The sequence below is a fragment of the Pelodiscus sinensis genome, chromosome 19, assembly GCF_052426305.1.
Source record: "Pelodiscus sinensis isolate ZL-2025 chromosome 19, ASM5242630v1, whole genome shotgun sequence".
NCBI lineage: Eukaryota > Metazoa > Chordata > Testudines > Trionychidae > Pelodiscus > Pelodiscus sinensis.
In genome coordinates, this window is record NC_143070.1 from 11244350 (window position 1) to 11385188 (window position 140839).

Consider the following 140839-nt stretch of genomic DNA (forward strand, 5'->3'; position numbering starts at 1 on the left):
GGAATCCGTTACCTCGGGAGGGGGTGGAATCTCCATCCCTAGAGCTTTGTAAGCCCTGGTTTGACAAAGCCCTGGCTGGGATGATTGAGTTGGGGTTGCTCCTGTATTGGGCAGGGGGCTGGACTCAATAACCTCCTGAAGTCTCTTACAGCCCTAGGATTCGATGATTCTAGGTGGATGAGGCTGTTTTAAAAGAATTCACAAAAACATCCCAAAGCACAGGATTTGGTGGTGATGGGGGACTTCAACGATCCATACACATGTTGGGAGACTAACACAGCAAGGCACAGATTAGCCAATACATTCCTGGACTGCATTGGAGACAATTTTTTATTTCAGAAGGCTGAGAAAGCTGCTCTAGATTTGATTTCAACAAATAGAGAGGAACTGGTTGAAATTTGAAAGTGGAAGGCAGCTTGGGTGATAGAGATCATGAAATCATAGAGGTCCCGATTCTAAGGTAGAAGAGAGAAAAGCAAAATAGAGACAGTGGATTTCAGGAAGGCAGATTTTAGTTATCTCAGAGAGGTGGTACGTAAGTTTTGCATGGGAAGCAAGATGAAGAGGAAAAAGAGCGGAAGACAACTGGCAGTTTGTCCAAGGGACATTATTAGGGCCCAAAAGCAAACTATTCCACTGAGCAGGAAAGATGGAAAGTACAGGAAGAGACCACCTTGGCTTCACCAGGAGCTCTTACATGATCCAAAAATTAAAAAGGAGTTGTGTAAAAGGTAGAAACTAGGTCAAATAACAAAGGATGAATACAAGAAAACAACACAGCTAGGCAGGGCCACATGAGAAAGGCGAATGCACAAAACTAACTCAGTCTAGCTAGAGACATAAAGGGTAACAAAAAGAGATTTTACAAATATGTGAGAAGCAAGAGGAAGACAAAGGTCAGGGTAGGCCCATTGCTCAGTGAGGAGGGAGAAACAATAACAGGAAACCTGGGAATGGCAAAGGTGCTTACTGACACTTTGTTTCAGTTTTCACCAACAAGTTTGATGACCACGAGATGCCTAAGGTAGTGGATGCTAGTGGGAATGGGGGAGGTTTAGAAGTTAAACTAAAAAACATTAGAAATGAAAAATTAGTAAGAAAAATTAAATGTCTTCAGGTCACCAGGGATGGATGAAACACATTCTAGATGCTCAAGGAGTTGATAGAGGAGGTATCTGAGCCTTTAGCTATTGTCTTTGAAAGGTCATTAAGGTTGAGAGAGATACCAGAAGACTGGAAATGGGCAAATACAGTGTCTATCTATAAAAGGGCAAATAGGAACAACCCAAGAAAGTAGAGACCACTCGGCTTAACTTCTATGCCAGGAAATATGATGGAGCATATAACAGTCATTTGTAAATGGAGGCAAAGAGCATCCACCAACACAGCAGGAAATCCTAAGAAATGCTGCCCCATGCTCAAAGGAGAATGGCTGAATGAAAGAGATGAAGCAGAATCTCAATGATCTAAAGGCAAGATCTGTGTACAGAGGAGAGACATGTTCCTGTACAGTGCTGATGTGGACTTGACCTTCTAAACTTGTACTTAGGCTACAATATCCAGCTACTTCTCCCCAGGCCACAAATGGGAATGGAGAGGCCGTTGAACTACAAGAGGAGGATTTTGCAAGCCAAAGTCGTGAATCTGCTGTACATATTCTTAGGAGCAGAAATTCTCATCCCCTGGGATTTGACCTGTGAAGTATGCTCTTAGAAACCTCGAATGAGAAACAGAAGAGACTGGAACTGAAGGAAAGAAAACATTTAAAGCCAGAAGAAATAAAAATTCTCATGGATAATTTTCTGCTTCCAATACAAATGAACAGCTCCACATGGGAACGCACCAGCATGTACAAGCTGGCACAGAAAAAACTCTGCTTTGGAGGTTTGGGAGTCAATTGACATCATTGTCCATTCAGAATCGTGACAGCTATTCACCTGTCTTCCTACCATACGCTTATTACTGATGAAAGCGCAGCGATTCCTGTCACCAACTTGCTTATCATTTGCTTCAAGTTCAGAGGTGTAGCATGGGCAGGGCAGAAGACTGTGTTTGGTGGAATTAGTCAATGATCTGCTTGTAATGCACAAGCTGTTACAGCTGCTGTCAAAGCCTCTGACAGCCTGAATAAGCGGGATGTGATGAAAACGGTGATGTTCACTTCAGTCATACTAGGGAAAAACAATGGTGTTGCCACACAACTCAAGCAGGGCATCCCATATTTAACAGCACTACCCTGCGTGGCCCATCGAGAAGACCTGGGTTTAGCGGATGCGTGGAACCAAGTGCCAATGCTGAAGAAAGGAGAGACCCTTTTTAAGACCGTTTATAGGGTCTTTTGCAGCTCCTCAGTCCAAGGAGGACAATTTGAGGAAAGAGCAAATGTCACAGAAAATGAGACTGTATCGTTGAAAACTCTAACTGAAGTACGGTGGGTAGCTAGACATTTGGCTATGTAATTATGAGCCCCTTCTTAAATATTTGGAACAAGAAATCTGAGAAAATAATGACCCATTAGCAAAGTGCTGCCTGAATAAGATCTCTGACACTAATTGCCACGTCACTGCAGCTGTATTAAATGATGTCTCACGCAAATTAGCAGAACTGACCAGATGCTGGCAGAAGTGAAGCTTTAACAACAAGTGAAGTTGTAAAATTAGCAAGGGCTCAGATCCACAGGATGAGAGGGCAGGACCTCGGTGAAACAGTCTCTTGGATCAACAGTGTGAAAAATCAAACCAAATCAAGCACAACCCATGAACATTCAGCAGTGAACCTATATATGTTTCATCTCCCTGCTGTGTAAGCCTCTGCATAAGAGGTTTCCAGAGAATGGACTAAATGAATGGGCAGCTTTGCCTCACTTTCCACACATCAAATCAGGGATGAATTTGGCACTGAAATCATTAGCAAGCGAGCCAACAAATACAGAAAAATTTGGGGGCAGTAGTCAAGTGAAATCATCAGCCAAAAGACCACAGAGGAGAAGGAGTTAATTGCAAACCAGAACAAGGGCTACAAATAAATCATTGCAGAGAAATAATGAAGCAAAGCTCATGACAAATTTGCAGGAAATGGGGACTTTATGGAGACAGAATGTAGGACAATGCAATGCAGTGTCACAACTAGTGGGTACACGTGCAACATTTCAAGCTTCCAGTGCTGTCTGTGAGCCTGGCTTTAGTCTTCTCTAGAATATCCAAACTATCTCTGCATAAACTTTTGTCATTTTGGTCTTAAGTGTGCCTCGGTGATGACTTACACAGACACACACACCCCGCACAATGATCGATATCTGTCACACACACACAGTGATCACATACACACACACATACTGCAGGCCATGTTCAGCACACACAGATATACACCACAGTGATCACATACACACATACTCTACAGGCCACAGTGATCTCACAAACATACTGACATACACACACATTGCAGGCCACCATGATCTCTCTCTCACTCTCTCTCTCTCTCTCTCTCACACACACACACACACACACACACACACACACACGGGGCGGCCCGTGCCTATAGGCATACTAGGCAGCTGCCTAGGGTGCCAAGTTGCATGGGGCACCAAATTCTAAACTCTGCCCCTTCCATTTCCCATTCCCTTTGCTGTGCCTTACCTGGAGCATGGCTTCTCTGCAGCCAGGAGGGGGAAAGTCCTGGGAGTGGCAGCGCACGGGTGGGGTGGGGGTGTTCCCCCTGTGCCGTGGGGGGGGGTGAGCTCCGGAGGAGGAGGAACGTGTGTGTGGGAGGGGTTTCCCTGTGCCGCAGGAAGGGTCGTCCCCAGGGAAGGAGGAATGTGGGGGGGTCGGCCCCGGGGGAAGGAGGAACATGGGGGGTTTCTCTCTGGAGGAGTGGGATCTTGGGAGGAGGCGGGTGCAGGACACACTGTCCCCCTGGCTGGCACCCTGTTCCTTCTCCCCGGCCCCCGAACTCCATCCCCAGGCCTGTAGCCACCAGCCCCAGCCCCCTGACCCAAAGCCCCCAACCCCCTGGCCCCAAGCCCAGACCCCAGACCCAGAACTCCAACTCCATCCCCAAACCCCCAACCCCAACCTCCTAACCCCCAGCCACAGAACTCCATCCCCAGCCCCCCTCTCCCCAGCACAGAACCAAAACCCTCAGTCAATATCTGCCTTTGGGGTGGGGGGGCGCCTACTGCATTGATCTCCTAGGGCGCCAGTTGGTGGCAGTTAGTCTAGGGCAGCCCCCCCCCCACACACACACTCTGCAGGCCACAGTGGTATCACTTGCTCACGGTGATATCGATCTCTCACACTCACACTCACACTCACACTGACGGGCTGTAGTTTGCTGTGGGACGTGCACATGATGCTCCTCATCAGGAGAGCCAGGGGGCAGAGCACACATGCACATGCCTGCAGGAGCTGCTGCAGGAGCTGGTGGGGGCGGTCGGCACGTGCTCAGAAGGGTCCAATTGAAAATCACGTGACAGACAGACAAGAACTGTGATTAGTGCTCTTCTACATACAGCAAATAAATGAAGTGATTTTTTTGTGTTAAAACCAAATGATTTAGTTTTTGTTTCACAAGTCACAACAACAGAGACTCTCTAACACTTTTGCCTGTAGAAAGCTTTTTTCATGTGCATCAAGCCAAGAGATGTAATCTTTAATTTCAAGCATAAACTGTAACAATTTTTTTATTTAATATGTCAATACAAATGATAACAGATTCTTTGCTATGCCAAAAAATAGCAGTTTTGTGTTATGCCTCAGAGGAACAGGACACCTGTAAGATACCAAATGGCTACTGAAAACAACATATTTGATTTCATAAACAAACGTTTAAAGTCAGGCACCTTGCCAACGATCCCTTGTTGTAGTATTCTTTCTTCCATAACATTTTAAATATATCTAAGATATTTGTTAGTAACTGCTGGTGCAACACTGGGGCACAAATCCGACCAAGCGCACATGACCTTATTATTGGTGCACAAGACAAAACTCGTGGCTGGAGAATCTCAGAGGGATCACTGGTCCCATCTATTTTCTATGATTCTCAGCTGGGCTTTCTCTCAAACCCCACAGCTTTGTGCTCAGAATGTTGGGACTCTGGCTACAGATAGGGGCCAAGCTGAAAATGAGGAACCCTCTGTTCCCATCAAACCCAGTAAAAGGAATAAAAGATTGTTAAGTAGCGGGGTCGAAGCACTGCAAGGACAGAGTATCAGCTGCAAATGTGTTTAATTCCTGTCAAGTATTTCAAAATCTGGATTTTGTTAGCAGGGGGGAAAGAACCAGTGAGCATTCAATGAAGAGTTTTACACACTATTTAGAACATCGAATCAGAACTGAGGTCACCAAAAAATTACAAAGAAAACACACGGAGACTCATGACAAAATGAGGTAGCAGTTTATTTCAACCCGTTACCTGGAATGGAATGTCAGAGGGAATTTACACAGATATTTTATAGGCTGGAGGGGGTAGAGGAGAATGCCTATGGGGCTTTGAGTTTCTGAGAGAACTACCCACATGAGAGCTGGGACTGGCTATGGAGCTGTACCACTTTCAATGTAATTAAAATAGCACTTTGTTATTCTAATTATGTACATTCTGAGCTGGATGTTGTCTGAACACATCGATATTGACAATCATGACTTGACATCAAACATTTCTCTACCCACCCTGAAGGCAGGGGATGCCTTAGGGGCACCTCCAAGAGGAATAAGCTCCATGGAGACATAAACACAAATTCTACTCAAGTTTTGCTACGTTCCCTTTAAGTAAGAAACATGGAAATTCACCCCCACTGGTCGGCAGGGAGGGAAAATCATCCCCATCTGCCTCAGGAGCACGGGAAAGGCTGAAGCAGAAGGAGAGGGGAAGATGCCCCGAGTCAAATCAAAACGGAGCGTTGGGAAGTGACTGTTGCAGCCCCTGCCCCCACCCGTCCTAGGCCGAGGAGGCACCAATCTCCAAGGTGGGCTCTCGGGGGCAGGGAAAGACTCCGGGAATTACCTTCTGTACAGACTCATCCTCTCTCACGCCCGCGGGGACAGCGGCTTCCTGAGGTTCTTGACAGAGGCTCAGTTCTCGTCTCTCAGATCCTTGGGCACCAGCCGTTGCCAACCAGTTGGACTGGAGGCAGGATAAGAATGCTGCAGCCACATTCTTTGTTGTTGTCACACATGACATCACAATACACTCAGGCCTCCATACAGAGACACCCCCCGCCCAGGTAACTCATCCCATCGCACAGCCAGGCAGGGGGCAGCGCTAACACCCACAGCTGGTTCATACTGGAAAGCTACTGGGAAGGAAGGCAGGAGGCAGAACCTTCCCTTGACCTAGCTCTGTCCTTCTATTCCTTCTAAAATCAGGAATAAGGGACCTTTCAGAAAACGCTTTATTTTCCGAAATATCCCCGTCTAGACTTGTGCTTTTTTCCGGCAAAGCCCCGAGCCGGAAAAAAGCGGCAGCCGTGTTCATGCTAATGGAGCGGGGAAAATGTAAATCCCTGCTGCATTTGCATTTCCGACTTGTCTCATCTGTATCCCTTTTCCGGAAAAGGGGCCCAGTGTAGACACAGCCCCTCTGTTTATACCACATCTTCTGTTGCTGCTTCTTTTGCTGCTACTTTTCTTCTTCTGTTGCTCCTTTTTCTTCAGGTGATTCTTCTGCTGCTGCTACTTCCTGTTTCTTCTGCTGCTGGGGCTCATTATTCTTATTATTCTTCCGCTGCTGCTTCTGCAGTGCTGCTCTTTCTGCTGCTGCTTCATCTGCCTCTGTGGCTCCTCCCTCTCCTGTCCCTACTTATTTTCATTCTTCTTCTTCTTCTGCAGCCACTGTTCCTGATGACTCCTTTTTTTCTGCTGCTGTTACTTCTCTAGCTTAAATCTGCTGCTGCTCCTGAAGCTCCTTCTGTTGCTGTTCCTTCTTCTGCTGCTACTGCCGCTCATTCTCCTGCTCCTATTTATTTTTCTGCCTCTCCTTTGTCTGCTGCTTTTTCATCTGCTACTGTTGCTGCTCCTTCTGTTGCCCATACTTGTTGTTATGCTTCTTCTTCCACTCCTTCTTTGGCTACTTTCCTTCTGCTGCTGCTTCTTCAGATGCTGTTTTTTCTTCTGCTACTTCTGCTTTTGCTGCTGCTATTTTATTTTCTTCGCCTTCTGCTGCTGTTGCTGCTGCTGCTTCATCTGCTTCTCTTGCAGCTGCTTCTACTCTCCGTACTTATTTTTCCGCTTCTAATTTTTAGTGTGTGCTGCTGCTTCTACTTCTGCTGCTTTTTGCTGTTTCAGCTTCTTCTCCTGTTGCCCCTCCTTTTATTTCTGCTACAGCGGCTTCTGCTGCAGTTTCTTCTCCTGCTGCTGCTGCTGTTTCTTCTGCTGTTGCTACTACTTGCTTTTTCTTCTTTGCTTTCTTCTTCTGTTGATGGCTTCTACTGCTGTTGATTTCTCTTTTCATCTGCTGCTGCTACTCCATCTGCTTCTAATGCTACTTCTTCTTCCGCCGCACCTGCTGTATCTGCTTCTTCTGCTACTGCTGCTCCTTCTCCTGCTTCTACGTGTTTTTCTGTTTCTCCTTAGTCTGTTTTTCCTGCTGTTAAAGTTTGTTGCTCCTCTTTTTTTTTCCTGTTTCTCCTTAGTGTGTTATTTCTGCTGCTAAAGTCTGCTGCTCCTTCTGCTACTGCCACTTCTTCTGCTGCTCCTTCTGCTGTTTCTTTTTCTGCTGCTGCTACTTCCTGTTTCCTCTGCTCTTTTCTGCTGTGGCTTATTATTGTTATACTGCTGCTGCTGCTTCTTTGGTTTCCGCTGCTTCTCCTCCTAGAATCATAGAATCATAGAGCCATAGAACTGGAAGAGACCTCAGAAGGTCATCAAGTCCAGCCCCCTGCTCTAGGCAGGACCAATTCCAACTAAATCAACCCGGCCAGGGCTTTGTCAAGCTGAGATTTAAAACACCTCTAGGGATGGAGACTCCACTACTTCCCTAGGTAACCCATTCCCTAGGTAACCCATTCCAGTGCTTCACCACCCTCCTAGTGAAATAGTGTTTCCTAATATCCAACCTGGACCTCTGCTGTTTCTTCTACTGCTGTTCCTGTCTCTTTGATTCTGCTTCTTCTTCTGATGTTTCTTCTGTTGTTGCTTGTTCTTGTGATCTGATGCTGTGGCTTCTTCTGCGTCTGCTGCTTCTGCTTCAGCTGAGGTTTCTTCTAGTTCTTCTGCTCCTGCCTCTTTTCTTCCACTTCTTCTTCTCCTCTGTTGTTTCTGCTGCTCTTGATGCTTCCTTTCTTCTTCTGTTACTCCTTCCTTTGCGATTACAGTTTTCTGCTGATGCTTCTACTTCTTCTGCGTCTTCCTTCTTGGTTTCTTCTTTTGATGATGCTTCTTCTGGTGCTACCACTGCTCTTTTCATCTGCTGCTGCTACTTCTTCTGCTGCTTCTTCTGATTCTCATTCTTATACTTGTTCTTCTGCTGTTTCTTTTCTTCTGTTGCTGCTCCTTCTCCTCCGCCTGCTTGTTTTTCTGCTTCTTCTGCAGCTTCAATCTGCTGCTGCTAGTGCTGTTTCTTCTGTTCTTTCTTCTGTTGCTGCTTTTGCTCCTGCTTCTTTTGTTACTGCTATTTATTGTGCTCCAACTTTTCTTCTGCTGCTGCTCCTGGTTATGCTGGTGTTTCTTCTTCTGCTGCTGCTGCTGCTGTTGCTGCTATGGCCTCTTTCTTCAATTCTTCTCAATCTGCAGCGTTTCACTTCCTATTTTTATTCGGCTGCTTCTTCAGCTGCAGCATCTATGGCTGCTGCTGCTTCTGTAGCTGCTACTTCTTCTGCATCTGCTTCTTGTGAGGTTGCTGCTACTCCTTCTTTTTCTGCTCTTGCTCCTTATATTCTGCTACTGCTACTTCTTTTTCTGGTTCTTCTTCTGATGCTCTTCTTCTGATGCTCATGCTACTTTAGCTGCTGCTTCATCTGCTTCTGTTGCAGCTGCTTCTTCTGCTCCTACTTGTTTTCTGCTTTTTCTTCTTTTCTTTGTGCTGCTGCTGCTTCTTCCGCTGCTTTTTCTACTGCTGATACTGTTCCTTTTTCTGCTGCTGCTACTTTTCTATTTCTGCCACTGCTTCTGCTGGTTCTGCTTTTTCTGTGGCCGCTGCTTTTTCTTCGTTTTGGCTACTGCTGCTGCTTTCGCTGTTTCTTCTGTTATTCTTTTGCTGATTCTTCTACCGCTGCTTTTGCTCCTGCTTTCTCTGTTGATCCTACTTACTCGGCTGTTGCTTCTACTTCTGCTGCTGTTTTTCCTGCTGCTGCTGGTGCTGCTGCTGCTTTTCTTCTTCTTCTTTTGCTCCTGCTACCACTGTTGGGGCTACTTATTCTGCTGCTGCCTCTTCCGCTGCTGCTTCGCCTGTGTCTTCTTCTGATGCTTCAATCTGCTTCATCTGCTTCTGTGGCTGCTTCTTCTTCTGTCCCTTTCTTTTCATGCTTCTTCTTCCTCTTTTGTTTCTGCCGCTGCTCCTTCTTCTCCTGTTGCTTCCTCTGTGGCTGTGGTTGTTCCTTCTTTTTCTGCTGATGCTTCTTTAGCTGCTGCTCTTTCTTCTCTTGCAGCTACTTCTTCTGCTCCTTGAGGTCTATGTCTCGACTGCATTGCTGTATCAGGGTCCTGGAAGGATCCTGAAATAGCAACGCCACATCCAAGGAACGCATCTGCTATTTCGGAAAAAGTTTGAAAATAGCGGACGCGCTCTTTCACCAGCCCTGTAAACCTCGTTGTACGAGGAATAAGGGATGGCTCGAAAGAGCACGTTATTACAAAATTTGGTGCTGTGCAGATGCACCAAATTTCAAAATAGCCGCTTTCAAAAGTAAAATATGCAGTGCTGTTTAATGCAGGGCAGTGCTGTTCCTGCTTCTGCTGCTATTTCTTCTCTTCCTGCCTTTTAGCTTCTGCTCCTTCTCCCAGTAGTTCTGGCTGCTGTTTCGCCAGCTTCTGTTGCTGCACCTTTCCCTGCCCATACTTGTTTTCGGGCTTCTTCTTCTGTTTGTGCTGCTGTTTCTTCTTCCACTGCTACTTCTCCTCCTGCTGCTCTTTCTTCTGCTGTTGCTACTACTTGCTTTTTCTTCTTTGCTTTCTTCTTCTGTTGATGGCTTCTGCTGCTGTTGATTTCTCTTTTCATCTGCTGATGCTGCTACTTCATCTGCTTCTGATGCTACTTCTTCTTCCGCCGCTGCTGCTGTTTCTGCTTCTCCTGCTCCTGCTGCTCCTTCTCCTGCTTCTACTTGTTTTTCTGTTTCTCCTTCTTCTGTTCTTTCTGCTGCTTAAGTCTAGACTGGCACTTTTCTTTGGAAAAACCCCAAGCCAGAAAAAAGCGGCAGCCATGTTCATGCAAATGCCCCGGGGGATATTTAAATCCCCCGCGGCATTTGCAATTCCGACTTGTCTCATTAGCATCCCTTTTCTGGAAAAAGATGCCAATGTAGACACAGCCCTGCTGTTTCTTTTGTTGATTCCTCTGCTGCTACTTTTGCGCCTGCTTCCTTTGTTGCTACTACTTATTCTGCTGCTAGTTTGCTTCTTCTGCCACAGCTGCTTCTGCTGAGTTTCTTCTACTGCCGTAACTGCTACTGCCTCTTTCTTCTGCTCTTCTCCTGTGCTTCTGTTTCTGCTTCTGCTACTATTTTTTCTTCTCCTCCTGCCTCTTTTCTTCTGCTACTTCTCCTACTGTTTCTGCTGCTGCTGCTGCTGCTTCATCAGCTTCTGTTCCTGCAACTTTCCCTGCCCCACTTCTTTTCAGGCTGCTTCTTCTGTTTGTTCTGCTGTTTCTTCTTCTGCTGCATCTACTACTGCTGCTGCTTTTCTGCTGCTGCTACTTTTCTAATTCTGCCACTTCTTCTTCTTCTGATATTTCTCCTGCTGCTTCATCTGCTTCTGCTCCTCCATCTTTTTCTGTTGCTTCTTCTACTATTGCTGCTGCTGCTGCCACTTCTGCTTCAATCTGCTGCTGTCTCTTCTTCTGCTGCTGCTGATTCTGTGGCTGTTTCTTTCCTGTTTCTGCTTCCTTTTAATCTGCTACTGATTCTTCTGCTACTGGTGCTTTTTCTGTTCCTCCTTCTTCTGCTTTTTCTCCTGATGCTGCTACTTTTCTTCTTGTGCCACTGCTGCTTCTTTTAATTTTTCTTCTTCAGCTGCTATTACCTCCTGTTTCTTCTACTATTCTTTTTCTGCTACTTTTTCTGCTCCTACTTTTTTCATGCTTCTTCTTCTTTTGTTTGTGCTACTGCAACTTCTTTTTCTGTTGTTCCTCTTTCTGCTGTATCTTCTGTTGCTGTTACTTCTTCTGCTTCTTCCTCTTTTGATTCTTCTGCTGCTGCTGTTTCTGCTGCTGCTTTTACTTCTCTCGGGCTTCTCTACACTGAGAGGTTTTTGCAGCAGAGAGTATGCTAATGAGGGACTGATGTTTTTTGCGCAAGGGGGTTTTTGCACAAAAAGAAGCAGTGTAGTCATTTCTGTTTTGCTCAAAACCTCCTTTTTGCACAAGATCTTTATGCCTCTCCGGATCTTGTGCAAAACAGCTTTTTGGCAAAAAACAGAAGTGGCTACGCTGTACTTTTTTGCACAAAAACCCCTTATGCAAAAAGCATCAGTACAAAATATGCTAATGACATCACAAAGCATACTCTCTGCTGCAAAAACTTGCAGCCTAGACACAGCCTCACTAGATAAGGAGCAGCGAGAGTTCATGACTCAGAGATGCTCCCCATTGCCTGGTCCTACCCCTGTAGTGCAGCTGGCAGGAAGGGAGGGGGATGACTCAAAGAAATCAGGAGCCTGCTGGAAGTCTCCAGAGAACTGTCATGTCTGCAGGTATGCAGAGAAGTGGGAGGGGCCGGGCCCTTGCCGTGCTCTGCCCTGGCAGGAGAAGGGGAGGGGAAATCGGAGGCTGAGGTTATAAGAGAGCATCTCCCTCCCTCCCATTTAGCACATCATTGACAGCAACAGCAGACTGGGAAGCGCTTCCAAAGGATGTCACAGAACTAGTTTCAGAGGGGCAGCCTTGTTAGTCAGTAACTTTGTCCCGCAGCACCTTAGGGAGTATTTACACAGCTCCCTGCACTCAAATAAGTGATGTTCCAAAGATACAAAGATGCTAATTCCCTTGCCCATTACAATGATAGCTTCCCCACTTATCACCCCCTGATTAGCCATTCATTAACTCATAAACAGCTATTCCCTCCCTACCTCTCCCTCACCCCACCTTCTGTACTTAATCTGATTTGTCAGGATAATAATGTGTTCACTTTTTTTCATTGTATTCCTTTGGCGTATATGGTATGAGGAAAAGCCCCAAGACAGCAAACGCAGGGAAGCTCCAACCGTAGCGAAACACCTCGGTGGGTCTGACTTACTGGCTCAGTCTTGCACATGGACAAGGACCTGAGACTCCTCCCCGTAAATGCCCCTGTCCTGCCAATCAGGGGAGAGACTGAGGGAGGGCGGTGGAACGTTCTCACCAAAGAGCCCAAAGCATGGCCATATCACGGGGGCGATCCCCGTCAGAGCACTATTTCTGCCCCACCATTTTGGTTGGACCTCCCAGGAGACCAGCTCCCGATGTGGGGTGGGGAGCAGATGAGGACAAATGAGGCAAGAAAAGAAGAGAAATGCGGGCGGGACGGAGGGAAAGAGAAACCAAACAGGAGAAACCCCCACGGCCCCAGTGGTTCTAAGGGACAAAGCCCCAGGTGGGGAATAAAATTCCGATCCTTTCACCCAGTGTTCCGTGCCTAGAATCCAGCCGGGACCAGGTGGATCAGACTGAGCAGTTCCCACCCCCTCGGAGGCTCTTACCTTCTCCGCAGGGATGTCTGGGCTGTAGGCAAATCAGGAGAAGGAGGAGGAAGCTCGACAGAGGTTCCTCCAGGCGCTCACGTGCAGGAACCAGGAAGCTCTGAGTCCTCAGAGAGACATCGCGAGACAGAGACTTGCCTTAGCAAGTGCCACAGGGGTCTGCGAGGTCATCCCGGCCTTGCCCCTCTTGTGCCTGGCTGATGTCACCATCTCTCTGTGAGGTCACCACCTCCCAACCACCTTTGCCTAATATGCTGAGGGCCTGCCAAAGGCCTGTGTGATGTCACGGCCGCCCCCTCCCCTCACGCTGCAGGGCGAGTGTCCTGCCTCTGGCCACCCCTCGGGATGTTTGAGCCATTCCCTGTGCTCCCCCCACTCAATGCCTGGTCCTCCTAGGAAGTCAGCCGGCTGCACGGTCGCACCTCAGAAGCTGCTCCCCACACAGCACTCAGCTCTGCCTCCCTCACTGGGCTTCCTGGCCAGAGAGCGTTAGAGCCTCTAATCTGACTCTGCGTCCCACAGGCCCCGTCCGGCCCAGTCACAGGTTGTGCCCAGACGCGTTCCAACAAGGCCTCTCGTCGGCATAGACCCATCGCCACGTGGAGACTCCCCCGCTGCCCTGGGGCCATTGGCTCTGTGGTGAATCGTCCTCACAGTGGCACATTGGCCCTTATTTCTCATGGAAAATTAGGCTCCTTTCACCTTCCAGGCCCTGGCTCTGCCGAGCCCTTTCTCTGACAGAAGAGCACCGAGGGGAAAATTGAGTGAGTCCTGCACCAAGCTCCTCTCCCACCCCCCGAGCCTCGCACCCCCATTGGTCCTGCCAGTTAACTCCCCCCCTCACTCCCAGAGCCCCCCACCCCCAGCACAATCAGCTTCTTCCTGGCGTGCAGGAGGCTCTGGGGCGAGGGCTGAAGCGGGAGGAGGCGGCAGAAAGAGGCAGGGGGGGGGGGGGGGGCGCTTGGGGAAAGGATCAGATGCGGCTGTGGCCTAGGGCACAGCTGGCACTTCCCACCAACCCCCAGAGCCAGAGGTACCTGTTGCTCTTTGTTACCCCTCCATCAGGGAACCTGGGCAAATGCTAATTATAGAAAGGAGATCCTGAGAAGGAAACGCAATCGCCTCTTTTTTAATTGTGTTTGGTTTTAGCCAACCTGCTTTAGTTAAATTGTCTGAACAAGTGCGATTTTCCAACCCTCCCTTCAGTGCAGTGATTGACAGGAGACTCGTTTCTGTTTTGCTCGTCTCAGCTCTTGGTACATAAGAACGGCCACACCAGGTCAGAGCAAAGGTCCATCTAGCCCAGTATCCTGTCTGCCCACAATGGCCGATCCCAGGTGCCCCAGAGGGGATGAACGGGACAGGGAATCATTGCGTTGCCATTCCCAGCTTCTGACAAACAGAGGCTGGGGACACCATTCCTACCCATCCTGGCTAACAGCCACGCATGGGTCTGTCCTCCATGTATGTATCTGGGTCTTTTCAGAACCCTGTTGAAACCCTGGTCTTCACAACGTCCTCTAGCAAGGAGTTCCACAAGCTGACCATGCACTGCATGAAGAAATACCTTCTAGTGTTTATTTGAAACCTGCTACGTAGTTATTGAATTGGGTGGCACCTAGTTCTTTTGGAAGGCAAAGGAGCAAATAGCACTTTGTTATTTACTTTCTGTACCCCAGGCAGGAGTGTTAAGGGCTCCATCCTACTTGTTTAAAAAGGAGGCAGACACCAGCGTAGGGGGCAGCTGAGGATTGGAGTGGGAACTGGTTAGGAGAGGATGGAGAGGAGCGGACGTGGAGGAGGCAAGGGTTTTGAGGAGCCCCAGGGAGCCCCAGCGTGGTTGGACAGACGCCTAGGGTACGTCTAGACTACAGGCTTCTGTCGACAGTTTTGTCGACAGATACTGTCGACAAAACTTCTGTAGACAAAGAGCGTCTAGACTACATTGAGTTCTGTTGACAAAGCAAGCTGCTTTGTCGACATGGTAGTGTGGACGCAAAGGACAGTTTACATGCAATAACACCTTCTGTTGACAGAACTCTGTCGACAGAAGGCGTTATGCCTCGTAAAATGAGGTTTACCAGCGTCAACAAAACTTTCCACTTTCGTCGACAAAACTCTGTAGTCTAGACACACCCCTAGGGGTGGGGGGGGTAGGAGGACACTGTGCGCAATTGTCAGAAACCCACAGGGGTAGAAAGTAGCCCAAGGCAGGGCTTGTGTACCATCAGCCAGCGGGCTGGTGCATTGCGGCTGGAGCCCTACCAACCGGACAGGGTGCTAGCCATACCTGTCCTTGGGCCCTGGGCTGGGACCCGTAAGAGAGGATGGGACTGGGTCCACCTACCCCCACCCACAGTTGGCAGGGAACCACTGGCATTAACTGCTGTGGAGGCAACACATAAACTGCCACCCGAACAGGAGAGACTGTACATACGCCCTAGAGGGGATGGCTGGCAGGACACTAGACCTGGACAAGTCGGGAGGAAGGAGGAGGAGCAGGGAGCCCCTCCTCCTCACCATCCCAAAAGAATCCATCACATTCTCAGCTCATTTTATAACTCAAAACCTAGACAAAAATCACCGTGTGCCACTCCTTTCAACCCTAAACTCCACAGCTTTATTTGAAGAAAGAAAGAAAGAAAGAAAGAAAGAAAGAAAGAAAGAAAGAAAGAAAGAAAGAAAGAAAGAAAGAAAGAAAGAAAGAAAGAAAGAAAGAAAGAAAGAAAGAAAGAAAAAGAGTTAAACTAGTTAAAGGACTCAAGTAAACACAATGTTTACAAAGTCTTGGTTTCTGGCTGGTAGGAGTGATAGAATAAACGGCTGCCTTAAGTCACGTCTCTGGAGCACATATGGAGGTTGGATGGGTCATTCAGTCCTTTGTTTGGAGCTTCAGTTTGTAGCAAAGATCCTCCAGAAGCAAGGAGTACAACTGAGGACAACATGGAGGAGTTTCCGGGGCCTTTTCTATTTTCTGCCTGCTGAGGGAAGGTACCAGGGAGGCTCTCAGGACACCAGGCAGTTGTATGTGGCTATGAGGGGAAAGAGTCGAGGCTCCCAACTCTGCCGGTCACCAGGAGAATTGAAAAGATGGTGTCTCAGGGTATGTTGCAGCACGGAGTAGGTAGTTCGAATTAGAGATCCACGAGGAGTAATGATAGTTCTAATTACCTACTCCGTGCCACATTTAGCCGCGGGCAAGGAGTTCGGACTAAGGGGGATTTAAAAATGGCGGCGCCTGGGAACATGCAAATGAAGCCCAGGATATTTAAATCCTGGGCTTCATTCGCAACTCCGGTTGCCCTCATTTGCCTACCTAGCTCGAACTAACAAGCTAGTGTAGACGTACCCTCAGTGTTTGAAATGTGTTACACTTTCAATTACATTTTACAATACAGCTTTGAAAGGAGGTGCGGGTGGAAGGTGATTGGCTGAGGCTGGGTGAACAATCACTATATAAAGGCCGTAGTGGTGGGATCAGGACCTGGGGGAGGAGCAGAAGCTGCAAGAGGCCCATGCAGAAGAAGGCACGTGGGGAGCAGCTGCAGCCTCCTCCCCCCCCCCCTCCCAGAATTCCAAGTTTGTCCCGTCAACGGCTGCTTCAGCTACCCAGCCAGCCCAGGGCGGCGAGAAGCAGCTACCCCAGCGGCCCAGAAGCTTCTGTCTCTGCCCCCAGGGGGCAGCATCTGCCTCAGTGGTTCCCCCTGGGGGCTGGGGCTGCACTGTCTAGTCAGCTGCTTCTACCAGGGAGTGAGCAGCACAGCCCTCCCCACTGCAACCCCCTGAGAGGAGCTGCCATTGGAGCAGCTCCACCTTCGCTGCTGTGGGCAGCCCCATTAAGTCCCTACAACCTCCCAGCTCCCTGCCCTGAGCCCCCCATTTCCTGCTCTGATGGCTGCATCCCCCCCCATCGCTTAGACCCAAAGATCTCCCAGAGCTCTTCCTTGAAACCTCCATCCCTCACCCCCTGCCCTGATCTCCCAGCACCTGCCCTGACTCCTCACTCCACTCCCTGCCCTGAATCTCGCACCCCTCCCAACCTGCCCTGAGCTCCAAACACACCCAGCTCTCTGCACTGAGCCCCCCCCCCCACACACACACACCTCCAACCCCCTGCCTGACTCCTGCGTCCCCCCACTGAAAGAATGAAGGACTCTGGGAACTCCGGGTACAGCTGCAGTGTTGCTATAGATGGGGCTGGGCCTACCATGTATCAACTAAATAAATAATTATATCTGTTTGCAAAGAATTCCTGCTTGTCGGGCTCGTCTTGTTCGGAGTCTCCCCGTCTGCCGCAAGGGAATGGAGGGTTGGAGTCTGGTGGGAGCTGCACGGTGCCCCACTCACTTTGGTACCGCGTTGCCGCTCACGCACGTCTCCAGCAAGTACCAGAGCCCCCGACGAACCGACAGAGCCGCTGGGTCTTGCTTAGTGGAGATTGGCCAGAAAGGGCTCAGGCACAAGGGGATTCACTGGCCAGGGCAGCGCCACCTGCTGGTTGCCTCAGGAATTGGTTTGCTCAGCTAAGACACTCTCTGCTGATGGTGCCACAGAGGCTTCTGTATGACTGGGCTGTGCTACCATCTGGGCACCCCCATTCGCGGGGAAGGGCAGGTATCTCACGGTATTGCACGACCCAGGACCCCCACCATTCTGTGTCCCAACACCATGATGCCTCTTCCCAACTCCCTCCAACATGATTAAGGGCAAAGCAGCAGACGCCAGACCCACAGCTGCCCTTCGATAGCTCAGCTGGCAGAGCGGAGGGGCTGTCGTAGGAACTCGGCACGTTATCCTTACGTGGCTGGTTCAGCTCGAAGGAAAGTGTCTTAAATTAAAGCTCCTAATTCAAACTACTGTTACTCCTCCTGCAATGAGGAGTAACGATAGTTTGAATTCGCAGCTTTAATTTGAACTACCTGGCCTATGCCACGTGTAGCCGCGGGCAGGGAGTTCGAACTACCGGATATTTAAAAATGACAGCACCTGGGAACATGCAAATAGAATCCAGGATATTTTAATCCCAGGCTTCATTTGCAAGTTCGAATGACTACATTAGACATCCTAGTTCGCACTAGGGTGGCTATTGTGACATACCCTTTGAGGCAGGGGTGTGACACCATCGTGGTTCCTCATTGACTCCCCACCCAGAAGAGCCTCTTGGAATCAGCTGAGGAACAAGGCCTGGGCTGGGGGAAGAGCTGGCGCCAGGCTAGATGGGTTTCTAGCGTGTGACAGGAAGACCTGGGGTTTTCCTGGGGGAGCTGAGAGAGCTGCTGAGCCTTGTTCAGAGGAGATGGCTAGACAGGGCTCAGGCCCTGCAATGGGGTTCGCTCCCCAGGGCAGCGCCACCTGCAGGTTGCTTCAGGCTTGCTCAGCTGGGGCACCCTCTACTGATGGTCTGTAGCCTGTCAGGAGACGGGCCCCAGCCCACCAAATGCAGCAGAGTTTTCTTCATGACTTGGCCGTGCCACGATCTGGGCAGCCCCCTTTTGAGGAGGGGCAGGTATCTCAATCACCAGAACCCAGCACTCTGTGTCCCAACACAGGGCTCTCAGATACTGCTACGAACTACACCGTCTGCGTGGGCGCTCGAAACCCTCACACGGTCGCCTCTGCTCGGTCTCACCAGTAAAGACGCAGAGACACCTCTAGCTAACTCGTGTCCTTGGGTCTGGCTAGCTGAGTAGAGAGACCTGAATTTGAGCAATTCGCCCTGAGTGGATGCCCTCAGCTGTGCCCAGACACGGCCTGGTCTGTCACACCCCCGTGTTTCTACATTTCCATGTTTAAGTCCACGTGAGACAGAACATGGTTGTTGCCAAAACCTCAATTTCCACCAAAATCACAAATTTCTATTCAACGCGCCAAGAACGACCCAGGGCCGACAGCAGAGATCGATTTATTGATTTATTTGTACAGGCGAGCAGATGACTCATTTACAGGGACAGTTTTTACATTCAGTCTGAGTACAAAATGGCTTTGTTAACGAACACACTCGAGGGAGAAGCTCTGTGAGCCACACGCTGTGTATGCACTAGGGATGGGAACATGCACGTACTTAAGTTACACGGTTACATGCAGGGGGCAGGCAGCTCATGGTTTCCCCTCCCCTCTGCTGCCTCTGGACTGGAGGCAGCAGCGCAGGGTGGGGGGCAGGCGGCTGCACTACAGCTGGTACATGCGGGGCCTTGCTTTAAAAACCAGCACCCCGGGTCTACTAGCTTCTACCTGCCCCCTGCTCTGAGCTGCTGCCTGTGAAAGAGGCACCCTTGCGTGGGGGAAAATGGTCCGGCAGGAGCTGGTGCGTACGGGGAGCTGGCTTGAAAGCTGGCTCTCTGCACGCACCGGCCCCCACCTGCCCCCCAAGTGCCTCTAATGCAGAGGCAGTGCTGGGGGAGGCTGCCTGTTACCGTGCACGTTAACCGATGGGCCGAGGCTCATGAGGTAACCGCCTCTACGTTGGCACTTTCACGTCCCTAGTGCACGCACACTCTGCCCACTGTAACAGACTGGACTGGAAACGTCTCCTGTCAAGCCCCATGTGCTGCCTGTGAATCCCCGCGCAGGACTCAGGGCTGCAGAGCAGAGATTTCCCTTCCCAGCCCCAAGGCTGCCGACATGGGGCAGAGGCTCTCGGGAGGTGAGAAGTGAACCGGGATGTGCGGGGGCTGCTCACTGGTTCTGGGTAACCAGTGGAGCCTGGAGGAGCCCCCCGCCGCCGTGGGCAGGGGTCTGCTCAGCCCCGCAGGGCCCGACACAGGCAGGTGCTGCTCCGGCGGGGCTGGAGTAACCCTGCCTGTGTGGGAGGGGGAAGATGCTCCAGCCCGGCCTCAGGGGCTGGGGGAGCCGGTCCAGCCCGGCCGGACTGCAGCATCCTCTGGCTGCCCCTTTCATCGGTTAACCCAGCGGTTCTCAAACTTACACAGGGGTTGTGAGCAACTTAGAGGGGGGCTGCGCTATCACAACATTTGAGAACAGCTGGATTAACTGGTGAAATGGGATATTCATCCCTAAAAAGCACCTCTCCCCGGCAGCCCCAAAGTGGAGCTGCCTGCCTGGGGCAATAGCGCCTCTCCCTGCTGCCCCAGTGCAGAGCTGGCACAGCCAGGGAGAGACACCTCTGCTGCCCCCCTCCCGCAGCCTAGATCTGCCCCCGCTGGGGGAAATAGGCCCCCACCAGCAACTCTCAGGGCAGATGCTGCCGCCATGGAGAGGTGACTCTCACCTGCCCTGAGCTTCTGCAATGATCCAGGGCTGGGGGAATCCTCTCTGCTCGTCAGCCTGCACCCCATACGCTCCATCCCCAGCCGTGCCCCTGAGCCTGCCCCCAGCCAGAACATGTACCGCAGCCCACTGCCCATGCCCTATGCCCCCCGCCGCACCTGGACGTAAAAACTGAGAAGGAACATGTCCCCGTAGAGCCGCCCCGAGACTGGGTTTCACCAATGGACCGATGGGACAGCAACATGAACTCACGAGCGTGCCGTGACTGTGGGTCTGTCCCCAGCGACTAGACAAACTCTCAGCTGTTACCCAGTTAGGCTGGCGAGTTGTCAGTCCGATGGGGGGCAGATGTCCCCAGCAGAGTGTCCTTCTGGAAATGGATCATAGGACCTCTCTGAGGCTCCTCTGCCCACCCTCCACCAGTCATGGTGGCCCCTGCCCTTAGGACCATCGAGGGAGGGGACTGCACCAAATGGGGGAAGTGCCGTGTTGCGGGGTCCAGCCCACAAGAGCATCCTGTGACCCCTCCCAGGAATCTCCCCACCAGCCCCTCCAAACCAGTGAGGGTCACCCCCCTCAGGCCAGCTCAGAAGGGAAACGTGCACCAGTCAGAGCAGGTGCAGCCCGACAGGCCAGGCGCTGAGTTCTGGGAACGAGACGGGCTCCTTCCCGCAGTGGTGCGCTGGGACGTCCAGGGCGATGGTGCCGGTTGGCTGCTCAGCTCCGGAGATGGGGGCTTCTGGCCTAGGCCTTCGGGCACTAGCTGCTCTGACTGGTGCATGTTTCCCCTCTGAGCTGGCCTTGGCGGGGGGTGACCATCTCTGGTTAGGAGAGGACAGAGGGGAGACTCCTTGGAGGGGTCCCAGGACCCTCTTGAGGAAAGATCCTCACACCACGGCACTTCCCCTATTTGGTGCGGCCCCCCGCCCTCGTTGGTCCTGAGGGCAGGAGCCACCGTGACTGGTGGGGGGCGGGCAGAGGAGTCCTCAGAGGGGTCCCGTTACCCAATTCCACATGCGTCCTGGCCAGCAACTGTCTCCAATGGGTGAAATCCATTCCCGAGGCAGATCCACGGGGAGAAAACCCGCAAGAGGGTCCCAGGACCCCTCCAAGAAGTCCCCACACGGCCTCTGCCAATTGCCTCGGGTTTCACCCCCTCGCTCATCGCAGAAGGAACTCGGGCACCAATCCGAGGCGGCGCAGCCCGAAGGCCTTGGCCAGAGTTCCTGAAAAACACCTTCTTGGGGCGAGACCACCTCTTCCTCGCTGCGTCGCCGTGGGATCGCCGGGACGATGCTGCCGGCCAGCCAGTTGTTCGGCTCCAGACATTGAGGGCTTCTGGTCTAGGTCTCCGGGCCTGGCCTGCTCTGATTGGTGCCTGTGTCTATTCTGAGATGGCCCGAAGGGGGAGTGAAACCCGCCCCTGTGGGCAGAGGGCTCTGTGGGGGTTTCTTGCAGGGGTCACAGGAGTCAGAGCACCTGACCACAGAACTTCTGGTGCTTGGGCAAGTCCCCTCTCTCCAGGGCCACTACCCCGACTGGTAGAGCAGTGGGAGCCGTGGGCAGTGAGCGAACGGCTCACATGGGACGGCAAAGCTCAGCCCCGCCCCTTCTTCCCGAGGCTCCACCCCCCCATGCCCACCAGGCTGCTGGCCCTGCCCTGCCCTCTCCTCCCCAAACTGGTGGCTGCCCAGCCCCAGATTTCTACCCTCCCACCCCAGCCCCCAGGCTGCCTGGCTCCCTGGCATCCCCACAAGCCCCAGAGCAGCCAGACAGCCTCAGCTCCCCACCCCAGTCCCAGAGTGCTGGGCAGCCCCAGCCCCTCCCCCCACCGCGGACCCCAAAGTGCGCGCAGCCCCTGTCCCTCCCCCCACCGCGGACCCCACAGTGGATGCAACCCTTACCCTTCCCCCGACCGCGGACCCCAAAGTGCGCGCAGCCCCTGTCCCTCCCCCCACCGCGGACCCCAGAGCGCGCGCAGCCCCTGTCCCTCCCCCCACCGCGGACCCCAGAGCGCGTGCAGTCCCAGTCCCCCCAGGAGTGTGGTCCCACACTGGTGTTTGTGGGAAGGCCGATGGGCGACGAGAAGAACCCACCCAGATGGGCAGAGGCCGGGGGGAAGGGCCCGGAGATGGGTGGGTCTGATGGTGACTCGTGAGCTGTGTCCTGGGGTGACGGGCCAGACAAACGTTGGAGACCAGACCGCAGGGCTGGGGAGGGGCTCGGCTTCCTCTGGCCTGGGGGCGGAACGGCTCCTGGCCCCTGCGCGGCTGGTTCCCCGTCACGTGCAACTCTGCCTCTTCCGCATCCTCCTGGTGTCCCAGCTGCTTGGTCTTCTGGCCAGGCCGGACTCGTGGGGGGCTCAGCCGGTGTCTGCCAGAGGAGAAAGAGCAGGAGCACAGATGAGAAGAGCACAATTGTCAAGGGGGAGACTCTGGGGCAGGGCAGGTTCCCCCCCACCCCCTCGCTCCCCTCGTGGCTAATGCTGTGGAGTGCGCTTGGCCCCGTGCAGGGAAGGCCCCAGGCTCTATTAGGGCCTTGTCAAGCCGCCACAGCAGGGCCTGGTTTCCTCAGAGGGAGGGTGAATCTGTCGCCCAGCTCTGAGGGGCCGACTCCTCCCTGAACTGAAGCCTGAGGAAGCCCCACGCTGGGCTGAGTTGCCCTGAGTCAGGTTCCAGCCAATGCAGGAGGCAGGAGCTGGGCTGGTGAGTCTCAGAAGAGGCATCGGCACCTCCGAGGAGAACCAGCAACTCAGTCTGCTCAGTGTCGCTTCATGGCTTGGCCCTCTCCTCTGCCTGAGAGTGGTGCCAGGCCGCCCAGGCCTCAGCCTGCTCCAGCCCTGCTCCTATTCCAGCCTCGTCCCAGTCCTAGCGCAGCCCGGCTCGCAGTCCAGCTAAGCTCCCAGCCCTGCTCCTAGACGTTTCCAGGCCCGCACTTGACTCCTGGCTCTGGCTCCTGCTCTGAGGTCCTCTAGGCTCGACCGCCACCACTCCAACTACTAGGCCCCACTGCCACTGCTCCAACAACTAAGCCTCCCCCCCGCCCACCCCCATCTCAGACAGACAGGAATAATTCACGTTTCTGCTTTCCATGTGTCTGACCCTGCATTGGTCAGCACCGGCTTCCCTCTCCCATTGTGCTGCCCAGGGCCCTGGCTTTGCGAGAGCCTCGGAACGTCTTCCCAGGTGTCTCTGGGCTGGACTCTGCTACGGGAGCTGATGTCCCTTGTGAATACCCAGCCCACGGCCCAGCCCCTGCTCCAAAGAGCTGCTCCCATCTGTTGTACGTACCGTGGCAGGATGAAGAGTCCTTCTGTGTCGGTGCCGCTCCCTAATCAAAACGCACCCCACACGAGGTTTACCAGCTTCTGCAGCCATTTAAAATGTTCATTCAGGACGATCACTGTGGTCCTGTCTGATCTTAAAGGCACTTCCTGGAAAGCTGAAAGAAAGAGGAAATGGGTTGGAAACCTCACAGAGCTGCTGTCACAGGTGGCTGGGAAACCTTTGCTTCCCAATGGCCTTTGCCACGGGAACACGACAGCAACCGTAACTGTGGCATTTAGGTGCAGAGCCGCAAAGGGGCTTCAGCTCCTAACTTCTACTGAATCCTTTGTGCATTTGTGCCGCCTTCAGTGCTCCAGAGGTGGCAGGGAAAGGTGTTTCCTGGGGGCCGCATGGGATGGCCTAGGAGCCGAGAACCCAACTCTGGGTGAAAGTCTCTGGCCTACAACCTCTCTAGTGGAGGGGAGCAGGTGGTGGAACTTTTTGTGACAGAGGGTAAGAATCCTTCTTCTCCTCCTACTACTGACTAGTCATTTTCAGTTCTGGCCGGCCTCCCTTGAGAGCCTTTGTGTTCTTATCCCCATTTTACAGGTGGGGAAGGTGAGGCACAGAGTTGCTCCTGGTGGCTCAAATCTCCTGACTCCCATTCTTACATTGACCAGCAAGGCCATTCTTCCCTCTTAAGTACTGTCCTCAGACAGAGACAGACACTGGGACAGCTGTGTTCAGGCCTCATACTGCCCACAGATGCACAACCGCCCAGAGCTGTTTCCTTACCTTCACACAGGCGGAAGATGCCATCTGCACTCACTGTCTCCGCCAACAGGTAGACGAAATGGTGGATGGTCTCTCCTAAACAGACAAGGAATACCCCGGAGCTCAGGACTTTTCAACATCATCCCTGAAAATTGCTAAAGATTCAGCCATTCCCACAAGTCAGCCCTTGGGAAATTCAATACCCAGCCCTTCGATGTGGCACGAAGCACATGGGAGAAAGCATCCGGCCCCAGAAGTCACTGAAAGGCCGATTGCAAAGGAGACTGAAATCGCATCTTGCTGGTTTCCTGGAGATGTGGCCAAAAAGTTGTGGGCAGGAGAAGTTGGAAGGGACCAAATGGCAAAGTGGCTCCCTCCAGCTTGCAGTAAATGTGAATTCTGGCCCACGCAGATCCCCGCTGTCGGATTCTGGTGCTTGTCAGGCTGGGTGCATTGATTTAAATCAAGTTTCCCACTGGTATTACTTTTCAAATTTCTTCAAACACTAGTGCAAATCTCCTCAGTGACACATCGTAATTTATAGCTGGGAGTAGCATTTTACACCAGCTAAGAGAGCACCTTGTGTGTCATTCTGGTAGATAACCTGACTTCTGTTAATTTAGGAATCAGCACATGATCACCAGTGTTAAGCTGCAGACCTTGAAGCAGCATGTTAGGGATGGGAAGGACTAAATCATACACAAAAACACAATAGGGCTGATAATTTATTCAACTAACTCTTCCATGTTATATCCATGTTTCACATTTGCAGTTGCAGGAGGCTCCTGAGTTGCTGGCTGATGCTTGTCCTGAAACCCCTTTCGGTTCATGTTCATTTTTTATTAATTCAAACAGACGTGACCTCAGAACGCTAAATGTGCAGTGTCCTTACGACTTCTGCAGGGAGCTCTCCTCTTCCCCCCTCCCACTGGCATTATGATGCAGCTCTTAAGCCAAGTGACCCAAAAAGCTAAGTTGTGCTTGGGAGACACTTAATTTTGCTGTAAGCCCACTGAAAGACGTATAGCAGGGGGGAACTTTGGGAAAGCTGAGTTCTGCCTGGCCCAGGCTCACCACCAGACAAGCAGAGAACAAAACATATCGGATCCAGGCTATGTCTGTCTGTGCCCATGTGTCTCAGCGGGATGACAGACAATGAAAGCCCAGAACTGACAAGCAGGAAGAGATGCTGGTTAGGCTGGAGAGACTAGAGCCATTAATGCGATTGGATGAGACTGTCGGGATGGGCAGCGCATGTGTGTGGTAACATTGTAACCTATTGAACTGATTGTTCAATGAAACTAGTGAAAATTCCCCCTGGTCCCAGAGAACGGAGTGGGAAGTGGAAAAGAGCTTTGAAGGAAGCACGGGAAAAGCTCACGTGGGTTTGCTCTGCTTACCGATGAACAGGGCTGCAGAATGTCGGATGGACGGCTGGGAGCTTTCCAGATACTTTAAAGCCTGGAACAGGAGCCTGGGGACGTTCCTCTCGTTATTCTCCATCTAGGAACAGAGAAGGGAGAAATGCTCAGTGCAGACAACGTGATCTGCCCACAGCGGGCAGGCCAGGGCTGCTGAAGCTCAGAGGGAGGGCAGGGCAAGAGCCAGTAGGAGCCCAGACGATGGAGCTGCCCCTCTCTGAAGGGCCGGATGGAGAGGGTGCCCTGCAGTCCCAGTGTCCTAACCCCACAGGGCCTGCAGGGCAGCAGGGGAGTGGAGGGCAGGAGCAGGGTGCACAGCCGCTGTGCCCACCCCACAAGCAAACGGGGCAGGACCCCACGGGAGCCCTTCTAGGAGGGGCTGCCTCTGATGTCCCTGTGTGATGAGCGGGGTGGAGAACCCCCTGGGTGCTCGGGGGGTGGGGCTAGAAAGGTCTCCCTGAGCTCCCCACTCACTGCTCTGCGGGCCCAAAGAACACACCTACCAGGCACTTCCCGACGCACGGCAAGAGCTGCGAGGAGCCGTCCCAGGCCAGGCTGCAGAAGAGACTCTTCCGATTGGCCCAGCCGAGGAACACGGCACAGCGGAAGAGGGTCACTTTGCAGCTCTGCAGCACAAGGGGAGAGCGAGGGGCCTCGCTGAGAGAGGGAGCGTCTGGGGCACGTCCCCTCCTCCCTGCTCCTTGGGCTCCTGCTCTCCCTGCCAGGGGAGGTTCCTGCCCCTTGTTCCCAATGGGAGGCTGTTCAGGGGAGGGGCTGAGAACTGGCTGGCGAGAGCCGGACGGGATCTCCACAGCTCAGCCCTTCTGCGCAGAGACGGCAACGGCAGCGCCAGGCCGCTCTGGGACCCCAAAGGTCTGAGCCCAGGGGCCCTCCCCTGTGGCCCCTGCACGTCCCCAGTGGCCCTGGCTGGGCAGGGGCTCTGGAGACGGGTGGGGCCCAGGGGACTCTGGTGCTTTTCTCTCTGGAAATACCGAGCGCGGCACTTACCAGGATCACGCTCTGCTCCTCGTCTGCCAGGTGGAGCAGCAGCGGGAGCAGGCAGCTGGTGAGTTCCTGCTGCACGGCCGGTTTGTCTGGGTCCTTCACCCCGCTCAGCACGGTGCCCAGCAGGGAAATGGCGGCTGAGCGGACACTGCCCCTCTCCTGGCAAGGACACGCGGGGCGGGGAAGCCGGTGAGAGCCGAGCCGTGTCCCTGGCCACAGAGGCTGCTCTGGGCTCCCCTCCCGGGGCCCTGGGGCATGGCGCTCACCCCTGCCCCCTTGGGGAGCAGCAGGAGGCGGGGGAGGATCTGGGGACAGGAGGTTCGGGGGGGAGGCTGCAGCAGGGCTGGGAGCTTGGCGCTCAGGTTGGCCCAGAAGGGCTCTGCCAGGGAGGAGGCTGCGTCGGAGACGCCCCACCCTTGGCAGGGGCCCCCTTGGGTGCTGCATGGCCGGCCTGAGGGGGGAAGGGGCTGGGCAGGGACATACCAGGGTGGCAGGGAGAGGAGGGAGGGGGATTGTGCTTCTCCGGGGTTCCCAGCCTTACGTGGTCAATGAGCGGGCGCAGGCTGGCTGCCATGTCCTGGGAGATGGAGCCAAGCCCCTCCCCGGCGAGCAGGTTGGTGGCGTCTGCCGCTTCCGTCATGGCCTCCAGGACAGTCCTTGCGTCTGTGGCACAGAACATGGCAATGGTCCCGGGCAGCTGGGCCCGTAACAACTGCCCCTGTGGGAATGCAGAAGGCAGCTCCCCACTGTCCTGGGATGCAGCCTGGGGCAGGGGCTGGACCCTCCCTCCCCATCGGCCAGACCCCAGGAACGGCCCAGCCCCCCAGCAGGGGAGAAAGTCCTTCTCCTGCCGCTCCGCCAGGTGCTTTGCACCCCTGGCCCTTGAGCAGAGCCTGCCCTGTCGCCTGCCAAGAGCCGCTCCAGGCCCCGCCCACCGAGCTCTGACCCCGCCCCCCGACTCCTCTGCCCTTGCCAAGTTTGGGCTTTGTTGCCCGACTCCCAGCCCCCCACTTCCCTGAGCGACGACCTGAGTCTCCTTCCCCTCCCCACTGCCTCCACTGACCATGCTCTGCCAACGCGCGGGAGCAGAGACACCCCCTCGCGCCTGGTTTGCTCAGTAACGCACCCCCAGGAACTGGGCGCTGGGAGCACCACAGGCTTCCTCGGTCCCCTGGTGTCAGATCGGGGCTCCCTGGGGCACCACTGAGAGGCAAGTCAAAGGCAAACTCCTCAGAGACAGGGGGTATGTCTACACTAGAAAGTTAGTTCGAACTAACGGACGTTAGTTCGAACTAACTTTCCTATGCGCTACACTAGCGCTCCGTTAGTTCGAACTTAATTCGAACTAACGGAGCGCTTAGTTCGAACTAGGTAAACCTCATTTTACGAGGACTAACGCCTAGTTCGAACTAGTGGGAGGCTAAGGCTTCCCAGGTTTCCCTGGTGGCCACTCTGGCCAACACCAGGGAAACTCTATTGCCCCCCTCCCGGCCCCGGAGCCCTTAAAGGGCCACGGGCTGGCTACTCACTTTGTGCCAGTTGCAAGGCTGCCAGCACCCGTGCCTGCACAGCCTGCACCTGCCACAGGATGAGCCAGCCATCCGAGGGCTCCCAGCCCTCCACTGCTCCCCACGACCAGCCTGGCGGCTCCCGGGAGCCTGCCCGGGGGCGCAAAAGGCGGGCGCCCGCCTGGTCAAGTGCGGAGATCGTGGACCTCATCGAGGTTTGGGGGGAAGCCTCAAATGTCCACGATCTCCGCACTAGCCACCGGAACGCGGCCGTCTATGGACGCATGGCTGCCAGCCTGGCCGCCAGGGGCCACCAGCGCAGCCGGGAGCAGGTGCGCTGCAAGATTAAAGACTTGCGGCAGTCCTACTCCCGGGCCTGCCTGCCAGAGGCTGACCCGGAGGCCTGCCCCCACTTCCATGCCCTGGACCGCATCCTGGGGCCTCATGCCGTCCCTGCCCCCCGGGACGTGATTGACCCCGGGGCAGAGGGACCGCTCCTGGACACCGAGGAGGAGGAAGAGGGCTCTGAGAGCCAGGAGCCTGCCGCCAGCCTTCCCAGGACCCGGGACCCCCGAGGCACCCCACAGAGCCGCTCGCCTGCATCATCAGAGGCCGGGGAGGCGTCCACCTGTGAGTACCCTCGTGTTCCCCTTATGTGTACGGGGGGCTGGGGCGAGAGGGAGCCCCGGGACCGTGCGCCTGGGCCTTGCCCACTACGGAGCAGCAGCTGGGGATCCTGCAGGGGCCCTGGCCTTGCAGAGGGGAGCTGGGTTTCACACACCTGGGCCCCTGGGGTAATTGACCGCTGGTCTTCTTGCACCACAGCTGCAGCACCGGGGACTGCAGGGCGCACCACACCGCCTGCAGCAGCCGCCCGCGCCCGGGCAAGCAGGACAGCCAGGAACCAGGAGGACTACCAGAGGCGGCATCTCCGGTTCCTGGACCGACAGCTCCGTCTCCAGGACCACTGGGTCCAGGAGGACCTCAGGCTGCGCCAGAGGAGTCTGGAGGCCCTGGAGGAGCAGGGCCGTGCCCTGCGAGGCCACCTCCAGAGCCTGCTAGACCGCTTTCCATTTCCTCCTCCCCCTGCTCCCCCTCTTGCTCCCCCTCTTGCTCCCCCTGCTCCCCCTCTTGATCCCCCTCTTGCTCTCCCTGCTCCCCCTCTTGATCCCCCTCTTGCTCCCCCTGCTCCCCCTGCTCCTCCTGTTCCTCCTGCTTCCGCTCCTGCTTCCGCTCCTGCTTCATCCACACCCCCTGTCCTCTCTGCCCCCCCTCCACAACCATTCCCCACCGACGCCCCCGGACCCGCAGTGTGGCGAGACGGGAGAGGCACCCAGACTCCCACCCCTGAGCTTTCCTTTCCCTTCCTCCCTTCCCTCCCCTCCCCTTCCAGCTCCCTCGTCCCAGGTTTCCCCCTCCCTTCTCCCACCTTCATTCCTCCCTCCCCCACCCCAGTTCTCTGAAATAAACAGACGTTTTTGTTTGAAAAACAGGTGTCTTTATTGTACAGTAGATAGGGAGGGGAAAGGGGAAGGGGGGGGGTAGGGTGGAAGAAGGCCCCGGTGGGGCATGCAGGGAGAGGTCAGTCCTCCTCCTCCTCCACCTGGAAGCTCTCCCGCAGGGCTTCCCGGATCCGGATGGCCCCCCGCTGGGCTTCCCGGACGGCGGTGGTGCGGGGCTGACCGTAGTGTCCAGCCATGCGGTCAGCCTCAGCCATCCAGGCTGGCAAGAAAGCCTCCCCCTTCCGCTCACACAAATTGTGGAGCACACAACATGCCGCCACCACGGGAGGGATGTTGTGCTCGGCCAGGTCCAGACGGGTGAGGAGGCATCGAAAGCGGGCTTTCAGTCGCCCGAAGGCCCCCTCCACCACGATGCGGGCCCTGCTCAGCCTGTTATTGAAGGCCTGGCGGGAGGGATTGAGGTGCCCCGTGTAGGGCTTCATGAGCCAGGGCTGCAGTGGGTAGGCGGCATCCCCCACCAGGCAGACGGGCATGTCCACGTCCCCGACCCTGATGTGGCGGTCGGGGAAGAAGGTCCCGTCCTGCAGCCGCTGGCACACGGAGGAGTTCCGGTACACCCGGGCGTCGTGTGCTTTGCCGGACCAGCCCACATTTATGTCCGTGAACTGTCCCCGGTGGTCACACACGGCCTGCAGGATGACGGAGAAGTACCCCTTGCGGTTCACGTACCGGGACGCCTGGTGTTCCGGGGCACGGATGGGGATGTGCGTCCCGTCGATGGCCCCCCCGCAGTTGGGGAAGCCGAGGGCGCCGAATCCCCGGATGACGGCATCCGGGTCGGCGAGGCGGACCACCCTGCGGAGCAGCACCCGGTTGATGGCCTTGACCACCTGCGGAGAGAGACACAGCAAAGCGTCAATCAGTGGGGCGCCCGGGTGGCTGGGAGCATTCATGCCCTGGCAGTGCCCCGCGCCCCACTCCCGGAAGCAACCCCCCTGGCGGCGTGTAGTACGGCCGGGACAGCCCGACCCCTCCGGTGCGGGGCGCCTTCGCCTCCTCCCGCCCCCCCCTTTGTCCCTGGGGCGGCCCATCCCCTCCTCGCAGCCCCCCTCCCCCCCGGCTCGGTGGCCGACGAGCGCCGTACCTGCATGAGCACTGCTCCGACAGTGGATCTCCCCACGCCGAACTGGTTCCCGACGGATCGGTAGCTGTCCGGCGTGGAGAGCTTCCAGAGGGCGATGGCCACCCGCTTCTGGAGGGGGATGGCGGGCCTCATGCGAGTGTCCCTTCTTTGCAGGGCAGGGGCGAGCCACTCGCAGAGCTCCAGGAAGGTGTCCCTCCTCATCCTAAAGTTCTGGGTCCACTGTCGGTCGTCCCAGCGCTCCAGGACGATGCGGTCCCACCAGTCGCTGCTGGTGTCCAGACGCCAGATGCGGCGGGGCACGCCGGTGCCGGGGCGCCGCCGCGGCTCCTCCATGGCCCCCAGGGCGGCCAGGCGGAGAGGCAGGGGGCTGACGTTCCCCAGGTGGTGCCAGGCAGCCTCGAGCCATTGCTGGCAGGCTTGCAGTAGCAAGTCCAGAACGTGCACCAGAAGGTGCAGGGCGAGCCGTGGCTCCATGTTGCCACCTGCGGCAGTCCCCCCCGAAGGGAAGCACCGACACAGACGGGCACAGAGACCGACGCTTTGCTGTCCCTCGGCGAGGTTGGCAAGCAAGCAGGAAAAGCTGAGAACCGGCTGTCCAGGGGGGGTCCCTTTAAGCACGAGCCTCAGATAGCCTCAGACAGCAGCCACACAAAGCAACTGCTGACCTGATGCCCTGCCAGAACCGGTTTCAGCTGCCCTTAAATGCCCCCCTGCGTCCAATCAGTGTGGACGCGCTAGTTCGAACTAGCAAAACGCTAGTTCGAACTAGTTTTTAGTTCTAGATGCGCTAGTTCGAACTAGCTTAGTTCGAATTAACTAATTCGAACTAAGTTAGTTCGAACTAGCGCTGTAGTGTAGACGTACCCAGGGTGACTTACAGCCCACAACTGGGGCTCTCCCTCTGAGGCACCAAACCAGCCACACAGAGCACTGTTGTTCCCCACACTGGATACCCCAGCATGCCCTGAGACTCTCCCTCTGAAACTTTGCACCGACATCTTCCATGGCCCACTTGCTCCAAAATTTGGTGCAAACATAAATCAGGGCTTGCAACAGTGATGTGTCGGTTATCTCCCAGCCGGGCAAGCCAGGCCCCTCACCTTCCCTGGCCAGAAGAGACAACTGGCCAGGCCTCGCAGACAGAGCCTCCGTATCGTAGGGTTGTTGTCGTGGGTCCATTCCATCAGGTGTTCCTGGAGGTCTGATTTGGTGACAGTGCTGAGGATGGAAGGACTCTGGAGAAACTGGAAAGAGAAAATCAGCGTCAGGCTAAGGAGTAGAAATCTGCCTTTGGTCTGTGCCTGCTCCATCATCTTTGCCAACTGGCCACTTTCTGCTGCACAAAATCCCTGGCGTGAAGGAGCCAGTGGCTGGTGTTTGAAATGGTCCATTCCTAGAAGGGCAACTAATCCACAAGCCCCAATGAACTCCAGGGACAGAGGACTCTCTGGGGACCGCTAAGCGTCCTGGGCAGAGCGCTGTGGCAGAGGAAAAAGAAACCCCAGGGGAAGGCGAGGAGAGAGGCCCGGGCTTGGGGTGCTGGAGAAACATCTCCTCTTGTCACATGTCCCAGGGAGGTGCATCCAGCCAGGAGCAATCTCACCCTGCCCCCCTCCACTCTGCCCAGTCCCGCTAGTATCTGCGTGGGCAGAGGAGCTGGCTGGCTGTGAGATTGCTGAACCGCTGGCCATGGGCCCCAGCACCTATTTGCCCAGGAGGGGTCTGAGCTGCTCTGCACCAGCCCACGTGTGCCAGGCAGCTCCGGACTCTCACCTCGGTGCAGAAAGTCAGGGCGATTTCTCTCAGCGCCTCCTCCTCCTCCCGACTCTGCACGGTGGCGATGGCCTCTCTGAGAACCACAGGGACCTGTGGGTTCCGGTGCTCGACCATGGTTCTGGAAGAGCAAAGGGAAAGTCCCCGGGATTACCAAAGGGAGAGACAGTCCCTCCCCCATTGCGGGGCTGAGAGGGCCGGCTGGGGCAGAGGAGGATCTCCCGCCCAACTCCCATTGCCCAGACAGGCCGCAGGAAGAGGAAACTTGAGACTCCTACCTTGCGATCAAGCCCACCCCTCGGGAGAAGTGATGGCGGGAGGCGATCATTTCCCAGCCCTGCTGTAACTGGATAGTGGCAAATTCCTTCCAGTATCTGGGCATGGAAAAGAGGGTCTTCACAGCCTCCAGGGACGTGCTAAACACAAAAAAAAATTAAAAATCCTGGTGTCAGAAATCTACTGCAGCCCAACCCGCTCAAGGCCTGGGGCACAAGGCATGGTCAGCAGTAGCCGGTTTCCCCCGGGATGGACCCAGCACCCTGTCGGGGCTCACTGAGGTTTTGGCAGGTGGCGACACTGCAGCTTCTACAGATGCTCGGTGCCCTCGCTCCCAATGGTCCAACACCTGATTCTTCGCTGGGGCCGGCACCAGGTCACTGGGCACATGGGCCAGATCCTTAGTTGGTGCGAGGGAGCAAAACTCTGCCCGTTTGCAGCAGCTGAGGTGCCTTCGGGCTCCCCGGCTCCCCCCAGGGGAGTCCACACGGAATCAGCTTCATGGTCCCTCTTGCTCCTGCCTGCCTGTGACACGGCCCCCTGCCGGGCCGGGCCCCAGTGCTGCCGGCCTTGCTCTCTCTGTGTGTGCTCTGGCGACCCTGCCCTGGGCTGGGGCCTTGTGGGGCCGAGGCCCTAACACTTCGGCAGGTGGCACATGGGGAGGTACCGACGTGGTCCCTGCCTGTGCTGGGAAGGAGCCGGCCTGTGGGCGGGGTCAGAGGAGCAAGCGTGACTCACAAGTACACGGGTGCCCAGCACCGCTCCCCCCAGACAGACCTGCCCAGAACTGCGCCTGAACTCCGCAGGGGCCGTGTGTGACCTGCGGGTGCAGCAGATCAAATCTGTTCGTCCCCTTCCCCTGCCGTTACCTCAAGGGGCTGAGGCGGCTGGATCCCTCAGGGCTGGATTTCTGGCTGGCCGTCCAGGTCCCTGGCAGGCGCAGGTCCAGCACGTGCTGCACCTGCCTGACGCAGAGGAGGAGCAAGTGGGGAAACATTTGCAAGATGGCTTCTCGGTATCCCCACAGGAAAAAGATCTCATAGAGCGTGTCCATAGCCTGGAGTCAGAACGAGACAGAAAAGTCACTGAGCTGTCCCCACCTTCCATCCGCTCCCAGGGCATTTTGCTGTCATGCTGGTGCCGTTTCTCACATCCTTGTGGCTTATGAGGAAGGAGGGTTAGTTCCTCGGGGGGAGGGGAGATGTGATGGCCCCTGACCCATCTTCCATTGCTAGAATGGGCGCAGAAGGGAACCTCTTGAAAAGATCAGAAGAGTCCGGCTGACATTATTCCCCATTATCTCTCTCCATGGCCTAGACCTCGCCCTTCGCCTTCCCAGGCCTGACTGGAGGGGGTGACACCATCATGAGGGGACCCAAACTTCTAGGCGCATGTACAGGGCATCCCACGATCCCTCTGCTGCCTGAGTAACTCCAGTGCCACAAGCAGCAGGGAGCCGGGGGGATGCCGGGAGGTCGATGCAGTTTCAGTCCAGACCCCACGTTGCTCCCGGTGACTGGCTTTCCAGGAGGTCCCGGTTTGCAGGTCCTCGTTTTCACTCCCCCATCATGCAGGGCTGCTTGTGTGTTCTGGGCCCAAGGTAGCAACTTATCCTTGTGTCGAGGATCATCTTCCATGAACTTCCATGGCAGTTTTGTGTCTCGTTGAATCCCTCTTCTCACCCACCTGTCTGTGGGGGCAGACCGAGGCTCTAGGGGTGTGAATGTTCGAGAAGCAGCATAGCTCTGTCATGAGATTTCAGGTCACATTAGGCCCTTGGTCTATTAAACGTCTCTCACAGCAGCCCGACCCTCGCAAGCACCTTCAGGAGTTCGTTGGCAATAGCAGCTCATGGGGGGACTGTCTGGGGCACCGGGTAGTGTTGTTAGGATTGAGTTTTTTTCTTTTTTATTTCTTATTTTAGGTATAGTAACGTAGCAGTAATATAGCAATATAAGGCATATATATATTAATATACATTTAATAGTTTACAAATCAAGTCTTTTCAGTTGAAGGTCTGTTTTCTTTGTTCTGAAGTAGAAACCCAGTACTGGGTATTTTGGCTGTGTTAGTAAGATTAGAGGAATTCTGCGAATGTTGAAGGCCAAGCTGTAATTCTTTAATTTACAATGGTTTTGCTTTTCCATGCAGATCTGTAACCCCGGAGACTTGTGCATGTAAAAAGTGTGAATGTGTTGAGACAAGATGCAAAGTTATATGGCTTTAGAACCAGATGGTCAAAGGAGGGGGTTGAGCGAGTGTGAGCGAAGTCCTGAGGATGAGACAACCTGACTGCAGAGGAGTCATCTATAACCACCAATGCGTACCCCTACTCATGAGAAGATTGAATAATTGGCAGATTGATGAGCCTTAGAGCGAAGCAAGCCCCCTGAAAGGACGATTGACAACAGGATGAACCTTCAAGAGATGTTCTGGGAACACTCACATCAAAAGATAACATTCCGGTCACCAGCGGACAGAGCGAGATCCATGGATTTTAACAAGAAGAAGGAATATATAAAGCAGGGTGCTTTGCTATGGAACTTTGCGTTCGTCTGCCACACTATCTGGAGAGGAGTATCGGATCGATCGACCGACAAGGCCCTGCTCCCCCCTGTGTTCAATCTACCTGGCCACTAGATTGACACAGACTCTGGACTGGTAACTATATCATCTGGCAGAACTGTGTATGCATGATGTTTTGTGTCTGTTTGAAAAGCATAAGCAACTGTTGGATTCTCAATCGATGCGGCGTACTGCCTTTCCCCCTATAAAAGATCTCGTTGCTTCGATTAAGCATAACAGCGTAGCCCACTAGCACGGAGGTAGACTAATGGTGCATCCTGCTCTTCTAGAAGGGTTCCACCAGATCTAAGCCAATCTTCTCACAAGGTGTCCCTGCCAGGGATAAGGGCAGCAGTGGTCCTGCATTGATCACTATTGGGCTGCTTTTCTGACACTCAGGGTACGTGCTTCCTCCCCAGCCAGAAAACCTGCCGGGCTACTCTCTGTAGAGTTTTCTCTCTCCTGAAGGGTCTGGCCCAGGGCACTGCACATCCCAGGCACAACAACTCCTGGCAGAACCGTCATGGGAGCAGTAGTTGGCAGATGTTGGTCTTGGTCAGTGGGAGCTGGACCCGGCGATTAAGAAGGTCCTAGGTCCTTGCTGATCTCAAACCGGTACCCTGGAGCCAGCACTGAGGTTGACCATCTCCTTGGCTTGCGTCTGCCCCTTGCTGCCAGGCCTTGGAGGGTTGGGTCACTCCTTTGCTCTTGGAGAACATCCCCCCAAGATCCCAAACTACTTCACCAGGGTCAATGGGAACTTCTGCCGGGTCGGGTTCAAATCCTCCCGCCCCAGTTAGAGGGACCTTGACCGTGCTGCTCGTTTGACTCCCTCAGATGCCCCGGCTTGGGGCCTGGCTTCCCTGGCTCCTCTGAGGCCACTTAGTCCTCAAGCAGGGAGACAGTTTCAGCGAGGGGCACCGGGCGGTGTCGCTGCCCATTCCTGCCTGCCCCCGGCAGGATCCGTTTCACGGGCGCGATCACAGAAGACTCCTTGGGGGCGTTTCCCAGAGCGCTGGCAAAGCTGCTGACACTCGCTTCTTGGCACTCAAGAGCTTCTCGCTACACTGTCCTGCTGGGCCAGGTCTCCTGGTCTCCCCCTGCCGAGACACAGAGCAGAGACCCTCCCCCGCCCCCAGAGCTATACAGACATTGAGTCTATTCTGGTCTGAGGTCACAACTGTTTACACAACGCTTGATAGTGAACAAAAGTGATTTTATTAAGCACAAGCTGTGGGATTTATGTGGTTGCAAGTGAGAAAGGGCAGAGCAAAGTGAATTACAAATGTCAAATAAGAAGAAACGCATCCGTAGTTTTAACACTCACTCGAGCCTCTTACAAACTCACCCTCCAACTGTTCTAATTGGGTTAAAACTCCCAGCAAGGGCAGGTCTCTGTGTTTAAGGATAAGTCATTTGATGGTGGAAGCTCCCCCCAAAGTTAGTAAATTTGTGACTCTGGGGAGTGTTGTAAGCAGCGACTGTAAAGACCAGGCTTCATTTTTTTAAGTTTTCTTTCAGGTCCCCACGTTCTGTGCTCAGAGTGGAGATCAGCCCTGACACGTGGTGTCCCGACCCTGCACTGGGGCTGCGGAGGTGAAGCCTGGCTGCCTAGCAGAGAAGGTCACACCCCCACAGGCGTGCTGGGCGGGCTCCAGCTGGAGGTAGCTAGAAAGGCCAGTGGAGCATCTCAGAAAGGGCTGACGCCTACGGGGGCAGAGGTGCCGCTGGGGCTCCGGAGGAGAAGCGCAGCTGCACCCGGATGCCGTCACCAGTCAGCAGGGAACCGCAGCCGAAGCCCCGGTTTGGAGGAAAGAGACGGCGCTCAGGATGGGAGAGAAGCTGGCAGGAAGCAGCCCAGGGCGGGTAGTTGAACCCCGGGTGCTTGGCATCTTTCGGCTGGATTCCCCACCCAGCTAGTGGTGCCCCACTCCAATGCTGACAGGGTGCACTGGGACCCGGTGGAGAGGGTGGCCTGGGTCCCCCTGCCCCTCCTCACCAATCCCACCAGGAGTTCTAACACACCTCTGGCTGCTAGGCCTGTGTGCAGGGAGCTGCCCTGTTGATTTGGAGCACAGGGAGTTAAGCCCTGTGTGCAGGGAGCTGCAGGGTTGATTTGGAGCATTGGGACGCACACGGGGTTGAGCTCCAAGTGAGGGGCCTCCGTGTTCGGTGGCGAGTTCGCTACGTGACAGCTCCAGTCTCACTTACGGCCAGAGACACGCTGCGGCTCCTCTCCTCCCGGTGGCTCTTCCGGAGCTTGTCCAGCAGCTGGTGCAGCACGTGCCGGGAGAGCTGTGCTTCTTCCCCCAAGGCCTTCCACAGCTCCCTGGCACCTCTGCAAGGTCAGAAACCGAAATCATTTTCTGCTTGCCCCCCCTTGTCTCCCCAGGGAGAGGCTGGGAAGGCCAGCGGGAAAGGGGGCCCTTAGAGGAGACGCCCGGGGGCTGGGAGGCTGAGGCGGGTGAGTCCCTTCCGCGAGCTCTTCATTTATTCCCTTCCCCAGAGGCCTCATTGCTCCTGCAGCCTGTGCCGCTGCTTCCAGTAACTGCCCTGGGGCTGCGCACAGCGTGACACCACCCAGCCCAGCCTGCACCAAAGGCTGCTCGGTGACATTTACGCTGGAGTCACGGCCCAGGGATGCTCCCCATAGCCTTGTCCTGCCCCTCTGGTGGAGCTGGCGGGAAGGGGGGTGACCCACAGAAATCAGGAGCCTGCTGGAACTCTCCAGGGACCTGTCACGTCTGCACTCTGGGCAGGGAAGAGGGAGGGGCTGGTTTCCAAGGGGTGGGCCTGGGCATCTCCCCTCAGGAGGCAGGGACAGCCCCGTGCCCAGCAGGGAGCTAGCTCCATCGCTGTGGCCTGCCAGGCCTTTCCCGCGCTCTGCCCTGGAGGAGGAGGGAGGGGCAATCAGGGGCTGAGGTGATAACAGCCTCTCCCTACCTCTCCCATGGCAGCGCGTGGGCCACACAGGCTGGAACCACGTCCCGGGGGTGGGCGCGAGCCAGCAGGGCGATGGTTCCCAGCGCGGCTCTTCTGGCTCTGGGGTCCTCGACGTCGTCCAGCCAGGTGAAAATCTCTCCCACGACGTCTCCCACCTGGAGGCAGCCAGAAAGTTGAGGGGGGGATTGCTCAAGAGCGGCCTCCTTCCAGGTCACTCCTCCTGGCAGACGGCGCTCAGAGAAGGGCAGGAACGTCACCAAGTCAATGAGTTGCTCTTGGTCCCAGGTCCCCGTGTGTCACGCAGGTAAAATTCCTGCCTCCCCAGAGGGCGATGGATCTCAACTGATCAGGGCAGTGACTGATGCTCACACCTCCTAGGAAGGGGCTGTAGAAATGGACTCGGGCAGAGCCCTCCCTGGGCCAGTCTAATTCCCGGGGGGGGCACCGGAGCCGGTGGGGCCGGGCAGCAGGATCACACGTCAGAGGCACTGGGGCAAAGGGCAAAGCCAAATGGTTCCTGCTGCACCGGTGGGTCACACGAGGGCCCTGCAGGGCACGTGAGGAAACCCCGTCCACTCCGGGAGCCCAGCGTGGCGGCCCCTCGGCAGACTCTGTCAGTGCCGCGCTCCAGGGCTGGGCTGTGACCCACCTGCCGTGGGGCTGGGCTGGCCCCAGGGACGTGTCCGAGCTCCAGCGCGCAGAGCTCTGGAAACACCTGCCCACCCCAGCACCGAATGGAAAGGGGCTGAGCCGACCTGCCAGACCAGGACCCTGTGCCCCAGGGCCGGTTTCCTCAGAGCCAGTTCTCCCAGCCCCTCTCCCCACACGCCCCTGCCCCTCGCCGGGCGTCTCTTACTCGCTCCATGCGGGCGCTGTGCTGGGACACGGTGGCTCTCAGCGCCTCCTCCGCCGCCCGAAAGCTCTCCAGGGCGGGGGCCGTCAGAGCCTTCACGGCTGCCAGCAGCAGGGCTGTGGGCTGGGCTGAGGCAGGGGGCTCCCCGAGGGTCTGCAATGAACAGGGGCAGAGCCTGTAGGGACTGAGCATTTCCACTGGGCAGCTGCCCTGGGACACTCGCTCCCTGGGGACTGGCAGGGCCTAGAGAGCATGGAGGAGCCTGCTGAGACCTTTGATTGAGCAGCCTCACCCGGTGCCAAGGGTTCCCCCATCCCCTGGGCACCACAGGTCCCTGTAACTCACGGCCGCTGCACTTAGCGGACCTGCCTTTGGCTGAGAAACCCGCAGAGCCCTGCAGATCCCATGTGGAGGGCAGCAGAGGGGTGACTGGAGAACATGCCCCATGTTCCATCCTCCATCCTTGGCCTGAGCAGATGGGCCCAGTGGCTCTAGCCGCCCACAGTGTCCTTGTGGAAAGAACTGAGTGCGGGGCCCTCATGGAAACACCCTCTGCCTTCCCCACCTGGCAGCGTGTGGCGCTGCCTCCCAACTGGCAGGAATCATGGGCAGGACAGGAAGTAGCTGAGACTGAGGCTACATCTACAATATAGCCGTCTTGCGGAAAAGCTTATGCAAATGAAGCTTGGCGTGGAATATCGCCGCGCCCCATTTGCATAAATAACGAGCAGCCCTTGTTTTGCAAAACCCCCTCTTGTGCAAGAGCCGTTCTTCCTCAAAAAACAGACTTCTTATAACGTGTAAGGAGGGAAAAGTTTAGTTCGTCTCTCAGGATTTATTGTTTTCCTTCTTTAGGGATGTCAAACTAATGTCTGAGGGTATGTCTACACTACCCCGCTAGTTCGAACTAGCGGGGTAATGTATGCATACCGAACTTGCTAATGAAGCCCGGGATTTGAATTTCCCGGGCTTCATTAGCATAAAGCCGGCGCCGCCATTTTTAAAAGCCGGCTAGTGCGAACCCCGTGCCACGCGGCTATACGCGGCACGGGCTAGATAGTTCGAACTACGTAGCCATTCCGAACTATCTGGGCAAGGGGATAAAGGGGCCCTGAGGATTCCCCCATTTTTGTCATCACTCCTGTCCTCCCTCCTGATAATCATCTATGAAGGATCTCGGCTATGGACTGAAGCCTGAAGTGGCCCCAGAGCCCTCAGTCTGGGGTTCTCGTCGGCCAGGGAGACTCGCTCCTTCAGTCTCAGCTACTTCCTGTCCTGCCCCGATTCCTGCCCATTCGGTGGTAGCGCCACATGCTGCCGGGTGGGGAAGGCAGAGGGCGTTTCAGGAACGCATCCAGCCTAACAGAGGACGTATTCCTGAAACTTGCTCTAAGACCCCCCTTCATCTCATCTGTCACAAGCCGGCACCAAGGACTTTGCAGTTGGTGAATGGAATTTGATTCCTTTAACAATATTAGTCTCAACATTTTGTTCTTTCTTTTATTAATAAACCTTCATATATTAAATACTAAAGGGTTGGCACCTCAGGCTCTTTGGGGTAAGATCTGAGCTTTCAATTGACCTTGCATGTAGAATAGTAATAGCGATGTAGCCTTGTTAGTCTGGTCTTGCTGAAAGAAAACACAGGTCTGGGCCACGAAAGCTGATCGCCTAATAAACCATCTTGTTAGTCTTGAAAGTTCTGCATGGTCCTGTCTTAAATTGACCTGGGCATGTGGCTGGTTCGCTGGGGTGGGAGGAACCTGTTTGGAATTGGTGGGACTGGGTCTCAGAGCCTCTCACCTGTATGAGGGTGGTGCTGGTGGTGGCCCAGAGGACAGGAGTGTCTAAGGGGGTTGCTTGCAGGGCTTCTTACTAGCCAGTGCGGGGAACAGAAGTGCTGTTTGGGACGGGTTCCGATCCTAGCACTGGAGGACCCCCCGTTCTGGGCTCTGAGTAGCCCTGTCTCAAAGCAAGGTGCCCACAGGGGATGCTTCCCATTGGCTCAGTCACAAGCCTCATTACCATAGTCATGTGGGAGCTGCTCTGTGCTAATGGGATGGGCCGGCGGTCTGGTTCCTCCTGCTCTTCGCTCCCTTCCGCCCCGTTGGGCGTCTTCTGGGAGAGCTCGTTCTCCATACCTGGAGCAGAGGAGACGCGCTGGTTTGAATGTGTTACCCCTGGGCGATAGCAGGACACGGGGCCCAGAGCCCTGACGTGACTCGCCCAGGGTCACACAGCAAGGTGCTTGCAGGGCCGAGCAGAGAGCGCCGCTCCCATGACTCTCAGCTGGGGGCTCTCCCCACAGGGCTTCCTCTCCCCTAGGGGCAGAGTCTCTCCCACGGTGCGTTCTCCTCTCCCCGGCCCTCGCCCCCTTCCTGCAGTGATGGGAACAGGCCTCATTTCCCGTGTGACGCCCCAGGAAGTGATGGCCCAGCCCAGCCCAGTTCCCAGTTGAGAGCTGCTGCGACCTTTGGACGGGGTGACCCCTGGTCCCTTTTTAACGGTTCTGTTCCCTCCTCTCCAGCAGCTGCTGCTGGCGCAGGGGGTTGGAGCTGCCCCTCGGCTCCCATCCAAGGTTCCCTGGAAGCAGCGTGAGAATCCCTTTCCTGATTGGCTGGGGAAGGACATGGGGCACTCGCTCTCTTGTGGTGAAGGAGGGTGTCCTGCCTCCTGCCTCCACCCCGGTCCCCCCACCCCTCCCAGCCCCCTGCAGGGTGTGTACTGGCTGGGGGAGCAAATCAGGGAGCCAGGACGTACTTGGGGGATCATGTGACCCAGACCATGCTGAAGGGGAGGAGGGATCAATTGTGCTGCATTGGCTGCCACCGCCCACATGGGAAAAGCTGGGGAGGTTACAGGCGCCTTCAGATCAGGCCAACTTCTCTACTTTGCTCCAAGTCTTCCCTGCCCGGTGAACTGCTAACAGGGCAGCAGCCTCCCTCGCATCCTCCTCCTCCCCTGCCTCCCGCTGGGGAATTGGCCCAGCTGGGATCCTGTTTTCTCCCGTTACACTCCCCTGATGATCATTCAGTTCTGTTTATTCTCTGCCTGCTCCTTTGCCCCTGCTCTCCCCAATTCACACCCAATATATTTTCTTCCACAGCCACGGACTATTGAAAATACATATTTACACCGACGGGTTTGGGTCCACACACCACACACCACACACCACCGCGATATTGGTGTTGCACATGAGAAAATTCAGTCGGCCCAAGGTTGGAAAATCTTAGCGGGAACACTGCTCCTACCCCCTTGTCTGACAGCCGGTGAGAGGGGACCTGGCTCCGTGGCCACCAGAGCCCTCAGGGAACAGGGGCTGCAGGGGAGCCCTCCTGGCACAGCACGTAGTTACCCCCTGTTCACACACAGCCCTTCGCTGCTCCTCTTTCTACACCCTGAGCTACCCCCTCCCTGCCCGAGCTCCTGTTTCAAATTTTTGGAGCTGAGCAGCCCCCTCCCCTGCTTGAGTCAAAATTTGTATTGTGGCTCCCCAAGCCATTTCCAGGAGAGGCTGGGTGGCCTGCTGGGGAGATCGAAGGAGGGTGGGGACTTGCTTGAGCCTTCTGGGCCCAGCTCCCAAAACAGAGGATCCAGGCAGAGAAAGATGACTGGAGCTATAACACGGGGGCAGGGGAGGTGTATAACCGGTAAGAAAGGAAACATTATTAATCAAAATCAAAATAATTAAGCAAAGGGGCCGGGGGGGGGGGGGGGAGTTGGTGTTAGGATTCACCCCTCCGCTGTTCCAGCTGCATGGAGAGCGGAGGGAGACAAGAGAGGACCAGAGTTCAAGGATTCCTATGGGCCAGATTATCTCTTTTCCGTACTCGCGACAGTAGATTTGTATGACCTGCCCTAGCTTTTGGGGTGAGGCCAAAATGAGGGGTTCGGTGTGCGGGAGGTGGCTGCCAGGGCATGGGATAAGGATAGTGGCGCAGGAGGGAGTAAGGGTGGGAGTGTGGGTGGGGGGTAGGGTGCTGGAATGGCCTGGGACTTTGGGTGCTGGAGGCGGTGAGGTCTGAACAGGAGGGAAGGTGCAGGAGCCAGCTGGGGTAGGGTGTCTGGAAGGGAGGGAGGTGCCGGACTAGGCTGGGGATGCCAGACCCCCAGAGAGCTGTGCCCTGCCATTGTCTGTTCTTCCCACTTCAGGGAGGGACCTGCCCCCCTCTGCCAGAGCGTCTGGCACTCGATGGATTCCAGCCTCTGAGGAGCCCATCGCTGTCCCATGAGACGGCCCTAACGCTCAAGGCTTGTACAGTGACTGGGGTCAGTGTCCCTCACATGCTCCCCTCTCACCGGGTGGGTTGTATCCTCACCTGTGAGATCCAGCTGGTCTTTGTCTGGGCTCTCCGGTGGCTTCTCCTCCTCTGGCTCCTCCTGCTTCTCCACTGAGTTCTTCTTCCTCTTCTTCCTCTTCTTCAGGGAGAAGCGTGTCCACCGCCTGGGAGAGGAAGCTCTTCTCTCCTCCTCGGCCTCTACCAGGGAGCTGCCACACTGGCTGCAGGCACAGAGTCTTCTTATGCCTGACAGGATCTTCCAGGAGCCTCTGGTTCTCTTGGGCTCCTCTGGCAAGGCCTGCTCCTGCTGGCTGAGGCCGGCGCATGCCTCGGCTGCTGCAGGTTGGACCACCACCCGGAGCACTCGGCTGTGTCTGTGCTCCCTTGAGGTGAGTCTTTCAAAGAAGGAACACAGCCTGGAAGAAAAAGAAGGAGCCAATGGGTTTTTCTGCCCTGGAAAGGCAAGACATTAATCTGCCAGGATTCAGATACAAGAACGCTCTATTGAAACCATCCGCTTCTCTAAGAGCCAGAACTGGTCCATAGAACCCAGTCAAAGGTGAGGACACATGGGGCTGTGGGTGACAGGAATTCTTGTGGGGAATTTCTAGGGCCTGTGTGGTGCAGGAGCTCAGACTCGGGGAGCAGGGCTGTGCCTTCTGGCCTTACAGCCTGGGACTCTAGGGGCTGATGACCCTCAAGCTATAGAAGTGGCTGAAGTTCATCCTCCATTTGCTCTTAACGGGCTTTGGGCCTGCAGTCGCTGTCCTACTGGTGGAAGGGAAGCTGTTGCTAGTGGTGGGTTCAGTGGGGGTAGGAGACTGAGCCTGGCATCTCTCTGATGTCCCCAGGGCTGGTTGTGGGGCCCGGGTGGCTTGGTGGCTTCTGAGCTGCTCCCAGGGAGGGGCCATGTGGGTTATCTAAGTTAACATTACTGCTACTCTAAACTGTACAGGATTTGGATTTCTTATTTTGGGAAGTCGACAAAGAGGCAGAAGAAACTGACCTGTCTAACTGGAATTATTTTGGATTCTAGCTGTGATTCACTGGGTAGTGCCTTTCTGGGCTTCAGCAGATGGAATCCAGATAGTTACTATCTTTTAGAAGCTACCACAGCAAATAGTAATTGTTCAGTGAAATCAGATGTATTATTGATTGTTCTTAAGCAGTTCTGAATCTCACTGGGCCTCAGAAACTGATCCCTTTGGAGTCAGTTTTGCTTTGTACAAACTTGCAACATGCTTTTGTGAAATCCTCCTGAGTGTTTTGTACTTGATTTGCTTTTGGTGGCAAAACTCAATGAGCTATTTCCTTCTTTTCAGGTTGGTGTTTTGCATCATGTGCTACTAACCCTTCCACTATTGCTCCAGAGGACTGTTATGTTGTTTTGAATAAGGGAGAGAAGGAATCACCCCGAGGCACCCATCTGTTGCCCCGACATGTCATCTGGGGAGGTATGCCGCCTGCCAGGGGCCCATATCCCAGACATTACGGAGGCATTGCTGAGGAATATCCAACCTCCTGACTACTTCCCCCTGCTTCTCATCCATGTGGGCCCTAATGATACTGCAAGGTGTGACCTTGAGAGGAGCTAGGGTGGCTACGGGGCTGTGGGAGCACAGGGGAAGGAGTTTGGCGCACAGGTGGTGTTCTCATTAGTCCTTCCTGTCAATTTTCGGGGCCCAGGCAGAGACAGGTACATCCTGGAGGTGAGTGCCTGGCAGTAAAGATGGTGCCACCAAGAGGGCTTTGGCCTCCTTGACCACGGGACGCTGTCCCAAGAAGAAGGACTGCTAAGCAGAGATGGGGTTCACCTTTCGAGGAAGGGGAAGAGAGTATTTGGTCACAGAGTGGCTAACCTGGTGAGAAGGGCTTTAAACTAGTTTTGATTGGGGCAGGTGACCAAAGCCCATAGGCAAGTGAAAAACATGGAGACCTGGGAGATGGGTTGGAAATGGGAGGGAGCATGGGCTATAACAGCAGAGAGAAAGGAGGGACAAGGCAGAAGTGAGGGGGGCAAAATCCAATCGGTATCTTAGATGCCAGTGTACAAAGGCAAGGAGGACGGGGAATAGGCAGGAAGAACTTGAAGTGCTTATAAAGAAACACAAGGATGACACAGTTGGTATCACAGAGACTTGGTGGGATAATACACACAATTGGAATATTGATACCGAAGGGTACAGCTTGCCCAGGACTGACAGGCAGGGATAAAAGGGAGGAGGTGTTGCCTTATCTATTCAGAATGTACACTGGGCTGAGGTGAAGCTAGGCGTAGAAGACAGACTTGTTAAGAGTGTCTGGGTTAGGTTAAAAGAGGTAAAAAGAAGGGTGATGTCATGCTAGGGGTCCACTCCAGCCCACCAACCCAGGCAGAAGAGGGGACTGGACTTCAGAAAAGCAGACTTGGCTCCCTCAGGGAAGTGATGGGCAGGATTCCCTGAGGTGCTAACATGAAGGGGAAAGGAGTCCAGGAGAGCTGGCAGGATTTTAAAGAAGCCTTAATGAAGGCACAAGACCAAAGCATCGCGATGTACAGTAAGAAAAGCAAATATGGTGGCCAACCAGATGGGCTTAGCAGGGAAATCCTTCGTGATCTTCAACACAAACAGGAAGTTTATAAGAAGTGGAAACTTGGAGAGATGACTTGGGAGGAGTATAAATATACTTGAGAATGCAAGGGAGTCGTCCTGAAGGAAAAAGCACAATTGGATTTGTAGCTAGCAAGGGATGTGACGGGTAACAAGAAAGTTTTCTACAGGCATGTGTCACGTTCCTGGATTTTGAGGGGAGCAGCCAGATCACTGCTGCACCCATGGGGGTGTGTTTGCCCCAAAAGTGGTATAAAGGGGGCCATGTGAGGTGTTGAATAGAAGTTTACTGTCTGCTAATCCTATGTACGCTATTCATGTGATTGTACAATGTCTTTGTATGAAATTATAAGCATGTACAGTAAACTTCTGATAATCCGGTACCTTTAGGACCCAGGGGGTGCCGGATTATCAGATATGCTGGACTATTGGAAGGGGGGGCTATGAAGGGTCTGGGGTGGGATGGGGGGAGATGCCACTCCAGATCTGTCTTAGCCCCCCCTTCCAATGATCCGGCTCTGCTCCGGGCGTCCCCAATTCAGCCGCTGCTGGTCAGTTTCAGCAGCAGCTGAATTGGGACGCCTGCAGCAGAGCAGCTGGGGTGCTGCCGGGTTGGTCCGGTAGCGCCGCTCCTTGGCGCTGTGAGACCAACCGGGCAGCACCCCAGCTGCTCTGGGGGATGCCTGGGGCAGAGCAGCTGGGGTGCTGCCGGTTGGTCCCACAGCCCCAAGGGGCAGCGCTATGGGACCTACCGGGCAGCACTCCAACTGCTCTGCCCCCAGCTTCCCCAATTCAGCCGCTGGTCAGTTTCAGCAGCGTCTGAATCAGGAAGCCGGGGGCAGACCAGTTCCAATGGTCCGGCTGCCCGGAGCACTTCCAGGTTCCTGATGGTGCCGGACCATCAGGAGTGCTGGACCATCAGATGCCGGAAAAATGGAGTTTTACTGTACTTTGTATGGATACTGAATATTTCTCTGAATGTGCTTGAGCATTGGGCAGAGCCTGGCTTCCTAATCCGAACTAGCTGTACACCTGTCACGCACACACAGTGATCACATACACACATACACATTGCAGGCCACCATGATCTCTCTCTCTCTCTCTCTCTCTCTCTCTCTCTCTCTCTCACACACACACACACACACACACACACACACACACACACACACAGGGGTGGTCCGTGCCTATAGGCATACTAGGCAGCTGCCTAGGGTGCCAAGTTGCATGGGGCGCCACATTCTAAACTCTGCCCCTTCCATTTCCCATTCCCTTTGCTGTGCCTTACCTGGAGCATGGCTGCCCTGCGGCCAGGAGGGGGAAAGTCCTGGGAGTGGGAGCGCACGGGTGGGGAGGGGGTGTTTCCCCTGTGCCGCGGGGGGGGGGGAGGGGATGGTGAACTCCAGAGGAGGAGGAACGTGTGTGTGGGGGGGTTCCCCTGTGCCGCAGGAAGGGTCGTCCCCAGGGGAGGAGGAACGCGGGGGGGTTGGTCCCCGGGAGGAGGAACATGGGGGGTTTCTCTCTGGAGGAGTGGGATCTTGGGAGGGTCCCTCTGGCTGGCACCCTCTCCCCGGCCCCAGAACTCCATCCCCAGGCCCGCAGCCACCAGCCCCAGCCCCCTGATCCAAAGTCCCCAACCCCCTGGCCCCAAGCCAGAGATCTCCATCCCCAGACCCCAGACCCAGAACTCCATCCCCAAACCTCCAACCCCTAACCTCCTGATCCCCAGCCACAGAACTCCATCCCCAGCCCCCCTCCCCCCAGCACAGAACCAAACCCCTCAGTCAATATCTGCCTTTGGGGTGGGGGGGCGCCTACTGCATTGATCTCCTAGGGCGCCAGTTGGTTGCAGTTAGTCTAGGGCAGCCCCCCCCCACACACACACACTCTGCAGGCCACAGTGGTATCACTTGCTCACGGTGATATCGATCTCTCTCACACTCACACTCACACTCACACTCACGGGCTGTAGTTTGCTGTGGGACGTGCACATGATGCTCCTCATCAGGAGAGCCAGGGGGCAGAGCACACATGCACATGCCTGCAGGAGCTGCTGCAGGAGCTGGTGGGGGCGGTCAGCACGTGCTCAGAACGGTCCAATTGAAAATCACGTGACAGACAGACAAGAACTGTGATTAGTGCTCTTCTACATACAGCAAATAAATGAAGTGATTTTTTGTGTTAAAACCAAATGATTTAGTTTTTGTTTCACAAGTCACAACAGAGACTCTAACACTTTTGCCTGTAGAAAGTTTTTTTCATGTGCATCAAGCCAAGAGATGTAATCTTTAATTTCAAGCATAAACTGTAACAATTTTTTTATTTAATATGTCAATATGAATAACAGATTTTGTTTGCTATGCCAAGAAACAGCAGTTTTGTGTTATGCCTCAAAGGAACAGGACACTTGTAAGATACCAAATGGCTGCTGAAAACAACGTATTTGATTTCATAGTAAACAAACATTTAAAGTCAGGCACCTTGCCAACGATCCCTTGTTGTAGTATTCTTTCTTCCATAACATTTTAAATATATCTAAGGTATTTGTTAGTAACTGCAGGTGCCTTAGTGGCACAAATCCCAACAAGCGCACACGACCTTATTATTGGTGCACAAGACAAAACTCGTGGCTGGAGAATCTCAGAGGGATCACTGGTCCCATCTATTTTCTATGATTCTCAGCTGGGCCTTCTCTCAAACCCCACAGCTTTGTGCTCAGAATGTTGGGACTCTGGCTACAGATAGGGGCCAAACTGAAAATGAGGAACCCTCTGTTCCCATCAAACCCAGTAAAAGGAATAAAAGATTGTTAAGTAGCGGGGTTGAAGCACTGGAAGGACAGAGTATCAGCTGCAAATATGTTTAATTCCTGTCAAGTATTTCAAAATCTGTATTTTGTTAGCAGGGGGAAAAAAACCAGTGAGCATTCAATGAAGAGTTTTACACACTATTTAGAACATTGATTCAGAACTGAGGTCACAAAAAATTACAAAGAAAACACACGGAGACTCATGACAAAATGAGGTAGCAGTTTATTTCAACCCGTTACCTGGAATGGAATGTCAGAGGGAATTTACACAGATATTTTATAGGCTGGAGGGGGTACAGGAGAATTCCTATGGGGTTTTGAGTTTCAGGGGGTATGTCTACACTACAAAGTTAGTTCGAACTAACGGACGTTAGTTCGAACTAACTTTAATAGGCGCTACACTAGCGCTCCGCTAGTTCGAATTTGAATCGAACTAGCGGAGCGCTTAGTTCGAACTAGGTAAACCTCATTTTACGAGGACTAACGCCTAGTTCGAACTAGCTAGTTCGAACTAAGGGCTGTGTAGCCCTTTAGTTCGAACTAGTGGGAGGCTAGCCCTCCCCAGGTTTCCCTGGTGGCCACTCTGGCCAACACCAGGGAAACTCTATGCCCCCCTCCCGGCCCCGGACCCCTTAAAGGGGCACGGGCTGGCTACGGTGCCCGTGCCAGGTGCAAGCCTGCCAGCACCCAGCTAGCAGACCCTGCACCTGGCACGGCACAGAGCCACCCACCCGATGCCCCCCAGCCCACCCCCTCTTGCCGGGACCAGGCTGGCGGCTCCCGGGAGCTTCCCCTGGACTGCAAGAGGCGGGCACCTTCCTGGGCTAGTGCGGACATCGTGGACCTCGTCCACGATCTCCGCACTAGGCACAGGAAAGTGGCCGTCTAGGGCAGGAGAGCTGCCAGCCTGGCCACCCAGGACCAGGTGTGCATGAAAATCAAGGGGGTCCACTGAGACCCCCGACACTGAGCCCTGAGCTTACAATGGCCGTCCTGGGACAGACCAAAGGTCCATCTAGCCCAGTAGCCTGTCTGCCAACAGCGGCCAACCCTAGGGACCCTGGAGGGGATGGACCGAAGACAATGACCAAGCCATTTGTCTCGTGCCATCCCTCTCCAGCCTTCCACAAACTTTGGGCAGGGACTCCACTCCTACCCTCTGGCTAATAGGACTCCATGGACCCAACCTCCATCACTTTATCTCACTTCCCTTTAAACTCTGTTCTAGTTCTAGCCTTCACAGCCTCCTGCAGCAAGGAGTTCCACAGGTTAACTATTTGCTTTGGGAAGAAGAACAACTTTCTCTTACTAGTTTCAAGCCTGCTACCCATTCCTTTCCTTTGGTGTCCTCTAGTCCTTCTTTATGGGAACTCAGGAAGAACTTTTCTGAATGCACCCTCTCCACCCAACCCCTGCTTTTAGAGACCTCTATCCTGTCCCCCCTCCGTCTCCTCTTTTCTAAGCTGAACAGTCCCAGTCTCTGTAGCCTTTCTTCATCTGGGACCTGTTCCCAACCCCTGATCATGTTAGTTGCCCTCCCCTCTCCCAGCCTTTCTCTTCCCCTCTCCCACCTCCTTTTCCCAGTCTCCCCCAGTTTTGTTCAATAAAGACAGAGTCAATGTTGGAAGAAACGTTATCTTTATTTTGTACATCAATAAGAAGGGGGGCTAGGGAAGGGTAAGTGGAAGGAGGTGAGGGAGGAATGGGGTACGTGCCCCCGATGGGGAGGACTGGGCTGGCTCTGCGGGCTTCTGGGGGTGGAAGCTCTCCTGCAGCCCCCCAATTGCCCCCTCTCCCCAGATGGCAGCCTGCGGCAAGTGCAGCCGGGCTGATGGCCGAGTGGTGTGATGTGCCCAGTGTGGGCACTCAGGGCACTCCAAGCCAGAACTTCTTTGCAAGCGGGGCACCCCTTAGAACTGTGTGTCCGGGGTGGGGGTCGGGACCCTTTAAGCGCAGCCCTCGGCTAGCCTGAGACAGCATCTCCACGCTCTAAGTCCTCCTCTGATGCCCTGCCGGCACTGCTTCCGGCCATCCTTAAGCCCTGTTCAGAGTCCACTCAATGTGGACTTACTAGTTCGAACTAGCAAAACGCTAGTTCGAACTAGTTTTTAGTTCTAGATGCGTTAGTTCGAACTAGCTTAGTTCGAATTAACTAATTCGAACTAAGTTAGTTCGAACTAGCGCTGTAGTGTAGACGTACCCTGAGAGAACTACCCACATGAGAGCTTGGGACTGGCTATGGAGCTGTACCACTTTCAATATAATTAAAATAGCACTTTGTTATTCTAATTCTGTACATTCTGAGCTGGATGTTGTCTGAACACATCGATATTGGACAATCATTACTTGACACCAAACATTTCTCTACCCACCCTGAAGGCAGGGGATGCCTTAGGGGCACCTCCAAGAGGAATAAGCTCCATGGAGACATAAACCCAAATTCTACTCAAGTTTTGCTACGTTCCCTTTAAGTAAGAAACATGGAAATTCACCCCCACTGGTCGGCAGGGAGGGAAAATCATCCCCATCTGCCTCTGGAGCACGGGAAAGGCTGAAGCAGAAGGAGAAGGGAAGATGCCCCGAGTCAAATCAAAACGGAGTGTTGGGAAGTGACTGTTGCAGCCCCTGTCCCCATCTGTCCTAGGCCGATGAGGCTCCAATCTCCAAGGTGGGCTCTCGGGGGCAGGGAAAGACTCCGGGAATTACCTTCTGTACAGACTCATCCTCTCTCACGCCCGCGGGGACAGCGGCTTCCTGAGGTTCTTGACAGAGGCTCAGTTGACGTCTCTCAGATCCTTGGGCACCAGCCGTTGCCAACCAGTTGGACTGGAGGCAGGATAAGAATGCTGCAGCCACATTCTTTGTTGTTGTCACACATGACATCACAATACACTCAGGCCTCCATACAGAGACACCCCCCGCCCAGGTAACTCATCCCATCGCAGGGCCAGGCAGGGGGCAGTGCTAACACCCACAGCTGGTTCATACTGGAAAGCTACTGGGAAGGAAGGCAGGAGGCAGAACCTTCCCTTGACCTAGCTCTGTCCTTCTATTCCTTCTAAAATCAGGAATAAGGGACCTTTCGGAAAAGGCTTTATTTTCCGAAAGATCCCCGTCTAGACTGGCGCTTTTTTCCGGCAAAGCCCCGAGCCGGAAAAAAGCGGCAGCCATGTTCATGCAAATGGAGCGGGGAAAATGTAAATCCCTGCTGCATTTGCATTTCCGACTTGTCTCATCTGTATCCCTTTTCCGGAAAAGGGGCCCAGTGTAGACACAGCCCCTCTGTTTATACCACATCTTCTGTTGCTGCTTCTTTTGCTGCTACTTTTCTTCTTCTGTTGCAGCTTTTTCTTCGGGTGATTCTTCTTCTGCTGCTGCTGCTGCTGCTACTTCCTGTTTCTTCTGCTGCTGGGGCTCATTATTCTTATTATTCTTCCGCTGCTGCTTCTGCAGTGCTGCTCTTTCTGCTGCTGCTTCATCTGCCTCTCTGGCTCCTCCCTCTCCTGTCCCTACTTATTTTCATTCTTCTTCTTCTTCTGCAGCCACTGTTCCTGATGACTCCTTTTTTTCTGCTGCTGTTACTTCTCTAGCTTAAATCTGCTGCTGCTCCTGATGCTCCTTCTGTTGCTGTTCCTTCTTCTGCCGCTCATTCTCCTGCTCCTATTTATTTTTCTGCCTCTCCTTTGTCTGCTGCTTTTTCATCTGCTACTGTTGCTGCTCCTTCTGTTGCCCATACTTGTTGTTATGCTTCTTCTTCCACTCCTTCTTTGGCTACTTTCCGTCTGCTGATGCTTCTTCAGCTGCTGTTTTTTCTTCTGCCACTTCTGCTTTTGCTGCTGCTATTTTATTTTCTTCACCTTCTGCTGCTGCTGCTTCATCTGCTTCTCTTGCAGCTGCTTCTACTCTCCGTACTTATTTTTCCGTTTCTAATTTTTAGTGTGTGCTGCTGCTTCTACTTTTGCTGCTTTCTGCTGTTTCAGCTTCTTCTCCTGTTGCTCCTCCTTTTATTTCTGCTACAGCGGCTTCTGCTGCAGTTTCTTCTCCTGCTGCTGCTGTTTCTTCTGCTGTTGCTACTTGCTTTTTCTTCTTTGCTTTCTTCTTCTGTTGATGGCTTCTGCTGCTGTTGATTTCTCTTTTCATCTGCTGCTGCTACTCCATCTGCTTCTAATGCTACTTCTTCTTCCGCCGCACCTGCTGTATCTGCTTCTTCTGTTACTGCTGCTCCTTCTCCTGCTTCTACTTGTTTTTCTGTTTCTCCTTAGTCTTTTTTTCCTGCTGTTAAAGTTTGTTGCTCCCCCTTTTTTTTCTGTTTCTCCTTAGTCTGTTATTTCTGCTGCTAAAGTCTGCTGCTCCTTCTGCTACTGCCACTTCTTCTGCTGCTCCTTCTGCTGTTTCTTTTTCTGCTGCTGCTACTTCCTGTTTCCTCTGCTCTTTTCTGCTGTGGCTTATTATTGTTATACTGCTGCTGCTTCTTTGGTTTCCGCTGCTTCTCCTCCTAGAATCATAGAATCATAGAGCCATAGAACTGGAAGAAACCTCAGAAGGTCATCAAGTCCAGCCCCCTGCTCTAGGCAGGACCAATTCCAACTAAATCAACCCGGCCAGGGCTTTGTCAAGCTGAGACTTAAAACACCTCTAGGGATGGAGACTCCACTACTTCCCTAGGTAACCCATTCCAGTGCTTCACCACCCTCCTAGTGAAATAGTGTTTCCTAATATCCAACCTGGACCTCTGCTGTTTATTCTACTGCTGTTCCTGTCTCTTTGATTCTGCTTCTTCTTCTGATGTTTCTTCTGTTGTTGCTTGTTCTTGTGATCTGATGCTGTGGCTTCTTCTGCGTCTGCTGCTTCTGCTTCTGCTTCAGCTGAGGTTTCTTCTAGTTCTTCTGCTCCTGCCTCTTTTCTTCCACTTCTTCTTCTCCTCTGCTGTTTCTGCTGCTCTTGATGCTTCCTTTCTTCTTCTGTTGCTCCTTCCTTTGCGATTACAGTTTTCTGCTGATGCTTCTACTTCTTCTGCGTCTTCCTTCTTGGTTTCTTCTTTTGATGATGCTTCTTCTGGTGCTACCACTGCTCTTTTCATCTGCTGCTGCTACTTCTTCTGCTGCTTCTTCTGCTTCTCATTCTTCTGCTTGTTCTTCTGCTGTTTCTTTTCTTCTGTTGCTGCTCCTTCTCCTCCGCCTGCTTGTTTTTCTGCTTCTTCTGCAGCTTCAATCTGCTGCTGCTAGTGCTGTTTCTTCTGTTCTTTCTTCTGCTGCTGCTTTTGCTCCTGCTTCTTTTGTTACTGCTATTTATTGTGCTCCAACTTTTCTTCTGCTGCTGCTCCTGGTTATGCTGGTGTTTCTTCTTCTGCTGCTGCTGCTGCTGTTGCTGCTATGGCCTCTTTCTTCAATTCTTCTCAATCTGCAGCGTTTCACTTCCTATTTTTATTCGGCTGCTTCTTCAGCTGCAGCATCTATGGCTGCTGCTGCTTCTGTAGCTGCTACTTCTTCTGCATCTGCTTCTTGTGAGGTTGCTGCTACTCCTTTTTCTGCTCTTGCTCCTTATATTCTGCTGCTGCTACTTCTTTTTCTGGTTCTTCTGCTGCTGCTCTTCTTCTGATGCTCATGCTACTTTAGCTGCTGCTTCATCTGCTTCTGTTGCAGCTGCTTCTTCTGCTTCTACTTGTTTTCTGCTTTTTCTTCTTTTCTTTGTGCTGCTGCTGCTTCTTCCGCTGCGTTTTCTACTGCTGATACTGTTCCTTTTTCTGCTGCTGCTACTTTTCTATTTCTGCCACTGCTTCTTCTGCTGGTTCTTCTGGTTCTGCTTTTTCTGTGGCCGCTGCTTTTTCTTCGTTTGTGCTACTGCTTTCGCTGTTTCTTCTGTTATTTCTTTTGCTGATTCTTCTACTGCTGCTTTTGCTCCTGCTTTCTCTGTTGATCCTACTTACTCGGCTGTTGCTTCTACTTCTGCTGCTGTTTTTCCTGCTGCTGCTGGTGCTGCTGCTGCTTTTCTTCTTCTTCTTCTTTTGCTCCTGCTACCACTGTTGGGGCTACTTATTCTGCTGCTGCCTCTTCCGCTGCTGCTTCGCCTGTGTCTTCTTCTGATGCTTCAATCTGCTTCATCTGCTTCTGTGGCTGCTTCTTCTTCTGTCCCTTTCTTTTCATGCTTCTTCTTCCTCTTTTGTTTCTGCCACTGCTCCTTCTTCTCCTGTTGCTTCCTCTGTGGCTGTGGTTGTTTCTTCTTTTTCTGCTGATGCTTCTTTAGCTGCTGCTCTTTCTTCTCTTGCAGCTACTTCTTCTGCTCCTTGAGGGCTATGTCTCGACTGCATTGCTGTATCGGGATCCTGGAAGGATCCTGAAATAGCAACGCCACATCCAAGGAACGCATCTGCTATTTCGGAAAAAGTTTGAAAATAGTGGACGCGCTCTTTCACCATCCCTGTAAACCTCGTTGTACGAGGAATAAGGGACGGCTCGAAAGAGCACGTTATTACAAAATTTGGTGCTGTGCAGATGCACCAAATTTCAAAATAGCCTCTTTCGAATGTAAAATATGCAGTGCTGTTTAATGCAGGGCAGTGCTGTCCCTGCTTCTGCTGCTATTTCTTCTCTTCCTGCCTTTTAGCTTCTGCTCCTTCTCCCAGTGGTTCTGGCTGCTGTTTCGCCAGCTTCTGTTGCTGCACCTTTCCCTGCCCATACTTGTTTTCGGGCTTCTTCTTCTGTTTGTGCTGCTGTTTCTTCTTCCGCTGCTACTTCTCCTGCTGCTGCTCTTTCTTCTGCTGTTGCTACTACTTGCTTTTTCTTCTTTGCTTTCTTCTTCTGTTGATGGCTTCTTCTGCTTTTGATTTCTCTTTTCATCTGCTGCTGCTGCTACTTCATCTGCTTCTGATGCTACTTCTTCTTCCGCCGCTGCTGCTGTTTCTGCTTCTCCTGCTTCTACTTGTTTTTCTGTTTCTCCTTCTTCTGTTCTTTCTGCTGCTTAAGTCTAGACTGGCACTTTTCTTCGGAAAAACCCCAAGCCAGAAAAAAGCGGCAGCCATGTTCATGCAAATGCCCCGGGGGATATTTAAATCCCCTGCGGCATTTGCAATTCCGACTTGTCTCATTAGCATCCCTTTTCCGGAAAAGGGTGCCAATGTAGATACAGCCCTGCTGTTTCCTTTGTTGATTCTTCTGCTGCTACTTTTGCGCCTGCTTCCTTTGTTGGTCCTACTTATTCTGCTGCTAGTTTTCTTCTTCTGCCACGGCTGCTTCTGCTGAGTTTCTTCTACTGCTGTAGCTGCCACCGCCTCTTTCTTCTGCTCTTCTCCTACTATTTTTTCTTCTCCTCCTGCCTCTTTTCTTCTGCTACTTCTCCTACTGTTTCTGCTGCTGCTGCTGCTGCTTCATCAGCTTCTGTTCCTGCAACTTTCCCTGCCCCACTTCTTTTCAGGCTGCTTCTTCTGTTTGTTCTGCTGTTTCTTCTTCCGCTGCATCTAACTATTGCTGCTGCTTTTCTGCTGCTGCTACTTTTCTATTTCTGCCACTTCTTCTTCTGATATTTCTCCTGCTGCTTCATCTGCTTCTGCTGCTCCATCCTTTTCTGTTGCTTCTTCTACTATTGCTGCTGCTGCTGCTGCTGCTGCTGCTGCCGCCACTTCTGCTTTAATCTGCTGCTGTCTCTTCTGCTGCTGCTGCTGCTGCTTCTGTGGCTGTTTCTTTCCTGTTTCTGCTTCCTTTTAATCTGCTACTGATTCTTCTGCTACTGATGCTTTTTCTGTTCCTCCTTCTTTTGCTTTTTCTCCTGCTGCTGCTACTTTTCTTCTTGTGCCACTGCTGCTTCTTTTAATTTTTCTTCTTCAGCTGCTATTACCTCCTGTTTCTTCTACTATTCTTTTTCTGCTACTTCTTCTGCCCCTACTTTTTTCATGCTTCTTCTTCTTTTGTTTGTGCTACTGCAGCTTCTTTTTCTGTTGTTCCTCTTTCTGCTGTACCTTCTGTTGCTGTTACTTCTTCTGCTTCTTCCTCTTTTGATTCTTCTGCTGCTGCTTCTGTTCTTCTTCTGCTGCTGCTTTAACTTCTCTTGGGCTTCTCTACACTGAGAGGTTTTTGCAGCAGAGAGTATGCTAATGAGGGACTAATGTTTTTTGCCCAAGGGGGTTTTTGCACAAAAAGAAGCAGTGTAGTTGTTTCTGTTTTGCTCAAAACCTCCTTTTTGCACAAGATCTTTATGCCTCTCCGGATCTTGTGCAAAACAACTTTTTGGCAAAAAACAGAAGTGGCGACGCTGTTCTTTTTTGCACAAAAACCCCTTATGCAAAAAGCATCAGTACAAAATATGCTAATGACATCACAAAGCATACTCTCTGCTGCAAAAACTTGCAGCCTAGACACAGCCTCACTCGATAAGGAGCAGCTAGAGCTCATGACTCAGGGATGCTCCCCATTGCCTGGTCCTACCCCTGTAGTGCAGCTGGCAGGAAGGGTGGGGGGTGACACACAGAAATCAGGAGCCTGCTGGAAGTCTCCAGAGAACTGTCATGTCTGCACCTGTGCAGAGAAGTGGGAGGGGCCGGGCCCTTGCTGAGCTCTGCCCTGGCAGGAGAAGGGGAGGGGCAATCAGAGGCTGAGGTTATAAGAGAGCATCTCCCTCCCTCCCATTTAGCACATTATTGACAGCAACAGCAGACTGGGAAGCACTTCCAAAGGATGTCACAGAACTAGTTTCAGAGGGGCAGCCTTGTTAGTCAGTAACTTTGTCCCGCAGCACCTTAGGGAGTATTTACACAGCTCCCTGCACTCAAATAAGCGATGTTCCAAAGATACAAAGATGCTAATTACCTTGCCCATTACAATGATAGCTTCCCCACTTATCACCCCCTGATTACCCATTCATTAACTCATAAACAGCTATTCCCTCCCTACCTCTCCCTCACCCCACCTTCTGTACTTAATCTAATTTGTCAGGTTAATAATGTGTTCACTTTTTTCATTCTGTTCCTTTAGTGTATATGGTAATGCCAATTCTCTTCCAGAATATGATCTGAGGAAGTGGGTCTGGCCCCAAGACAGTGAACACAGAGAACCACCAACCTTAGCGAAACATCTCCTTGGGTCTGACGTACTGGCTTAGACTTGCACAAGGACAAGGACCTGAGACTCCTCCCCATCAATGCCCCTGTCCTGCCAATCGGAGAGACTGAGGGAGGGCGGTGGAACATTCTCACCAAAGAGCCCAATGCATGGCCACATCATGGGGGTGATCCCTGTCAGAGCACTATTTCTGCCCCTCCATTTTGGTTTGACTCCCGGAAGACCAGCTCTTGATGTGGGGTGGGGAGCAGAAGAGGACAAAAGAGGCAAGAAAAGAAGAGAAATGCGGGCGGGACGGAGGGAAAGAGAAACCAAACAGGAGAAACCCCCACGGCCCCAGTGGTTCTAAGGGACAAAGCCCCAGGTGGGGAATAAAATTCCGACCCTTTCACCCAGTGTTCCGTGCCTAGAATCCAGCCGGGACCAGGTGGATCAGACTGAGCAGTTCCCACCCCCTCGGAGGCTCTTACCTTCTCCGCAGGGATGTCTGGGCTGTAGGGAAATCAGGAGAAGGAGGAGGAAGCTTGACAGAGGTTCCTCCAGGCGCTCACGTGCAGGAACCCTCAGAGAGACATTGCGAGACAGAGACTTGCCTTAGCAAATGCCACAGGGGTCTGCGAGGTCATCCCGGCCTTGCCCCTCTTGTGCCTGGCTGATGTCAGCATCTCTCAGTGAGGTCACCACCTCCCCACCATCTTTGCCTAATATGGGGAGGGCCTGCCAAAGGCCTGTGTGATGTCACGGCCGCCCCCTCCCCCCATGCTGCAGGACAAGTGTCCTGACTCTGGCCACCCCTTGGGATGTTTGAGCCATTACCTGTGCTCCCCCCACTCAATGCCTGTTCCTCCTAGGAAGTCAGCCGGCTGCACAGTCGCACCTCAGAAGTGTCACATTATTGGATTGTGAGGGGAGCAGCCGGGTCACTGCTGCACCCATGGGGGGGTGTTCGCCCCAAAAGTGGTACAAAGGGGGCCATATGAGGGGGCAAACAAAAGCTTGCTTTCTTCTGATTCTGTATCTGCTCTTCACCTATCTGTATAATGTCTGTGTGTGTAGTTAGGAATCTGTAATCTGTATGGAGACTGGAAGTCTCTCTGAATGTGGTTGAGCAGTGGGCAGAGCTCGGCCTATGGACATGCTGATTAGTGAGGCCCTGTGGGACAATAGCACTTAATGGGCCAACGACACGCCTTGGGAATGGTGACCAACACCTAAGGGCTACCAGCAGGGAACACAGTGATAGGCCACTGGCCAGGTGACCTGCTGCAGCCAAGAAGAGACCAGGAAGGATGTATAAAGATGCCATGTAGCTGACTCCATCATGGTAATCAGCTCAGCACTTCATCCCAGAGGCAGCAGTGCAGGGATCGAAGAGCTGGAAAGAACTGAGGACCCGTTTTAACCTAGGATGTACAAGGACTTCCAAGCCAGCAGCTATAACTTCTCTGCTAGAGCCTGCATTGAGAGCTGGGAGATGCAATGCATGTAGCGTATGATACTTTAGCACCCTTACTCTCATGCTTTTCTTTCTGTTAGCAATAAATCTTTAGATGTCAGATGCTAAAGGATTGGCTCAGTGTGATTTGTGGTAAGGTCCAGACGGTAAATTGACCAGGGATCTGTGGCTGGTTTCTTGGAACCGGACAGAACTTGTTCGGGGTAGGTGAAATTGGGTTCTAAGACCCCTCACCTGAATATGAGGCCCGGGGCCATCTGGGGCACGGATATTGCTGGGGATTGGAGGGGTTTTGCTCGTGAGGCTTCAGGCAAGCAGCTGAAGCGCTCTGTGGGACTGGTTTGTAGCCTGTTTGGGAAGGTCTCCAGTCTGGGGTCTGTAAGAAGCCCCAAAGTTGAGCAATTCGCCCTGAATGGACACCTTCAACTGTGCCCAGGCCGGTCCAGTATGTCACACCCCCCTTCCTGAGACATCTGTCCGTTTTCAAGCTCCTGCTGCATCTGAATTCCCTCCCAGAGTTTACATCTCTCATCCCTTCTCACACCCAAATCCCCCATTCCCACCTCAGAGCCCGCACCTCCTGTCTCAACCCAGGGAGAGTGCATAAGGGCTGGGAACAGCAAGTGATGGAGAGGAGGGGAATGGACAGGATTGGGCCTCAGGGAAGGGATGGGTGTTTGGGGAAGGTGGTGGGTGCTTGGAGTAGATCTTGGCTTGCCCTGACATTGAAGAAGGGATCTTTGGTGTAAAAAGGTTGGAGAGAACTGATAACGAAACTGAGAGGCTCATTGAATCCCTTGACTCTGGGAGCTGGGGCTGAAAAGCAAATGACAAAGTTCACAGGATGCATGAGAAAAAGATGACAAATGGCCACACAGTGTGCAGGGGGCCAATGCGAGAAGTAAATGCTCCTGTTCCAGTCACAGGGTTCAGGAGGCAGAAGGTGATTCCAAACACACCTAAATAGCTGAAATTCAAAGCTGGTTCCGGGAAGAATTTCATGTTGAAAAAAGGCCGTTTTTTTCCCAGCCGGGTCTCTTCCTGCCCGCCCCAGGAAAGCCAAGTTCAGACACTGGGGCGATGTGTTTAGTAGCTGAGAAGCTGCTTAACGGGCTGTGATGCTTCAGGTGCAGGAGCAGTGATCTACTGTCCCCTCCAACTCCTCAGCCAGTTTTCATCTCTGTCAGTGTCAGGTGGTGGGTGCCAGGTAAATGCTGCGGCTGCTTTGTCCAGTGCCAATTGGATTATTTCACTCGGACATCATCAGTGGTGCCAGGGGAGGAGAATCACTTACACAGGGCTAGAGCTGTGTCCACACTGGGGGGTTTCCACTGCCCCAGCAACACTTCCTGGTGCGGACCAGGCTGAGGGTGCTGCCTTGGCCCCCACTACCATAGTGATCACCTCCTGGGCATCGCTGTACTGACCCTCTCACCTGCCTGTGAGGCAGGGCAGTGCGATTAGCCCCGTGCTACAGGTGGGGGGAACCGAAGCACGAAGCGACTATGGGATTCACAGAGCTGTGTAGGTGCCTGACACTGACTGACCTTAAGGGGAGTTGGGTTGGGAATCCCAGCCCAGTGACTTACCCCGAGTGTCCCAGGAACCAGGCCAGAGCAGGGAGCTGAACCCAGCTCAGTTCTCTAACCACTGAACCAGCCTTCCTCTGTCACCTGTGTCATGAATCATGGGTAGTGTGAATGGTTAGCACGAGTGCATGAGAGAATCAACAGTAAGTGAGCTGAAGAGAGGCCATGCTGACGTCCAGGCAAGCGCCCCAGAGAATTATGGACTTGTTTGTTCTGGACAAAACCCCTGGAGGATTATGGACGTGTTTACAACTTTAAGAAGAAGGACCGTGGGAAATAAAAGAACTCTGTGTATGTGGCTGAGGCAGCGTTTCCAGCATTGCCAGATAAGAAAAGTAACAAGAGAAGAGTCTAAGCAAGGACAGGCCGTTGTTTCTCACTAGTGGTGAGGCAAGTGGTGCAAAAACCGGATATTTCTGGATCGGTCGTGGACACACCAATAAGAAGAAGGGGGTGTCACTAACGGACATAACCCCACCTGGACTGTGTGCAGCCAGTGGATGCATCCCACTGGCCTGGCCCCTGCCGAGGGGATATATACCACACCATTTCCCCCCAGGAGTTGGAGTCCATCGATTCGGCATATTGGGTGATGTGCACATTGGACTTCCACCTCAACCAAATTAACCAACATTCCCTGGGGTCTGGCCAGCCCCAGAGGGTGAGTGTGTGTGAGTGTGTTAAATTGAATTAAGAATTAAGCTGCTAAATTGGGTTAAGGAGTAGATGTAGATTGTTATTCCATTTAAATATTGTTTTTAATGCCTTTTAATGCTTGTGATGCCTTGTATTGTTGTTTTAATTGCTTAGTACTAAATATACATGTAGCGCCCCTCTCCACCTGGTTACCTTCTTTAAGGCCAATCTGCTTACAGGTTTTGATGGAGAGGTCTGGGTTCTTCTGGATTCCGCCACCCATTCAACTTTATTTTTTCCGATGGATTTATTTGGCGGTGCCTCCACCCCCCTCACTCCTTCCTGGCAGGGTCACCAGGGCAGCTTGGGAGAAAAATTCTAATCCAGGGGAATCCCCACGTATTTGCCAGGTAGTTGGAGACTCCCAGAAAATAGCACAAACACATACACTATAATAAACACAGTTATATTAAACAGGAGACAAATAGAACAGAACAGGGTAAAACACTATTTTTAAGTTCACCGGTGCCCAGCAACTGTAAGGTCAGTGTCCCTTTGGTACGTGCACTTTGTTGGGGTCCTTGATGACTTTTGACCACAAAATTCTTCTCTGCAGTGGTTTAGCAGTGGGGCTGACTGGGTCCAGTACAGCCCAAAGGACTCACAAGCGGGAGAAGGTGGTAAATCCCTCCACAGGTTTAATATGCAGCAGGTAATAAAATCCCCAAACAAATTCCCTGACTTACTAACTAAAAGATGCTGCACTCACACACTCCATGGATGAGGCTCAGGTTCAGAGATGACTCCGTCACTGCAGAGGGGTTGCTCTCTTCTGGCAGGGATCCTCCTCAGGCAGGAATCAGGCTGCTTCAATCCCGGAATTTCCCCTCACCACAAAGGGGTGCCAGGCTCAAGGTGCAGGCCACACAACTGCACCAAAATTCAAACTATAACCTCCTACCCCAGCATTCAGACACACACACAGCAGGCAGCAGCCCCGAACCAGCAGACAGGGCAGAGCTGACCATGGTGGCTGGTCTCACCCAGGGAGCGGGAGAGCCAGCTCTGCCTCGCTGGGGAAGCCTCCCAGCAAACTCCACAAACTAGGAATCAACAGTGGAGACATAACACCCAGCTGAGGGATCCTGCCTTCCGGTCCCTAGAGGCTAGTTCTCAGGGGGAACCCTGCATGCAGGCCTGGGGTTCACTAGCTCCCTCACAGCCAGCTTCCCCCTCCCTAGGGGCTGGCTCCAGACTCTCCAGCCAATGGCTCCTCCTTCCCCTCCTGAACTCCCTGGGAGGGGCATCTCACTCCCTATGGGTTGCTGGGCAGACTCTGTCCCTGGCAGGGAGGGGGAGCCAAGGCAAACTCCCTGCGCCTGTCCCTGAGCTGCCAGCAGACAGAGCCCCAGGAATCCAGGTCATCTCCTTGGGGTTCCATCCACATACATAGAGAGCTTTTCAAACTGCTCCTGAACTGAGCGCAGTAAAACTCGTTACAGGGATGTCTGAGATACTGAGGAAGACTCTTTTGCTCTGGGAATGCTGAACCAAATGCCTTGTGTGACATGGCTTGATCAACCGGAGCACAGCGCCCTCTAGTGACACCTGTTGGCTGCTCTGCACTGGCAGCTGGAGGCTGCGCCATGACACCGCTGCACCAAACATGGCCACAACCCCTGCTGTGCCAGGGGGACGTGGTGGCCGGCGTCCCAGTCTCTCCCCCTGGTGCCTGTTGGGGAGACACCTACCCAGCCCTCACCTCTGCCTGTCCCCAGCCCCGCTGTTAGTTCTGTCCCTGCCCAGCCCCCACCTCTGCCCTTGAGGGCCTGTCTGCTCCCTGGGGCTGAAGTAGATTCCTTCCACCTCCCTTGTCCGGATCTGTGAGGGGAGGGAGGAGGTTTCAGGATAATAGAGAGGAGGAGCCAAGGGCTGGGTACAGGGGAGTCCTCCAGGGTCACAGACACTGGGCGGGGGGGTATGTCTACACTACAAAGTTAGTTTGAACTAACGTCCGTTAGTTCGAACTAACTTTCATAGGCGCTACACTAGCGCTCCGTTAGTTTGAATTTAATTCAAACTAACAGAGCGCTTATTTCGAACTAGGTAATCCTCATTCCACGAGGATTAAGCCTAGTTCGAACTTACTAGTTCGAATTAAGGGCTGTGTAGCCCCTTAATTCGAACTAGTGGGAGGCTAGCCCTCCCCAGGTTTCCCTGGTGGCCACTCTGGCCAACACCAGGGAAGCTCTACTGCCTCCCTCCCGGCCCCGGATCCCTTAAAGGGGCACAGGCTGGCTACAGTGCCCGTGCCAGGTGCAAGCCTGCCAGCACCCAGCCAGCAGACCCTGCACCTGGCATGGCTCGAGCCACCCACCCGATGCCCCCCAGCCCTCCCCCTCTTCCCGGGACCAGGCTGGCGGCTCCCGGGAGCTTGCCTGGGACCGCAAGAGGTGGGCACCTGCCTGGGCTAGTGCGGACATCGTGGACCTCGTCCACGATCTCCGCTCTACGCACAGGAAAGTGGCCAGCTAGGGCAGGAGAGCTGCCAGCCTGGCCACCCAGGAGCAGGTGTGCATGAAAATCAAGGGGGTCCACTGAGACCCCCGCCCCTGAGCCCTGAGCTTACAATGGCCGTCCTGGGTCAGACCAAAGGTCCATCTAGCCCAGTAGCCTGTCTGCCGACAGCGGCCAACCCTAGGGACCCTGGAGGGGATGGACCGAAGACAGTGACCAAGCCATTTGTCTCGTGCCATCCCTCTCCAGCCTTCCACAAACCTTGTGCAGGGACACCACTCCTACCCCCTGGCTAATAGCACTCCATGGACCCAACCTCCATGACTTGATCTCACTTCCCTTTCAACTCTGTTCTAGTTCTTGCCTTCACAGCCTCCTGCAGCAAGGAGTTCGAGAGGTTGACTCTGTTTTGTGAAGAACAACTTTCTGTTACTAGTTTGAAGCCTGCTACCCATTCCTTTCCTTTGGTGTCCTCTAGTCCTTCTTTATGGGAACTAATGAAGAACTTTTCTGTATGCACCCTCTCCACCCAACTCCTGCTTTTAGAGACCTCTATGCTGTCCCCACTCCGTCTCCTCTTTTCTAAGCTGAAAAGTCCCAATCTCTTTAGCCTCTCTTCATATGGGACCTGTTCCCAACCCCTGATCATTTTAGTTGCCCTCCCCTCTCCCAGCCTCTCTCTTCCCCTCTCCCACCTCCTTTTCCCAGTCTCCCCCAGTTTTGTTCAATAAAGACAGATTCCATTTTTGAACACAATTCTCCTTTATTTTGTACATCAAGAAAAGGGGCTAGGGAAGGGTAAGTGGGAGGAGGTGAGGGAGGAATGGGGTACGAGCCCCCGATGGGGAGGACTGGGCTGGCTCTGCGGGCTTCTGGGGGTGGAAGCTCTCCTGCAGCCCCCCAATTGCCCCCTCTCTCCAGATGGCAGCCTGCGGCAAGTGCAGCCGGGCTGATGGCCGAGTACTGTGATGTGCCCAGTGTGGGCACTCCGGGCACTCCAAGCCAGGACTGCTTTGCAAGCGGGGCACCCCTGAGAACTGTCTGTCCGGGGTGGGGGTCGGGTCCCTTTAAGCGCAGCCCTCGGCTAACCTGAGACAGCAGCTCCACGCTCTAAGTCCTCATCTGATGCCCTGCCGGCACTGCTTCCGGCCATCCTTAAGCCCTGTTCAGGGTCCACTTAATGAGGACATGCTAGTTCGAATTAGCAAAACGCTAATTCGAACTAGTTTTTAGTTCTAGACGCGTTAGTTCAAATTAGCTTAGTTCGAATTAACTAATTTGAACTAAGTTAGTTCGAATTAGCGCTGTAGTGTAGACATACCCGGGGTGTGAGGCCAGAGGCTGGTGTCAGGGGGAAAGTCGGAGCTCGGTTCCCCCCAACACCCAGATCAATGGTCAGATTCTCTCCCCAGGGAGGGAGCCCTGCGGGAAAGTGAAGATCAGGACCTCGGTAGCAGCATCGATAAATGTCACCTGCCCCCGGTCACAGTCCAGACAAACCCGGATCCTGGGGGGGGGGGGGGTGGTTCAGGGGCAGGGGGGTGTGAGGGTCAGTGAGAGCCTGGAATTGATCCTGCCACCACTGCACAGCCCAGACCTCCCTCTGGGGGCTCAGGCTGATCCATCCCTTCCTGCTCGCAGACTCTCTGGACACCCCCACAGCCCATTGGCCATCCCCCACCTCCACCTCCCAGTAATGTCTCCCCAAGGTGAAGCCCTCTCGGCCCAGCACACAGGACCAAGTGTCAAATCTCACCGGGGTGTCAGCCACTGGCTGCCATGTGTCTGCCCATCTCACACGTTTCCCATCCTCAGACGGGACGAGCCGGGGATGCGCCATGTCTGGATCCAGAGTCACGTTGGCTGTGGGGGGGGAGAATCAGAGCGTGAGGGGCAGAGCTCAGCCCTGGGGGGTCGATGGCATCAGGGACAGAATCTGCCCCAGCTGGGCAGTGACTCAGGGACTCTCCTGCCTCCAGGGGCTCCCGGCTCTGAGTGGGGAGCAGCCCTGAGGTCTCGGCTTTCGCTCCTGAGGTTCATCCCACAGGCCAGTGACAGAGCGAAGAGATTTACTGCCCCTGACCTGAGACTGTCTTCCCCTCAGGCACCATCTGTCCCTGGGTGGGGATTAGTGGCCAGGGGCAGACTGGCAATCAAAATAGGCCCAGGAAATAGGCCCGGGGGAGGAGAAGAGAGGTTGGAGGTTGGGGGCGGGGGCACACAGGTGGGGGGGCAGCCAGGCAAGGGGGGGTTCACAGGCAGGGGCGTTGCAGGGGAGAGAACACAGGCGGGGGTGGCTGACCGCGGGAGGGGGGGCCACGGGCGGGGGATCACACGGGAGGGGTTGTGGCCGGCTGGAGGGTGCACACGGGCCAGGGTGTAGTAAAAACTAAGTGTGCTTCTTCCCCTCCATTGCTTAAGCTTGAAACAGCACGTATCATTTAGCTGATTGCGCATGTCTTAGATGCTGCTAAACTTTCTGCCAGGGAACTGAGTAAACTTGCAGTGACCAATCACGTTGCGACACGCTGACCAGAAGGAATGTGAAATCTATAAAAGTTTCAGCTCAGGCGATGCTCAAGGTCGACCTTGCTTTGAGCACTGAGCTCCTCGGCCGAACTTGTTTGCAAACAATAAAATAGCGTTGGACCCAGCCTGAAAGTGTGACTCTCTTCTTGAAGCAAATTGAACTAGCCCCCAGGGGACAAAACTAGCAATTTATGCAACAGGTGTCCCCTTTGGGCCCTGCTCCCAGGTAGAGTCGGCAGCCACAAGGGCTGGGTCAGTGTCTGGGGGTTCCCCTGCTGCTGGGCCCCAGGACAGGCCTCCCTCCCCAGCCACAGCAGGGCCGGTCCCAGGCTAGGTTGGGCCAGGGGAAGGGACACACCACAGGTGTGAGAAGACCGACCATGGCTGGGTTCAAGCCAGGTAGAGGGGTCTGCCCGGGTAGGTCTGGGCCTGGGGGCTCGGGCTGGGAAGTGGTGACTGGGCCATGGAATATCCCAGCTACAGCAGGATTGGGTCCAGGGGGTGAGGGAAGTGGCATGTCCAGGCACCCACAGGTCCAGGTGTATTGGCTGCAGCTGGGTTCGGGCTGGGAGCACCTGAGCCCTTCCTCTCTCCTCTCGCTCTGCCCAGCCAGGGGAGGGAGGAGACGCTCCCCTTGGAGCCAGAGTCCAGCCAGCCCCCGAGGGTCACTAGCTGAACGCCCGCTACAGCCCTCGCTCTGCCGGCCGGGCTATGGAAGGGCCTGCGGGGGTTGCCACTGAGCAGACAGCTCAGGTTTAAGCCTCAAGCCCCAGCACAAACCCTGCAGCCGGGCACCTTCACTTACCTCCGCAGAAGCTCAAAGGGGAGGGGGGGAGCCCTGTTAACTCTGGCTGGGGAAAGGAGACAGGAGGCCCCATCTCTCCCATCCTGGCTCTTTGCTTCTGTCACGGGCTGTGGGGGAGTCACCGGCCTGCACCCCCATCCGCAGCCAGACACGACTCTCACCGGCAAGTCGAACTGAAGGTTTATCGGTTCACAGGACACAGCGCAGCGCGGGATCTTTGTTAACACAGGGACCAGGAGCAGGCAGGACCATTCCTCTCTGGGAAAAGGGCTCTGGGCCCGGCTCCCCCCTTCCTGCTCAATCCCCCTCCCTCATCCTAACCCAACTAAGACTGACCCTTCCCCCCAGACCCTTGTCACCATCCTGGAGTCAGCCCCGCCCACCCCTTTGTTCCCCTTCCTGGTCGAAGGTCTTGTCTGCGGCCCCCTGGTCCTCAGGACACGAGACTCAGGACAGGAGAGACACATTCACCTCCACAGTGAGTCATGTCCAATCTTCCCCTTCCTCAGCCAAGCCGTGTTGCAGTGCCCAGGGAAACTGAGGCATGCACACACACAGAGTTATTACAGAACAGCACAGGACAGTAGACTCACATACAGCACCACCAGGCAAACAGAGTGAACACAGACCCCGCGACGTCACAACTTTCCTGCAGGCATCACCGGTAGACATGGTAAGAATCCGCACTTAGAGCCCAAGGCTGGGAACCACGTTCCCTGGAGGGAGGGGGGATCTAGAAAGTTCTCAGGGTGCAGGGGGGTAAACAGGCCGACACTGTGACATCTTAGGATGGGCTAAATCATCCTGCATCCGGAGGGGCAGGGACAGGGGTATCCAGAGGCCCCCAGACTGTGGATGGAGGCAGGAAAACCCACAAAAGTCTCTGCCTCACAGTATATTTTGCAAAGACAAGAAGAGGCAGAGATCAGTCTGGCAGAGGAGGGGAGGCAGGAACTCAGGCTGGGGGGGAGAAGGGACTGAACACTGAGAGGGGAGGCAGAGATGATTTCTGGGTTCCCGCTGTGTGTGTGTCTGCGGGGGCAGGGCTGAGGTTTCCATGCCCGTGATCAGGACAGCAGAGATTTCTCCCTGCCCGCTCCTCTTGGGAATGTCGGGGGAGATTTCGCTGGGGGTCGAGGTTCCGGGAATTCCCCAGCCCCCCTAAGTGCGGCAGCTCCCCACGACCACGGCCCCCGACTCCACTTACCGTCCATGTTCTCCTGGGTGCTTCAGGGAGCGTCTGACCCCCCGGCTCAGCTCCGGCTCAGGGCGGGAGGACTCCAGCCGGGTGTGGCTCCCCCTCGGCCTGCGGCTGGACAGGACACAGCAGGGAGCGGTGACCCCGTCGCCCGTCACAGCCTGGCTCTGGGAGCTGGGCCCGATGTGGGAGGGTGCAGGGGGAGCCCCTCACCAACCATGAAGAGAAGCCAGGGGGGAGGGCAAATTAGCCATGAGCCTTGTACACCCTGTACCACCGGGTCTGGCAGGGGGGGCTCTGTCTGTGGGGCACAAACTTACAGATAGTTAGGGACATAGGGCAGAAGCTGGCAGAGAGGGGCTGTTTGTGGGGACAGACTGGCAGTTAGTTAAGGACATGGGGGAAGGGCTAGCAGAGGGGGGCTCTGTCTGTGGGGCTCAGACTGGCAGGTAGTCAGGGATGTGGGGCAGTGGCTGGCAGAGGGGGCTGTGTGTGTGGGGCACAGACTGGCAGTTTTTCAGGTACATGGGGGGTTGGTGACTGATAATGGGAGACTAGCTGGTCTCATGGGGGTGTCTGGGTGGGGAAGTTTCTAGGCTGCGGGAGATGGGGGGTGGGGTTTGGACGGGGGGGGGCACAGGCAGTGCTGGGCTGTGTGTGCACTGGTGATACAGGATGCAGAGTTAACAGGTAGAAAATCTTCACCCCTGGCCTGTGTTTCAGGGGCAGCTGGACCAGCTGACGTGGTTTCTGGTGCTTCCTTTGAGCATCCCCCCGGGAGCAGGTCGGGGCTGTTGTGTTCACTAGTCTGATGATGATGATGGAGGAAATGTTGCCGTTCAGCTGAGTGTGAGCAAAAGCAACACACACGCCCAGGAGAAACCACGTCCTAGTTCCAGTGCCCAGTGCACCCCTCACATCCCTCTTCTAGCCTCTAGGCCTGGTGCGACTGGGAACCTCTCCTGGGACCCCCCTCTCTGCCCTGGTGCAGAGTCCTAGAATCACTGGGCTGGAAGGGCCCTGAGGAGTCAGCTCGTCCTGTTCCAGCTCAGAACAGGGCCCAGCCCAACTCACTCACCCCAGCCAGGGCTTTGTCAGGTCTGGCCTTAAAATCCTCTCAGGACAGAGATTCCCCCCCTTCCCCAGGCCTCCCGCTCCAGCGTTTCCCCAGCCTCAGTGAAATCGTTTCCCCTAATACCCACCCCAGAGCTCCCCAGCTGCAACTCGAGACAGTCGCTCCTTGGGATCCCCTCTCTGGCCATGGACAGACCCTCTTAGGCCTCTGCCTGGCCTGCATCCTCTGCCTTACCCACCCCCAGCACAACCAGCTGTGAGCCCCAGGCCGGACCTTCCTCCTCAGCCCTCGCTCTGGTCACACAACAAATGGCCTGGGAGCACTTTACAGACCAATAAAACATGTCGCTGGGATCATGAGCTTTGGCGGGCTCAGCCCCCTGCTTCAGATGACCGGGGGCTGGGGGGCATCAACCCTGCCCTGAGAATCAGCCCCCCCGTCCTGCTGGGCCTGCCCCCCGAGGGAGCGGAGTAGAAAAGCCTCTGGAGCCGCTCAGGCCGGGCCGACTGCAGGAGGAGGAGGATGTGCAGGGAGCTCCGGGCCCAGGGGAAATGAGGGGGCAGGAGCCTCCAGCAGCAGCCACGGACAGGGAGGCCCTCGGACGGGCCGTGCCCACAGGCCGCGTGAGGGGAGAGACGCCAGGGCTGCTAGGAAGGGGCCCAGGGCGGGGATTGTTCCTGGGGGCTCAGCGTGTGGCGGTCGGAGTCCCTGCTCCTCGGCCAGCAGGGCCCAGGGCTTGGGCCCAGGGACACGGGGGCTGAGGCGACGGGGCGGGAATGGGAGCGTTTGTGCTGCCAGCTCCCATCGGCGGCCCTTGGACTGACATGGGTGGGAGGAATTGGACCGGCTGCCCCGCGCTCCGCAGAGGGAAACGTGGGCTCCCCAGTGCTGAGCTGCTCAGACAATTCTTTCCCCGCCGTGTGGCTGGGGGCTCCGGCCAGAACACGCCTGCTCCGACTGACCCCGTGTGTGGGGGGGGAAGAGCTTGTCCAGGGGTCAGACGGGCAGAGCCTGTGGGGGTTGGGTGGATGCAGCTGCCTTCCTCTGCAGAGACCAAGTCGTGCAATGGGGGATTCTCCATCCCTTGCCATTGCTGAGCCGTGACGTGAGGGCGTCAGTAACAGCCAGGGCAAGTGGGGCTGGGGGGCAAGTGGGGCTGGGACCGGAGGGGTGGGGGAGGTTTTGAGGCCTGCAAGGTGCAGGGGGTCAGACCAGATGCTCATGATGGTTCCTTCGGCCGTTCAAGTCTGAGCCCATGAGACCGGCCTTTGGGCTGCTCTGGGACTCCTGACCCCAGCTATGACCCACAGCCCCTGCTCTGACTCCTAGGCATGACTGCTCCAGCCAGGAGTCTGGGAGGGCTTTGCCTGGGGAGGGAGCCGTGCCTGTGGGCTGCATCCCAGTGAGGGGCTCTGCTGGCACCGCTCTGTCCCCACAGGCCCTGGGGTGTAGCCGCCCCCTCGGCTGTCATGGGAAAAGTGTTTCAAGTCCTTCGGTTTGCAGGGAATGGCTGAGACCCACCCGCGCGTGCGCTTAAGGCCCAGAAATCAAAGCTCATACAATCCACTATTGGTTGATTTCTCTTCAATCTCTTTATTTTAAACCAGTCTCACAATTTTTTTACTTGGCTCCTGCTACCCCCGAGGTGGGTGGAGATTTTGGCATCGAGGGAGCATCTCTCGGACACCACGAATCACTTCTGCTCTTCCAGGCAATGCAGGAGAAGGCAGCAGGGACTCCAGAGTCAGCGGGAGGCTGGATACATCTGGGCTGGCCCCAGTGTCCGGCAGACACAGAGTTTTGGGCCTGGCTGAGCAGCAGGTTTCTTTTCACACCCGTCTCTGGCCACTCCCTGCCGTGGGTGCTGCCGTGTGAGCCCTGCCCTGGCCCTGGGCGTTCCTGGCCAGGCCCTCCCTTTGCTCCTCCACTCTCCATCCAGGCAGATCTCCGAGTTGGGGAAACCTCCCCTGAGAACCTGCCGCCTCCTCCCTGGAAGTGGTGGGAAAGGGGCTGCCGGGAACTCCTGGCCGTGGTGGCCCTCGGGGTCGTAGAGGAATCCCCTAGTGCAGCGTTTCTCCCCCTGGGGGTCCCTGCCCAGAAGGGGGCGGCAAGGCGAGGGCAGGAGGGTCGCTCACGGGGGCACCGGACGTTTGGGCTTTCCCAGCCGTGGCCTCGTGTTCAGTCCCCAGGTCCCCATCCCGGCGGAGTTTGGAAATAAGAAGAAATGTCCCTGATCTCTCCTGGCCTCCCCAGCTGGGCGGCTGGAGGGGCAGCTGCTCTCTGCCCCCAACCTGGCCAGCAGCGGCGCAGACGGAAGGGTGGCAACGGCATCGCTGCCTCCACTTCTCCTGCGCTGCTGCTGCTGCTGGCACTGACCCCACAGCTGGGATCCCGCTCGCTCTGGCCACCCAGCTTGGAAGGGAGCGATGCCCCAGCAGGGGGCAGGGGGAAGGATGCAATCGCAGGCTACACCCCCTTCCTTCTGCGCTGCTGCTGGGAGCGGAGCTGCCCTCCGAGCTGGGCACCTCCCCTGTGGCCCCTGCTCTGTGGTCCCCAGTGGAGAAGGCAGCCCTGCCAGCAGCAGTGCGGAAGGAACGGTGGCAACAACATGCCAGGCCACCCTGCCTCTGCGCTGCTGCTGGGGCGGCGTTGACTTCTGAGCTGGGGGACCCGTCAGTGACCACCCCTCACTCGCTGCTCAGTGGGGCCCCCTCTGAACTGGGCCCCACAACAGCAGCCGCTGCTCTGCTGCCGCCCAGGTCCAAAGGCAGCGCCACCGCTTGCAGCGGCACAGAAGGAAGGGCTGAGATACCAGACCAGGCCTCCCTTCCTCCTGTGCTGCTGCTGGCGGTGACTTTGCAGCTGGGTGTCCTGCCAGCATGGCCCACTCGCAGGTCACTCAGGGTGGCTGTGTCTACACTGGGCCACTTATTCCGGAAAAGCAGCCGCTTTTCCGGAATAAGCTGCGAGCTGTCTACACTGGCCGCTTACTTTTCCGGAAAAGCAATGACGATCTAATGTAAAATCGTCAATGTGTTTCCGGAAAAACTATGCTGCTCCCACTCGGGCAAAAGTCCTTTTTCTGGAAAAACTGTTCCGGAAAAGGGCCAGAGTAGACAGCACAGTAGTCTTTTCCGCAAAAAAGCCCTGATCGAAAAAATGACGATCAGGGCTTTTTTCCGGAAAAGCGCATCTACATTGGCCACGGACACTTTTCCGGAAAAAGGGCTTTTCCGGAAAAGCATCCTGCCAATGTAGACGCTCTTTTTCCGGAAATACTTATAATGGAAAACTGTTCCGTTTTAAGCATTTCCGGAAAAGGGTGCCAATGTAGACGTAGCCGGTGTGTCTAGACTACAGGGTTTTGTCGACAAAAGTGGACTTCATCTACACTGCCGCTGAATTCTGTCGAAACAACGTCGACAGAACTCAGCAGTTTTGTCGAGGGCTGTAAACCTCATCTACGAGGAATAACGCCTTTTGTCGAGAGAGTTCTGTCACCAGAAGGCGCTATTGCATCTCCACTGTCCTTTGCGTCTACACTGTCATGTTAACAAAGCGGCTTGCTTTGTCGACAGAACTAGATTTAGTCTAGACACTCTTTGTCGACAGAAGCTTTCTCGACAGTATGGCTGTGTCTAGACTACATGCCTCCGTCGATGGAGGCATGTAGATCAGACAGATCGGCAAAGGGAAATGAAGCCGTGATTTAAATAATCGCGGCTTCATTTAAATTTACATGGCTACCACGCTGAGCTGACAAACAACTGATCAGCTGTTTGTTGGCTCAGCGCGCTAGTCTGGACGCTCCCCTGCCGACATCAAAGCCCTTTGTCGGCAGCCCCGTTATTCCTCGTGGGATGAGGACAGAAGCCTGTAGTCTAGACGTACCCTCAGTGTGGCAGGCAGGGCTTCCCCCAGCAGTGGCACAAAAGGGAGGGCAGCAGCCGCAGACCTTATGTGCGTTGGCTGGGGGCAGGCGGCCTTGTGCACATGGTGCCTGCGCTCTCTAGCTGCCCAGCTGAGAAGTGAGAGGCACGGCCAGCAGCGGCACAGCAGGGAGGGTGGCGATATCAGACCAGCTCCCCTCCCTCCTGCGCTGTTGCTGGCGGTGGGGTTGCCATCCAGGTTGGGCACCTGGCCCCTTGTAACTTCCTCAGCCTCCCCGTTAGTAGGCAGAGCCTCTGCCCGCAGCAGTGCAGAGGGAAGGGAGGCACCAACACACGAGGCCACCTTCTCTTCTGCGCTGCTGGTGGTGCTGGCGCTGCCTACTCATGGCAAAAGGGTTGAAAAGGGGGTTCTCCGAAGGAGCAGCGCCGCATGGACTTTCGGGTTCCCAGTGGTCTGAGTCCCCCACTGACTCCAGGCTCCATGCAGGTGCTTCCACTCAGAAATGCACAAGAGCCTCCAGGATCCTGAGCCTTTCAAAGCGGAAGGACCCTCCTAAAGCCGAGTCAGTGGAACTTCCTGCTGGCCCCGGGCTGCACACGGATTTCCCGTTTTGAAGTGCACAGGAGGCCCTGCTGGGGCCCTTGTCCAGTTCAAAGTGCAGAAAGTGCCCATCGACTAGTCGAGTAGCCAATGGAAATTCCATCGACTCCTCAACTTGTCCATGAATCGTTATTTAACATCCTTACCCAGCAGCAGCGGCGCGGAAGGCAGGGAGGCAAAGCTGCAGCAGCCCACCTGCCTTCTGCACTGTTACCGGAGACAGCACGGATTGTCCAGCTGCCCGGCGGGAGTGGCGGCGCTGTTGCCAGCGATGGCAGAGAAGGACGAGGGGAGCACCGTCCAGGGCCCCCCTCCCTGTTTGCTAGGGATGTCAGACAGGGAGTCACTAAACAATCATGTCACTGCATCAAACTGTAGCAATTCCACGATTATTCGATAGTCCCTGGTGCCTGAGTCAGCAATGAGGGGCTGCACCGGCATCCCACACAGCAGCCTCTGTGCGACTAGAGCTTGTGCCAGCCCCGGACAGAGGCTGCTCTGCAGCAGCCTCCTCTGGAGTGTGAGAGGCAGGAGCAGGCAGCTCCGCAGAACTGGTGCTCACGGAGAACTAGATTTTAAGTCAGCTCCCCTCGAGCAACCCCCCATCCCCCTCGCCTCAATGTGAGACAGCGAGGGAGGAAAGGGGGCTCCATGGAGCTGGCCTGTGTGGAGAGCCGGCTTAGAAGATAGTTCCCCGAACATCTCATCTCATGTCTGCCCTGCCCCCACGCTGATAGGGAGGCAGCAGTGGAGGGGGATGGGTGAGACGTGGTCCCATAGGAGCTGATACACATGGGGAGCTGTCTTAAAAGCTGCTTCCCGTGTGCACCAGCTCCTGCCTGACTCCCTCACCCTCCGTGTTGCTGCATCTCTATGAGAGGCAGCAGCCCATGGTGCGGGCCAGGCAGCTCCATGGGATCTGGTGCTCATAGGGAGGCAGCTTAATAGCTGGATCCCCGCAGACACCAGCTCCCACCTTCCCCCCCTCTTGCTGCTTCTGTTCCTGAGGCAGCCGGGGGAGGGGTGTGTGGAGGCGACAGGATTAACCAATAAGCCCAGACGTATTGGTTAATCGTGTAGCCAGCTACACACGTTGACACCCCTAGTTTGTGCTGCTGCTGGCGCCGGTGCTGCCCTCTGAGGTAGCCCCTGGCCCGTGGCACCCACTCTCTGGTCACCCGGTTTGGGAGGCAGGGCTGACACCCGCCGCGGTGCTGAAGGAAGTGCTGCAATCCCGCCCCTCCTGCACTTCCTGCTGCACCGCTCTTGGGGCAGCACTGACGGCCGAGCGGGTGACCAGAGTCGTGGCTGCTCCTGGGGCGCCCAGCTCGGAAGACAGGGCCACCGCCAGCAGTGGTGCAGAAGTAGGAGTGACACAACACGGAGCCACCCTGCTTCTGTGCTGCTGCTGGCAGGGACGCCATCGTCTAAGCTGGGCCCCTGGCCAGCAGCCACTGCTCTCCAGCCATCCAGCTCAGAAGGCAGCCCCACACCCTGCAGCACTGCCCCCTTCCCTCTGCGCTGCAGCTGGTGGTGGCGCTGACTTTTGAGCTGGGTGACCTGCCAGGGGCCGCTGCTCTGCAGCCACCCAGATGGCAAGGCAGCCCCCCCGCCAGCAGCAGTGCAGAAGGAAGGGTGGCAACACCGGACCAGGCCTCCCTTCCTCCTGTGCTGCTGCTGTCAATGGGGCTGCCCCCAAACCGGATGGCCAGACAGTAGCCGCTGCTCTCCAGCCACTCAGCTGGGAAAGCCGGGAGAAATCCGACAGTTTTTAATATTTCCAAACATCTGCCCAGAGGAAGATTTGCGGCCTGAAGACGAGGTCATGGCTGGGAAAACCCAGGCGGCCAGTGACCCTGCTCGCGAGCCCCCTCCACTGGCCCTGGGACCCCCTTTTGGGTGGGGAGCCCCAGCTGGAGAAAGGCTGCACTAGGGGATTCCCCAATGACCCTGGAGACCAACAGGGCCAGGAGTCTCTGGCAGACCCTTTCCCACAACTTCCAGGGAATACGCCGGAACTAGGGCCCCATCGCGTCCCCCTGCAACCTCGCCCATTTCACAGCCAGACTGTGTCCACGCTGCTCCCTGGCACACTCCCGGGGGCTTCCGTGGGAAATTTCCCAGCTCTCTGACCGGCTGGGTCCTGGCCCAAACTAGGATTGTGTGCAATGGGGGTGGGGGCGTCCCAGGAGTGCCAATTTCACTTCCCAGCATCCTGTGGGGCAGAGCTAGAGCCGTCCCACCCTCACTTCTCCCTGCCCCTCAGGGTGGCTCTGATCTGCCCCCTCCACGAGTGCCCGTGTTGGGGCAGGACAACTCCTGTCCCATCCCAGCCAGGTCAGGGAGCAGCTGACGCCCCAGGCCCCTCGCCACATGGGGAGCTCAGACTCCCCTCGCCATTCCCCCATCCCCTCCTCTCCCCCCGTTGCATGTCTCCTGGCTGTGAAATGGGTGGGGCCCTAGTCAGGTTCCCAGGGACCTTTACCCCTCACAGAGCGGGGGTGGGGAACCTTTGCTGGGTCGAGGCCACTGACCCACAGAAAAATCTATGGGGGGCTGCACACAAGTGAGAAACAGCCCCCCTCCCCTCCCCAGCGTGGGCCCCCAACGCAGGGTAGAGCCCCGACCTTCAGGGGGTTCCCCACCCCCGCCGTAGGGATCTGCACTGGATGGGAGTCTCCCTGGGAAGGGCCTGGCCAGGCCTCCGACGCCCAGGGCAGGGCTGCGAGGCGCCGCGGTTGCTGGGGCTTCTGTGCCCGGCGTCCTGGCTGAAGGGCACCGGCAGCCCGAGCTCGGGTCTGGGGGAAGCGGTGCGACGGGGAAGCCCCTTCGTCTGTTCTAGGTTCAGCAGATCCCCGAGGTTCAGCAGGTCCCTCTCTGCCCTGGCCGGCCGGTTTCCTCCTCCGCTGCCCTGGTCCTGTGTGTGACCTCGCCTGGTCCTGGCTGCTGGGTGGGTTGTTCAGTCTTCAGTCTGCGCCGTGACACTCCCCGTCTCTGGGCTGGAATCGTCTCTGTTGGGTCGCTGGGTGCAGCCCGCACCTGGTTCCGAGGGGACGGCAGCTTCTCCCGCCACAAAGCCTGCAGGCTCCCAGCTTCCCTCTGGCAGAGCTTGCCTTAGGGCAGAGCGGCCTAGTGGGTAGAGTCTGTACTGGCCCCTTTTCTCAGGGCAGTTTGGCCCAATGGCCAGAGTCAGTAATTGCCCCTTTTCTAAGGGCAGTGTGGCCCAATGGCCAGAGTCAGTAATTGCCCCTTTTCTAAGGGCAGTGTGGCCCAATGGCCAGTGTCAGTACATTGCCCCTTTTCTCAGGGCAGTGTGGCCCAATGGCCAGAGTCAGTACATTGCCCCTTTTCTAAGGGCAGTGTGGCCCAATGGCCAGAGTCAGTACATTGCCCCTTTTCTAAGGGCAGTGTGGCCCAATGGCCAGTGTCAGTACATTGCCCCTTTTCTAAGGGAAGTATGGCCCAATGGCCAGAGTCAGTACATTGCCCCTTTTCTAAGGGAAGTTTGGCCCAATGGCCAGAGTCAGTACATTGCCCCTTTTCTAAGGGAAGTTTGGCCCAATGGCCAGAGTCAGTACCTTGCCCCTTTTCTAAGGGCAGTGTGGCCCAATGGCCAGTGTCAGTACATTGCCCCTTTTCTAAGGGAAGTTTGGCCCAATGGCCAAGGTCAGTTTCTTGCCCCTTTAGTCCAACCAGTGTGGCCCAATGGCCAGTGTCGGTACCTTGCCCCTTTAGTCAGGGCTGTGCAGCCCAATGGCTACAGTCCATAAGCTGGCCCTGACTCACTGGGCTGTGCAGGTCCCTGTCCAGGGACAGGAGATGGGGGAGGGGAGGTTCTATCCCCCGCGGGGGGGAGGGGCAGCTCCTCCTTCTCCCCTGGTGCCCGGTCCAGGGCCGGGTCGGGTCTGTGGCTCCAGTCCCGGCGTGAGCAGGAAAAGCTCCGACTGATGCTCCTACTCCCGCTGGCAGCTCCTTCCCGGCAGGCAACACTGGCCCTGGAGCCAAGCTGGGGGAGGGGGAGCTGGTGCATCCCTGTGGCCGGGCTCCTCCTGTCCCAAGACAGCAAGGGCCTGTCATATGTGGGGCCCGGGACCCAGGGGGCAGTGGGGGCTTGGCCCTGGGCGGCGCCTCTCTAGGGCCCCCAGGGCCAGACCCCTCTGGCCTATCACTGCAGGAGCTGCTACCGCCTCCCCCCCCCATGCCAGCTGTTCCCCCACAGCATCCGGCTGCCCCAGGGCTCCCATTCAGGGTCCCAGGTGTCCAGTGTTCGACCAGACAGTCCAGTTTTTGTGCCCTCTGCCCGGTGAGAACAGTCAGAACTCACCGGGCACGAGCAATGTCGGGACTTTCTGGTTTTCCGGCTGGGCCCCCATCCAGTCCCGCTGTCCCTCACCTGTTCCCCTCTCCCCCCCCGTCAGGCCTGCTTCCCACTGGCCGCCCCAACCCCCGTCCCTCGCCCGGCCAGCCCTGCCTCCCTCCCGGCCTGGCCCCCCACCCTCATCTGAGATCAAGTGTGTCCAATATTTTTTTTACTCACCTGGTAACCCTACTCCCATTGCAGGTGGGAGCCTGGGCGGGTCATTTCCACAGGGCCCCCGGCCTGGCATCTGCCGGTGTCTGCTCTAGCGGCCCATTGCCCAGCGGGGTCCCTCACCTCTGGCCCAGCAGCAGTGGGCAGAGGGGTCAGGCCCCTCCCTGGCCGGCCGGCCGGTGTCCTCGGCTGGGCCCCCGAGGGACCGTCCCAGCTGGGCCCCGAGCTCCCTACTAGGGGCTGTGCTGAGCTGGGATGGAAGGGAGGAGACGGGGCCCATCAGTGTTCTGCTCCCAACCCCCCTGGGTCAGGAGCCTCCCTCCCCACGTCCCCCTGCTGGAGCCACTGGGGAGAGGAGCTAATGGGCCCCCCATCTCCTGGGGCGAAGGGCGGTGGGCAGGGCCCCCCATGGGGACTTGCACCCCCAGCTGGTTTTGCAGGGTTTGGACTGGGCAGTACCAGCCAGGCAGCACGTAGCTACACAGCGGGGGGGGGGGTCCGGGGAGAGAGGGAATCCTGGGGCCGGACTCGCTCGTCTTTCACCGGGACCGTGCGCGGGACAGGCAGCGCCCCCAGGATCTGCATGCGCCCAGGCCAGCCCCTTCCTCACTGGCCGCTCCTCCCTTGGCCAGACCCGCTCCCCCCAACTCCATCCCGGCTAGGCCCCTGCTTCCCGCCGGCTGGTCCCTTCCCCCCCTCCCCGCTCCCAGTTCTCCCCCACCATCAGCCCTGCTCCTCGCGACCTCCTCCCATCCAGCCCTGCTTCCCGCTGGCCGGTCTCCCCCACCCCCGATCTCCCCGCACCAGCCCCGTTCCCCCAGCCCCATCCCAGCCTCACTCCCCTCCCAGCCAGTCCCCCCTTCCTGTTCTGAGATCATGTGTGTCTGGGAGGTTTTTCAAACCCATCTGCTAACCCTACCAGGGGACAAGGAGGGGCCCATGGCCAGAAAGGAACCTTATCGTCCCCGGGTCTCCCCTGAGCCAGGAGAAGATGAGCTGGGCCCAAGTCTGGCTCAGGCCCGGCTCTGACTCTGTCCTCCCCAGGGGTCACTCCCAGCCCACAGCCCTGCCGCTGCCGCCCTGCGGCCTGTGGGAGCCACCTGCTCACCCCGGGGCCAGAGAGGCTCAGAGGTCACTCACCTCCCATGCCGGGTGCGGGGGGGCAATTACAACCGGGCTCTGCTGCTCCCTGGGGCCTTGGCTCCCTTGGGACACTCTGGGCGCGATGCAGGATCTGGGGGGAGAGGGGGGGGCAGGTCAATAGACCCGTGCCCAGCCTGTGCCAAGGAGCCCCTATCCCCATCCCCGGGGCTGGGCCCTGGTGCTCAGGGGAGCGAGTCGGATCCCTGGGGCCTGGCTCTTGGGAAGGGCCTTGTCTCTCCAGGCTAGGTCAATGTGGATGGATCCCATAGCGGGGGAGGGGGGAGTTGTGAGGGGGAGGGGATGGGATTTGAGGCTCCTGTTCCCAGAGCCAGCCAGGCCTGATTTCAACTCCCATCTCCCAACCCTGCCCCTGAAGGAGGAAGGGCCCAACACAGCCCTGACCAAGGGTCCCCAGTCTCCCCTTTCCCACCCCCACCCCCAGTGCTAAAGGAAAACAGCCTCCCCCTGCTCGCCCATGCTCACCTCCCCGCTGTCTGCGCGCCCGTGTGGGGCTCTGCCCGCAGGTCCCCCCGCAGGGCCGGCCCGAGGCCAGACCCCGCCGTGCGGAGCCTGCAAAGGAAGAGGAGCCGGGGTCACCGCTGGGAAACCTCCTCCCTCTCCATGGCCCCCTGCTCAGCCAATCAGCAGTGAGACTGGGAGAGGGGGCGGCCGAGAGGTCTCAGGGGACGTCCCAAGGGCTGGCCCAGGTCACCCCCAAAGGGTCGGTCTCAGAGCAATTCCAGCCCCACCTCTTTGGGGGGCTCCCACACAGCCAGAAAGGGCTGGGGAGGGGGGGATATTTCTGAGGCTGCCCTGCCTTGCAGCTGATGTCAGGGAATCTCCATGAACTCAGCCCCCCCCCAGCTCCTTCCCCCCCAGGCCTTTGTGGCATCACCGTCCCCTCCCCCCACACGGCTGGTGTCCTGCCCCCAGCCAGCACCTTGGGACACTTGGACAATCAGAGCCCAGAGCTGTACAACCAGCCACAGCCCAACCACTGCTCATGGGCACCGCCAGCAAGTGTGTGAGCAGCCCTGGCCCTTAGAGAGACTCGGGAACTGCCCAGAGATAGGTAGGTAGAGAAACAGCTTGATCACTCCCCCTCCTGCCGACACACACACACCTCCCCCGCCAGCCCTGCTGGTCTGGGACTGATCCGTCTGGTCTGTGAATCACAGAACAGTAGAATGGGAAGGGACATTGAGAAGCCACCAAGTCCAGTTCCCTGCCCTCACGGCAGGACCCAGCTCCGTCTAGATCATCCCTGACAGGTGTCTGTGCAACCTGCTCTGAAATATCCCCAGTGATGGAGATTCCGCAACCTCCCCAGGCAATTTGTTCCAGTGTTTCACAACACTGACAGGAAGTTTTCCCAACAGGCAGAAACATTTTCCAAATGTCCAACCTAAACCTCCCTTGCTGCAGTTTCAGCCCATTGCTCCTTGTCCTGTCCTCAGAGGCCAAGGAGAACAGTTTGTCTCCCTCCTCCTTGTGACACCCTTTTGGGTATGTGAAAACCGCTCTCATGTCCCCTCTCAGTCTTCTCCTTTCCAGACTAAACAAGCCCAGTTCTTTCACTCTCATGTTTTCTAAACTGTTCCACATTTTTGTTGCTCTTCTCCAGGCCTTCTCCAATTTCTTCAATTCATTCCTGAAACATGGTGCCCAGAGCTGGAGACACGACTCCAAGTGAGGCCTAAGCAGCGCAGAGCAGAGCGGAAGAACGACTTCTCCTGTCTTGCTCACCACACTCCTGTTAGTGCCTCCCAGAATCATGGTTGCTTTTTTTTGCAAGTGTCACACTTGTGACTCCTATTTAGCTTGTGGTCCACTCTGACCCCTAGATCGCTTTCTGCAGGACTCCTTCCTAGAGAGTCACTTCCCGTTCTGTGTGTGTGACGTGGATTGTCCCTTCCGAAGTGGAGCACTTTGCATTTCTCTTTATTAAACTTCATCCTATTTACCTCAGACCATTTTTCCAGTTTGTCCAGATCACTTTGAATTCTGACCCTTCCTCCAAAGCACTTGCCACCCCGCCCAGCTTCGTATCATCTGCAAACTTAATAAGCACCCTCTCCATGCCAAGATCTCAATCACTGATGAGGATTGAACAGAACCGTCCCAGAACAGACCCCTGCAGAGCCCCACGTGTTAGGCCCTTCCAGCATGGCTGGGAACTATTAATAACGACTCACCGAGAACAGTTTTAAAGAGAACAAAAGGCCGCGAGTCTCCCCTGTCAATAACCACCCACTCGACCAATCAGCAGCCAGACTGGAAGCTCGGAGGCAGCAGGGGGAGGGGAGAGGGCTCAACAGATGTCCGAAAGGACGGGCCAGGTCACCTCCGGCTCCCAGCACTCTGCCAGCTCAGCTCTGAGTGAGGCCTCCGACCGCCGCAACCCTCCAACACCCACCCACCCTGCTTGGTGGGGCAGGGAAAGGGGGGAAGACGCAGAAGAAGGCGAGACAGAGGGAGGGGAGGGGGCAAAGGGGAACCAAACTGAGCAGGCTCCAAACCTCTCTGAGGCTCCGACCGTCTCTCCGGGTCCGGCACTGCCGGCCGCAGGGAAGTAGAAAACGCCGACGAGGCTCCTCCTGCCCCCGCCCCTCGGTCCCAATTCTCCATCCTGGCCCCGCAGAGACCCTGGGAAGGGGCCGCGCTGCTGCCAAACCGCGGGAATCTCTGAGCTTGCCCCGGCCTTGCGCCTCTGTCCTGAGTGGCTGTTGTCAGAGTCTCTCTGTGAGGTCATCCCTGTCCCCCAATAGGCTGAGGTTCTGCCACAGGCCTTTGTGATGTCACTGCCACCCCCACCCCTCCCCTGCAAGGCTGATGACCTGGCCCTGGCTGGCCCCTCTGGGTGTTTGAGGGGTTCCCCTGGGCCCCACTGAATGGCAGCTGGGTCTGGGGCCGAGCGGGCTGGGCAGTAATGCCCCAGGGGCTGCTCCCTCGGCCCCACCCAGCTTGTCCGTCCTTCGCAGAGTGCCAGGCCAGACAAGTCCATTCGAGGATCAGTAAAAGTTGCCCCTCCCCCAACACCTGAGACATTAGGCCACTGTAACAAGGTGTGGGGAGGAGGGAATTGTTAGCGGGACGTGTTGAAGCCCTAGCGTGGATACTATAAAAAAATTCATCGCCCGCTCAGCTACGATTAAGTTTTTGAACAAACGTGTTGCAATGGTAGAACATTTTTGTGTGTGTCTGAAAACTGTAGGTACTGGCGGGTACTTATAATCTTTTTAAAGGGGTACTTTATAAAAAAAGTTTAAGAAACACTGGTCTAGATGATACTGGATCCTGTCGTGAGGGCAGGGGACTGGATTCGATGACCTCTCGAGATCCCTTCCCGTCCTAGTGTTCTGTGATTCGATATCTTATTCCTTACAGAGCATAGAAATACATACACCCCTATGGAAATGTGTGTTATACAATGCTTCACACCTGTGAGATACAGAAACATGAAATGCAATTCAGTACAAAACTCTGTAGCCAACAATGCTTACCCTGTCTGGCCACTAGACGTCACTGCTGCTGTGCCAGACAATCACTGCTCAGTGTGTTTATGGCATGACCCAGACAGGATGGACAAGGCAGAGGGATGTCTCAGTCCTTGACCTATCAGCCATTAGAAATGAGCTAGTGTGGCGGAGCGGGTCAGGTCTGGGCACAGCTGAGGGCATCCACTCAAGGCGAAGTGCTCAAATCCGGGGCTCCTTACAGCTGGAGACCTTCCCAAACAGGCCACAAACCAGTCCCACAGAACACTTCAGCTGCCTGCCTGAAGCCTCATGAACAAAACCCCTCTGACACTCCAGCAATATCCGTGCCCCAGATGGCCCCGGGCCTCATACACAAGCGAGGGGTTTTAGAGCCCAATCCCACCTACCCCGAACAAGTTCTGTCCGGTTCCCAGAAACCAGCCACAGATCCCCGGTCAATTTACCCTCTGGACCTTACCCACAAATCACGCTGAGCCAATCCTTTAGAATCTAACATCTAAAGGTTTATTACTACAAGAAAGAAAAGCAGGATAGTAAGGTTGTTAAAGTATCATACGTTACATGCATCAAATCTCCCAGTTCTCGATACAGGCTCGCAGCAGAGATGTTATAGCTGCTGGCTTAAAAGCCCTTGGTGCACATCATATGCCAGGATGGGTCCACAGTTCTTTCCAGCTCTTCGATCTCTGCACTGCTGCCTCTGGGGCTGAGCTGAGTACCAAGATGGAGTCGGCCACATAGCATATTTATACCTCCTTCCTGGTCTCTTCTTGGCTGCAGCAGGTCACCTGGCCAGCAGCCTATCCCTGTGTTCCCTGCTGCTGGCCCTTAGGTGTGTCCTTGGCCTAGTGAGGGCTATTGTTCTACAGAGCCTCGCTAATTAGCATGTCCATAGGCCGAGCTCTGCCCATTGCTCAACCACATACAGAGAAACATTCAATACTCATACAAAGTACATGCTTATAACTTCACACAGACATTATACAATTACATGAATAGCATATATAGAATCAGCAGACAGTAAGCTTCTATTCGACACCTTACATGGCCCCTTTGTACCACTTTTGGGGCAACCCCCCCCCCCCCATGGGTGCAGCAGTGATCTGGTTGCTCTCCTCAAAATCAAGTAACATGACAGCTAAGTTAGAAGTATTTTGTGGTGTTCAGGAACTGACGTGGGAAGAATCTTATTATCAGAAAAGTTTTACAGCAGCTGGAAGGTACCAGTAGCCTGCGATACTTACATATAGGCTTGCTTACAAAAAATACTGAACGTGGAGGGGAAAAAATTGGTTGAGCAAAAAACAAAACAAAACAAAACAAAACAAAAAAACCCCCAAGGGACTCAAAGTTGTTGAGCAAAAAAAAAAAAAAAATCACATTCCCTGCCTCCCCCACCAGACTCATCAGAGGAAGAATGTCCCAAGCAACCTTCCATCTGAGACAAACAGAAAATATTTTCTGTTTTTTTTACTGGACACCTGGCAACCCTACTTGCCTAGAGTAACTCTTGCCCTGTCCCACATCCATTCTGTGCAAAACCATCCTGGAAGACAGGCCCATCAATGGCTACCAGGACTAGCCGATTATCCCCATTTTATAGATGGGGAACTAAGGTGCAGAAGCGACGAGGAGTCCTGTGGCACCTTATAGACTAACTGAAGTGTAGGAGCATAAGCTTTCGTGGGCCAAGACCCACTTCATCTGATTATAAGTACTCCCAGGCCCTGCTTTTCCAGAGGATGAAGCGATTTTATAACTTCAAACCACAGCCCCAGCTGATTTCATCTGCAGCAGAGTGCTCAGCACCTGCTACACATCTGGTCCCAGGTCAGGGTCTCACCTGCAGCACACACAAAACGCGGAGCACAGGATGCGAGGCCCCTGATGAATGTTTTGCTTTAAGTGACTTGCCCACCGATGCCCAGGAGCTCGGTGGCAGAGGCAGGGTAGAATCTCATTCTCTAGGATGTCATTCAGCTTAACCACAAGATTGTCCTTTCTCTTCTGGTAGTCCCAATCACCAGGCATGGCCCCGCCCACACGCTGCCCCCAAACACCTACTGTAGGCATGCTGGGAGTAGGGTGTTGCTGGCCCTCGCCCTTGCCATCCCTGTGCTCTGGGGCCAGGGAGGCTGGGGGCGTGTGCCGTTCCACCTCCGCGTGGTGCTGTGGGCAGGGGGAGGGGGAGCAGCTTGGCTCCTATGGGAGGTGGGATCTGAGCAGAAGGGGCAGAGCTGGGATAGGGCTGGTGTCTTTCCTCCCCCAGCCCTACATTCACCCACTGCACATGCTGTAGTCCAGGGGTGGGAACCTTTTTAATGTGGGGGGCCACTGACCCACAGAAAAGTCAGTCGGGGGCCGCACACAAGTGAGAAGCCAAAAGAAACCAAACCCGCACTGATGTGGCCTCCAACTGAGAAGCAGAAGGACACTCCTCACATTCCCCTCACACTCAAGAACCTAAGAGGCCCAGGGCTAGTAGATCTTGTGTGTCCAGCCCCACAGAGGAGGTGGCCAGGGGTCTGGAGCACTAGTGCAAGCTCCCCAATGTCGGGGGGAGGGAGCCCGAGCCTTAGGGGCCAGATCCAAGCAAGCCGGGGGCCACATCTGGCCCTTGAATCTTAGTTTCCCCACCCCTGCTATAGTCCCTGGACCTCTGCCACTGAAAACGGCTTCTATTCACCTATGCAACCCTGATTCATCTCCAGAGCATGTTCCATGCCATGGTTTGAGTGAGGCAGGGATCCTATCTGAAAAAACAGACCATAATCATGTAACTACTTGTGTCGAAGGGGGCTAAATGAAGATTGCATTGCCTCGCTTAACCTTCCATTTCCTAACTTCCAAGGAGCTCCATAGGGCAGTCAAAATAGTTTGTAACTGGAAAACCTTCAAAACCAAGAAATAGGCTAGCACAGTGTTTCTCTAGCAGTGGTACGAGGACCCTTGAGGTACTCGAGAGAAGTCTGGGGGGTACGTCAACACAACTGAAATTTGGAGAAAACTGAATTTTTGTTTCTAGTTTTACAGAGCTTTACTATTTTTGTATTTTTATACCCAAAAATTTCATCACCTACCCAGCTATGATTAAGTTGTTTAAACACATTTGTTGCAATGGTAGAAAATATGTTTGTGTGTCTGAAAACTGTAGGTACTGGGGGTACTTATAATTTTTGGCTAGGTCTACACTGGCATGATTTTCCGGAAATGCTTAAAATGGAACAGTTTTCCGTTATAAGTATTTCCAGAAAAAGCGCATCTACATTGGCAGGATGCTTTTCTGAAAAAGCACTTTTTCCGGAAAAGCGTCCGTGCCAATGTAGACACGCTTTTCCGCAAAAAAGCCCCGATAATCATTTTCATGATCGGGACTTTTTTGCGGAAAACACTACTGTGCTGTCTACACTGGCCCTTTTCTGGAACAGTTTTCCGGAAAAAGAACTTTTGCCCGAACGGGAGCAGCATAGTATTTCCAGAAAAGCGGCTGATTTCTTACAGTAGATCGTCAGTGCTTTTCCGGAAATTCAAGGGGCCCATGTAGACAGCTAGCAAGTTATTCCGGAAAAGCGGCTGATTTTCCGGAATAAGTGGCCAGTGTAGACGCAGCCTTTGTGTTTTAAAAAAAGGGTACTTTATTTAAAAAAAGGCTGAGAAACACTGGTCTAGCAGCACATTAAAAAACCAACAGTACATGTACAGGGGTGTCGTGAGTTTTCATGGACGCAACCCACTTCTTCAGATGAATGGAGTTAATAAAGGTCCAGTTCCAAAATAAATAGGGAATGTGGGGGGAGGAAGGAAGGGGAAAAAATAGTCAATTAGAATGCTAATTTTACAAGAAGCTGACAGAGAAGGTACAAATTGTTCTTAAGTGCCCATTGTTTGGTTGGTTAAGTCATTAGGATGCGGAAGGCAGTGTGCTAGCCAGGCAACATGATGGGTCCCAAATGTGATGGGTCCCAAAGTTGTGAATGAAGTTACGTTCTAAGGCTTCCCTGGGTATTGGCTTATGGAATTAGCCTTAAACAACACGATGACTCGGAGATCCTTTAATGCAGTGGTCCCCAACGCGGTGCCCGTGGGCGCCATGGCGCCCGCCGGGGCATTTGTGTGCGCCCGCTGACAACCTGGGCTGGCCCCACCCCCGGTGCATGGGAGGTGCCTGCCCCAGGTACGCGATACGCACCGGCGCTGGGTGCGCGGCGCTCGGGCGGCCCCAGCCCCGGGGCACATGCTGGCGCTTGGGTGCGCGGTGCTTGAGCGGCGCCGGTGCCGGCCCCAGGCGCGTGGCTTGGGTGGCAGCGCCGGCCCTGGGCCTATGGCACAAGGTGCTCGGGCGGCCCCAGCCCTGGCCCTAGGGCACATGCCGGCACCGGGTGCAAGGGCATTTCAGTCCCCTGGCGTGCCCCCGGACGCACGGCCCCGCCCCCAGGCGCCCGGCGCGTGAGTGGCCCCCACCTCCCGGGCGCTCAGGAGCCTCTAAAGGTTGGGGACCACTGCTTTAATGAGTGTCGGGGCATGTTTGAGTGTTCTCCAACAGGTTTCTGTGTGTTACCTTGTCCGATATCTGATTTGTGCCCATTAAGTCTTTCCTGTAGAGACTGTCCAGTTTGGCCAATATCCATGGCAAAGGGGCATTGCTGGCAGAGATCACATGGGTGGAGGTGCAGTTAAATGAGCCTCTGATGTGGTTGAGTCCAGTTGAAATCACTTGTGTAGATGTGTGGGCAGAGATGGCACTGGGGCTGATTGCAGACTGTTCCTGTGTGCAGGGGCAGATGACTGTTTTGCGGGGCCCCGGGCAGCATAATTCCGCAGGGCCCCCCCTTTGCCATGGCGCATGCGCAATGACGCCATGTGCATGCGCGGTGGCGGCACAGCGCATGCGCGGGGCTTTTTGAGGCGCGGGGCCCGGGGCGGCCGCCCCATTCGCCCTGCCCTATATCCACCCCTGCCTGTGAGATTATGATGGAGGTGGCTGCATCTGGAGGGTAAGGGATCCATTTAAAATCCCCCGGTCCGCCTCCCTGTTCTCGTCACCAGCTGGACCGGCTGGCGCTAAGAGTCATCTTTTACTTAAAATTTTTGGTTAAGAGGCTTGAGGGAAATTTAAAACGAAAACACTGGGTATAGCCAAATAGGGGTTGGATTTTGTTGTTGTTGTTGTTGCTGACTGATTGGTGGCGAGTCCAAGCACATGGTTTTGAGTGAGTGAAGTCTGGAGTGGGACCGCAGCCGCACCAGCGCTGTCAGTGTCACTGCACAGCTGCTGAAAGCAAGGGCGGTTTCCCCCGGCACATAAGGAGTGTGAGTGAAGCTGACAGTTTGTGTGGACTCCCACACTATCCTTGGAGAGGGTAGTGTTGCTGGACGCCTGTACTATCCTTGGGGAGGGTAGTACTGTTGGGCTCCTGCGCTGTCCTTGGACAAGACAGTGCTAACATGGATAAGATTGCTCCCTCAAGTCTGTCTCCTACTGAGGGGAAAGGTTTCTCACAGCCTGGGACTCCCTTGTCTCAGATGATCAGTCAGCTAGGTATTGCCTGTAGGTTTGAAACTAAGGAGACTTAAGGAATTATTGAGCATTTGGAATGGCTATACTCAGGGGAATTCCCAGAATAAATGGCAACTAGAACTTTGACTTACAAAAGCTTGCTTATCTTAGAGTTTTCCTCGAGGAAAAACATCCTAACCAGATGGAATATTGGTGCCTCTGGGAGGAATAAAGAATCAGAGCATTATGGCTAGCCAAAAAAAAGATTCTATTGAAAAGCTGCAGCAAGAATTGGCTACTCTAAAGAAACAGCTTGATTCCCCAGATGTGCCATCTGCACCCCCACCCCGCTTTGGACCCTTGTCAGCTGAACATTCTTTCCTGTTATCTCCCTGTTCTCCTGTAAACCTTATGGGATGTGACTTGTTGTGTAAATTGGGTGCAAACCTTCTCTGTAGAGAGGAAGGGATATTTGTTAACCTTTCCCCCTATCAGGCTCCAAATTTGATGGCATTACTACTCTCAGAGGAATCTGATGAGACCTCAGGACATACACCCCTCCTGGACCTCTCAGAAGTCCCAGAGACATTGTGGGCAGCCCATGTGAATGAAGTGGGGTTGCTAGCCTCTGCAACACCAGTGCAAATAACATACAGACACAACAAGCCTTTCCCAAGGGTAGCCCTGTATCTATTGGCTAGGGAGGCACAAGAGGGCATTAAGCCTGTAATCTCTCCCTCCTTAAACAAGGGATACTTGTTTATACAACTTCACCATGTAATACACCTGTACTACCTGTGAAAAAGCAAATCTATAGATTTGAAGAAAACCTAAGAGCCATTAATAAGTTTGTAATCCCTAGATTTCCAGTAGTACCTAACCTGGTTTTCTGTAATAGATTTATGTTCTGCCTTCTTTTCTATTCCAGTGCATAAGAATTCCCAATTTCTCTTTGCCTTTTCCTTTCAGGGTCATCAATTAACCTGGACATGTTTTCTCAGCCCTACTCTGTTTTCTCAGTTTTTAAAAAAAGCTGACCTTAACTCTCTCTCTCTTCCCTGAAGTTCAGTATGTTGATGATGTGTTAATTGCTAGTGAAACTGAGGAAAGATGTAAAACTGATACCTCCTATGTGTTAAAGTGTCTTGCTAATAAGGGTCACAAGGCTTCCAAAGCCAAATTGCAATTTGTAAAACAAAGAGTTCAGTACTTGGAACATTTACTTTTAGGAGATGGCCGCCAGTTAACACCTGAGCAAATCTCAAGTTTTTTTCATTCCTCACCCTTTCACCAAAGTCAGGTATACAAATTTCTGGGTACTGCAGGATATTGCAGACAATGGATTCCTAACTTTTCTGGACTCACCAGGCCCCTTACTATTCTACTCTTAATCTTAGCTCCTGACCCAGTGACCTGGTCCCCAGAATGTGAATCTGCTTTCCTTTCCCTTAAAACTCTTCTGCACAGTGGGCTTACCTAAATATAGCAAGCCTTTTACTCTGTTTTGTCATGAACAGGATGGAATTGCAGCTGGAGCTCTCTGTCAACCCCTTGGACACACACCTCGTCCAGTAGCTTATTTTTCTGCAACACTGGACTCAGTAGCCCGTGGGTTCCCACTTTGTCTGAAGGCTGTTGCAGCTGCTGCTGAATTACTTTAAAAAGGCCCAACCTGTCACATTAGGCCACAGCATTATCTTACAGGTCCCTCATGCTGTCTCTGCTCTTACAGCGACACCGCACTCAGCACCTATCTGTTCAGAGACAAACCCTGTATGAGAATGTTATCCTCTCTTCCCCAAATGTGGTAATTCAAAGATGTAATGTACTTAACCCAGCTACTTTTTCTCCTTTACCCTCTACTGGTAAAGCACATACCCATAACTGTGAAGAATTGCTTGAGCACTGTGTAAAGCCTCCCCAAGATTTGTCTGCTCAACTGCTGGAAAATGCAGTTCTTGTATTGTATACTGATAGCTCATGTAAAAGAAATTCAGTTGGTAAACTAAAGGCTGGATATGCAGTGGTCTCAGATAATAATGTTTTAAAGGTTTTTTTTCTCTTCCAGAAATCAAATCAGCTCAGTCTGCTGAGCTCATCGCTTTAATTCGTGCTTGCCTTTTAGCTTCCGGACAGTCTGCTGCCATTTATACTGACTCAAAGTATGCTTTCTCTGTCTGTCATGCCACAGAACAAATTTGGAAACAACGAGGTTTCCTTACCCCTTCTGGCTCTGCTATCTCTCATGGTCCCCTTATCTCCCAACTCCTTGATGCTATTCAGCTACCCACATCCCTTTCTATTACCCATTGCCCGGCCCACACAGGTGCCACTGATCCTGTTTCTCTGGGTAATGGGAATGCTGATGCAGCGGCCAGACGTGCAGCAGCACATGGACCTCTGGCTCCCTTTCAGATTCTGGTCTCTCTTTCCCTCCCTGTTTCTTTGCAGGACCTGATAGAACTACAGCAAGCTGCTCAACCTGCAGAGAAAAACCTTTGGGAGAAAGCAGGCTGCTCCTTATCCCCAGCTGGGATAATGGTTGCACCTGATGGCTGCCCAGTCGCCCCAAAAATCTCTCACACGGCAGCTTGCTCAGGTGTCTCATCAAATGACACACATGAGCAAAAGGGGGGTGGCCTCACAAATCCCAAAACAATGGTACGCCCTAGGCGTGCACCTAGAAGCTGTCAAGAATATCTAATTCATGTGTGATTTGTAAGCAGTTTAATGTTGCAGGAGGCCCACAGGCTAGCAGCCACACAGAAAGAAAAAAACCTAGACATAAAATGACGGTTAGAAGAGCTTGCATCTGCAGGTAAAGGAAGCCCTCCCAGTACCTACTGATGTACCGTGCCACAACATCCAACCAGGCGACTACGTGTTCGTGAAGGAACATCGCAGAAAGAATTCCCTGACAGCCCGGTGGAAAGGACCGTTCCAATTGCTGTTCATCACCCACACAGCAGTAAAGGTGAAGGAGGGCCCCTCGTGGATCCACGCAAGTCATGTACGCCGAACTGCAGATCCAACAGAGCTGATTGACCCCGTCACCCAGGACCCCTCCCTGGAGGAATCACCTGAGGACGAGGTTCAGCGGACCGAGGTGGCACTCTCAAACCAGACTGTTACCAAACCGGCCTCCACCAGGAGCTTCGAGGTACAACCTGAGAGGTAGGACTGTGCCAGAAAAGACCTACAGGTGAGCCTGGCGCCCCATAGCTCTCACAAAGGGGAAGCCATTCCAGTATTGAGTGAACTAAGAGACTACGAAATCTCGAAGAGTGCCTGCAGAGGCAAGCCAAACAATACTAACTGATTAAGTTTAGTTAAAAGACTGCTTTGCTAGTTGCTAGATAATTACTATATTATTATTATCCTTTCTACTTTAGAAATTTAAGATACTATAATAGGATAAGGATTGTTTTCCTTCTTTTAGTAGTCAGAATAGCCTTAGTATATAACTTTCCCCACCCTTATCGGGAAGCCCTGCAAAAGGTTGTGTCCCTCACCAATACAAGTGATACAAGTGACTGTTGGATATGTGAACAGCTTATAGAAGGCTCTGAAGGCCTTTTACCATTACAGTTTATCCCAACTCCTGCCTCCCTGTGGACCAGACCCCTAAAATTCAGATCTACTGGTAGTCAGTACTCTACAGGAGAGCGGGAGTGGGTAGATGCCCAGAATGATAACACTGTGCCAGAAGTACATAGTCATGGGGGGGAACCGGCAGATTTGGCATAAAAATCTGATTGCCTCAGGGATTTCCCTTACTCAAGCATTACATCCATCAGGGAATGCTTCCCTTATGTTTCCCTTATGTTTTAAAAGCAATATTGGCACTGGTAAAGATCTGGGGGTGAATGGGCAGTGGATCATTTACCCAACTGATAAAGAAAACCTCCCTCTAAGATAAGAATTCATCCCAGGAAAAAAAAAGAATACCTAAAAATGTCTAGAATAACTTTGAGTAATACTCCAATAGGAGTATTAAAGGGGGGAATTGTGGGAGAAAAATCAAATAACTCCAATTGTGTCTAAGGGGGGACTGTGCAGAAATCAAAACTCTCTGAAAGAAAACTGCTGTAAGGGTTAAAAAGTTTTCCAGGCCTCTCTCCCTGTAACAGAGAGAAATCAAATTAGCTCTAATCAAAGACCCTTACAAATGACTATCTCAAATTCATGGCTACTCCTAGTCTGTCACAATTTGTCATGTAAACCCTTATCTTTGTCACAGTTTGCCTTGTAGACTCCTCCACTCAAGTTCTCATGTGGCTTTGTGTACTGTAAAAACTTACTTCTAGCACTCCTGGGGTGAACAGAAGTCTCAGAGTACTTCTGCTGAGACTTTGATATGTTAAAGAAGAACAATCCACAACTGAACTGTCTAAGCATTCTGTATATAGGATACCTGAATCTGTCTGTCAGGGCTGCTGCTTCACTCTTGGAAGTGACAGCCTGCATGCATGCATCATAAAGTTTTCTCTTCTAAGTTTCTTTCCTGCCTCACTGATTTGACCTCCAGCCTCGAACCCTTCTGGGGGCTCTGTACCCCAGGGGAGCGAGATTTCCCCCTCACTGCGCGGTTACTGGAAAGAATTTGTCTGAGGCTAGAGGATTGTCTATAGATGAGGATTGGCCTGTCCCCCCGGGCCTGTGAGAGTGAGGAGTCGTTTTCCAGGATAGGTTGTAGATTGTTGATAATGTATTGGATTGGTTTGAGTTGTGGGCTGTAGGTGATGACCTACAATGAATTCTGTTGCTTTCTCTTCTTGGCCTGTCTTGAAGTAGTTCGTATCTGGGTACTCATCTGGCTCAGCTCAGTTTCCTCAGCTTTCGCCTTCTATCGCCTCGCTCTACTTACGCTATATTGATGACATCTTCATCATATGGACCCACGGGAAAGAGATCCTTGAAGAATTTCACAGGGATTTCAACAACTTCCACCCCACTATCAACCTCAGCCTGGACCAGTCCACACGAGAAATCCACTTCCTTGACACTACAGTACAGTTACATGATGGATACATTTCCACTACCTTATACTGGAAACCTACCGACCTCTACACTTAACTTCATGCCTACAGCTTCCATCCCAGACACATTTCTCAATCTATTGGTTACATCCAAGCCCCAAGATACAACTGGATTTCCTCCAATCCCAGACAGAGACAAACGTCTACAGAATCTATATAGAGCATTCTTAAAACTGAAATACCCGCCCAGAGAAGTGAAAAAACAGATGGACAGAGCCAGACGAGTGAGTACTCAGACATGAACTACTTCAAGACAGGCCTAGAAGAGAAAACAGCAGAATACCAGGTGGTGGACAGGTGAGTGCTTTAGTGGTTATTGACCCTCTGCCCCTGTTTTTCCCTCAGGTTCATCTCTGCCTCCATTCCTCTTCTTGACCCTGCCCCTTTCCCCCACAACCGCATCACCAGACAGCTCTATCTCTGCACCTAGCCAGAATCTCTGCCTCCTGGAACCTCCTCCTCCCTGTATCTCCTTTCTCACTCCTTTGTATTCCAAGTCAGACTTCCTCTTCCCTCTGGAGTCTTAAGGCAACAATCTTAAGGAAACTCCTGCAGTCCTGGGATGAAGCATGCTCTGTGGATCTGGGGGCGGAGGATGCACTTGAGAAGGCCAGCCACACATGTGGGCTGTGAGGGGCTGGAGCGTGCTCAGTGTAGATGGAATCTTTGACAGATAAATTTTGGAAAGGCTCAGAACTTGGCTAAATTCTGGGGTTTTTTTCCAGAGGAGCAACAGGAAGCACACGGGTCACACCAGGTCACACCCCGATCAAATGTAAAATCCCTACCCTGAAGCATGGATGTGTCAGAGTTTTGGTTTGGGATGTGTCAGGAGGTGCCTGCATGTTTCCCAGCTTATGATTGTCCTGGCTGCTTAGCCAAAGGCCTTTGCTTAAGAACAAGGCCTCAGACAGACCATGATTTCGATTCTTTGTCTTTATATCCCTGTAAGAATGCACCTAAAGTCTTAAAGTATAGGCTGTACGAGGCAGGCCTGAATGATCTGATCCTAACAGCCCTGAAACAGTGACCAGGATTTCTGATGGGCATTTTCTTGGGGTGACTTGCTCATGCAGCACCTTGTGCTGCTGTGGCTACATTCCAGCGCTAGTTTCGTGTGAAAAAGTAGCTTTAAGATGTCTCTTTTTCTATTGCCCAGGCCTAAGTCCTATCTTTTGACCTTCGCAAGCAGAAGGTTCTGGGTATAATTAAAATTTGTATTTTACAATCTTAGAGTGGGATTTCCAAAAGCAGCAGAGTGATGTAGCCCCTTTCAAGGCCCATGGAAACCCAGTAACATTTGTGCTCCCAAGAGTTTGGCCAAAGACAAAACTTTCTGTTTTAGTTAAAGCAGCACAACCTCTGTGGTTTGGGCAACATTAGATTGGTTTTCAAGGGCTTATATATGTATAGCTTAATCTATGCTATTGTAAGGCACCTTTTTCTTGTAACAATGCATCCACACTAGGGTTGTACTGGTATTACTATATTAGTTATATACATCTCCAAAACAGAAATAGTTATCTACTAGGGCTACGTCTACACTGCAGGCTGTTTGCGCAAGAACAGTCATTCTTATGCAAAAACTTGAGGAGTGTCTACACCGTACACGTGTTCTTAAGCTACTTGCACAAGACCTCTGATGCCTGGGCTATGTAAGGGACACTGGAGGGGGGCAGGAGCCAACATTTGCCCCCACTACAACCAGCTGCATGTCATCCTGGGCGAGACAGTGGTGCAAGAGCCCTCACTGGCGGTGGATACCAGCTTGCGCACCTCAGTGGTGAAGCTTCCTGACCTAGAGGAGGAGGGTGACCTGACCACTGGGTCCAAGCACAAGGGAGATGACCTTAGCATTACCGTCACCCTGCACCTCAAGCCAGGATGCCTCCCGGGCTTTGTCCGAGGCCAGTAATGGATCCACCAGTGAGTGTAGCATTTCTCCCTCACAACACCAGCCCCGGGTGATGGGGCTTCCTTCACCCTCCCAGTTCCTCCCAGCCTGGAGTCTTCCCTTCCCCCAGGCAGGAAGTGCAGCACCCCTCTGAGGGCCTTACCTGCATCAAGACGGCACCCACAGTGGACTAGCCCATCCCAAACTGGTTTGCCACCAAGTGGTAGCTGTCCAGGGTTGCCAGCTTCCATAGGGCGATGGCAACCCTCTTGTTGACGGGGATGGTGGGCTGCAGCTGGGTGGTACATCTGAGGAGTGCAGGGGTGAGCCAGGCACATAGCTCCAGGAATGTCTGCTTCCACATCCTGAAGTTCTGGAGCCACTGCTGGTCGTCCCATCACTCCAGGGCCAGCCAGTCCCACCAGTCGGTACTGGTGTCCAGTCTCCAGTAAGGCCTCTCTGTGGTCAGGTAGGGATGCCACAGGGATGCCACCACATCCGGGGAGAGGGAGTTCAGAGTGAGCTTGGCATTGAGCTTGTTCAGGAGCAGCGAGGCAGCATGGAGCAGCAGCTGCAGGCACTCCAAAATGGCCGTGTGGGGCCAGAGCAGGCACAGGGCCACCTCTGGCTCCATGGCACAGCACAAAGAAGTGACAAGTCCCCAAAGGCTCTAGGGCACAAGCTGTGGAGTCCAATGAGGCAGAGGGCAACCACAGCAGGCACTGCTACAGCTGTCAGTCCCTACCAGAGGTCCCACAGCACGCAGCAGGGGAGAAATGGCTGTGCAGGGAGATCCTTCTAAGCATGTGTCTCAGAGGAGCTCCAGTCCCCTCCCCCAGAAGGTCCTGGTGCCCTTTTGCCCTGTCTGAAGTGGTTCCAGGGAGAGATCTTTGTGCAAGAAAGTTCTGCCAGTGTGGACACTCTCTCGTACAAAGCGCTTGGCTTTTGTGGTGTACTTTGAGCAGTGTGGGTGCGCTCTTGTGCAAAACAGTTCTTTCATATGAAGCCTGCAGTATAGACATAGCCTGAGTGTGCTGAGGGGACATCTACATGGCACACTTATTTCAGAATAAGCTATTCTGGAAGAAATACTCAGAAGTGGCTTATTTCGAAATAGCACATCCACACGAAAGGGAGCCTTGAAATCAGTCCTAACATGGAGGCACTACTTCGAGTTAGAGCCCCAGGAAGCACTGGGGAGTAACTCCTTTGAATGGCCCTGGGAAGAAGCTATTCCGAATTAGCAGCAGTGGTGTGGCTGTCCCATTGCTATCTCAGAAAAGGCTTCATTCCTCATGGAATGAGATTTGCTGAAGTCAGAAGTGGAATTGCCGTGTAGACGCTCACATTGTTTTTTGGGAATAATGCTGCTGTGTAGATGCACCCTGAAGCAAAAAGCTTCTGCAGAGGGGGCTCGGGCAGGGAATACTGAGGCTGATATTGTGCCTCTTGGCTCAGGGATGATTCCTGCACCAGATGAGCCGGGTGGGAAAGGCCGATCTGAGCAGTTCCACTGGCAGGGAAAACAGGCAGCTGTGGGGAGAGGACAAAATGTGCAAGCGGCTTTTGTGGTTTTCACCCAGAGAGGCTCAGACGGCTCAGGTGTGATGCTGAAGACAGACCAGTCCAGCTTTCCCAGGGCTAATTGTCCAACACTCCTGTTACGAGCCTCGTCCCACTGGAGTCTCCTTTGCTGCTGTAAGTGCATCTGGCTTGCTGCAGATCCAGTGTCCCTCACTGGCGCATCGCAAGCTGCTGACCTTCTTCTCGTTCAGATACGCGCAGTCGCCATCTCCTCCGATCCTGAACTTGCAGGGCAGAAGCCAGGGAGCGGGTGTGAGGCAGGAGCCGGGTGTTTCCCATCGCTGACAGACAGGGGGCGACACTCGCACATTCCCAGCCCCTCAGTTCCCTTCCTGCACCAGAACCAGGCCCCAGCCCTGCCCCCCGCTGAAGGGGCCAGTTCCACAGGGGGCAGTGGGGCCAGGCGAGGTTCTAAGAGGAACTGGCCTCCCTGGAGCATTTACGCCGAGGGGATGTTTTAACCCCTGTTCCTGCTCCCCACCCAGCTGCCCCAGCACCCAAACTGCCCTGAGCATTGGCTCCAGGGGAGCAGCAGTGACACCGCACAGAAGAGCTGGGGCCAGGGCTCCCCGGGCACTTGACATCAGCTCTCAGGCCGGGGGCCCAGCAGACCAGGCTGCGCTGGGAAGGCTGGAGCTAAACGGCAGCAGCACAGACCTCGGGGCCATGGCGTGACCCAGCCGCTCACACCCAGCTTCCGCCAGAGCTGGACCCAGCACGACCCACCTGGGCACAGGGCGGGATCCCGGCCCACAGGCAAATCCTCCCCCACTGACCCATCCTGGCTACTCAGTGGCAGGTTCTGGGCTGGGAAGAGGCCCAGCACCACTCTGGGCAGGCTGGGATCTCCCCACCCCCAGACCTCCAGCCTCTGGCTCTGGGTGGGCCAAGACGTGTCCCAGAGCCAGGCTAACCCAGCCCCCGCCCGCCTGATCACATGGCTGAGGGAGCAGGCGGGGAGCCACCAGCACCCTGCCAGCAGAGCTGGGTTGGGATGGCAAGGAGGTAACCCAGAGCATCGTGGGTGGTGAGTGGGGGCCTCCTGCCATGTGCCCACCTCTCCCGCTTATCTAAGACTGAACAGGGGGAATAATCAGGCCCAATAGAGAGGAGGCTGCTTAACTTGTGAAAGGGACGAGCAGAACAACTACTGGGATAAGAATTTGCACGGAGCATGTTTCTTTGCGTATTAGGATTAGCTGGCGTGTTTTGCTTTGTCTTAGTAACTTGCTTTGAGCTGAGTGATTTCACTTGCAATTGTGTCTGTTAATTCTGGTCATTACCACGGTTTGCCTGGCACTGAAGTTGCAGTCACGTGGTGCAGAGATAAATGCGAGCACCGGGTTACACACTGCTGGCAGTGCTGCAATTTCATTGCTGAGTTCCTTCACAGCTCCCCTCCTGAAGTGACACGTACCCAGGCAACATGGGAAGAGCTGAAACCCTCCAGCATTATTGGGTTTTCTGCCTTTGTAGCCTCTCTCATCTCTCTGGGCTTCTCACAATCACACACCTGACCAGCACGGGGAGGTCGGTGGCACTTCCCTACTGCTGTGCTCTTGGGGGTCAAGCAGGGAATTTCTATCTAGAGATTTCATGGTGCAGCTTGTGGTTAGATTTTCACACCCCACCTCACCCCCAGCAGTGAGGCCTAATCTGCCATTCTAGGATTCACACCCTGCGATTGGCTCAGGTGGGGGTTGGGTATTTGAACCCACCCAGCTCCCACTGAAATCAGACTCTCAGGCACCCAGAACTTAACACTGTCCAGCCCTTTCCATGTTGATGCCTGGTTAGAGTCAGACAGACGAGGAGGCTTTGGCCCATCACCAAGCGAGAGACACCGGCTGGCACCCGTCACTAACACACCGAGCGCTCTCTGGCTGCTCCCACAGCACCAGCTGGCGGCTCGGCCTGAACTGGGCACCTCACACAGCGGGGACACAAAGCCCAGGGAGCTCACAGAGAGGGGAGGGGGGCAAAGACTCACCAGTTGTTGAATTTGGTGCCGTTTGCCCATTTCCAGAGCTGCCCCGGGTCCCTCTGGAAGCCGAGCTAGTGGTCCTAGAACAGCGGAGGGAAAGGGGGTGTCAGGGCCAGACCCTGCTGCTCCCCATCTCTGGGCAGGGAATCCCAGGGGAGCACAGAGGGGTCTCAGTGTTCCCAGGGGGTGGCTGGGGATTTGCCCCTCCCCCTTGCCCAACTCTAGGTAATTCAGTATTAACCCCCCCACCAAACCCAGCTCCCCTCACCCCGACCTCCCCAGGGCTGGGGCTGCTCTTGGGAACTGCTGGGTCCAAGCTCCCCCAACCTCCCATGCCGGGCCAGGCTCTGTGTGAAACCCTCACCTGACAGGCAGCTGTGCTTCCTCCAGCCCTCCCCAGGGAAGGGAAAGGAAAAGCCCAGCTGATCAGTGCAAGGGATGCTGGGAGGGGCCAGGCCTAAGAGGACCCTTCCCCCACCCTCAGCTGGCTGCTCTTCCCCTACCCAGGGGCACTGGCTCTTCCAGCCGCGCTGGGGTCTCAGCCCCCTCCAGCCCCAGGCAGCCCAGCAGACACTGGGGCAGCCCAGCCCCAGAGGGGCGTCTCCTGCTGAGAGGCCTGACAGTGGCTGATCCTCTCCCCCCCTCCACCGGTCACTGACACCAGAGGGGCCTGGGCCCAGCCCGGCCGGGCATTCAGTGGCTGGAAAGTCCATTGGCTCTGGGCTCTGGGCTGCTCCTCCCACGCAGGGCAGAGCCCAGGCCTGGCCAGTGTGATGAGTCTCTCACCATTTCCTGCGGGGTGTCGATCCCAGCCAGGGAAGCCCCCAGGGCAGAGCAGCGGCTCTGGCTGTAGGTCCAGTTCCCTTCCCCCTCGGAGAAATAGAAGCATTTCCCCTGGTAGCCCACCCAGGTGTCCGGGCACGCGGGGCCCTGCACAGCTGGAGAGCGGCCAGATAACGACACTGAAATGAGACAAGAACAGGTGGAGTGAGAGGGGACCTGCGCCCCAGGCTGCTGAGACTCCTCTGACCTTGGCAGTGCAGGGGAGGGCAGGAAGAGGGGACATGAAGGAGCCAGGGGAATGCTGGGAATCCAGCCCCCAAGGGCGTTACCTGTCTCTGGTCTCACTGGGCCACTGTCTCAGTTCACGTTCAACAGGGAAGCAGATGACCAAGGGCTCGTGTGTCTAAGCCCCCCAGGCTGCGGGTCAGAGCAGGAGGTGAGCAGGGCAGGGGGCGGGGGCCAAGGTCAGGGCTGGCAGCCAGCAGGAGAGCGACGATGGGTAGGAGGCGGGTTCAGCAGGGTTGGCCAGGCCAGTTCCCCAAGTTGCTCCACTCGCCTGGGCTGCCGGGCTGCCCAGGAGGGGGCTGAGGGGAGGATGGAACAAACTCCCTGCCCTTCTCCAGGCTGAGCGCCCGCTGCCCGGAGCTCCCAGCGCAGCCAGATGCAGGGTGAGGAAGACACCTGGCGGGAGATGTTTGCAGGGCAGGAAGGGACACGCCCAGCCCGGGGGCAGGGACAGCTCAGAGCAGCCCAGGCACAAAGGTATCCCTCTGTTGAATGTGTGACAAAAAGGTGAATAACAGATGAAAGCAACTGAAAAAACTTTAAAAAACAATGGACAGTCCTGAAGCACTTTAGAGGCTCTCATGAGCTGTTGTGGGGACAACCCACTTCTCAGATGGTGCCCATGAAAGCTCATGAGACCATCTACATGTTTTGTTAGTCTCCAAGGTGCTGCACGACTAGTCATTTAAGTTTTTCCAGAGGACAGGGGTATAAAAGTTGGCTCATTCACAGCAGCTGATGGGGAGGTAAAACTACCAAGAGAGGAAATAGTCTTTATAGTAAGATAACAAATTTAAATCATCATTCTGTCCTATTTGGATTGTATTGAAATTGCAAATGAATTGCGGTTCTGCGGTTTCTCTTTATAATCTAGTTTTGAAGGGTTTTTTTGTAGAACATACATATTTTTATTATACACACACACTCTCTCTCTCTGGGTATGTCTACACTGCCACCCTAGTTCGAACTAGGGTGGCTAATGTAGGCATTCGAACTTGCAAATGAAGCCCGGGATTTAAATATCCCGGGCTTCATTTGCATGTTCCCAGCCGGGCGCCGTGTTTAAATGCCCGTAGTTCGAACTACCTGCCTGTGGCTACACGCCGAGCTCCCATGCACAGGGGACAGCCACTCCCGGCATGGTCAGGAGAGTCACTAGCGCTGCGGGGCCCTGCACTTCCCAAGTTAAGGATGTTAGCAAGGAGTCGACTACCAGTAAGCATAAGCTTACTCGCTCCCCTCCCCCACCCTTTGCTGCTTCATTATGACAGGCAGCAAGAGGGGTCAGGGGAAACTGGAGCCAGTGCTGGGGGAGCCAGCTTAGCACTCTGTTCCTACCAGCCCTGTCTCTGTGGTGCCACCTGCCCCCACTCCTGCTACCTCTAGTAAGAGCAGTGGGCGGGAGAGGGGAGGCTGCTACACTGGCATGATTTTCCGAAAATGCTTTTAACAGAAAAGTTTTCCGTTAAAAGCATTTTCGGAAAAATTGCGTCTAGATTGGCAGGATGCTTTTCCGCAAAAGCACTTTTTGCGGAAAAGCGTCCGTGGCCAATCTAGATGCGGTTTTCCGCAAAAAAGCCCTGATCACCGTTTTCGCAATCAGGGCTTTTTTGCGGAAAACACTACTGTGCTGTCTACACTGGCCCTTTTGCGCAAAAGTCTTTCGGAAAAAGACTTTTGCCCAAAGGGGAGCAGCATAGTATTTCCGGAAAAGCACTGATGATTTTACATGAGATCGTTAGTGCTTTTCCAGAAATTCAAGCGGCCAGTGTAGACAGCTGGCAAGTTTTTCTGCAAAATCATCTGATTTTGTGGAAAAACTTGCCAGTCTAGACACAGCCTTGGGGTGAGCGGATGAGGAAAGGCAAAGGAAGCCATTAACTCTTCACTGGCAAATTTCTCCTCAGATTTGACTTGTCCCCAATTCTCAGATCTGGCTCTCCCACCCTCTCTGGCTATGTCTACATTGCCATTTTTTGCGGTAGAAGATATGCAAATCGCACTCTCATTTGTATATCTTCTGCTGATCCTCTTTGCAGGAGAGGTTTTGCCACTAAAAGCCCCATGTGGACGGGAACATTTGTCGGCTCGTGGGCGTGGTAGACTGGGCAGCAGGGCAGGCTGGTGAGTGGGGCCCTCACTAGCCAGAGCTCAGTCACAGTCTGTGCAAAAATATCAGCCGGCTTGTTTTATTTAGGGTCCACATTTTGGACAGAGCAGGCTACTGAGCATCTCACAGGTGCTATGGGAACCCACTCAGGCTCCGCTGTGGCTGGGGTGTTCCATGCTGGGCTCCAACCTGCCAAGGCCACGGGAGGGGTCCAAACCCAGCCCCAATCTCTTGTGGCCAGAAGCCCCCCCGCCCCCAACTTTGCTGCAGCTCGAACACAGCCATGACTGGGGTGCCCCTCCCCCAGCTACATCTCTGCTGCAGGTGGGGTACCCCAGCCCAAACCCAGCTGAAGTGCCCAGACCTGTGGGGTGGCTGGTGGTGCCACAAACCTCCATCCCTGGTCCCTGACCTGCTGTGGCTTAGACCAACTGCAACCAGGGCCCCCCTCCCTGACCTGAACCTAGCCCAAGACTAGATCTGCCAGGGCTGGGGCGCCCCATCCAGTTTGAACCCAGCCATAGACAGTCTTGCCAGACCTGCCATGCTGCCCCCCTTCCTACCAGTGAGGTACCCCCCTCCCCAGCCCACAACCAGATCTGCTGCAGCACCCTTTGCCTGGCCTGTACCTGGCTCCTGCCCAGAGATGCTGGGACGGGGACAGGCCTAGCCTGTGGCCACAGTGAGCAGCCCTTGTGGTTCCCGACTCCCACTGGCAGTTTACACTAATTCGCAGTGAGGGGGTCCACAGACACAAAAGGATTTAGACTGAGACAAGAGATGGGAACCAACCCCCTTGAGTTCTTTCAGTGACACTGTGTGTGCAGAGGAGCCTCGGCGTGGCTGTGTCTCGACGGGTATCTAACCACCTCGCTGGGACCAGCTGAGCTACACAGGCTCCCTGGGTTAAGGTCACAGCAGCTGGTGATGAGGCCTGGAAATGGCAGCAGCCCCTCAATCAGCAACAAGCCATGAGGGGCAGGGCGTTTTCATGGGCAGGCCAGCTTTGAGACTTTGCAGTCCAAGGGCCCAGCCCCCCCCTTTCAACACACCCTGCTCAGAGCTGGAGGGAATATTTTTAGGTTTAAACTTTTTGAAACTTTGGAGCCAGAAGGGAAAGTAACAACCCAACCTATCCCCCACCCCATTCCAGCAGTCTCAGGGTGCATCTACATAGCAGGGTTTTTCTGGAAAAACAACACTTACGTCCACACTGCAGTTGTGTTCTTGTGACAGGTAATCAAAAGAACAGAGGGTTTTTTCTGGCAGCAGTAAACCTCATTCTAAAGGAAGATGCCTTTTTTAGAAAAAGACGTGTGTGGACAAGAAAGATGGATTTTTTTTTGAAAGAAGAGGCATCCAGGAAAAAGCACAGATGCCCTGGTGGCCACCCCGTCCACAGTAATCCCAAATGAAATGCTACAGAGTATCCAATCAGTGTTAGGATGCTCTCTGTCGAAAAATCAGATGGTTGTTTTGTTGCACTTTGGCCATGTGGATGCTCTCTTTTGAAGAACACATTTGCTGCCGTAAGTCTAGATCAGTGTTTCTTAAACTTTTTAAGACCGAGAAACATCAAACAATACATTTTCTTTATGAGGAACACCAAGATCTGCAGGGAAATATGCAAATGAGATTGTGGATCATGCAAATGAATCCCTCATTAGTATATTTTTTGCAGAGAAAACTGGTAGTGTAGACATGGCCGTAGTGTATGTGTCTGGCTAGATGCTCACTGCTTCTCTAGTATATTCTCAATTAACACAGTATGTTGCCTTCTCCCCTGAAAAAGATCCCGTGTCCTTCTTATAAGCATAACTAGCTTCATCTGCTGACACCCCAGCTCCCTCTGTGCTGTTGGTTTATTTTGTAGGAACAGGTCAATCCCACTTCTCTAGCCACATGTTTCTGCACCTTTCGTCCTTTGATAGACACCCCTCAGATCCCTGGCAGCTGCCTCATCCCTAAGCTGGGCAGCCTGATGCTCTTAGTTGCTCCTCCTCTGGTCCCATTGCCTGGGCTTTGTCATCTCTGGCCCCTGGCTCTGAATGTTTTCCAGTTCCTCCAGGGCCCTTCACTCTAAGTCACCAGCCTCTAGATCCTGAAGAACCCATGCTCAGAGGGTCACTAATATGGTCCTTACTGATCGAGGGGTACATGTCCAGCCCTGGATTGGGATTCAACAGACCTGGGTCTACCACTTTCCAGTGGGGTGACTTTGGGCAAGACACTGTCCCTTTCTGTGCCTCAGTTTCCCCATCTGCCGAATGGGGAAAATGAACCTTCTTTCCTTTGGAAAGTAGGTTGAGCGCTGCAGATGAGACAAGCTAGAGGCGCTTTGCCAATATATCAACTGTCGTTAATGTGGGGGAAGGAAAAAACTACCAGGGAGTCGGTCCCACCTGTGTGAAAGAGTTTCTAGCAGGAGCTGATTCCAGCTCAGGACCAACATTAAAGTCTAGGAAGAGAAGGGTCCTTTATAGTGTCCATGCTAGTGCTTACACCAGTCCTGTTAACAATTCCCCCCTCCCCCAGTTACAGTGGCCTAATGTCTGAGGTGCTGAGGGAGGGGCAACCTTTATTGACCCACGAATGGGCTTGTCTGGCCTTACACTCTGCTAAGGACCGACAAGCTGGGTGGGGCCGAGGGAGCAGCCCCTGGGGCATCAGTGGCCAGCCGGCTCGGCCCCAGACCCAGCTGCCATTCAGTGGGGCTCCAGGGGAACCCCTCAAACACCCAGAGGGGCTGGCCAGGGCCAGGTCATCAGCCTTGCAGGGGAGGGGTAGGTGGAGCACTGACATCACAAAGGCCTGTGGCAGGACCTCAGCCTATTGGGGGACAGGGATGACCTCAGAGAGACCCTGACAACAGCCACTCAGGACAGAGGCGCAAGGCCGGGGCAAGTTCAGAGATTCCCGCGGTTTGGCAGCAGCGCGGCCCCTTCCCAGGGTCTCTGCGGGGACCAGATGGAGAATTGGGACCGAGGGGCGGGGGCAGGAGGAGCCTCATCGGCGTTTTCTACTTCCCTGCGGCCGGCAGTGTCGGACCCGGTGAGACGGTCGGAGCCTCAGAGAGGTTTGGAGCCTGCTCAGTTTGGTTCCCCTTTGCCCCCTTCCCTCCCTCTGTCTCGCCTTCTTCTGCATCTTCCCCCCTTTCCCTGCTCCACACGCAATTAGGGTGGGTGGGTGTTGGGAGATTGGGGCGGTCGGAGGCCTCACTCAGAGCTGAGCTGGCAGAGCACTGGGAGCATATTTTTGGACATCTGTTGAGCCCTCTCCCCTCCCCCTGCTGCCTCCGAGCTTCCAGTCTCGCTGCGGATTGGCCGAGTGGGTCGTTACTGACAGGGGAGACCTTTTGTTCTCTTTAAAACTGTTCTCAGTGAGTCGTTATTAATGGCTCCCAGCCATGCTGGAAGGGCCTAACACGTGGGGCTCTGCAGGGGTCTGTTCTGGGACGATTCTGTTCAATCTCCATCAATGATTTAGATATTGGCATGGAGAGGGCGATTATTAAGTTTGCAGATGATATAAAACTGGGCGGGGTGGCAAGTGCTTTGGAGGAAGGGTCAGAATTCAAAGTGATCTGGACAAACTGGAAAAATTATCTGAGGTAAATAGGATGAAGTTTAATAAAGACAAATGCAAAGTGCTCCACTTCGGAAGGGACAATCCACGTCACACATACAGAACGGGAAGTGACTCTCTAGGAAGGAGTCCTGCAGAAAGGGATCTAGGGGTCAGAGTGGACCACAAGCTAAACAGGAGTCAAAAGTGTGACACTTGTAGAAAAAAGCAACCATGATTCTGGGAGGCACTAACAGGAGTGTGGTGAGCAAGACAGGAGAAGTCGTTCTTCCGCTCTGCTCTGAGCTACTTAGGCCTCACTTGGAGTCGTGTCTCCAATTCTGGGCACCATGTTTGAAGAATGAATTGGAGAAATTGGAGAAGGCCTGGAGAAGAGCAACAAAAATGTGGAACAGTTTAGAAAACATGAGAGTGAAAGAACTGGGCTTGTTTAGTCTGGAAAGGAGAAGACTGAGAGGGGACATGAGAGCGGTTTTCAAGTATCTAAAAGGGAGTCACAAGGAGGAGGGAGACAACTGTTCTCCTTGGCCTCTGAGGACGGGACAAGGAGCAATGGGCTGAAACTGCAGCAAGGGAGGTTTAGGTTGGACATTTGGAAAATGTTTCTGCCTGTTGGGAAAACTTCCTGTCAGTGTTGTGAAACACTGGAACAAATTGCCTGGGGAGGTTGCGGAATCTCCATCACTGGGGATATTTCAGAGCAGGTTGCACAGACACCTGTCAGGGATGATCTAGACGGAGCTGGGTCCTGCCGTGAGAGCAGGGAACTGGACTTGATGGCTTCTCAATGTCCCTTCCCATTCTACTGTTCTGTGATTCACAGACCAGACGGATCAGTCCCAGACCAGCAGGGCTTGTGGGGGAGGTGTGTGTGTGTCGGCAGGAGGGGGAGTGATCAAGCGGTTTCTCTACCGTACCTATCTCTGGGCAGTTCCCGAGTCTCTCTAAGGGCCAGGGCTACTCACACACTTGCTGGCGGTGCCCATGAGCAGTGGTTGGGCTGTGGCTGGTTGTACAGCTCTGGGCTCTGATTGTCCAAGTGTCCCAAGGTGCTGGCTGGGGGCAGGACACCAGGCGTGTGGGGGGAGGGGACGGTGATGCCACAAAGGCCTGTGGGGGGAAGGAGCTGGGGGGGGGGGGGGCTGAGCTCATGGAGATCCCCTGACATCAGCTGCAAGGCAGGGCAGCCTCAGACACCCCCCCCCCAGCCCTTTCTGGCTGTGTGGGAGCCCCCCAAAGAGGCGGGGCTGGAATCGCTCTGAGACCGACCCCTCGGGGGTGACCTGGGCCAGCCCTTGGGACATCCCCTGAGACCTCTCGGCCGCCCCCTCTCCCAGTCTCACTGCTGATTGGCTGAGCAGGGGGCCATGGTGAGGGAGGAGGTTTCCCAGCGGTGACCCCGGCTCCTCTTCCTTTGCAGGCTCCGCACGGCGGGGTCTGGCCTCGGGCCGGCCCTGCGGGGGGACCTGCGGGCAGAGCCCCACACGGGCGCGCAGACAGCGGGGAGGTGAGCATGGGCGAGCAGGGGGAGGCTGTTTTCCTTTAGCACTGGGGGGTGGGGGTGGGAAAGCGGAGACAGGGACCCTTGGTCAGGGCTGTGTTGGGCCCTTCCCCCTCCAGGGTCAGGGCTGGGAGTGGAAGTTGATCTCAGGGCCTAGCTGGTTCTGGGAACAAGAACCTCAAATCCCATCCCCTCCCCCTCACAACTCCCCCCTCCCCCACTATGGGATCCATCCACATTGCCCTAGTCTGGAGAGACAAGGCCCTTCCCAAGAGCCAGGCCCCATGGATCCGACTCGCTCCCCTGAGCACCAGGGCCCAGCCCCGGGGATGGGGATGGGGATGGGGGCTCGTTGGCACAGCCTGGGCACGGGTCGTGAGGAGGGAGGCGCCTGGCCCAGGGGGGTTGGGAGCAGGACTCTGATGGGCCCCATCTCCTCCCGTCCATCCCAGCTCAGCACACCCCCAGTAGGGAGCTCGGGACCCAGCTGGGATGGTCCCTCGGGGGCCCAGCCAAGGACATCGGCCGGCCGGCCAGGGAGGGGGCTGACCCCTCTGCCCACTGCTGCTGGGCCAGAGGTGAGGGACCCCGCTGGGCAATGGGCCGCTAGAGCAGACACCGGCAGATGCCAGGCCGGGGGCCCTGTGGAAATGACCCGCCCAGGCTCCCACCTGCAATGGGAGTAGGGTTACCAGGTGAGTAAAAAAATATCGGACACACTTGATCTCAGATGAGGGTGGGGGGCCGGGCCGGGAGGGAGGCAGGGCTGGCCGGGGGAGGGAGGGGGGTTGGGGCGGCCAGTGGGAAGCAGGCCTGACGGGGGGGGGGGAAACAGGTCGGGGGCAGAGGGACTGGACGGGGGAGATGGGGGGAACCAGTCGACGGGAATCAGGGCTGGGTGGGTTAGGTGCAGTGGGGCTGGCCGGAGGACATCGGGGGGAGAGGGGGAGAACTGGCTGCTGGAAGCAAGGCTGGCAGGTGCAGCGGGACTGGCCGGGAAAGATCAGGAGGAGAAGTGGGAAGAACCGGCTGCCGGGAGGGTTGGGGGGAGCGAATCGGCCGGCCGGGAGCGGGACGTAGCCGGGCATGTGCAGATCCCAGGGCGCTGCCTGTTCCGCACACGGTCCTGGCGCAGCGCCAGTGAGTTCTGCTGCGGCTGCACAAGGCGCTTGCCCAGCGCTCAGGAGCACAGACGGGGCTTCCCCTCCCCCCCAGGCGTCACTCCAACCAGAGGCTCCCGGCGCCGATCGCGCCCCCCTCCCAGCTCCTCCCCCCCACCAGGCTTCCGTCGGGTGCCCAGCCGGAAAACCAGAAAGTCCCGACATTGCTCATGCCCGGTGAGTTCTGACTGTTCTCACCGGGCAGAGGGCACAAAAACTGGACTGTCTGGTCGAACGCTGGACACCTGGGACCCTGAATGGGAGGCCTGGGGCAGCCGGATGCTGTGGGGGAACAGCTGGCATGGGGGGGGGAGGCGGTAGCAGCTCCTGCAGTGATAGGCCAGAGGGGTCTGGCCCTGGGGGCCCTAGAGAGGCGCCGCCCAGGGCCAAGCCCCCACTGCCCCCTGGGTCCCGGGCCCCGCATATGACAGGCCCTTGCTGTCTTGGGACAGGAGGAGCCCGGCCACGGGGATGCACCAGCGGGAGTAGGAGCATCAGTCGGAGCTTTTCCTGCTCACGCCGGGACTGGAGCCACGGACCCGACCCGGCCCTGGACCGGGCACCAGGGGAGAAGGAGGAGCTGCCCCTCCCCCCCGCAGGGGATCGAACCTCCCCTCCCCCATCTCCTGTCCCTGGACAGGGACCTGCACAGTCCAGTGAGTCAGGGCCAGCTTATGGACTGTAGCCATTGGGCTGCACAGCCCTGACTAAAGGAGCAAGGTACCGACACTGGCCATTGGGCCACACTGGTTGGACTAAAGGGGCAAGAAACTGACCTTGGCCATTGGGCCAAACTTCCCTTAGAAAAGGGGCAAGGTACTGACACTGGCCATTGGGCCACACTGCCCTTAGAAAAGGGGCAATGTACTGACTCTGGCCATTGGGCCACACTGCCCTTAGAAAAGGGGAAATGTACTGACTCTGGCCATTGGGCCACACTGCCCTTAGAAAAGGGGCAATTACTGACACTGGCCATTGGGCCACACTGCCCTGAGAAAAGGGGCAATTACTGACACTGGCCATTGGGCCACACTGCTCTTAGAAAAGGGGCAATTACTGACACTGGCCATTGGGCCACACTGCCCTTAGAAAAGGGGCAATTACTGACACTGGCCATTGGGCCACACTGCCCTTAGAAAAGGGGCAATTACTGACACTGGCCATTGGGCCACACTGCTGAACCTCGGGGACCTGCTGAACCTCGGGGACCTGCTAAAGCTGGAACAGACGAAAGGGCCTCCCCGTCGCGCCGCTTCCCCCAGACCCGAGCTCGGGCTGCCGGTGCCCTTCAGCCAGGACGCCGGGCACAGAAGCCCCAGCAACCGCGGCGCCTCGCAGCCCTGCCCTGGGCGTCGGAGACCTGGCCAGGCCCTTCCCAGGGAGACTCCCATCCAGTGCAGATGCCTACGGCGGAGGTGGGGAACCTCAGGCGCGGGGGCCGGATGCAGCCCCGGCTGGCGGGGATCCGGCCCCTGAAGGTCGGGGCTCCCCCCTGCACTGGGGGCCCACACTGGGGAGGGGAGGGGGGCTGTTTCTCACTTGTGTGCAGCCCCCCATAGATTTTTCTGTGGGTCAGTGGCCCCGACCCAACAAAGGTTCCCCACCCCTGCTCTGTGGGGGGTAAAGATCCCTGGGAACCTGACTAGGGCCCCACCCATTTCACAGCCAGGAGACGTGCACTGGGGGGCTGGGATGGTGGGGGGGAGAGGAGGGGATGGGGGGATGGCGAGGGGAGTCTGAGCTCCCCACATGGCGAGGGGCCTGGGGCATCAGCTGCTCCCTGACCTGGCTGGGATGGGAGAGGAGTTGTCCTGTCCCAACACGGGCACTCTCGGAGGGGGCAGATCAGAGCCACCCTGAGGGGCAGGGAGAAGTGAGGGTGGAACGGCTCTAGCTCTGCCCCACAGGCTACTGGGAAGTGAAATTGGCACTCTTGGGATGCCCCCACCCCCACTGCACACAATCCTAGTTTGGGCCAGGACCCAGCCGGTCAGAGAGCCGGGAAATTTCCCACGGAAGCCCCCGGGAGTGTGCCAGGGAGCAGCGTGGACACGGTCTGGCTGTGAAATGGGCGAGGTTGCAGGGGGACGCGATGGGGCCCTAGTTCCGGCGTGTTCCCTGGAAGTTGTGGGAAAGGGTCTGCCAGAAACTCCTGGCCCTGTTGGTCTCCAGGGTCATTGGGGAATCCCCTAGTGCAGCCTTTCTCCAGCTGGGGCTCCCCACCCACAAGGGGGTCCCAGGGCCAGGGGAGGGGGCTCGCGAGCAGGGTCACTGGCTGCCTGGGTTTTCCCAGCCATGACCTCATTTTTGGGCCTCAAATCTTCCTCTGGGCAGATGTCTGGAAATATTAAAAACTGTCGGATTTCTCCCGGCTTTCCCAGCTGAGTGGCTGGAGAGCAGCGGCTACTGTCTGGCCATCCGGTTTGGGGGCAGCCCCATTGACAGCAGCAGCACAGGAGGAAGGGAGGCCTGGTCCGGTGTTGCCACCCTTTCTTCTGCACTGCTGCTGGCGGGGGGGCTGCCTTTCCATCTGGGTGGCTGCAGAGCAGCGGCCCCTGGCAGGTCACCCAGCTCAAAGGTCAGCGCCACCACCAGCTGCAGCGCAGAGGGAAGGGGGCAGTGCTGCAGGGTGTGGGGCTGCCTTCTGAGCTGGGTGGCTGGAGAGCAGTGGCTGCTGGCCAGGGGCCCAGCTTAGACGACGGCGTCCCTGCCAGCAGCAGCACAGAAGCAGGGTGGCTCCGTGTTATGTCTCTCCTACTTCTGCACCACTGCTGGCGGTGGCCCTGTCTTCCGAGCTGGGCGCCCCAGGAGCAGCCACGACTCTCTGGTCACCCGCTCGGCCGTCAGTGCTGCTCCCAAGAGCGGTGCAGCAGGAAGTGCAGGAGGGGCGGGATTGCAGCACTTCCTTCAGCACCGCGGCGGGTGTCAGCCCTGCCTCCCAAACCGGGTGACCAGAGAGCGGGTGCCACTGGCCAGGGGCTATCTCAGAGGGCAGCGCCGATACCAGCAGCAGCACAAACTAGGGGTGTCAACGTGTGTAGCTGGCTACACGATTAACCAATACGTCTGGGCTTATTGGTTAATCCTGTCGCCTCCACAAACCCCTCCCCCGGCTGCCTCAGGAACAGAAGCAGCAAGATGGGGGGAAGATGGGAGCTGGTGTCTGCGGGGATCCAGCTATTAAGCTGCTTCCCCATGAGCACCAGATCCCATGGAGCTGCCTGGCCCGCACCATGGGCTGCTGCCTCTCATAGGGTATGTCTACACTACCCCCCTAGTTCGAACCAGCGGGGTAATGTATGCATACCGAACGTGCAAATGAAGACCGGGATTTGAATTTCCCGGGCTTTATTTGCATAAGCCGGCCGGCGCCATTTTTAAATGCCGGCTTGTTCGAACCCTGTGCCGCGCGGCTACATGCGGCACGGGCTAGATAGTTTGAACTAGCTAGCCATTCCGAACTATCTGTACGCATTTAAAAATGGCGCCGGCCGGGTTATGCAAATAAAGCCCAGGAAATTCAAATCCTGGGCTTCATTTGCACGTTCGGTATGCATACATTACCCCGCTAGTTCGAACTAGCGGGGTAGTGTAGACATACCCATAGAGATGCAGCAACACGGAGGGTGAGGGAGTCAGGCAGGAGCTGGTGCACATGGGAAGCAGCTTTTAAGACAGCTCCCCATGTGTATCAGCTCCTATGGAACCACGTCTCACCCATCCCCCTCCACTGCTGCCTCCCTATCAGCGTGGGGGCAGGGCAGACATGAGATGAGATGTTCGGGGAACTATCTTCTAAGCCGGCTCTCCACACAGGCCAGCTCCATGGAGCCCCCTTTCCTCCCTCGCTGTCTCACATAGAGGCGAGGGGGATGGGGGGTTGCTCGAGGGGAGCTGACTTAAAATCTAGTTCTCCGTGAGCACCAGTTCTGCGGAGCTGCCTGCTCCTGCCTCTCACACTCCAGAGGAGGCTGCTGCAGAGCAGCCTCTGTCCGGGGCTGGCACAAGCTCTCGTTGCACAGAGGCTGCTGTGTGGGATGCCGGTGCAGCCTCTGTCTGCTGTGTGGGATGCCGGTGCAGCCCCTCATTGCTGACTCAGGCACCAGGGACTATTAATAATCGTGGAATTGCTACAGTTTGATGCAGTGACATGATTGTTCAGTGACTCCCTGTCTGACATCCCTAGCAAACAGGGAGAGGGGCCCTGGACGGTGCTCCCCTCGTCCTTCTCTGCCATCGCTGGCAACAGCGCCGCCACTCCCGCCGGGCAGCTGGACAGTCCGTGCTGTCTCCGGTAACAGTGCAGAAGGCAGGTGGGCTACTGCAGCTTTGCCTCCCTGCCTTCCGCGCCGCTGCTGCTGGGTAAGGATGTTAAATAACGATTCATGGACAAGTTGAGGAGTCGATGGAATTTCCATTGGCTACTCGACTAGTCGATGGGCACTTTCTGCACTTTGAACTGGACAAGGGCCCCAGCAGGGCCTCCTGTGCACTTCAAAACGGGAACTCCGTGTGCAGCCAGGGGCCAGCAGGAAGTTCCACTGACTCGGCTTTACGAGGGTCCTTCCGCTTTGAAAGGCTCAAGGTCCTGCAGGCTCTTGTGCATTTCTGAGTGGAAGCACCTGCATGGAGCCTGGAGTCAGCAGGGGACTCAGACCCCTGGCAACCCCGAGGTCCATGCGGCGCTGCTCCTTTGGAGAACCCCCTTTTCACACCTTTTCCCATGAGCAGGCAGCGCCAGCACCACCAGCAGTGCAGAAGGGAGGGCGGCCTGGTGTGGCGGTGCCTCCCTTCCCTCTGCACTGCTGCGGGTAGAGGCTCTGCCTACTAATGGGGAGGCTGAGGAAGTTATAAGGGGTCAGGTGCCCAACCTGGATGGCAACCCCACTGCCAGCAGCAACGCAGGAGGGAGGGAAGCTGGTCTGATATCGCCACCCTCCCTGCTGTGCCGCTGCTGGCCGTGCCTCTCACTTCTCAGCTGGGCAGCTAGAGAGCGCAGGCACCATGTGCACAAGGCCGCCTGACCCAGCAGAGCCACCCTCCCTTCCGTGCCACTGCTGGGGGCAGCCCTGCCTGCCACACTGACGCTACGTCTAGACGACAGGCTTTTGTCCACAGAAGTTTTGTCGACAGATACTGTGGACAAAGCTTCTGTCAACAAAGAGCATCTAGACTACGTCCAGTTCTGTAGACAGAGCAAGCCGCTTTGTCAACATGGCAGTGTAGACGCAAAGGGCAGTGGAGATGCAATAGCGCCTTCTAGCGACAGAACTCGACAAAAGGCGTTATTCCTCGTAGAATGAGGTTTACAGCTGTCGACAAAACAGCGGAGTTCTGACGTTGTCAACAGAACTCAGCAGCAGTGTAGACAATTACCTGTATAATTGTGTCAACAAAAGTCCACTTTTGTTGACAAAACCCTGTAGTCTAGACACACCCTGAGTGGCCTGCGAGTGGCCCATGCTGACAGGACACCCAGCTGCAAAGTCAGCGCCAGCAGCAGCGCAGGAGGAAGGGAGGCCTGGTCTGGTATCTCAGCCCTTCCTTCTCTGCCGCTGCAGGCGGTGGCGCTGCCTTTGGACCTGGGCGGTAGCAGGGCAGCGGCTGCTGTTGTGGGGCCCAGTTCAGAGGGGGCCCCACTGAGCAGCGAGTGAGGGGTGGTCACTGACAGGACCCCCAGCTCAGAAGTCAACGCCGCCCCAGCAGCAGCGCAGAGGCAGGGTGGCCTGGCATGTTGTTGCCACCGTTCCTTCCGCACTGCTGCTGGCAGGGCTGCCTTCTCCGCTGGGGGACCACAGAGCAGGGGCCACAGGGGAGGTGCCCAGCTTGGAGGGCAGCTCCGCTCCCAGCAGCAGCGCAGAAGGAAGGGGGAGTGGCTGCCATTGCATCCTTCCCTCTGCCCCCTGCTGGGGGCATCGCTCCCTTCCAAGCTGGGTGGCCAGAGCGAGCGGGATCCCAGCTGTGGGGTCAGTGCCAGCAGCAGCAGCAGCACAGGAGGAAGTGGAGGCAGCGATGCCGTTGCCACCCTTCCGTCTGCGCCGCTGCTGGCCAGGTTGGGGGCAGAGAGCAGCTGCCCCTCCAGCCGCCCAGCTGGGGAGGCCAGGAGAGATCAGGGACATTTCTTCTTATTTCCAAACTCCGCCGGGATGGGGACCTGGGGACTGAACACGAGGCCACGGCTGGGAAAGCCCAAACGTCCGGTGCCCCCGTGAGCGACCCTCCTGCCCTCGCCTTGCCGCCCCCTTCTGGGCAGGGACCCCCAGGGGGAGAAACGCTGCACTAGGGGATTCCTCTACGACCCCGAGGGCCACCACGGCCAGGAGTTCCCGGCAGCCCCTTTCCCACCACTTCCACGGAGGAGGCGGCAGGTTCTCAGGGGAGGTTTCCCCAACTCAGAGATCTGCCTGGATGGAGAATGGAGGAGCAAAGGGAGGGCCTGGCCAGGAACGCCCAGGGCCAGGGCAGGGCTCACACGGCAGCACCCGCGGCAGGGAGTGGCCAGAGACTCCTGGGAACCGACGGGTGTGAAAAGAAACCTGCTGCTCAGCCAGGCCCAAAACTCTGTGTCTGCCGGCCACTGGGGCCAGCCCAGATGTATCCAGCCTCCCGCTGACTCTGGAGTCCCTGCTGCCTTCTCCTGCATTGCCGGGAAGAGGAGAAGTGATTCGCGGTGTCCGAGAGATGCTCCTTCAACGCCAAAATCTCCACCCACTCGGGGGTAGCAACAGCAGGAGCCAAGTAAAAAAATTGTGAGACTGGTTTAAAATAAAAAGATTGAAGAGAAATCAACCAATAATGGATTGTATGAGCTTTGATTTCTGGGCCTTAAGCGCACGCGCGGGTGGGTCTCAGCCATTCCCTGCAAACCGAAGGACTTGAAACACTTTTCCCATGACAGCCGAGGGGGCGGCTACACCCCAGAGCCTGTGGGGACAGAGCGGTGCCAGCAGAGCCCCTCACCTTGCAGGCCTCAAAACCTCCCCCACCCCTCCGGCCCCAGCTCCACTTGCCCCCCAGCCCCACTTGCCCTGGCTGTTACTGAGGCCCTCACGTCACGGCTCAGTGATGGCAAGGGATGGAGAATCCCCCATTGCACGACTTGGTCTCTGCAGAGGGGGCAGCCGCATCCACCCAACCCCTACGGGCTCTGCCCCTCTGACCCCTTGACAAGCCCTTCCCCCCCCACACACGGGGTCAGTCGGAGCAGGCGTGTTCTGGCCGGAGCCCCCAGCCACACGGTGGGGAAAGAATTGTCTGGAGCAGCTCAGCACTGGGGAGCCCCCGTTTCCCTCTGCGGAGCGCGGGGCAGCCGGTCCAATTCCTCCCACCCATGTCAGTCCAAGGGCCGCCGATGGGAGCTGGCAGCACAAACGCTCCCATTCCCGCCCAGTCGCCTGAGCCCCCGTGTCCCTGGGCCCAAGCCCTGGGCCCTGCTGGCCGAGGAGCAGGGACTCCGACCGCCACACGCTGAGCCCCCAGGAACAATCCCCGCCCTGGGCCCCTTCCTAGCAGCCCTGGCGTCTCTCCCCTCACGCGGCCTGTGGGCACGGCCCGTCCGAGGGCCTCCCTGGCTACGGCTGCTGCTGGAGGCTCCTGCCCCCTCGGCTCCCCTGGGCCCGGAGCTCCCTGCGCATCCTCCTCCTCCTGCAGTCGGCCCGGCCTGAGCGGCTCCAGAGGCTTTTCTACTCCGCTCCCTCGGGGGGCAGGCCCAGCAGGACGGGGGGGCTGATTCGCAGGGCAGGGTTGATGCCCCCCCAGCTCCCGGTCATCTGAAGCAGGGGGCTGAGCCCGCCAAAGCGCATGATCCCACCTGCATGTTTTATTGGTCTGTAAAGTGCTACCAGGCCATTTGTTGTTTGCCCAGAGCGAGGGCTGAGGAGGAAGGTCCGGCCTGGGGCTCACAGCCGGTTGTGCTGGGGGTGGGTGAGGCAGAGGATGCAGGCCAGGCAGAGGCCTAAGAGGGTCTGTCCATGGCCAGAGAGGGGATCCCAAGGAGCGACTGTCTCGAGTTGCAGCTGGGGAGCTCTGGGGTGGGTATTAGGGGAAACGATTTCACTGAGGCTGGGGAAACGCTGGAGCGGGAGGCCTGGGGAAGGGGGGGAATCTCTGTCCTGAGAGGATTTTAAGGCCAGACCGGACAAAGGCCTGGCTGGGGTGAGTGAGTTGGGCTGGGCCCTGCTCTGAGCAGGAACAGGACGAGCTGACTCCTCAGGGCCCTTCCAGCCCAGTGATTCTAGGACTCTGCACAGGGGCAGAGAGGGGGGTCCCAGGAGAGGTTCCCAGGAGCACCAGGCCTAGAGGCTAGAAGAGGGATGTGAGGGGTGCACTGGGCACTGGAACTAGGACGTGGTTTCTCCTGGGCGTGTGTGTTGCTTTTGCTCACACTCAGCTGAACGGCAACATTTCCTCCATCATCATCGTCATCATCAGACTAGTGAACACAACAGCCCCGACCTGCTCCCGGGGGGATGCTCAAAGGAAGCACCAGAAACCACGTCGGCTGGTCCAGCTGCCCCCGAAACACAGGCCAGGGGTGAAGATTTTCTACCCGTTAACTCTGCATCCTGAACCATCAGTGCACACACAGCCCAGCACTGCCTGTGCCCCCCGTCCAAACCCCACCCCCGTCTCCCGCAGCCTAGAAACTTCCCCACCCAGACACCCCCATGAGACCAGCTAGTCTCCTATTATCAGTCACCAACCCCCCATGTACCTGAAAAACTGCCAGTCTGTGCCCCACACACACAGCCCCCCTCTGCCAGCCACTTCCCCACATCCCTGACTACCTGCCAGTCTGAGCCCCACAGACAGAGCCCCCCTCTGCCAGCCCTTCCCCCATGTCCTTAACTAACTGCCAGTCTGTCCTCACAAACAGCCCCTCTCTGCCAGCCTCTGCCCTATGTCCCTGACTATCTGTAAGTTTGTGCCCCACAGACAGAGCCCCCCCTGCCAGACCCGGTGGTACAGGGTGTACAAGGCTCATGGCTAATTTGCCCTCCCCCCTGGCTTCTCTCCATGGTTGGTGAGAGGCTCCCCCTGCACCCTCCCACATCAGACCCGGCTCCCAGGGCCAGGCTGTGACGGGCGACGGGGTCACCGCTCCCTGCTGTGTCCTGTCCAGCCGCAGGCCGAGGGGGAGCCACACCCGGCTGGAGTCCTCCCGCCCTGAGCCGGAGCTGAGCCGGGGGGTCAGACGCTCCCTGAAGCACCCAGGAGAACATGGACAGTAAGTGGGGTCGGGGGCCATGGTCGTGGGGAGCTGCCGCACTCAGGGGGGCTGGGGAATTCCCGGAACCTCGACCCCCAGCGAAATCTCCCCCGACATTCCCAAGAGGAGCGGGCAGGGAGAAATCTCTGCTGTCCTGATCACGGGCATGGAAACCTCAGCCCTGCCCCCGCAGACACACACACAGCGGGAACCCAGAAATCATCTCTCCCTCCCCTCTCAGTGTTCAGTCCCTTCTCCCCCCCAGCCTGAGTTCCTGCCTCCCCTCCTCTGCCAGGCTGTTCGCTGCCTCTTCTTGTCTTTGCAAAATATACTGTGAGGCAGAGACTTTTGTGGGTTTTCCTGCCTCCATCCACAGTCTGGGGGCCTCTGGATACCCCTGTCCCTGCTCCTCCCGATGCAGGATGATTTAGCTCATCCTAAGATGTCACAGTGTCGGCCTGTTTACCCCCCTGCACTCTGAGAACTTTCTAGATCCCCCCTCCCTCCAGGGAACGTGGTTCCCAGCCTTGGGCTCTAAGTGCGGATTCTTACCATGTCTACCGGTGATGCCTGCAGGGAAGTTGTGACGTTGCGGGGTCTGTGTTCACTCTGTTTGCCTGGTGGTGCTGTATGTGAGTCTACTGTCCTGTGCTGTTCTGTAATAACTCTGTGTGTGTGCATGCCTCAGTTTCCCTGGGCACTGCAACACGGCTTGGCTGAGGAAGGGGAAGGCTGGACATGACTCACTGTGGAGGTGAATGTGTCTCTCCTGTCCTGAGTCTCGTGTCCTGAGGACCAGGGGGCCGCAGACAAGACCTTCGACCGGGAAGGGGAACAAAGGGGCGGGCGGGGCTGACTCCAGGATGGTGACGAGGGTCTGGGGGGAAGGGTCAGTCTTAGTTGGGTTAGGATGAGGGAGGGGGATTGAGCAGGAAGGGGGGAGCCGGCCACCCCCGCCTGTGTTCTCTCCCCTGCAACGCCCCTGCCTGTGAACCCCCCCTTGCCTGGCTGCCCCCCCCACCTGTGTGCCCCCGCCCCCAACCTCCACCCTCTCTTCTCCTCCCCCGGGCCTATTTCCTGGGCCTATTTTGATTGCCAGTCTGCCCCTGGCCACTAATCCCCACCCAGGGACAGATGGTGCCTGAGGGGAAGAGTCTCAGATCGGGGGCAGTAAATCTCTTTGCTCTGTCACTGGCCGGTGGGATGAACCTCAGGAGCGAAAGCCGAGACCTCAGGGCTGCTCCCCACTCAGAGCCAGGCGCCCCTGGAGGCAGGAGAGTCCCTGAGTCACTGCCCAGCTGGGGCAGATTCTGTCCCTGATGCCATCGACCCCCCAGGGCCGAGCTCTGCCCCTCATGCTCTGATTCTCCCCCCCGCACAGCCAACGTGACTCTGGATCCAGATATGGCTCATCCCCGGCTCGTCCCGTCTGAGGATGGGAAACCTGTGAGATGGACAGAGACAGCAGCCAGTGGCTGACACCCCGGCGAGATTTGACACTTGGTCCTGTGTGCTGGGCCGAGAGGGCTTCACCTTGGGGAGACATTACTGGGAGGTGGAGGTGGGGGATGGGCAATGGGCTGTGGGGGTGTCCAGAAAGTCTGCGAGCAGGAAGGGATGGATCAGCCTGAGCCCCCAGAGGGAGGTCTGGGCTGTGCGGTGGTGGCAGGATCAATTCCAGGCTCTCACTGACCCTCACACCCCCCTGCCCCTGAACCACCCCCCCCCCCCACAGGATCTGGGTTTGTCTGGACTGTGACCGGGGGCAGGTGACATTTATCGATGCTGCTACCGAGGTCCTGATCTTCACTTTCCCGCCGGGCTCCCTCCCTGGGGAGAGACTCTGACCATTGATCTGGGTGTTGGAGGGAACCGAGCTCCAATTGTCCCCCTGACACCAGCCTCTGGCCTCACACCCCGGGTATGTCTACACTACAGCGCTAATTCGAACTAACTTAGTTCGAATTAGTTAATTCGAACTAAGCTAATTTGAACTAACGCGTCAGAACTAAAAACTAGTCCTCATTAATGGGTAGCAGGCTTGAAACTAGTAAGAGAAAGTTGTTCTTCACAAAGCAAAGAGTCAACCTGTGGAACTCCTTGCTGCAGGAGGCTGTGAAGGCTAGAACTAGAACAGAGTTTAAAGGGAAGTGAGATCAAGTCATGGAGGCTGGGTCCATGGAGTGCTATTAGCCAGGGGGAAGGAGTGGTGTCCCTGCCCAAGGTTTGTGGAAGGCTGGAGAGGGATGGCACGAGACAAATGGCTTGGTCACTGTCTTCGGTCCATCCCCTCCAGGGTTCCTAGGGTTGGCCGCTGTCGGCAGACAGGCTACTGGGCTAGATGGACCTTTGGTCTGACCCAGGACGGCCATTGTAAGCTCAGGGCTCAGGGTCGGGGGGGTCTCAGTGGACCCCCTTGATTTTCATGCACACCTGCTCCTGGGTGGCCAGGCTGGCAGCTCTCCTGCCCTAGCTGGCCACTTTCCTGTGCCTAGAGCGGAGATCGTGGACGAGGTCCACGATGTCCGCACTAGCCCAGGTGGGTGCCCACCTCTTGCGGTCCCAGGCAAGCTCCCGGGAGCCGCCAGCCTGGTCCTGGGAAGAGGGGGAGGGCTGGGGGGCATCAGGTGGGTGGCTCGAGCCATGCCAGGTGCAGGGTCTGCTGGCTGGGTGCTGGCAGGCTTGCACCTGGCCCGGGCACTGTAGCCAGCCTGTGCCCCTTTAAGGGGTCCAGGGCCGGGAGGGAAGCAGTAGAGTTTCTCTGGTGTTGGCCATAGTGGCCACCAGGGAAACCTGGGGAGGGCTAGCCTCCCACTAGTTCGAATTAAGGGTCTACACAGCCCTTAATTCAAACTAGTAAGTTCGAACTAGGCTTAATCCTCGTGGAATGAGGATTACCTAGTTCAAACTAAGCGCTCCGTTAGTTCGAATTAAATTCAAACTAACGGAGCGCTAGTGTAGCGCCTATGGCTCCTCCTCTCTATTACCCTGAAACCTCCTCCCTCCCCTCACAGATCCGGACAAGGGAGGTGGAAGGAATCTACTTCAGCCAGAGCAAAGCCTCAGAAGCGCAGGGAACCGCCGCTGCTGCCGCTTCAGTCTGGGTGCCTGTGGTCTGCTGGAGACGGTCTCCAGCAGACCAGGGGCACCGGAGCAGCTTACGAACGGGGCTTTCTCGCCCCGACCTCCGGGGCGAGAGAGCACCATTCGTAAGTGCGGATCCGACATAAGTCGGATCCGCGTAAGTCGGGGACTGCCTGTATATTTAGTACTAAGCAATTAAAACAACAATACAAGGCATCACAAGCATTAAAAGGCATTAAAAGCAATATTTAAATGGAATAACAATCTACATCTACTCCTTAACCCAATTTAGCAGCTTAATTCTTAATTCAATTTAACACACTCACACACACTCACCCTCTGGGGCTGGCCTGACCCCAGGGAATGTTGGTTCATTTGGTTGAGGTGGAAGTCCAATGTGCACATCACCCCAATATGCCGAATCGATGGACTCCAACTTGTGGGGGGAAATGGTTTGGTATATATCCCCTCGGCAGGGGCCAGGCCAGTGGGATGCCATCCACTGGCTGCACACAGTCCAGGTGGGGTGATGTCCGTTAGTGACACCCCCTTCTTCTTACTGGTGTGTCCACGACCGATCCAGAAATATCCGGTTTTTGCACCACTTGCCTCACCACTAGTGAGAAACCACGGTCTGTCCTTGGTTAGACTCTTCTCTTGTTCCTTTTTCTTATCTGGCAATGCTGGAAACGCTGCCTCAGCCACATACACAGAGTTCTTTTATTTCCCATGGTCCTTCTTCTTAAAGTTGTAAACACGTCCATAATCCTCCAGGGGCTTTGTCCAGAACAAACAAGTCCATAATTCTCTGGGGCGCTTGCCTGGACCTCAGCATGGCCTCTCTTCAGCTCACTTACTGTTGATTCACTCATGCACTCGTGCTAACCATTCACACTACCCATGATTCATGACACAGGTGACAGAGGAAGGCTGGTTCAGTGGTTAGAGAACTGAGCTGGGTTCAGCTCCCTGCTCTGGCCTGGTTCCTGGAACACTCGGGGTAAGTCACTGGGCTGAGATTCCCAACCCAACTCCCCTTAAGGTCAGTCAGTGTCAGGCACCTACACAGCTCTGTGAATCCCATAGTCGTGTCGTGCTTCGGTTCCCCCCACCTGTAGCACGGGGCTAATAGCCCTGCCCTGCCTCACAGGCAGGTGAGAGGATCAGTACAGCGATGCCCAGGAGGTGATCACTATGGCAGTGGGGGCCAAGGCAGCACCCTGAGCCTGGTCCGCACCAGGAAGTGTTGCTGGGGCAGTGGAAACCCCTCAGTGTGGACACAGCTCTAGCCCTGTGTAAGTGATTCTCCTCCCCTGGCACCACTGATGATGTCCGAGTGAAATAATCCCATTGGCACTGGACAAAGCAGCCGCAGCATTTACCTGGCACCCACCACCTGACACGGACAGAGATGAAAACTGGCTGAGGAGTTGGGGGGGACAGTAGATCACTGCTCCTGCACCTGAAGCATCACAGCCCGTTAAACAGCTTCTCAGCTACTAAACACATCGCCCCAGTGTCTGAACTTGGCTTTCCTGGGGCGGGCAGGAGGAGACCCAGCTGGGAAAAAAACGGCCTTTTTTCAACATGAAATTCTTCCCGGAACCAGCTTTGAATTTCAGCTATTCTAGGTGTTGTTGAAATCACCTTCTGCCTCCTGAGCTCTGTGACTGGAACCGGAGCATTTACTTCTCGCATTGGCCCCCTGCACACTGTGTGGCCATTTGTCATCTTTTTCTCATGCATCCTGTGAACTTTGTCGTTTACTTTTCAGCCCCAGCTCCCAGAGTCAAGGGATTCAATGAGCCTCTCAGTTTCGTTATCAGTTCTCTCCAACCTTTTTACACCAAAGATCCCTTCTTCAATATCAGGGCAAGCCAAGATCTACTCCAAGCACCCACCACCATCCCCAAACACCCATCCCTTCCCTGAGGCCCAATCCTGTCCATTCCCCTCCTCTCCATCACTTGCTGTCCCCGGCACTTACGCACTCTCCCTGGGTTGAGACAGGAGGTGCGGGCTCTGAGGTGGGAATGGGGGATTTGGGTGTGGGAAGGGATGAGAGATGTAAACTCTGGGAGGGAATTCAGGTGCAGCGGGAACTTGAAAACGGACAGATGTCTCGGGAAGCGGGGTGTGACATACTGGACCGGCCTGGGCACAGTTGAAGGTGTCCACTCAGGGCAAATTCCTCAACTTTGGGGCTCCTTACAGACCCCAGACTGGAGACCTTCCCAAACAGGCTGCAAATCAGTACCACAGAGCGCTTCAGCTGCTTGCCTGAAGCCTCACGAGCAAAACCCCTCCAACATCCCAGCAATATCCGTGCCCCAGATGGCACTGGGCCTCATATTCAGGTGAGGGGTCTTAGAACCCAATTTCACCTACCCCAAACAAGTTCTGTCCGGTTCCAAGAAACCAGCCACAGATCCCTGGTCAATTTACCGTCTGGACCTTACCACAAATCACACTGAGGCAATCCTTTAGCATCTGACATCTAAAGATTTATTGCTAACAGAAAGAAAAGCATGAGAGTAAGGGTGCTAAAGTATCATACGCTACATGCATTGCATCTCCCAGCTCTCGATGCAGGCACTAGCAGAGAAGTTATAGCTGCTGGCTTGGAAGTCCTTGTACATCCTAGGTTAAAACGGGTCCTCAGTTCTTTCCAGCTCTTCGATCCCTGCACTGCTGCCTCTGGGATGAAGTGCTGAGCTGATTACCAAGATGGAGTCAGCTACATGGCATCTTTATCCCTCCTTCCTGGTCTCTTCTTGGCTGCAGCAGGTCACCTGGCCAGTGGCCTATCACTGTGTTCCCTGCTGGCAGCCCTTAGGTGTCGGTCACCATTCCCGAGCCGTGTCCTTGGCCCTTTGAGTGCTATTGTCCCACAGGGCCTCACTAATCAGCATGTCCATAGGCCGAGCTCTGCCCACTGCTCAACCACATTCAGAGAGACTTCCAGTCTCCATACAGATTACAGATTCCTAACTACACACACAGACATTATACACATATGTGAAGAGCAGATACAGAATCAGAAGAAAGCAAGCTTTTGTTTGCCCCCTCATATGGCCCCCTTTGTACCACTTTTGGGGCGAACACCCCCCATGGGTGCAGCAGTGACCCAGCTGCTGCCCTCACAATCCAATAATGTGACACTTCTGAGGTGCGACTGTGCAGCCGGCTGACTTCCTAGGAGGAACAGGCATTGAGTGGGGGAAGCACGGGGAATGGCTCAAACATCCCAAGGGGTGGCCAGAGTCAGGACACTCGCCTTGCAGCATGGGGGGAGGGGGCGGCCGTGACATCACACAGGCCTTTGGCAGGCCCTCCCCGTATCAGGCAAAGATGGTGGGGAGGTGGTGACCTCACTGAGAGATGCTGACATCAGCCAGGCACAAGAGGGGCAAGGCCGGGATGACCTCGCAGACCCCTGTGGCATTTGCTAAGGCAAGTCTCTGTCTCGCGATGTCTCTCTGAGGGTTCCTGCACGTGAGCGCCTGGAGGAACCTCTGTCGAGCTTCCTCCTCCTCCTCCTGATTTCCCTACAACCCAGACATCCCTGCGGAGAAGGTAAGAGCCTCCGAGGGGGTGGGAACTGCTCAGTCTGATCCACCTGGTCCCGGCTGGATTCTAGGCACGGAACACTGGGTGAAAGGGTCGGAATTTTATTCCCCACCTGGGGCTTTGTCCCTTAGAACCACTGGGGCCGTGGGGGTTTCTCCTGTTTGGTTTCTCTTTCCCTCCGTCCCGCCCGCATTTCTCTTCTTTTCTTCCCTCTTTTGTCCTCTTCTGCTCCCCACCCCACATGAAGAGCTGGTCTCCCGGGTGTCAAACCAAAATGGTGGGGCATAAATAGTGCTCTGACTGGGATCGCCCCCATGATGTGGGCCATGCATTGGGCTCTTTGGTGAGAATGTTCCACCGCCCTCCCTCAGTCTCTCCGATTGGCAGGACAGGGGCATTGATGGGGAGGAGTCTCAGGTCCTTGTCCTTGTGCAAGTCTAAGCCAGTACGTCAGACCCAAGGAGATGTTTCGCTAAGGTTGGTGGTTCTCTGTGTTCACTGTCTTGGGGCCAGACCCACTTCCTCAGATCATATTCTGGAAGAGAATTGGCATTACCATCTACACCAAAGGAACAGAATGAAAAAAGTGAACACATTATTAACCTGACAAATTAGATTAAGTACAGAAGGTGGGGTGAGGGAGAGGTAGGGAGGGAATAGCTGTTTATGAGTTAATGAATGGCTAATCAGGGGGTGATAAGTGGGGAAGCTATCATAGTAATGGGCAAGGGAATTAGCATCTTTGTATCTTTGGAACATCGCTTATTTTGAGTGCAGGGAGCTGTGTAAATACTCTCTAAGGTGCTGCGGGACAAAGTTACTGACTAACAAGGCTGCCCCTCTGAAACTAGTTCTGTGACATCCTTTGGAAGTGCTTCCCAGTCTGCTGTTGCTGTCAATGATGTGCTATATGGGAGGGAGGGAGATGCTCTCTTATAACCTCAGCCTCTGATTGCCCCTCCCCTTTTCCTGCGAGGGCAGAGCGCGGCAAGGGCCCGGCCCCTCCCACTTCTCTGCACAGGTGCAGACATGACAGTTCTCTGGAGACTTCCAGCAGGCTCCTGATTTCTGTGCGTCACCCCCCACCCTTCCTGCCAGCTGCACTACAGGGGTAGGACCAGGCAATGGGGAGCATCTCTGAGTCATGAACTCTAGCTGCTCCTTATCGAGTTAGGCTGTGTCTAGGCTGCAAGTTTTTGCAACAGAGAGTATGCTTTGTGATGTCATTAGCATATTTTGTACTGATGCTTTTTGCATAAGGGGTTTTTGTGCAAAAAAGAACAGTGTAGCCACTTCTGTTTTTTGCCAAAAAGCCCTTTTGTACAAGATCCGAAGAGGCATAAAGATCTTGTGCAAAAAGGAGGTTTTGAGCAAAACAGAAACAACTACACTGCTTCTTTTTGTGCAAACACCCCCTTGCGCAAAAAACATCAGTCCCTCATTAGCATACTCTCTGCTGCAAAAACCTCTCAGTGTAGAGAAGCCCGAGAGAAATAAAAGCAGCAGCAGCAGAAGAACAGAAGCAGCAGCAGAAGAATCAAAAGAGGAAGAAGCAGAAGAAGTAACAGCAACAGAAGATACAGCAGAAAGAGGAACAACAGAAAAAGAAGCTGCAGTAGCACAAACAAAAGAAGAAGAAGCATGAAAAAAGTAGGGGCAGAAGAAGTAGTAAAAAAAGAATAGTAGAAGAAACAGGAGGTAATAGCAGCTGAAGAAGAAAAATTAAAAGAAGCAGCAGTGGCACAAGAAGAAAAGTAGCAGCAGCAGGAGAAAAAACAGAAGAAGGAGGAACAGAAAAAGCATCAGTAGCAGAAGAATCAGTAGCAGATTAAAAGGAAGCAGAAACAGGAAAGAAACAGCCACAGAATCAGCAGCAGCAGAAGAAGAGACAGCAGCAGATTAAAGCAGAAGTGGCAGCAGCAGCAGCAGCAATAGTAGAAGAAGCAACAGAAAAGGATGGAGCAGCAGAAGCAGATGAAGCAGCAGGAGAAATATCAGAAGAAGAAGTGGCAGAAAAAAAGTAGCAGCAGCAGAAAAGCAGCAGCAGTAGTAGATGCACCGGAATAAGAAACAGCAGAACAAACAGAAGAAGCAGCCTGAAAAGAAGTGGGGCAGGGAAAGGTGCAGGAACAGAAGCTGATGAAGCAGCAGCAGCAGCAGAAACAGTAGGAGAAGTAGCAGAAGAAAAGAGGCAGGAGGAGAAGAAAAAAATAGTAGCAGAAACAGAAGCACAGGAGAAGAGCAGAAGAAAGAGGCGGTAGCAGCTACGGCAGTAGAAGAAACTCAGCAGAAGCAGCCGTGGCAGAAGAAGAAAACTAGCAGCAGAATAAGTAGGACCAACAAAGGAAGCAGGCGCAAAAGTAGCAGCAGAAGAATCAACAAAAGAAACAGCAGGGCTGTGTCTACATTGGCATCCTTTTCCGGAAAAGGGATGCTAATGAGACAAGTCGGAATTGCAAATGCCGTGGGGGATTTAAATATCCCCCGGGGCATTTGCATGAACATGGCTGCCGCTTTTTTCTGGCTTGGGGTTTTTCCGAAGAAAAGTGCCAGTCTAGACTTAAGCAGCAGAAAGAACAGAAGAAGGAGAAACAGAAAAACAAGTAGAAGCAGGAGAAGCAGAAACAGCAGCAGCGGTGGAAGAAGAAGTAGCATCAGAAGCAGATGAAGTAGCAGCAGCAGCATCAGCAGATGAAAAGAGAAATCAAAAGCAGCAGAAGCCATCAACAGAAGAAGAAAGCAAAGAAGAAAAAGCAAGTAGTAGCAACAGCAGAAGAAAGAGCAGCAGCAGGAGAAGTAGCAGCGGAAGAAGAAACAGCAGCACAAACAGAAGAAGAAGCCCGAAAACAAGTATGGGCAGGGAAAGGTGCAGCAACAGAAGCTGGCGAAACAGCAGCCAGTACTACTGGGAGAAGGAGCAGAAGCTAAAAGTCAGGAAGAGAAGAAGAAATAGCAGCAGAAGCAGGGACAGCACTGCCCTGCATTAAACAGCACTGCATATTTTACATTCGAAAGAGGCTATGTTGAAATTTGGTGCATCTGCACAGCACCAAATTTTGTAATAACGTGCTCTTTCGAGCCGTCCCTTATTCCTCGTACAACGAGGTTTACAGGGCTGGTGAAAGAGCGCATCCGCTATTTTCAAAATTTTTCCGAAATAGCAGATGCGTTCCTTGGATGTGGTGTTGCTATTTCAGGATCCTTCCAGGATCCCGATACAGCAATGCAGTGGAGACATAGCCCTCAAGGAGCAGAAGAAGTAGCTGCAAGAGAAGAAAGAGCAGCAGCTAAAGAAGCATCAGCAGAAAAAGAAGAAATAACCACAGCCACAGAGGAAGCAACAGGAGAAGAAGGAGCAGCGGCAGAAACGAAAGAGGAAGAAGAAGCATGAAAAGAAAGGGACAGAAGAAGAAGCAGCCACAGAAGCAGATGAAGCAGATTGAAGCATCAGAAGAAGACACAGGCGAAGCAGCAGCGGAAGAGGCAGCAGCAGAATAAGTAGCCCCAACAGTGGTAGCAGGAGCAAAAGAAGAAGAAGAAAAGCAGCAGCGGCACCAGCAGCAGCAGGAAAAACAGCAGCAGAAGTAGAAGCAACAGCCGAGTAAGTAGGATCAACAGAGAAAGCAGGAGCAAAAGCAGCAGTAGAAGAATCAGCAAAAGAAATAACAGAAGAAACAGCGAAAGCAGCAGCAGTAGCCAAAACGAAGAAAAAGCAGCGGCCACAGAAAAAGCAGAACCAGCAGAAGCAGTGGCATAAATAGAAAAGTAGCAGCAGCAGAAAAAGGAACAGTAACAGCAGTAGAAAAAGCAGCGGAAGAAGCAGCAGCAGCACAAAGAAAAGAAGAAAAAGCAGAAAACAAGAAGGATCAAAAGAAGCAGCTGCAACAGAAGCAGATGAAGCAGCAGCTAAAGTAGCATGAGCATCAGAAGAAGAGCAGCAGCAGAAGAACCAGAAAAAGAAGTAGCAGCAGCAGAATATAAGGAGCAAGAGCAGAAAAAGAAGGAGTAGCAGCAACCTCACAAGAAGCGGATGCAGAAGAAGTAGCAGCTACAGAAGCAGCAGCAGCCATAGATGCTGCAGCTGAAGAAGCAGCCGAATAAAAATAGGAAGTGAAACGCTGCAGATTGAGAAGAATTGAAGAAAGAGGCCATAGCAGCAACAGCAGCAGCAGCAGTAGCAGAAGAAGAAGAAACACCAACAGAACCAGGAGCAGCAGCAGAAGAAAAGTCGGAGCAGAATAAGTAGCAGTAACAAAAGAAGCAGGAGCAAAAGCAGCAGAAGAAGAAAGAACAGAAGAAACAGCAGTAGCAGCAGCAGATTGAAGCTGTAGAAGAAGCAGAAAAACAAGCAGGCGGAGGAGAAGGAACAGCAACAGAAGAAAAGAAACAGCAGAAGAACAAGCATAAGAATGAGAATCAGAAGAAGCAGCAGAAGAAGTAGCAGCAGCAGATGAAAAGAGCAGTGGTAGCACCAGAAGAAGCATCATCAAAAGAAGAAACCAAGAAGGAAGACGCAGAAGAAGTAGAAGCATCAGCAGAAAACTGTAATCGCAAAGGAAGGAGCAACAGAAGAAGAAAGGAAGCATCAAGAGCAGCAGAAACAACAGAGGAGAAGAAGAAGTGGAAGAAAAGAGGCAGGAGCAGAAGAACTAGAAGAAACCTCAGCTGAAGCAGAAACAGCAGACGCAGAAGAAGCCACAGCATCAGATCACAAGAACAAGCAACAACAGAAGAAACATCAGAAGAAGAAGCAGAATCAAAGAGACAGGAACAGCAGTAGAAGAAACAGCAGAGGTCCAGGTTGGATATTAGGAAACACTATTTCACTAGGAGGGTGGTGAAGTTCTGGAATGGGTTACCTAGGGAATGGGTTACCTAGGGAAGTAGTGGAGTCTCCATCCCTAGAGGTGTTTTAAGTCTCAGCTTGACAAAGCCCTGGCCGGGTTGATTTAGTTGGAATTGGTCCTGCCTAGAGCAGGGGGCTGGACTTGATGACCTTCTGAGGTTTCTTCCAGTTCTATGGCTCTATGATTCTGTGATTCTAGGAGGAGAAGCAGCGGAAACCAAAGAAACAGCAGCAGTATAACAATAATAAGCCACAGCAGAGAAGAGCAGAGGAAACAGGAAGTAGCAGCAGCAGAAAAAGAAACAGTAGAAGGAGCAGCAGAAGAAGTGGCAGTAGCAGAAGGAGCAGCAGACTTTAGCAGCAGAAATAACAGACTAAGGAGAAACAGAAAAACAAGTAGAAGCAGGAGAAGGAGCAGCAGTAGCAGAAGAAGCAGATACAGCAGGTGCGGCGGAAGAAGAAGTAGCATTAGAAGCAGATGGAGTAGCAGCAGCAGATGAAAAGAGAAATCAACAGCAGTAGAAGCCATCAACAGAAGAAGAAAGCAAAGAAGAAAAAGCAAGTAGTAGCAACAGCAGAAGAAACAGCAGCAGCAGGAGGAGAAGAAACTGCAGCAGAAGCCGCTGTAGCAGAAATAAAAGGAGGAGCAACAGGAGAAGAAGCTGAAACAGCAGAAAGCAGCAAAAGTAGAAGCAGCAGCACACACTAAAAATTAGAAACGGAAAAATAAGTACGGAGAGTAGAAGCAGCTGCAAGAGAAGCAGATGAAGCAGCAGCAGCAGAAGGTGAAGAAAATAAAATAGCAGCAGCAAAAGCAGAAGTAGCAGAAGAAAAAACAGCAGCTGAAGAAGCAGCAGCAGAAGGAAAGTAGCCAAAGAAGGAGCGGAAGAAGAAGCATAACAACAAGTATGGGCAACAGAAGGAGCAGCAACAGTAGCAGATGAAAAAGCAGCTGACAAAGGAGAGGCAGAAAAATAAATAGGAGCAGGAGAATGAGCGGCAGTAGCAGCAGAAGAAGGAATAGCAACAGAAGGAGCATCAGGAGCAGCAGCAGATTTAAGCTAGAGAAGTAACAGCAGCAGAAAAAAAGGAGTCATCAGGAACAGTGGCTGCAGAAGAAGAAGAAGAATGAAAATAAGTAGGGACAGGAGAGGGAGGAGCCACAGAGGCAGATGAAGCAGCCGCAGAAAGAGCAGCACTGCAGAAGCAGCAGTGGAAGAATAATAAGAATAATGAGCCCCAGCAGCAGAAGAAACAGATAGTAGCAACAGCAGCAGCAGCAGCAGAAGAATCACCCGAAGAAAAAGCTGCAACAGAAGAAGAAAAGTAGCAGCAAAAGAAGCAGCAACAGAAGATGTGTTATAAACAGAGGGGCTGTGTCTACACTGGGCCCCTTTTGCAGAAAAGGGATACAGATGAGACAAGTCGGAAATGCAAATGCAGCAGGGATTTAAATTTTCCCCGCTCCATTTGCATGAACATGGCTGCCGCTTTTTTCCGGCTCGGGGCTTTGCCGGAAAAAAGTGCCAGTCTAGACGGGGATCTTTCGGAAAATAAAGCCTTTTCCGAAAGGTCCCTTATTCCTGATTTTAGAAGGAATAGAAGGACAGAGCTAGGTCAAGGGAAAGTTCTGCCTCCTGCCTTCCTTCCCAGTAGCTTTCCAGTATAAACCAGCTGTGGGTGTTAGCACTGCCCCCTGCCTGGCCCTGCGATGGGATAAGAGTTACCTGGGGGCGGGTGTCTAGCTCTCTGTATGGAGGCCTGAGTGTATTGTGATGTCATGTATGACAACAACAAAGAATGTGGCTGCAGCATTCTTATCCTGCCTCCAGTCCAACTGGTTGGCAACGGCTGGTGCCCAAGGATCTGAGAGACGAGAACTGAGCCTCTGTCAAGAACCTCAGGAAGCCGCTGTCCCCGCGGGCGTGAGAGAGGATGAGTCTGTACAGAAGGTAATTCCCGGAGTCTTTCCCTGCCCCCGAGAGCCCACCTTGGAGATTGGAGCCTCATCGGCCTAGGACAGATGGGGACAGGGTCTGCAACAGTCAGTTCCCAACACTCCGTTTTGATTTGACTCGGGGCATCTTCCCTTCTCCTTCTGCTTCAGCCTTTCCCGTGCTCCTGAGACAGATGGGGATGATTTTCCCTCCCTGCAGACCAGTGGGGGTGAATTTCCATGTTTCTTACTTAAAGGGAATGTAGTAAAACTTGAGTAGAATTTGGGTTTATGTCTCCATGGAGCTTATTCCTCTTGGAGGTGCCCCAAGGCATCCCCTGCCTTCAGGGTGGGTAGAGAAATGTTTGGTGTCAAGTAATGATTGTCCAATATCAGTGTGTTCAGACAACATCCAGCTCAGAATGTACAGAATTAGAATAACAAAGTGCTATTTTAATTATATTGAAAGTGGTACAGCTCCATAGCCAGTCCCAGCTCTCATGTGGGTGCTTCTCTCAGAAACTCAAAACCCCATAGGAATCCTCCTCTACCCCCTCCAGCCTATAAAATATCTGTGTAAATTCCCTCTGACATTCCATTCCAGGTAACGGGTTGAAATAAACTGCTACCTCATTTTGTCATGAGTCTCGGTGTGTTTTCTTTGTAATTTTTTGGTGACCTCAGTTCTGAATCGATGTTCTAAATAGTGTGTAAAACTCTTCATTGAATGCTCACTGGTTCTTTTCCCCCTGCTAACAAAATCCAGATTTTGAAATACTTGACAGGAATTAAACACATTTGCAGCTGATTCTCTGTCCTTGCAGTGCTTCAACCCCGCTACTTAACAATGTTTTATTCCTTTTACTGGGTTTGATGGGAACAGAGGGTTCCTCATTTTCAGCTTGGCCCCTATCTGTAGCCAGAGTCCCAACATTCTGAGCACAAAGCTGTGGGGTTTGAGAGAAGGCCCAGCTGAGAATCATAGAAAATAGATGGGACCAGTGATCCCTCTGAGATTCTCCAGCCACGAGTTTTGTCTTGTGCACCAAGAATGAGGTCGTGTGCGCTTGTTGGGATTTGTGCCACTAAGGCACCTGCAGTTACTAACCAATACCTTAGATATATTTAAAATGTTATGGAAGAAAGAATACTACAACAAGGGATCGTTGGCAAGGTGCCTGACTTTAAATGTTTGTTTACTATGAAATCAAATACATTGTTTTCAGTAGCCATTTCGTATCTTATAGGTGTCCTGTTCCTTTGAGGCATAACACAAAACTGCTATTTCTTGGCATAGCAAACAAAATCTGTTATTCATATTGACATATTAAATAAAAAATTGTTACAGTTTATGCTTGAAATTAAAGATTACGTCTCTTGGCTTGATGCACATGAAAAAAACTTTCTACAGGCAAAAGTGTTAGAGAGTCTCTGTTGTTGTGACTTGTGAAACAAAAACTAAATCATTTGGTTTTAACACAAAAAATCACTTCATTTATTTGCTGTATGTAGAAGAGCACTAATCACAGTTCTTGTCTGTCTGTCACGTGATTTTCAATTGGACCCTTCTGAGCACGTGCTGACCGCCCCCACTAGCTCCTGCAGCAGCTCCTGCAGGCATGTGCACGTGTGCTCTGCCCCCTGGCTCTCCTGATGAGGTGCATCATGTGCACGTCCCACAGCAAACTACAGCCTGAGAGTGTGAGTGTGAGTGTGAGGGAGATCGATATCACCGTGAGCAAGTGATACCCCTGTGGCCTGCAGAGTGTGTGTGTCTGGGGGGGCTGCCCTAGACTAACTGCAACCAACTGGCGCCCTAGGTGATCAATGCAGTAGGCACCCCAGCCCCAAAGGCAGATATTGACTGAGGGTTTTGGTTCTGTGCTAGGGAGAGGGGGGCTGGGGATGGAGTTCTGTGGCTGAGGGTCAGGAGGTTAGGGGTTGGGGGATGGAGTTCTGGGTCTGGGGATGGAGTTCTCTGGCTTGGGGCCAGGGGGTTGGGGGCTTTGGGCACAGGGGAAACACCCCCACCCCACCCGTGCACTCCCACTCCCAGGACTTTCCCCCTCCTGGCCGCAGGGAAGCCATGCTCCAGGTAAGGCACAGCAAAGGGAATGGGAAATGGAAGGGGCAGAGTTTAGAATGTGGCGCCCCATGCAACTTGGCACCCTAGGCAGCTGCCTAGTATGCCTATGGGCACGGACCGTGTGTGTGTGTGTGTGTGTGTGTGTGTGTGTGTGTGTGTGAGAGAGATCATGGTGGCCTGCAATGTGTATGTGATCACTGTGTGTGTGTCACAGGTGTACAGCTAGTTCGGATTAGGAAGCCAGGCTCTGCCCAATGCTCAAGCACATTCAGAGAAATATTCAGTATCCATACAAAGTACAGTAAAACTCCATTTTTCCGGCATCTGATGGTCCAGCACTCCTGATGGTCCGGCACCATCAGGAACCCGGAAGTGCTCCGGGCAGCCGGACCATTGGAACTGGTCTGCCCCCGGCTTCCCTGATTCAGACGCTGCTGAAACTGAACAGCGGCTGAATTGGAGAAGCTGGGGGCAGAGCAGTTGGAGTGCTGCCCGGTAGGTCCCATAGCGCTGCCCCTTGGGGCTGTGGGACCAACCGGCAGCACCCCAGCTGCTCTGCCCCAGGCATCCCCAAGAGCAGCTGGGGTGCTGCCGGGTTGGTCTCACAGCGCCAAGGAGCGGCACTACCGGACCAACCCGGCAGCACCCCGGCTGCTCTGCTGCAGGCGTCCCAATTCAGCTGCTGCTGAAACTGACCAGCAGCGGCTGAATTGGGGATGCCTGGAGCAGAGCCAGATCATTGGAAGGGGGGGCTAAGAGATCTGGAGTGGCATCTCCCCCCATCCCACCCCAGACCCCTCATAGCCCCCCCTTCCAATAGTCCGGCATATCTGATAATCCGGCACCCCCTGGGTCCTAAAGGTACCGGATTATCAGAAGTTTACTGTACATGCTTATAATTTCATACAAAGACATTGTACAATCACATGAATAGCGTACATAGGATTAGCAGACAGTAAGCTTCTATTCAACACCGCAGATGGCCCCCTTTATACCACTTTTGGGGCAAACACACCCCCATGGGTGCAGCACTGATCTGGCTGCTCCCCTCAAAATCCAGGAACGTGACACATGCCTGTAGAAAACTTTCTTGTTACCCGTCACATCCCTTGCTAGCTACAAATCCAATTGTGCTTTTTCCTTCAGGACGACTCCCTTGCATTCTCAAGTATATTTAGACTCCTCCCAAGTCATCTCTCCAAGTTTCCACTTCTTATAAACTTCCTGTTTGTGTTTAAGATCACGAAGGATTTCCCTGCTAAGCCCATCTGGTTGTCCACCATATTTGCTTTTGTTACTGTGCATCGGGATGCTTTGGTCTTGTGCCTTCAATAAGACTTCTTTAAAATCCTGCCAGCTCTCCTGGACTCCTTTCCCCTTCATGTTAGCACCTCAGGGAATCCTGCCCATCACTTCCCTGAGGGAGCCAAGTCTGCTTTACTGAAGTCCGGTCCCCTCTTCTGCCTGGGTTGGTGGGCTGGAGTGGACCCCTAGCATGACATCACCCTTCTTTTTACCTCTTTTAACCTAACCCAGACACTCTTAACAAGTCTGTCTTCTACGCCTAGCTTCACCTCAGCCCAGTGTACATTCTTAATAGATACGTCAACACCTCCTCCCTTTTATCCCTGCCTGTCAGTCCTGGGCAAGCTGTACCCTTCTGTATCAATGTTCCAATTGTGTGTATTATCCCACCAAGTCTCTGATATACCAACTGTGTCATCCTTGTGTTTCTTTCTAAGCACTTCAAGTTCTTCCTGCCTATTCCCCGTCCTCCTTGCCTTTGTACACCAGCATCTAAGATACCGATTGGATTTTGCCCCCCACTTCTGCCTTGTCCCTCCTTTCTCTCTGCTGTTATAGCCCATGCTCCCTCCCATTTCCAACCCATCTCCCAGGTCTCCATGTTTTTCACTTGCCTATGGGCTTTGGTCACCTGCCCCAATCAAAACTAGTTTAAAGCCCTTCTCACTAGGTTAGCCACTCTGACCAGATACTCTCTTCCCCTTCCTCGAAAGGTGAACCCCATCTCTGCTTAGCAGTCCTTCTTCTTGGGACAGCGTCCCGTGGTCAAGGAGGCTAAAGCCCTCTTGGTGGCACCATCTTTACTGCCAGGCACTCACCTCCAGGATGTACCTGTCTCTGCTTGGGCCCCGAAAATTGACAGGAAGGACTAATGAGAACACCACCTGTACGCCAAACTCCTTCCCCTGTTCTCCCACAGCCCCGTAGTCACCCTTGCTCCTCTCAAGGTCACACCTTGCAGTATCATTAGGGCCCACATGGATGAGAAGCAGGGGGTAGTAGTCAGGAGGTTGGATATTCCTCAGCAATGCCTCCGTAATGTCTGGGATATGGGCCCCTGGCAGGCGGCATACCTCCCCAGATGACATGTCAGGGCAACAGATGGGTGCCTCAGGGGTGATTCCTTCTCTCCCTTATTCAAAACAACATAACAGTCCTCTGGAGCAATAGTGGAAGGGTTAGTAGCACATGATGCAAAACACCAACCTGAAAAGAAGGAAATAGCTCATTGAGTTTTGCCACCAAAGGCAAATCAAGTACAAAACACTCAGGAGGATTTCACAAAAGCATGTTGCAAGTTTGTACAAAGCAAAACTGATTCCAAACGGATCAGTTTCTGAGGCTCAGTGAGATTCAGAACTGCTTAAGAAAAATCAATAATACATCTGATTTCACTGAACAATTGCTATTTGCTGTGGTAGCTTCTAAAAGATAGTAACTATCTGGATTTCATCTGCTGAAGCCCAGAAAGGCACTACCCAGTGAATCACAGCTAGAATCCAAAATAATTCCAGTTAGACAGGCCAGTTTCTTCTGCCTCTTTGTCGACTTCCCAAAATAAGAAATCCAAATCCTGTACAGTTTAGAGTAGCAGTAATGTTAATTTAGTTAACCCACATGGCCCCTCCCTGGGAGCAGCTCAGAAGCCACCATGCCACCTGGGCCCCACAACCAGCCCTGGGGACATCAGAGAGATGCCAGGCTCAGTCTCCTACCCCCACTGAACCCACCACTAGCAACAGCTTCCCTTCCACCAGTAGGACAACGACTGCAGGCCCAAAGCCCGTTAAGAGCAAATGGAGGATGAACTTCAGCCACTTCTATAGCTTGAGGGTCATCAGCCCTTAGAGTCCCAGGCTGTAAGGCCAGAAGGCACAGCCCTGCTCCCTGAGTCTGAGCTCCTGCACCACACAGGCCCTAGAAATTCCCCACAAGAATTCCTGTCACCCACAGCCCCATGTGTCTTCACCTTTGACTGGGGTCTATTGACCAGTTCTGGCTCTTAGAGAAGCGGATGGTTTCTATAGAGCGCTCTTGTATCTGAATCCTGGCAGATTAATGTCTTGCCTTTCCAGGACAGAAAAACCCATTGGCTCCTTCTTTTTCTTCCAGGCTGTGTTCCTTCTTTGAAAGACTCACCTCAAGGGAGCACAGACACAGCCGAGTGCTCCGGGTGGTGGTCCAACCTGCAGCAGCCGAGGCATGCGCCGGCCTCAGCCAGCAGGAGCAGGCCTTGCCAGAGGAGCCCAAGAGAACCAGAGGCTCCTGGAAGATCCTGTCAGGCATAAGAAGATTCTGTGCCTGCAGCCAGTGTGGCAGCTCCCTGGCAGAGGCTGAGGAGGAGAGAAGAGCTTCCTCTCCCAGGCGGTGGACACGCTTCTCCCTGAAGAAGAGGAGGAAGAGGAAGAAGAAGTCAGCAGAGAAGCAGGAGGAGCCAGAGCAGGAGAAGCCACCGGAGAGCCCAGACAAAAACCAGCTGGATCTCACAGGTGAGGATACAACCCACCCGGTGAGAGGGGAGCATGTGAGGGACACTGACCCCAGTCACTGTACAAGCCTTGAGCGTTAGGGCCGTCTCATGGGACAGCGATGGGCTCCTCAGAGGCTGGAATCCATCGAGTGCCAGACGCTCTGGTACAGGGGGGCAGGTTCCTCCCTGAAGTGGGAAGAACAGACAATGGCAGGGCACAGCTCTCTGGGGGTCTGGCATCCCCAGCCTAGTCCAGCACCTCCCTCCCTTCCAGATACCCTACCCCAGCCAACTCCTGCAACCTCCCTCCTGTTCAGACCTCGCCCATGCCCTGGCAGCCACCTCCCGCACACCGAACCCTTCATCTTGGACTCACCCCAAAAGCTAGGGCAGGTCACACAAATCTACTGTCGCAAATACGGAAAAGAGGTAATCTGGCCCATAGGAATCCTTGAACTCTGGTCCTCTCTTGTCTCCCTCCGCTCCCAATGGGGCTGGAGCAGCAGAGGGGTGAATCCTAACACCAACTCCCCCCCGCCTCCCGTCCCCTTTGCTTAATTCTTTTGATTTTGATTAATAATGTTTCCTTTCTTACCGGTTATACACCTTCCCTGCCCCCGTGGTATAGCTCCAGTCATCTTTCTCTGCCTGGATCCTCTATTTTGGGAGCTGGGCCCAGAAGGCTCAAGCAAATCCCCACCCCTCTTCGATCTCCCCAGCAGGCCACCCAGCCTCTCCTGGAAATGGCTTGGGGAGCCACAATACAAATTTTGACTCAAGCAGGGGAGGGGGCTGCTCAGCTCCAAAAGTTTGAAACAGGAACTCGGGCAGGGAGGGGGTAGCTCAGGGTGTCGAAAGAGGAGCAGCGAGGGGCTGTGTGTGAACAGGGGGTAACTACATGCTGTGCCAGGAGGGCTCCCCTGCAGCCCCTGTTCCTGGAGGGCTCTGTTGGCCACGGAGCCAGGTCCCCTCTCACCGGCTGTCAGACAAGGGGGTAGGAGCAGTGTTCCCGCTAAGATTTTCCAACCTTGGGCCGACTGAATTTTCTCATGTGCAACACCAATATCGTGGTGGTGTGTGGTGTGTGGACCCAAACCCGTGGGTATAAATATGTATTTTCAATAGTCTGTGGGTGTGGAAGAAAATATATTGGGTGTGAATTGGGGAGAGCAGGGGCAAAGGAGCAGGCAGAGAATAAACAGAACTGAATGAGCATCAGGGGAGTGTAACGGGAGAAAACAGGATCCCTGCTGGGCCAATTCCCCAGCGGGAGGCAGGGGAGGAGGAGGGTGCGAGGGAGGCTGCTGCCCTGTTAGCAGTTCACCGGGCAGGGAAGACTTGGAGCAAAGTAGAGAAGTTGGCCTGATCTGAAGGCGCCTGTAACCGACCCAGCTTTCCCCTGTGGGCGGTGGCAGCCAATGCAGCACAATTGATCCCTCCTCCCCTTCAGCATGGTCTGGGTCACATGATCCCCCAAGTACGTCCTGGCTCCCTGATTTGCTCCCCCAGCCAGTACAGACCCTGCAGGGGGCTGGGAGGGGTGGGGGGACCGGGGTGGAGGCTGGAGGCAGGACACCCTCCTCCACCACAAGAGAGCGAGTGCCCCATTGTCCTTCCCCAGCCAATCAGGAAAGGGATTCGCACGCAGCTTCCAGGGATCCTTGGATGGGAGCCGAGGGGCAGCTCCAACCCCCTGCGCCCGCAGCAGCTGCTGGAGAGGAGGGAACAGAACCGTTAAAAAGGGACCAGGGGTCACCCCGTCCAAAGGTCGCAGCAGCTCTCAACTGGGAACTGGGCTGGGCTGGGCCATCACTTCCTGGGGCGTCACACGGGAAATGAGGCCTGTTCCCCTCACTGCAGGAAGGGGGCGAGGGCCGGGGAGAGGAGAACGCACCGTGGGAGAGACTCTGCCCCTAGGGGAGAGGAAGCCCAGTGGGGAGAGCCCCCAGCTGAGAGTCATGGGAGCGGCGCTCTCTGCTCGGCCCTGCAAGCACCTTGCTGTGTGACCCTGGGCGAGTCACGTCAGGGCTCTGGGCCCCGTGTCCTGCTGTCGCCCAGGGGTAACACATTCAAACCAGCGCGTCTCCTCTGCTCCAGGGGTGGAGAACGAGCTCTCCCAGAAGACGCCCAATGGGGCGGAAGGGAGCGAAGAGGAGGAGGAGCCAGACCGCCGGCCCATCCCATTAGCACAGAGCAGCTCCCACATGACTATGGTAATGAGGCTTGTGACTGAGCCAATGGGAAGCATCCCCTGCGGGGCGAGTGACTATGTGCCGGAGCCGGTGTCTCTCAGAGGAGAACGCTCCCCCCCCCCCCCCCCCGGCTCAGGGACCGAAAGGAAACACTCCTACGTGTGACCAGCTCCCTGGAGCAAAGCCGTGTAATATGGGGGCTTTGTGGGAGCACCACGCCGAGGGTGGAAGCAGGGCTCTGCAAGAGCACTCCAAACCCTCGCCTGGCACCGGGGGAGGCTGCTCAATCAAAGGTCTCAGCAGGCTCCTCCATGCTCACTAGGCCCTGCCAGCCCCCAGGGAGCGAGTGTCCCAGGGCAGCTGCCCAGTGGAAATGCTCAGTCCCTACAGGCTCTGCCCCTGTTCATTGCAGACCCTCGGGGAGCCCCCTGCCTCAGCCCAGCCCACAGCCCTGCTGCTGGCAGCCGTGAAGGCTCTGACGGCCCCCGCCCTGGAGAGCTTTCGGGCGGCGGAGGAGGCGGTGAGAGCCACCGTGTCCCAGCACAGCGCCCGCATGGAGCGAGTAAGAGACGCCCGGCGAGGGGCAGGGGTGTGTGGGGAGAGGGGCTGGGAGAACTGGCTCTGAGGAAACCGGCCCTGGGGCACAGGGTCACGGTGCTGGCAGGTCGGCTCATCCCCTTTCCATTCGGTGCTGGGGTGGGCAGGTGTTTCCAGAGCTCTGAGCGCTGGAGCTCGGACACGTCCCTGGGGCCAGCCCAGCCCCACGGTTGGTGGGTCACAGCCCAGCCCTGGAGCGCGGCACTGACAGAGTCTGCCGAGGGGCCGCCACGCTGGGCTCCCGGAGCGGACGGGGTTTCCTCACGTGCCCTGCAGGGCCCTTGTGTGACCCACCGGTGCAGCAGGAACCATTTGGCTTTGCCCTTTGCCCCGGTGCCTCTGACGTGTGATCCTGCTGCCCGGCCCCACTGGCTCCAGTGCCCCCCCCCCCCGGGAATTAGACTGGTGCAGGGAGGGCTCTGCCCGAGTCCATTTCTACAGCCCCTTCCTAGGAGGTGTGAGCATCAGTCACTGCCCTGATCAATTGAGCTCCATCGCCCTCTGGGGAGGCAGGAATTCTACCCGCGTGACACACGGGGACCTGGGACCAAGAGCGGCTCATTGACTTGGTGACGTTCCTGCCCTTCTCCAATCGCCGTCTGCCAGGAGGGGTGACCTGGCAGGAGGCCGCTCTTGAGCAATCCCCCCCTCAGCTTTCTGGCTGCCTCCAGGTGGGAGACGTCGTGGGAGAGATTTTCACCTGGCTGGACGACGTCGAGGACCCCAGAGCCAGAAGAGCCGCGCTGGGAACCATCACCCTGCTGGCTCGCGCCCGCCCCCGGGACGTGGTTCCAGCCTGTGTGGCCCACGCGCCGCCATGGGAGAGGTAGGGAGAGGCTGTTATCACCTCAGCCCGATTTCCCCTCCCCTCCTCCTCCAGGGCAGAGCGC

General features: G+C 54.9%; 1 protein-coding gene across 1 annotated transcript; it reads left to right on the forward strand.

Annotated features, from left to right (window-relative positions):
- Positions 1-27775: 27775 nt before the first annotated feature.
- On the forward strand, positions 27776-94199 carry LOC149522167 (uncharacterized). Its single transcript, XM_089771489.1, has 4 exons — positions 27776-28649; positions 28845-29164; positions 93960-94066; positions 94115-94199. The coding sequence occupies exons 1-4, from the start codon at positions 28100-28102 to the stop codon at positions 94197-94199; spliced, it is 1062 nt and encodes a 353-aa protein (XP_089627615.1). The 5' UTR covers positions 27776-28099.
- Positions 94200-140839: the final 46640 nt, after the last annotated feature.

Bases quoted from the DNA above. Each gene is read 5' to 3' on its own strand.
- LOC149522167 (XM_089771489.1), top strand. From the start codon at position 28,100: ATGAGCCAGCCATCCGAGGGCTCCCAGCCCTCCACTGCTCCCCACGAC. The intron at 29,165-93,959 runs GCTCTCCCTGCT...ATACCCGCCCAG, and splicing joins CCCCTCTTGATCCCCCTCTT to AGAAGTGAAAAAACAGATGG. The intron at 94,067-94,114 runs GTGAGTGCTTTA...TTTTTCCCTCAG, and splicing joins GAATACCAGGTGGTGGACAG to GTTCATCTCTGCCTCCATTC.